Raw genomic sequence first — 144179 nt, 5'->3', positions numbered from 1 at the left:
ACAGTATATGAGGCCTTTCTCAGTAGTAAGCAGGGTAGGCCACATTCCCAGCTGTTGGCAATGTCACAGTATATGAGGCCTTTATCAGTAGTAAGTAAGGTAGGCCACATTCCCAGCTGTTGGCAATGTCACAGTATATGAGGCCTTTATCAGTAGTAAGCAAGGTAGGTCACATTCCCAGCTGTTGGCAATGTCACAGTATATGAGGCCTTTATCAGTAGTAAGCAAGGTAGGCCATGTAGGTCACATTCCCTGCTGTTGGCAATGTCACAGTATATGAGACCTTTATCAGTAGTAAGCAAGGTAGGCCACATTCCCAGCTGTTGGCAATGTCACAGTATATGAGACCTTTAATAGTAGAAAGCAAGGTAGGCCACATTCCCAGCTGTTGGCAATGTCACAGTATATGAGGCCTTTATCAGTAACAAGCAAGGTAGGCCACATTTCCAGCTGTTGGCAATGTCACAGTATATGAGGCCTTTATCAGTAGTAAGCAAGGTAGGCCACATGTCCAGCTGTTGGCAATGTCACAGTATATGAGGCCTTTATCAGTAGTAAGCAAGGTAGGTCACATTCCCAGCTGTTGGCAATGTCACAGTATATGAGGCCTTTATCAGTAGTAAGCAAGGTAGGCCACGTTTCCAGCTGTTGGCAATGTCACAGTATATGAGGCCTTTATCAGTAGTAAGCAAGGTAGGCCACATGTCCAGCTGTTGGCAATGTCACAGTATATGAGGCCTTTATCAGTAGTAAGCACGGTAGGTCACATTCCCAGCTGTTGGCAATGTCACAGTATATGAGGCCTTTATCAGTAGTAAGCAAGGTAGGCCACGTTCCCAGCTGTTGGCAATGTCACAGTATATGAGGCCTTTATCAGTAGTAAGCAAGGTAGGCCACATTTCCAGCTGTTGGCAATGTCACAGTATATGAGGCCTTTATCAGTAGTAAGCAAGGTAGGCCACATTCCCAGCTGTTGGCAATGTCACAGTATATGAGGCCTTTAACAGTAGTAAGCAAGGTAGGCCACATTTCCAGCTGTTGGCAATGTCACAGTATATGAGGCCTTTATCAGTAGTAAGCAAGGTAGGCCACATTCCCAGCTGTTGGCAATGTCACAGTATATGAGACCTTTATCAGTAGTAAGCAAGGTAGGCCACATTTCCAGCTATTGGCAATGTCACAGTATATGAGGCCTTTATCAGTAGTAAGCAAGGTAGGCCACATGTCCAGCTGTTGGCAATGTCACAGTATATGAGGCCTTTATCAGTAGTAAGCAAGGTAGGTCACATTCCCAGCTGTTGGCAATGTCACAGTATATGAAACGTGTATCAGTAACAAGCAAGGTAGGCCACGTTCCCAGCTGTTGGCAATGTCACAGTATAAGAGGCCTTTATCAGTAACAAGCAAGGTAGGCCACGTTCCCAGCTGTTGGCAATGTCACAGTATATGAGGCCTTTATCAGTAACAAGCAAGGTAGGCCACATTCCCTGCTGTTGGCAATGTCACAGTATATGAGGCCTTTATCAGTAACAAGCAAGGTAGGCCACATTTCCAGCTGTTGGCAATGTCACAGTATATGAGGCCTTTATCAGTAGTAAGCAAGGTAGGCCACATTCCCAGCTGTTGGCAATGTCACAGTATATGAGGCCTTTATCAGTAGTAAGCAAGGTAGGCCACATTTCCAGCTGTTGGCAATGTCACAGTATATGAGGCCTTCATCAGTAGTAAGCAAGGTAGGCCACATTCCCAGCTGTTGGCAATGTCACAGTATATGAGGCCTTTATCAGTAGTAAGCAAGGTAGGTCACATTCCCAGCTGTTGGCAATGTCACAGTATATGAGGCCTTTATCAGTAGTAAGCAAGGTAGGCCACATTCCCAGCTGTTGGCAATGTCACAGTATATGAGGCCTGTATCAGTAGTAAGCAAGGTAGGCCACATTCCCAGCTGTTGGCAATGTCACAGTATATGAGGCCTGTATCAGTAGTAAGCAAGGTAGGCCACATTCCCAGCTGTTGGCAATGTCACAGTATATGAGGCCTTTATCAGTAGTAAGCAAGGTAGGCCACATTCCCAGTTGTTGGCAATGTCACAGTATATGAGGCCTTTATCAGTAGTAAGCAGGGTAGGCCACATTCCCAGCTGTTGGCAATGTCACAGTATATGAGGCCTTTATCAGTAGTAAGCAGGGTAGGCCACATTCCCAGCTGTTGGCAATGTCACAGTATATGAGGCCTTTATCAGTAGTAAGCAAGGTAGGCCACAAGTCCAGCTGTTGGCAATGTCACAGTATATGAGGCCTTTATCAGTAGTAAGCAGGGTAGGCCACATTCCCAGCTGTTGGCAATGTCACAGTATATGAGGCCTTTATCAGTAGTAAGCAAGGTAGGTCACATTCCCAGCTGTTGGCAATGTCACAGTATATGAGGCCTTTATCAGTAGTAAGCAGGGTAGGTCACATTCCCAGCTGTTGGCAATGTCACAGTATATGAGGCCTGTATCAGTAGTAAGCAAGGTAGGCCACATTCCCAGCTGTTGGCAATGTCACAGTATATGAGGCCTTTATCAGTAACAAGCAAGGTAGGCCACATTTCCAGCTGTTGGCAATGTCACAGTATATGAGGCCTGTATCAGTAGTAAGTAAGGTAGGCCACATGTCCAGCTGTTGGCAATGTCACAGTATATGAGGCCTTTATCAGTAGTAAGCAAGGTAGGCCACATTCCCAGCTGTTGGCAATGTCACAGTATACGAGGCCTGTATCAGTAGTAAGCAAGGTAGGCCACATTCCCAGCTGTTGGCAATGTCACAGTATACGAGGCCTTTATCAGTAGTAAGTAAGGTAGGCCACATTCCCAGCTGTTGGCAATGTCACAGTATATGAGGCCTGTATCAGTAGTAAGTAAGGTAGGCCACATTCCCAGCTGTTGGCAATGTCACAGTATACGAGACCTGTATCAGTAGTAAGCAAGGTAGGCCACGTACCCAGCTGTTGGCAATGTCACAGTATACGAGGCCTTTATCAGTAGTAAGCAAGGTAGGCCACATTCCCAGCTGTTGGCAATGTCACAGTATACGAGGCCTTTATCAGTAGTAAGCAAGGTAGGCCACATTCCCAGCTGTTGGCAATGTCACAGTATATGAGGCCTTTATCAGTAGTAAGCAAGGTAGGCCACATTCCCAGCTGTTGGCAATGTCACAGTATATGAGGCCTTTATCAGTAGTAAGTAAGGTAGGCCACATTCCCAGCTGTTGGCAATGTCACAATATATGAGGCCTGTATCAGTAGTAAGCAGGGTAGGCCACATTCCCAGCTGTTGGCAATGTCAAAGTATATGAGGCCTTTATCAGTAGCAAGCAGGGTAGGCCACATTTCCAGCTGTTGGCAAAGTCACAGTATATGAGGCCTGTATCAGTAGTAAGTAAGGTAGGCCACATTCCCAGCTGTTGGCAATGTCACAGTATATGAGGCCTTTATCAGTAGTAAGTAAGGTAGGCCACATTCCCAGCTGTTGGCAATGTCAGTATATGAGGCCTTTATGAGTAGTAAGTAAGGTAGGCCACATTCCCAGCTGTTGGCAATGTCACAGTATATGAGGCCTTTATCAGTAGTAAGTAAGGTAGGTCACATTCCCAGCTGTTGGCAATGTCACAGTATATGAGGCCTGTATCAGTAGTAAGCGAGGTAGGTCACATTCCCAGCTGTTGGCAATGTCACAGTATATGAGGCCTGTATCAGTAGTAAGCAAGGTAGGCCACATTCCCAGCTGTTGGCAATGTCACAGTATATGAGGCCTGTATCAGTAGTAAGCGAGGTAGGCCACATTCCCAGCTGTTGGCAATGTCACAGTATATGAGGCCTGTATCAGTAGTAAGCGAGGTAGGCCACATTCCCAGCTGTTGGCAATGTCAGAGTACATGAGGCCTGTATCAGTAGTAAGCAAGGTAGGCCACATTTCCAGCTGTTGGCAATGTCACAGTATATGAGGCCTGTATCAGTAGTAAGCAAGGTAGGCCACATTCCCAGCTGTTGGCAATGTCACAGTATATGAGGCCTGTATCAGTAGTAAGCAAGGTAGGCCACGTTCCCAGCTGTTGGCAATGTCACAGTATATGAGGCCTGTATCAGTAGTAAGCAAGGTAGGCCACGTTCCCAGCTGTTGGCAATGTCACAGTATATGAGGCCTGTATTAGTAGTAAGCAGGGTAGGCCACGTTCCCAGCTGTTGGCAATGTCACAGTATATGAGGCCTGTATCAGTAGTAAGCAGGGTAGGTCACATTCCCAGCTGTTGGCAATGTCACAGTATATGAGGCCTGTATTATTATTATTATTATTATCCTTTATTTATATGGCGCCACAAGTGTTCCGCAGCGCCTTACATAGTACATAGAACTAATAAGTGAACAAGAAACAAGTAACTTACAGTACATTACAGTGCAGGACAGGGACACAACTTATATACATTGCTGAAATAGTGATTAAAGCACTCACAATAAGCTGCCGGGAGTTGGCGGTCCCGTGTTAGGTGCCCTAATGGGGAGTAGAGAGTAGAAGAAAATGTAAAGAGAAGCACATGAGGGAAGAGGTCCCTGCTCATGAGAGCTTACATTCTAAGGGGAGGGGCAGACAGACAGGCGTGACACAGAAGGGGAAGATAGGAAGGAAAGAGCATGAGGTGGGTTAGGAGGAGTGCTGGAAGGCCTTGATGAAGTAGTGGGTCTTGAGAGCCCGTTTGAAGATTTGTAGAGAGGTGGAGAGTCTGATAGGGAGAGGGAGAGCATTCCAAAGGTAGGGAGCAGCACGGGCAAAATCTCGGATGCGGGAGTGGGAGGAAGTAATCAGTTGGCAAGAGAGGCGGCATGCATTAGTTGAGCGAAGTGGGCGGGTGGGAGTGTGAAGGGAGAGAAGGTCAGAAATGTATGCGGGAGAGGATTTGGTGAGGGCTTTGTAGGTGAATGTAAGAACCTTGAATTGGCATCTGAAGGGGAAGGGGAGCCAGTGTAGGGCTTGAAGGAGAGGGGAAGCAGATATAGAACGTCTGGAGAGGAAGATGAGCCGAGCAGCAGCATTGAGAACAGATTGTAGTGGAGAGAGGTGAGAGACTGGGAGGCCAGCTAGGAGAAGGTTACAGTAGTCCAATCTGGATATGACCAGTGAGTGGATGAGGGTTTTAGTGGCATCCTGGGTGAGGAAGGGTCTAATCCTGGAGATATTTTTTAGGTGAAAACGGCAGGACTGCGAGATGTGCTGAATGTGCGGTTTAAAGGAGAGGGAGGAGTCTAGGATAACTCCAAGACAGCGCACTTTGGGGCTAGAGGAGATAGTTGTGCCATCAATAGATAACAAAATTGTGGAAAGTGATGTAGTGGAAGAGGGTGGGAAGATGATCAGCTCAGTCTTAGACATGTTAAGTTTAAGAAAGCGCTGGGACATCCACGAAGAGACAGCAGAGAGACAGTTGGAGATACGGGTAAGGAGCTCAGGGGTGAGCTCAGGGGTGGAAAGGTAAATTTGAGTATCATCTGCATAGAGATGATATTGGAGGTCAAAGGAGTTAATGAGTTCACCTAAAGAGGATGTATATAGGGAGAAAAGGAGAGGTCCAAGAACAGAACCTTGGGGAACTCCTACCTTTAGTGGAAGTGGAGGGGAAGAGGAGTCATGAGAGGACACAGCGAAGGAACGATCAGAGAGGTAGGAGGAAAGCCAGGAGAGGGCAGTTTCACGTAAACCGAGAGAGTAAAGGATTTGCAGGAGGAGAGGGTGGTCTACAGTGTCAAATGCAGCAGAGAGGTCAAGGAGAATGAGCAGAGAGTAGTGACCCTTGGATTTGGCAGCAAGGAGGTCGTTGCTGACTTTCGTGAGGGCAGTTTCCGTGGAGTGGAGAGATCGGAAGCCAGATTGAAATGAGTCAAGGAGGGAGTGGGAGGAAAGAAAGGTGGTAAGGCGGTTGTAGACAATACGCTCAAGGAGTTTGGAAGCAAAAGGGAGAAGAGAGATGGGTCGATAGTTTGAAAGTATGTTAGGATCAAGGGTAGGTTTTTTAAGAATGGGGGAGACAAGAGCATGTTTGAATGCAGAAGGGACAGTGCCAGATGATAGGGAAAGATTAAGGAGGTGAGCCAGATGGGAACAGGCAGAAGGAGACAAGTGGGAGAGGAGACGGGAAGGGATAGGGTCAAGAGGGGAGGTGGAAGGAGGGGAGGACCGGATGAGGGCCAAGACTTCCTCTCCAGAAGCAGGGGAGAAGGATGTCAGAGTTGGTGAGACAGAAGGGGAGGGGTGGTAAGGGCAAGGAGGGAGAGGAGTGCTAAGGGTCTGATGGGATATGATGTCCTCACGTATGGAGTCAATTTTAGATGTAAAGTAGGTGGCAAAGTCGAGGGCAGAGAGCGAGGAGGGAAGGCAAGGAGGGGAAGGGCAGAGTAGGGAGTTGAAAGTGGCAAAGAGACGCCGGGGGTTTGAGGACTGGGAGGAGATGAGGTTCTTGAAATATGTTTGTTTGGAGAGAGACAGGGAAGCATTGTAGGAGGAGAGAATAAATTTGAAATGGAGGAAGTCAGCCTTAGAGCGTGACTTTCTCCACTGACGCTCCGCAATTCTTGAACACTTTTGTAGGTATCTGGTGCATTTGGAATGCCAGGGTTGTGGTGTGGATCTGCGAGGGTGAGTGGTTATTGCTGGAGCAACAGAATCAAGAGCAGAAGCAAGGGAGGAATTGTACAGGGAAGTAGCTTGTTCAGGACAGGAGAGAGAAATGATAGGGGAGAGAAGAGAGTCCAGCAGGGAGGAAAAAGCAACAGTGTCAATAGCCTCAATATTACGCTTAGTAATGGTAGCCTTAGGAGTTAGAGGAGGGCAAGGAGAGAGGGATAGGTTAAAAGAGAGAAGGTGATGGTCAGAGAGGGGGAATGGGCAATTGGAGTAATCAGAAATATCACAACGGTGCGTAAAGACCAGGTCAAGTGAGTGCCCACTCACATGGGAGGGTGAGGAGGTCCATTGGGCGAGACCAAATGAAGAGGTGAGGGTAAGGAGTTTAGCTGCAGAGGATTCTGTGGGAATGTCAATAGGAATATTAAAATCACCTAGGATAATGGAGGGAAGATCTGAGGAGAGAAAGTGAGGGAGCCAGGAAGCGAAGTTGTCAAGGAATTTGGAGGGAGAGCCAGGGGGACGGTAAATGACAGCTACTCTGAGGTTTACTGGTTGGAAGAGTCGTATAGCATGAACCTCAAATGTGGGGAATGTAAGGGATGGTTCAGAGGGTATTAGCTGGTATGAGTAACTGGTGGATAGAAGGACCCCAACTCCACCACCATGGCGACCCCCAGGCCGGGGGGTGTGGGAGAAGGCAAAGCCCCCAGAGGATAGAGCAGCAGGAGAAGTGGTGTCAGAGGGTGAGATCCAAGTTTCAGTGATGGCTAGGAGATTCAGAGAGTTGGAGATAAAAAGGTCATGGGTGGGGACCAGTTTATTACAGACTGACCTGGCGTTCCAGAGGGCACAGGATAGAGAGATAGCATTTGTGGGGGAGATGTGAATGAGATTGTCCGGGTTGCTGTAACGTGGAGGTGAGATTAATTTGGGGGACCGATATGAATAGAGTTTAGTGATGGTGCGGGCACCTGAGCTGGAAAGGGAACCAATAGGAGGTGGGCAGGGAGGGAGATGTGGATGGCAGTGGGGTGAAGTGACAGGGAGAGGAGTGTAGGAGGAGGGTTTGGTGGTGGGGTAGTAGGACAGAGGGGGGGTAGAACAGGAAGAAAGTGGAGTAATGGGTGAGGAGTGAAGAGTAGGCAGACAGAGGAGGGGGGAGAAGGGGAGGAGGAGGTGGAAGAGATAAGGGGGAAAGGATAAAGGTGGAAGCAGGGGGCAGAACAGAGGATTAGGTAGAGACAGAGGGAAGGAGGGAGTTGACGAAAACCTTGTCATGGTGTTTATAAGTAAACAAGAGGAAAGAAATTTGGAAATTTAAATGAGATATGAGTGCAAGAGATTTGTAGGAATGCAAGTAAGAAAACAGTGACGTATCAAAGAACAGTGTATCAATATGTATGCAGATTAACAAGATTGTTATAGGGAGAAATAAAAGTGGGGTTCTAAAGTGTGCAGAATGTGAAAAATAACGCAGATTGTAAGCAGACAGAGGATGTGAGGCTAGGCAAGAGAGCTGAGATAAAGGACAGTGTTTCAAAGTTGATAGATATAAACTGACATGGGGAAAAGTACGATAAGCATTGAATTGTATGCTAGAATCAGTAGGCCAGCATTATGAATAGCATTAGAAGTGTTCTTGCCGTGATTGTACAGGGAGTCCAGTTGTAGTCTGAGTCTTTAGATTGTTGGGGTTTGTTGCGTGATGGACCTTTTTTCTCCTTCTGTTTTTCCTCGGTTTAACGCAGGTCTAACGCTAGTTATGCACTTAAAAAACTGCACTTAGCCAAGGCTTCCCCAGCCAAACTACTGACACTTATACAGGGAAGCAGGCAAGTGTGGACACTAATTAATGAAAACCCCCAATTGGCCAGCCAGAGAAAGCTAGCAATAAAAATGGCTTAAGTCAACAATGACCACATACCATACATCTAAGGCTACAAATAAATCAAGCATTCACTTTAGTCAATAAACTGAGAGAATCCTTAAAACAATGTAACTATTACAAATCATAAGGCATTAGAAACAAAAGCATAAGGATTCAGTAAAGAATAAGCTAGTTACCTATGATTATAATTAATAAAGGAGGCACAGGAGGTGAAACACTTTGCAGTCACAGTCAACTTCAGTTACCTATGATTATAATTAATAAAGGAGGCACAGGAGGTGAAACACTTTGCAGTCACAGTCAACTTCAGTTACCTATGATTATAATTAATAAAGGAGGCACAGGAGGTGAAACACTTTGCAGTCACAGTCAACTTCAGTTACCTATGATTATAATTAATAAAGGAGGCACAGGAGGTGAAACACTTTGCAGTCACAGTCAACTTCAGTTACCTATGATTATAATTAATAAAGGAGGCACAGGAGGTGAAACACTTTGCAGTCACAGTCAACTTCAGTTACCTATGATTATAATTAATAAAGGAGGCACAGGAGGTGAAACACTTTGCAGTCACAGTCAACTTCAGTTACCTATGATTATAATTAATAAAGGAGGCACAGGAGGTGAAACACTTTGCAGTCACAGTCAACTTCAGTTACCTATGATTATAATTAATAAAGGAGGCACAGGAGGTGAAACACTTTGCAGTCACAGTCAACTTCAGTTACCTATGATTATAATTAATAAAGGAGGCACAGGAGGTGAAACACTTTGCAGTCACAGTCAACTTTAGTTACCTATGATTATAATTAATAAAGGAGGCACAGGAGGTGAAACACTTTGCAGTCACAGTCAACTTCAGTTACCTATGATTATAATTAATAAAGGAGGCACAGGAGGTGAAACACTTTGCAGTCACAGTCAACTTCAGTTACCTATGATTATAATTAATAAAGGAGGCACAGGAGGTGAAACACTTTGCAGTCACAGTCAACTTCAGTTACCTATGATTATAATTAATAAAGGAGGCACAGGAGGTGAAACACTTTGCAGTCACAGTCAACTTCAGTTACCTATGATTATAATTAATAAAGGAGGCACAGGAGGTGAAACACTTTGCAGTCACAGTCAACTTCAGTTACCTATGATTATAATTAATAAAGGAGGCACAGGAGGTGAAACACTTTGCAGTCACAGTCAACTTCAGTTACCTATGATTATAATTAATAAAGGAGGCACAGGAGGTGAAACACTTTGCAGTCACAGTCAACTTCAGTTACCTGTAGATTGGGAGAGAGGCGGTGTCAATTCATTCAGGATCAGCAGAAGAATTAACTAATAAAAAATAACGCAGGTCTAACGCTAGTTATGCACTTAAAAAACTGCACTTAGAAAAAAAGCTGCACCCAGCCAAGGCTTCCCCAGCAAAACAATAATAATAATAATAATAATAATCAGTAGTAAGCGAGGTAGGCCACATTCCCAGCTGTTGGCAATGTCACAGTATATGAGGCCTGTATCAGTAGTAAGTAAGGTAGGCCACATTCCCAGCTGTTGGCAATGTCACAGTATATGAGGCCTGTATCAGTAGTAAGCAAGGTAGGCCACATTCCCAGCTGTTGGCAATGTCACAGTATATGAGGCCTGTATCAGTAGTAAGCAAGGTAGGCCACGTTCCCAGCTGTTGGCAATGTCACAGTATATGAGGCCTGTATCAGTAGTAAGCAAGGTAGGCCACGTTCCCAGCTGTTGGCAATGTCACAGTATATGAGGCCTGTATTAGTAGTAAGCAGGGTAGGCCACGTTCCCAGCTGTTGGCAATGTCACAGTATATGAGGCCTGTATCAGTAGTAAGCAGGGTAGGTCACATTCCCAGCTGTTGGCAATGTCACAGTATATGAGGCCTGTATTATTATTATTATTATTATCCTTTATTTATATGGCGCCACAAGTGTTCCGCAGCGCCTTACATAGTACATAGAACTAATAAGTGAACAAGAAACAAGTAACTTACAGTACATTACAGTGCAGGACAGGGACACAACTTATATACATTGCTGAAATAGTGATTAAATATTAAATAGGCCACATTCCCAGCTGTTGGCAATGTCACAGTATATGAGGCCTGTATCAGTAGTAAGCGAGGTAGGCCACATTCCCAGCTGTTGGCAATGTCACAGTATATGAGGCCTGTATCAGTAGTAAGTAAGGTAGGCCACATTCCCAGCTGTTGGCAATGTCACAGTATATGAGGCCTGTATCAGTAGTAAGTAAGGTAGGTCACATTCCCAGCTGTTGGCAATGTCACAGTACATGAGGCCTGTATCAGTAGTAAGTAAGGTAGGCCACATTCCCAGCTGTTGGCAATGTCACAGTATATGAGGCCTGTATCAGTAGTAAGTAAGGTAGGTCACATTCCCAGCTGTTGGCAATGTCACAGTACATGAGGCCTGTATCAGTAGTAAGCAAGGTAGGCCACATTTCCAGCTGTTGGCAATGTCACAGTACATGAGGCCTGTATCAGTAGTAAGCAAGGTAGGCCACATTCCCAGCTGTTGGCAATGTCACAGTATATGAGGCCTGTATCAGTAGTAAGTAAGGTAGGCCACATTCCCAGCTGTTGGCAATGTCACAGTATATGAGGCCTGTATCAGTAGTAAGTAAGGTAGGCCACATTCCCAGCTGTTGGCAATGTCACAGTATATGAGGCCTGTATCAGTAGTAAGCAAGGTAGGCCACATACCCAGCTGTTGGCAATGTCACAGTATATGAGGCCTGTATCAGTAGTAAGTAAGGTAGGCCACATTCCCAGCTGTTGGCAATGTCACAGTATATGAGGCCTGTATCAGTAGTAAGTAAGGTAGGCCACATTCCCAGCTGTTGGCAATGTCACAGTATATGAGGCCTGTATCAGTAGTAAGCAAGGTAGGCCACATACCCAGCTGTTGGCAATGTCACAGTATATGAGGCCTTTATCAGTAGTAAGCAAGGTAGGCCACGTTCCCAGCTGTTGGCAATGTCACAGTATATGAGGCCTGTATCAGTAGTAATAGTAAGTAAGGTAGGCCACATTCCCAGCTGTTGGCAATGTCACAGTATATGAGGCCTGTATCAGTAGTAATAAGGTAGGTCACATTCCCAGCTGTTGGCAATGTCACAGTATATGAGGCCTGTATCAGTAGTAAGCGAGGTAGGCCACATTCCCAGCTGTTGGCAATGTCACAGTATATGAGGCCTGTATCAGTAGTAAGTAAGGTAGGCCACATTTCCAGCTGTTGGCAATGTCACAGTATATGAGGCCTGTATCAGTAGTAAGTAAGGTAGGCCACATTCCCAGCTGTTGGCAATGTCACAGTATATGAGGCCTTTATCAGTAGTAAGCAGGGTAGGTCACATTCCCAGCTGTTGGCAATGTCACAGTATATGAGGCCTTTATCAGTAGTAAGCAAGGTAGGCCACATTCCCAGCTGTTGGCAATGTCACAGTATACGAGGCCTTTATCAGTAGTAAGCAAGGTAGGCCACATTCCCAGCTGTTGGCAATGTCACAGTATATGAGACCTTTATCAGTAGTAAGCAAGGTAGGCCACATTCCCAGCTGTTGGCAATGTCACAGTATATGAGGCCTTTATCAGTAGTAATAAGGTAGGCCACATTCCCAGCTGTTGGCAATGTCACAGTATATGAGGCCTTTATCAGTAGTAAGCAAGGTAGGCCACATTCCCAGCTGTTGGCAATGTCACAGTATATGAGACCTTTATCAGTAGTAAGCAAGGTAGGCCACATTCCCAGCTGTTGGCAATGTCACAGTATATGAGGCCTTTATCAGTAGTAATAAGGTAGGCCACATACCCAGCTGTTGGCAATGTCACAGTACATGAGGCCTGTATCAGTAGTAATAAGGTAGGCCACACTCCCAGCTGTTGGCAATGTCACAGTATATGAGGCCTGTATCAGTAGTAAGTAAGGTAGGCCACACTCCCAGCTGTTGGCAATGTCACAGTATATGAGGCCTGTATCAGTAGTAAATAAGGTAGGCCACACTCCCAGCTGTTGGCAATGTCACAGTATATGAGGCCTGTATCAGTAGTAAGCAAGGTAGGCCACATTCCCAGCTATTGGCAATGTCACAGTATATGAGGCCTGTATCAGTAGTAAGCAAGGTAGGCAACATACCCAGCTGTTGGCAATGTCACAGTATATGAGGCCTGTATCAGTAGTAAGTAAGGTAGGCCACATACCCAGCTGTTGGCAATGTCACAGTATATGAGGCCTTTATCAGTAGTAAGCAGGGTAGGCCACATTCCCAGCTGTTGGCAATGTCACAGTATATGAGGCCTGTATCAGTAGTAAGTAAGGTAGGCCACATTCCCAGCTGTTGGCAATGTCACAGTATATGAGGCCTGTATCAGTAGTAAGTAAGGTAGGCCACATTCCCAGCTGTTGGCAATGTCACAGTATATGAGGCCTTTATCAGTAGTAAGTAAGGTAGGCCACATTCCCAGCTGTTGGCAAGGTCACAGTATATGAGGCCTTTATCAGTAGTAAGTAAGGTAGGTCACATTCCCAGCTGTTGGCAATGTCACAGTATATGAGGCCTTTATCAGTAGTAAGCAAGGTAGGCCACATTCCCAGCTGTTGGCAATGTCACAGTACATGAGGCCTGTATCAGTAGTAAGCAAGGTAGGCCACATTCCCAGCTGTTGGCAATGTCACAGTATATGAGGCCTTTATCAGTAGTAAGCAAGGTAGGCCACATTCCCAGCTGTTGGCAATGTCACAGTATATGAGGCCTTTATCAGTAGTAAGCAAGGTAGGCCACATTCCCAGCTGTTGGCAATGTCACAGTATATGAGGCCTGTATCAGTAGTAAGTAAGGTAGGCCACATTCCCAGCTGTTGGCAATGTCACAGTATATGAGGCCTGTATCAGTAGTAAGTAAGGTAGGCCACATTCCCAGCTGTTGGCAATGTCACAGTATATGAGGCCTGTATCAGTAGTAAGCAAGGTAGGCCACATACCCAGCTGTTGGCAATGTCACAGTATATGAGGCCTTTATCAGTAGTAAGCAAGGTAGGCCACGTTCCCAGCTGTTGGCAATGTCACAGTATATGAGGCCTTTATCAGTAGTAAGCAGGGTAGGTCACATTCCCAGCTGTTGGCAATGTCACAGTATATGAGGCCTGTATCAGTAGTAAGCGAGGTAGGCCACATTCCCAGCTGTTGGCAATGTCACAGTACATGAGGCCTTTATCAGTAGTAAGCAAGGTAGGCCACATTCCCAGCTGTTGGCAATGTCACAGTACATGAGGCCTGTATCAGTAGTAAGCAAGGTAGGCCACATTCCCAGCTGTTGGCAATGTCACAGTATATGAGGCCTGTATCAGTAGTAAGTAAGGTAGGCCACATTCCCAGCTGTTGGCAATGTCACAGTATATGAGGCCTGTATCAGTAGTAAGTAAGGTAGGCCACATTCCCAGCTGTTGGCAATGTCACAGTATATGAGGCCTTTATCAGTAGTAAGTAAGGTAGGCCACATTCCCAGCTGTTGGCAATGTCACAGTATATGAGGCCTGTATCAGTAGTAAGTAAGGTAGGTCACATTCCCAGCTGTTGGCAATGTCACAGTATATGAGGCCTTTATCAGTAGTAAGTAAGGTAGGCCACATTCCCAGCTGTTGGCAATGTCACAGTATATGAGGCCTGTATCAGTAGTAACTAAGGTAGGCCACATTCCCAGCTGTTGGCAATGTCACAGTATATGAGGCCTTTATCAGTAGTAAGTAAGGTAGGCCACATTCCCAGCTGTTGGCAATGTCACAGTATATGAGGCCTTTATCAGTAGTAAGTAAGGTAGGCCACATTCCCAGCTGTTGGCAATGTCACAGTATATGAGGCCTTTATCAGTAGTAAGTAAGGTAGGCCACATTCCCAGCTGTTGGCAATGTCACAGTATATGAGGCCTGTATCAGTAGTAAGCAAGGTAGGCCACATTCCCAGCTGTTGGCAATGTCACAGTATACGAGGCCTTTATCAGTAGTAAGTAAGGTAGGCCACATTCCCAGCTGTTGGCAATGTCACAGTATATGAGGCCTGTATCAGTAGTAAGCAAGGTAGGCCACATTCCCAGCTGTTGGCAATGTCACAGTATATGAGACCTTTATCAGTAGTAAGCAAGGTAGGCCACATTCCCAGCTGTTGGCAATGTCACAGTATATGAGGCCTGTATCAGTAGTAAGCGAGGTAGGCCACATTCCCAGCTGTTGGCAATGTCACAGTATATGAGGCCTTTATCAGTAGTAAGCAAGGTAGGCCACATTCCCAGCTGTTGGCAATGTCACAGTATATGAGGCCTTTATCAGTAGTAAGCAAGGTAGGCCACATACCCAGCTGTTGGCAATGTCACAGTATATGAGGCCTGTATCAGTAGTAAGCAAGGTAGGCCACATTCCCAGCTGTTGGCAATGTCACAGTATATGAGGCCTTTATCAGTAGTAAGCAAGGTAGGCCACATTCCCAGCTGTTGGCAATGTCACAGTATATGAGGCCTGTATCAGTAGTAAGTAAGGTAGGCCACATTCCCAGCTGTTGGCAATGTCACAGTATATGAGGCCTGTATCAGTAGTAAGTAAGGTAGGCCACACTCCCAGCTGTTGGCAATGTCACAGTATATGAGGCCTGTATCAGTAGTAAGCAAGGTAGGCCACATTCCCAGCTGTTGGCAATGTCACAGTATATGAGGCCTTTATCAGTAGTAAGCAAGGTAGGCCACATACCCAGCTGTTGGCAATGTCACAGTATATGAGGCCTGCATCAGTAGTAAGTAAGGTAGGCCACATTCCCAGCTGTTGGCAATGTCACAGTATATGAGGCCTGTATCAGTAGTAAGTAAGGTAGGCCACATTCCCAGCTGTTGGCAATATCACAGTATATGAGGCCTGTATCAGTAGTAAGCAAGGAAGGCCACATTCCCAGCTGTTGGCAATGTCACAGTATATGAGGCCTTTATCAGTAGTAAGTAAGGTAGGCCACATTCCCAGCTGTTGGCAATGTCACAGTACATGAGGCCTTTATCAGTAGTAAGCAAGGTAGGCCACATTCCCAGCTGTTGGCAATGTCACAGTATATGAGGCCTTTATCAGTAGTAAGTAAGTTAGGCCACATTTCCAGCTGTTGGCAATGTCACAGTATATGAGGCCTGTATCAGTAGTAAGCAAGGTAGGTCACATTCCCAGCTGTTGGCAATGTCACAGTATATGAGACCTTTATCAGTAGTAAGCAAGGTAGGCCACATTCCCAGCTGTTGGCAATGTCACAGTATATGAGGCCTGTATCAGTAGTAAGCGAGGTAGGCCACATTCCCAGCTGTTGGCAATGTCACAGTATATGAGGCCTTTATCAGTAGTAAGCAAGGTAGGCCACATTCCCAGCTGTTGGCAATGTCACAGTATATGAGGCCTTTATCAGTAGTAAGCAAGGTAGGCCACATACCCAGCTGTTGGCAATGTCACAGTATATGAGGCCTGTATCAGTAGTAATAAGGTAGGTCACATTCCCAGCTGTTGGCAATGTCACAGTACATGAGGCCTGTATCAGTAGTAAGCAAGGTAGGCCACATTCCCAGCTGTTGGCAATGTCACAGTATATGAGGCCTGTATCAGTAGTAATAAGGTAGGTCACATTCCCAGCTGTTGGCAATGTCACAGTACATGAGGCCTGTATCAGTAGTAAGTAAGGTAGGTCACATTCCCAGCTGTTGGCAATGTCACAGTATATGAGGCCTTTATCAGTAGTAAGCAAGGTAGGCCACATTCCCAGCTGTTGGCAATGTCACAGTATATGAGGCCTGTATCAGTAGTAAGTAAGGTAGGCCACATTCCCAGCTGTTGGCAATGTCACAGTATATGAGGCCTGTATCAGTAGTAAGTAAGGTAGGCCACATTCCCAGCTGTTGGCAATGTCACAGTATATGAGGCCTGTATCAGTAGTAAGTAAGGTAGGCCACACTCCCAGCTGTTGGCAATGTCACAGTATATGAGGCCTGTATCAGTAGTAAGCAAGGTAGGCCACATTCCCAGCTGTTGGCAATGTCACAGTATATGAGGCCTTTATCAGTAGTAAGCAAGGTAGGCCACATACCCAGCTGTTGGCAATGTCACAGTATATGAGGCCTGTATCAGTAGTAAGGTAGGCCACATTCCCAGCTGTTGGCAATGTCACAGTATATGAGGCCTGTATCAGTAGTAACAAGCAAAGTAGGCCACATTCCCAGCTGTTGGCAATGTCACAGTATATGAGGCCTTTATCAGTAGTAAGTAAGGTAGGCCACACTCCCAGCTGTTGGCAATGTCACAGTATATGAGGCCTGTATCAGTAGTAAATAAGGTAGGCCACATTCCCAGCTGTTGGCAATGTCACAGTATATGAGGCCTGTATCAGTAGTAAGTAAGGTAGGCCACATTCCCAGCTGTTGGCAATGTCACAGTATATGAGGCCTGTATCAGTAGTAACAAGCAAAGTAGGCCACATTCCCAGCTGTTGGCAATGTCACAGTATATGAGGCCTTTATCAGTAGTAAGTAAGGTAGGCCACATTCCCAGCTGTTGGCAATGTCACAGTATATGAGGCCTTTATCAGTAGTAAGCAAGGTAGGCCACATTCCCAGCTGTTGGCAATGTCACAGTATATGAGGCCTGTATCAGTAGTAAGTAAGGTAGGCAACATTCCCAGCTGTTGGCAATGTCACAGTATATGAGGCCTTTATCAGTAGTAAGCGAGGTAGGCCACATTCCCAGCTGTTGGCAATGTCACAGTATATGAGGCCTTTATCAGTAGTAAGTAAGGTAGGCCACATTCCCAGCTGTTGGCAATGTCACAGTATATGAGGCCTTTATCAGTAGTAAGTAAGGTAGGCCACATTCCCAGCTGTTGGCAATGTCACAGTACATGAGGCCTTTATCAGTAGTAAGTAAGGTAGGCCACATTCCCAGCTGTTGGCAATGTCACAGTATATGAGGCCTTTATCAGTAGTAAGTAAGGTAGGCCACATTCCCAGCTGTTGGCAATGTCACAGTACATGAGGCCTTTATCAGTAGTAAGCAAGGTAGGCCACATTCCCAGCTGTTGGCAATGTCACAGTACATGAGGCCTTTATCAGTAGTAAGTAAGTTAGGCCACATTCCCAGCTGTTGGCAATGTCACAGTATATGAGGCCTTTATCAGTAGTAAGCAAGGTAGGTCACATTCCCAGCTGTTGGCAATGTCACAGTATATGAGGCCTGTATCAGTAGTAAGCAAGGTAGGCCACATTCCCAGCTGTTGGCAATGTCACAGTATATGAGGCCTGTATCAGTAGTAAGTAAGGTAGGTCACATTCCCAGCTGTTGGCAATGTCACAGTATATGAGGCCTGTATCAGTAGTAAGCAAGGTAGGCCACGTTCCCAGCTGTTGGCAATGTCACAGTATATGAGGCCTGTATCAGTAGTAAGGTAGGCCACGTTCCCAGCTGTTGGCAATGTCACAGTATATGAGGCCTGTATCAGTAGTAAGCAAGGTAGGCCACATTCCCAGCTGTTGGCAATGTCACAGTATATGAGGCCTGTATCAGTAGTAAGTAAGGTAGGCCACATTCCCAGCTGTTGGCAATGTCACAGTATATGAGGCCTGTATCAGTAGTAAGTAAGGTAGGCCACATTCCCAGCTGTTGGCAATGTCACAGTATATGAGGCCTGTATCAGTAGTAAGCAAGGTAGGCCACATTCCCAGCTGTTGGCAATGTCACAGTATATGAGGCCTTTATCAGTAGTAAGCAAGGTAGGCCACATTCCCAGCTGTTGGCAATGTCACAGTATATGAGGCCTGTATCAGTAGTAAGTAAGGTAGGCCACATTCCCAGCTGTTGGCAATGTCACAGTATATGAGGCCTTTATCAGTAGTAAGCACGGTAGGTCACATTCCCAGCTGTTGGCAATGTCACAGTATATGAGGCCTGTATCAGTAGTAAGCAAGGTAGGCCACATTCCCAGCTGTTGGCAATGTCACAGTATATGAGGCCTTTATCAGTAGTAAGTAAGGTAGGCCACATTCCCAGCTGTTGGCAATGTCACAGTATATGAGGCCTGTATCAGTAGTAAGTAAGGTAGGTCACATTCCCAGCTGTTGGCAATGTCACAGTATATGAGGCCTGTATCAGTAGTAAGCAAGGTAGGCCACATTCCCAGCTGTTGGCAATGTCACAGTATATGAGGCCTGTATCAGTAGTAAGTAAGGTAGGCCACATTCCCAGCTGTTGGCAATGTCACAGTATATGAGGCCTGTATCAGTAGTAAGTAAGGTAGGTCACATTCCCAGCTGTTGGCAATGTCACAGTATATGAGGCCTGTATCAGTAGTAATAAGGTAGGCCACATTCCTAGCTGTTGGCAATGTCACAGTATATGAGGCCTGTATCAGTAGTAAGCAAGGTAGGCCACATTCCCAGCTGTTGGCAAACGTAACAGGTGTTTGCAAAGTCTCTGACCATGGTTTGGATATAAGGAATCCCTTTGATTTGAGCTTGCTCGGATGCAGCGTCAGCTCCGTCATGGTATAACAGTTTTAGCACCATCAGTGCTGTCTTTATGGTGCATTGCACACCATGTTCTGTGCTCAGTTCACTTGTGCGCACACCATTGAAGCTGTAGGTGTGTGTATCAGCATGTCCCACGTCATTCTTCCAGCTTTGGACAGCAGCACATATAGACTCTGTATCAAATGTCCATTTCTCAGTGTGAAGACTTTCAGGGCATCCAGTCCTGTCAGTGACTTGGAAAACAGTCATAAATGCAACAAGTTCACTAACCCCTTCCTCTGGCATCCCGATGTCAGCGTGTAAAGATAGCTGCTTTGCTTCAGCAATTGTCCACAACAGTCCTGTGTGGGTGCAGATAGCGCCATAGTCCATGAACCAATAATGTTCTCTGTCTTGGAAATCTTCCCAACACTGTGGAGCTGTGATCATAAAGAAATCCAGTATGGACAGTTCAGACATTGGTTTAAATTTTACTCGGCAGCAAGTATCACTTTGAACTCATCAATCAGCATCAGAGTTTCTGCCATTGTCGTTAGCAACTGTGTGTCTTTCAGCTGCTTCAAAACCTTTGGCTGGTAAGGCTTTGTAAGGAAATACAATGGGATGCGAATTTCATTACCAAACACAAAATCTGCACCTTTGTCACAAAATATTCCCACAGTCAGTGTGTCTGTACTGCATGTATGCCGCTTGTGGTTGGTCAGTGTGTCTGTACTGCATGTATGCCCCTTGTGGTTGGTCAGTGTGTCTGTACTGCATGTATGCCCCTTGTGGTTGGTCAGTGTGTCTGTACTGCATGTATGCCCCTTGTGGTTAGTCAGTGTGTCTGTACTGCATGTATGCCCCTTGTGGTTGGTCAGTGTATCTGTACTGCATGTATGCCCCTTGTGGTTGGTCAGTGTGTCTGTACTGCATGTATGCCCCTTGTGGTTGGTCAGTGTATCTGTACTGCATGTATGCCCCTTGTGGTTGGTCAGTGTGTCTGTACTGCATGTATGCCCCTTGTGGTTAGTCAGTGTATCTGTACTGCATGTATGCCCCCTGTGGTTGGTCAGTGTGTCTGTACTGCATGTATGCCCCCTGTGGTTAGTCAGTGTGTCTGTACTGCATGTATGCCCCTTGTGGTTAGTCAGTGTGTCTGTACTGCATGTATGCCCCCTGTGGTTAGTCAGTGTGTCTGTACTGCATGTATGCCACTTGTGGTTAGTCAGTGTGTCTGTACTGCATGTATGCCCCCTGTGGTTGGTCAGTGTGTCTGTACTGCATGTATGCCCCCTGTGGTTAGTCAGTGTGTCTGTACTGCATGTATGCCCCTTGTGGTTAGTCAGTGTGTCTGTACTGCATGTATGCCCCCTTGTGGTTGGTCAGTGTGTCTGTACTGCATGTATGCCCCCTGTGGTTAGTCAGTGTGTCTGTACTGCATGTATGCCGCTTGTGGTTAGTCAGTGTGTCTGTAATGCACGTATGCCGCTTGTGGTTGGTCAGTGTGTCTGTACTGCACGTATGCCCCTTGTGGTTGGTCAGTGTGTCTGTACTGCACGTATGCCCCTTATGGTTGGTCAGTGTGTCTGTACTGCATGTATGCCCCTTGTGGTTGGTCAGTGTGTCTGTACTGCATGTATGCCCCTTGTGGTTAGTCAGTGTGTCTGTACTGCATGTATGCCGCTTGTGGTTAGTCAGTGTGTCTGTACTGCATGTATCCCGCTTGTGGTTAGTCAGTGTGTCTGTACTGCATGTATGCCCCTTGTGGTTAGTCAGTGTGTCTGTACTGCATGTATGCCCCTTGTGGTTAGTCAGTGTGTCTGTACTGCATGTATGCCCCTTGTGGTTAGTCAGTGTGTCTGTACTGCATGTATGCCCCTTGTGGTTAGTCAGTGTGTCTGTACTGCATGTATGCCCCCTGTGGTTGGTCAGTGTGTCTGTACTGCATGTATGCCCCTTGTGGTTGGTCAGTGTATCTGTACTGCATGTATGCCCCTTGTGGTTGGTCAGTGTGTCTGTACTGCATGTATGCCCCTTGTGGTTGGTCAGTGTATCTGTACTGCATGTATGCCCCTTGTGGTTGGTCAGTGTGTCTGTACTGCATGTATGCCCCTTGTGGTTGGTCAGTGTGTCTGTACTGCATGTATGCCCCTTGTGGTTAGTCAGTGTGTCTGTACTGCATGTATGCCCCCTGTGGTTAGTCAGTGTGTCTGTACTGCATGTATGCCCCCTGTGGTTGGTCAGTGTGTCTGTACTGCATGTATGCCCCCTGTGGTTAGTCAGTGTGTCTGTACTGCATGTATGCCGCTTGTGGTTAGTCAGTGTGTCTGTAATGCACGTATGCCGCTTGTGGTTGGTCAGTGTGTCTGTACTGCATGTATGCCCCTTGTGGTTGGTCAGTGTGTCTGTACTGCATGTATGCCCCCTGTGGTTAGTCAGTGTGTCTGTACTGCATGTATGCCGCTTGTGGTTAGTCAGTGTGTCTGTAATGCACGTATGCCGCTTGTGGTTGGTCAGTGTGTCTGTACTGCATGTATGCCCCTTGTGGTTGGTCAGTGTGTCTGTACTGCATGTATGCCCCTTATGGTTGGTCAGTGTGTCTGTACTGCATGTATGCCCCTTGTGGTTGGTCAGTGTGTCTGTACTGCATGTATGCCCCTTGTGGTTAGTCAGTGTGTCTGTACTGCATGTATGCCGCTTGTGGTTAGTCAGTGTGTCTGTACTGCATGTATGCCGCTTGTGGTTAGTCAGTGTGTCTGTACTGCATGTATGCCCCTTGTGGTTAGTCAGTGTGTCTGTACTGCATGTATGCCCCTTGTGGTTAGTCAGTGTGTCTGTACTGCATGTATGCCCCTTGTGGTTAGTCAGTGTGTCTGTACTGCATGTATGCCGCTTGTGGTTAGTCAGTGTGTCTGTACTGCATGTATGCCCCTTGTGGTTAGTCACTGTGTCTGTACTGCATGTATGCCACTTGTGGTTGGTCAGTGTGTCTGTACTGCATGTATGCCCCTTGTGGTTGGTCAGTGTGTCTGTACTGCATGTATGCCCCTTGTGGTTGTTCAGTGTGTCTGTACTGCATGTATGCCCCTTGTGGTTAGTCAGTGTGTCTGTACTGCATGTATGCCCCTTGTGGTTAGTCAGTGTGTCTGTACTGCATGTATGCCCCCTGTGGTTGGTCAGTGTGTCTGTACTGCATGTATGCCCCCTGTGGTTAGTCAGTGTGTCTGTACTGCATGTATGCCGCTTGTGGTTAGTCAGTGTGTCTGTACTGCATGTATGCCCCTTGTGGTTGGTCAGTGTGTCTGTACTGCATGTATGCCCCTTGTGGTTGGTCAGTGTGTCTGTACTGCATGTATGCCCCTTATGGTTGGTCAGTGTGTCTGTACTGCATGTATGCCCCTTGTGGTTGGTCAGTGTGTCTGTACTGCATGTATGCCCCTTGTGGTTAGTCCGTGTGTCTGTACTGCATGTATGCCGCTTGTGGTTAGTCAGTGTGTCTGTACTGCATGTATGCCCCTTGTGGTTAGTCAGTGTGTCTGTACTGCATGTATGCCCCTTGTGGTTAGTCAGTGTGTCTGTACTGCATGTATGCCCCTTGTGGTTAGTCAGTGTGTCTGTACTGCATGTATGCCGCTTGTGGTTAGTCAGTGTGTCTGTACTGCATGTATGCCCCTTGTGGTTAGTCAGTGTGTCTGTACTGCATGTATGCCGCTTGTGGTTAGTCAGTGTGTCTGTACTGCATGTATGCCACTTGTGGTTAGTCACTGTGTCTGTACTGCATGTATGCCACTTGTGGTTGGTCAGTGTGTCTGTACTGCATGTATGCCCCTTGTGGTTAGTCAGTGTGTCTGTACTGCATGTATGCCCCTTGTGGTTGGTCAGTGTGTCTGTACTGCATGTATGCCCCTTGTGGTTAGTCAGTGTGTCTGTACTGCATGTATGCCCCTTGTGGTTAGTCAGTGTGCCTGTAATGCATGTATGCACCTTGTGGTTAGTCACTGTGACTGTACTGCATGGATGCCCCCTGTGGTTAGTCAGTGTGTCTGTACTGCATGTATGCCCCTTGTGGTTAGTCAGTGTGTCTGTACTGCATGTATGCCCCTTGTGGTTAGTCAGTGTGTCTGTACTGCATGTATGCCCCTTGTGGTTGGTCAGTGTGTCTGTACTGCATGTATGCCCCTTGTGGTTAGTCAGTGTGTCTGTACTGCATGTATGCCCCTTGTGGTTGGTCAGTGTGTCTGTACTGCATGTATGCCCCTTGTGGTTAGTCAGTGTGTCTGTACTGCATGTATGCCCCTTGTGGTTAGTCAGTGTGTCTGTACTGCATGTATGCCCCTTGTGGTTGGTCAGTGTGTCTGTACTGCATGTATGCCCCCTGTGGTTGGTCAGTGTGTCTGTACTGCATGTATGCCCCCTGTGGTTAGTCAGTGTGTACTCACCACCCCTCCTTCACAATGAGCAAGTAAATCATGAACATCATTGGCAATTGATGTTTCAACGGAAAATACATCTTGTTCATTTTTTGCATTCTTAAACTAAACAATGACACGTTGATCATGTCATGTAAAAGTGATGTTGTCACAGGGGGAGTCTTCAGTCTCAGGGGTATGGTCTATAACTGCAATCCTGCCTAATCCCCACCCCTTGCATTTTGTCTCATTGGGCAAGGCAAAAGGCATCATCCCCACCCCTTCACTCAGCAACACCCCTTGCAATGGCCATGCAAACATATCTTTTATTTCAATCAGTTCACAGTGAATGGCAAGCTGGACAGTCTTGGACAATTCAGACATATCATCATTCACCTCAAGAGTATCACTAACCATTGGCATGTTAACAGAAACCTCATCTGCATTCAATTTTGAATCAGATTTCTGGACATATTCTTTGCATTCATGGATTTCAACATTTTGTTCACATGTTGTCAAATCATGAGACATTTCCATCACACAACTCCTCTGATCAAACACAATTTCTGTTTCAAATTGTTTCTGACACACTTCTCTGTGTATCTCAAACTCACTAATTTCTACACTTTCTGTGTGTAATAAATCAGCACTTATTTCTGCGCTAGCTGACATCTCAGCTCTTACTTGTGAGGATTCACTCCCCCTCCCCATGGAATTTCTGGGACAATGTGAATTCAGGCTTACTCTCTCTGTCTGTGAGACAGGCTTTCTTATCACTGCATTCTTCTCAACAGATTTTACACTTCTTTCAGCATATATTGGTCTACGCAAAATGTCACTATTTTTACACTTATCAGTACCAGGCAGTGAAAAAACAACATTATGCTTTTTCTGGAAATCAGCCAGCTGAAATCCCAATTCATCTTTCAACATAGTTGCATATTTCTTAAAATGCATTATTCTTGTTTGCTTCAACAACACAAGCACAAAGACAGTAAACAGACAACATGCAGATATACTGTGACGTACAGTATACACTCTGTGACTGATCAGGTCACACCTCCCTCATTCACTTATGAGACAGAGAATTTTTTACATGGGTTTGCACAACCCTGCATTTGCACAACACTACGTTTGCACAGCAATGCTAAAAAAAATCGACTACACATTCCAAGCAGATTTATGACTATTAACTCTTTGTATCCCACTTCTGACACCACTTAAATGTTCCCGGTGGAACGAGATAAGGTTCTTGGATACAGAAGGTTAATTAAGCCACACAAACCAGTATCTTGAAAAAAGATATAATTTATTACAACAAATGACAAGATATTAAAGAATAATAGTTACTTAGCTTCGGAATATAGAATGTTTACTGAGAGCCTTGTCTCTCAGAATGGAGAGCTGGAACGAACAATTTCCTGGCCACTAACTGCAGTCTAGTCCAGGCATAGGGCAGGCCAGTGGAAACTTCTTTATACTTCATTTATATAGTATCCTACTTGCATACCCATCTAACTCTTACTAATATGGGCATAAACCTACTTCAAACTACTTTATTGGTTAACTACTGATAAGGACTTTATAAAACTTAACGCAAGCGTACATCGCAGTAGACAACGCCTTGTGGATTTATGGCTTGTCTGCTTCCACATTCATGTACCATTTCATGCCTAATACATCACCTCATGTCTGATACACACATAAGAACCATGAATAGAAATGGCTGTCAGTAGCCATTTTGCTATCCCAATACAACTCCCATCCATGTAAAATGTCACATCCACATTCTCTAAAGGTGTGTCACGTATGTCAGGTCTAGCAGAAAAGGTCTGATTCAGATGTTCCATAGAATCGTGTGTATCATTATGTCCACTGAACAAACTTCCCACTAGCAACTCGAAAGATGGGACTGTTGGCTACACTAGCTGTACGAACTAAAATTCCCTGTTGTAATAATCGCTCAATTATTGGATAAACCCCTAATTCTACCTCCTGTTTTAGTGGGTACTGGGGAATTTTTGGAGCTTGTCTTCCTCCTTTTAAAGTTACCATTACAGGGCTCATGTTTTCCATTAATCCAGTGTCCTGTCCATTCTTGGTCCAAAGTGAATCTGGAATTTGGGATAACATTTGATCTACCTGAGATGGATTTTCATTTACACTGGTAGATTGATACATTATCCTTTGGGGAGTGTCCAATATATCACTCACCTCGTACGCAACGCTCTCTGTGATATCTAAAAATACACCATCAGGGGTACAATATATGACACATCCCATCTTACATAACAAATCTCTCCCCAATAAGTTAGTACTAGCTGCAGCAGCCAGAAGAATGCCTGGTATGCAGCGGCCCGATAGTAACCTCTGTGGATTTTGTTAAAGGATAATGTTGCACTTTACCCGTTACGCCCATTGCTGGTAATGTCTCGTTGGTTACCTGTAAATTGACAGGAGATTTTATCACTGACCTGGTCGCCCCTGTGTCTACAAGAAAAGGATATTTAGTACCAGCTACATCAACCATCATGACTGGCTCTTCCCTAGTACCTCCCGTTAACCTGACTATCCGTAGACTACAGGTATGACCTAACCCCTAGCGTTGGCTCCCACTCTTCAATAAAGCATTAACGGCCACAATTGGAGCTGGTGCCTGTTGGACATTTGCTGGTCTCTGTGCATATCCCTTATGGGGATAGCCAGGTTTTCCCTGATTTGGGGGTCCTACCCTTTTTGCCGTACAGTTCCTACTTACATGTCCTGGCTGGTTACAATTGAAACACGTAAGGATACTGGATTTCAACCTCTATACGCACCTACCTATACCTTCTAAACCCTGCCTATAAACTTCTAAAATTGATGCTATTTGCGTACGCAGTCATACAGTAAAATAAAGACTTTAGACCTTGAACATGTGTTTCCAAAGCACAAAGTATTATTCAAGTAAAGTACAGTTAGTTACATGCTGTGATCTAAGTACAATTTAGCGCAAAGAATTATACAGACCCAAGATACAGTTATACATTACGCACATACTCTGGACCAGATACTGGCATCAGCAAGAAACCTCCGTCAATCAGCAGGAATACTCCAGACTGGGGTCACAACACACACATTTATACCCTCGCAGAAACAGACAACACAATAGAGAAGTTTGTTGCTGATCCCATTGGTTCCCAGTGCAGGTGCATCTGTTACAGGGCATTTAACAGGATGATTCAAATGGACATGTGCGGGTGACCAAGCTTAAACAGGCGAAACGCGCGTCCCGATCTCCACAAACAATGCAGTGGTAATGGATGGATTACCTCGGCGGGTGCACACGCTGACTTCCACTTCCTTTCTCATTGATCAACTATGTGGTAATATGTATCCTCCCCACGTGGGACTCCCTATACACTCTTAACCCGTATGGGTCTCTTCCTGTGTTGTATTATTTGAGCGTGGAATATAATTGTATATTATATACACAAGATATCTAACATATTTTCCATGCTCACTTACACACACACATGAGGCTCATGATTGAAGGATTAACCTCTGCTATATGAGTGCCGTTCTCATATGTGTCTTTCTCTGTGCTATATATCTGAGCGTGGATGATTATTACAATCTATACACACAAGATGTTTTGCTTTTTCATGCTTACTTATACGAACACACAAGGGTTTATGACTAAAGGTTTAACCTTTGTTGTATGAGTTCTGCTCTTATTTGATTTACTTATCCACCTTGGAATTGTGTACAGAGGACACAACATCTACGTTTCTATTATATACTATGAGAAGACATTCTTAAAGTGCCAAGAAAGGCATTGAAAAAATATATAGGGGTGATAAACCTGAGATTATGGATGGCATAGAATATTGTGCATGACCTAGTTAATATTTTTTAATCTCATCAAAAAAACTTTTTTGTTATATAAATCACAGGAGTCCTACACATTTGACATAATATTCCCATTGTTATACACAGGATTAATCTCAGATATGTGTTATATCATTGACACATAACTTACCAACATAGGGAAGGAATATACCCTGCATGAGAATTGTCATTCTCCAATTATTTTGAATAATATTTCGCCACTCTTCAAGTGACTTAAGACTAGTTACATGTTTTATGTATGTTTATGTCACATGTCTGTGTATCATTTTGAGATTGTGTACAAAGGACGTAACATCTGTGGTGTTGCTATATAATTTAGATGTGCCAGTTAAGGCATTTTTGAGAATGTACCCTGTATGAGAACTCCTATTTACACATGTTAATTTTAGATATGTGATAATATATGGATGCAACATACCATTGATACACAATTTATTAACACAAAGAAGGAATATATCCTGCATGAGATTTTTTCATTGTTCAATTATATTGTAAAAAATTTGCCAATTTTCAGTGAACAAAACCATTTATATGTTCTATGTATGTCTATGTCATATATTTGTGTATCACTTTTTGGAATTGTGTACAGAGGACGCAACATCTGTGTTGTTGTTCTGAAGTGCCAATTAAGGCATCCTTAAGAGGTATCCTGCATGAGAATACCTACTTTCTAATTATATTGACAAGTATTCTGCTACTCCGAGGTGATAATACCATTCATATGTTTTATTGAAGTGCCGATTAAGGCATCTCCAGTAAATACAGTGTACAAGAATACCTACTTTCTAATTATACTGAAAAGTATTTTTGCCACTCCTTGGTGATAATACCATTTATATGTTTTATGTATGTTCGTGTCACATGTTTGTATATTAAGTAAAAGTCCCACTTATTGGGCACATTTTTCTCATTTTCAATAAGGTACCATTAATTTTTATTACATAATAAAAGTTATATTTTAATACATACTATAAGATAAAAGAGTGCCCCACAAAAAGAGCCTTCTTTTTTCCATCTCTTTTTGTTTATCAAATGGACACAGAACAGCCTCTAACAGCCTATTGTCTCCTCTATTCTCCCTGCATGCAAATCTAGGCTGTTGGTTTCACAAAATACATTTTGGTGCTTTATATCTCTACGGTCCATAAGTTGAGAATGCAGGTTGCGATCTTCACACCGATGATACCGGGAAGCTGTTGAGAAAGTGCGGATCAGTATAATACCAAACACGGCTTACTTATCACGTATTAAACCTTAGATACCAAAATACTCTTTATTTCACAGCATTTGTAATAAATGTATAAAACTTGGATCTTATACTTTATAGCTATGGAACCTTTTATGTGAGTGTGCATTATGTAAGTATTAGGGATATGGGAAGAGATGCTAGTTAGGTTTATCTGATTTGGGGCAGATGTGCACGCATGTAGCTAATAAACAGCGTTCGCATGCAGGAGATTGTGCATTCGCTAATGTGCGTCATGTTATCAGCGCAACTGTGCGTAATGTGCAGTGTTTACGCATGAGATTCTATCTATGGTGGATTTAATATATATATATATAAAATCTCATTTCTTACTAACATTTTCAAACTGCAATGCAAATGTGTTATGGGCAGTGAGCTTCCCTCTCAAAACAGGGTGGAGACCCCCAACCGTGTTGGTGCCAGCCTGTCTGAAAAAGAGCAGATTTAATTCAAGTGTCTGGGTCATATTGCAATTGCCACAGCTACACCTGTCTATATGTCTATATACAGGGATTCCCAATTTGTATGTAAAACACTCACAGTATTCTGGTGTATTGTTAGTTGTTTCCCTAGTATACTGTGTTTGTTATGGTATGAAGGTTATCCCCAGAATGGGCTTTGTGTACATCAGGGCATGATTTCTGGAAGGATTCCTAAAAAGTGTTCTAATGCTAATAAGTCATTTTTTATGTATGTTAAACACTGTCGGTATGTGGTTGGGGAAGATGGTTACTCTGTGGTTTTGACAAAATGGCGTTGTGTGATCTATTTCTAAGATGGAGTCTTGTTGCCATTCGTGAGATGGCGTCGCGCAGATTCCGATTGTAAACAGATTCTGTCTCAGCTGATTATCCGGCTTTGACACACGTTCATGGATTGGATGAAGAAAAGGATTGTTGTGTGAGTTGAGCAGGAGGGAGAAGTGTTGGGTATGGGTAAGGATATTGAGGGAAAGGATATGGTGGGAGGTATGAAGTTTGTGGGTAGTATGAGGCCTGTGGTTGTGTGTGATAAGTGGGGTAGGGCTGTGTTTGCTGTGGTGTGGTATTAGTGAGGGCGTGTAACTGTTCAGATGCAGGTGTGTGTGTGGGTGCAGGTGTGTGTGTGGGTGCAGGTGTGTCTGCTGGCTGTGATGTTACCGTCATTCCCTCCAGAGCTTGGATACTGACAGCCATTAGTTTCTCGCTCTGGGTCTCTCTCTTCTTTGAGATGTTTTTATCATGTTCTATGGCAGATTCTATGAGTGTATCTATTGTGACTCCCCTCCAGCCAGGCTGTGAGGTCTGAACCCAGGTTTTTAGGTTCTCTTTAAGACCATCCATGAGTACCGTGACTATCATTCCCCTGTGGTGAATGCTATCTTTAATATCTTCTATCCCAGTGTACTGTGTGATAGCCTGCAGAGCCCGATCGCAGTAATCTTCTGCAGATTCACTCTCCTTTTGCTTTATGGTGAAAATTTTGTTCCAGTTAACTACTACTGGAAAATATATACCCAATTGAGTTACAATGCGGGAAATGTTACCTTGTTTCACTTGGTCTGTTAAGGGAACGTCACCATCCAATACACAATCCGTGATAAATTTTGTCACGTCAGTATTGCCTGGCAGACAGGCCCTTAACACCACACGCCAATCTTTATTAGTGGGTTCATGTGAACTACCCAAATTTCTCAAAAATCTTTGACATTTGGCTAATTCCTTCTTGGGATCGGGGAAATCATTTATGATGGAATTTAGCTCTGCTCTTGTCCAAGGACAATGCATTACCACATCCCTTGTAGGTACAACTCCGTTCGCATCCGCATTCCCATTCGGAACAGTGATTGTCCGAATGGGATGCAGACCAGCAGCGCTGCTACCTTTGACCTTATTACCTTGCTGGGGGTTTAGTCTGTTGCTGCAACGTATAGTATTAACAACTTCCTCTACGGGCGTAGAGGAGTTTAACACTTCCTGTGCTGTTACAGATGGAGATGGTGGCACCACTTGGGCTTGTCGTGGTGTCGCATCTAACATGTGCACAGCACGGGAAATGGCAGACATGACAATAGGCTCATCACCCACATCATAAACATTTTCTTTATGGTTACTTAAGAGAGGTACAAATTGCTTGTTACATTTTTATGAGTTTTTTCAATAACTGTACTTGCACCCACATCCACATAAGGTGGCGGTGGTGCGCGTGAACTACTGGCAATACCTTCCGCAATGCTACCTTACCGCATGTGCGCCATTTTGCTGCTTGCACGCATTGCAATCCAGCGCCGTGGGTGTATTTGCTGGCAATGCATTTGCAATGCTAGATTGCGTCGCTTGCACATTTTTAAGCCATGCATCCCCTTCATGCTGCCACAATTTTAAACATTCATAATATTTTACCTTTTTCTCTCAAGAGCGCATCAGACTGATGTGATCCCGGACATTATCCAATACATCTTTGTCAAAACTACCAATCCTGGGAAACGGTCTAACACTCTTCATCGTTATTTTAAAAACCATACGTCACAATACCTTATTGCATAAGTACCGTACTTAGTATGCATAATACGACGGGCCGATCCAAACGGCGCTTCCATTAGCAGCACATCATTGTCTAACATCTCTATTGTTTGCATGGCTCCCATCTTGGGACAACCCCTATATTTTTCAACAAAAATTTAAACTGGTGAAAGACAATCAAGATACTTTCACTTACCTGTGGACGCCTTTGAAAAAGGGTGTATCCACAAACCCTATGGAGGACTTCTAGATGCTTCCACTCACCTATGGAAGTAAAGGCCGCTTCCGCTCAGCAATCCCTTTTTGATTACCTTTCAACTGCTAGGGGGCAGCAAAGTACCCTTTGTGTTCCAGTTGATTTCGTCCACCCTCTCACCAGCTCACAATCACAATCTAGCCAAGATTATTGTGTTCAATTATAGTGTTCAAATAAGCCTAACAGATCACACACATTGATTACTGAACGCTATAATCACGCTGGGAGCCGAACCCTAACAAAAATAACAACCCATACACCTGCTCTGTGTAAACTAAATGGTAAGCTGCTACCGAGTCACTAGGCCAACTCCTGCGCCTAGCACTTAAGGGTCCTACGATACCCTTAACATTAAGGTCCCGTGTTACACCCTAAACAAGTACTCACAGTTACACACTTTTTTCCTGCGCAGAAAAATACATGTTAACCCAGTTATTGGCAATAATTTAAAAATGTAAACTCAACGGCTTTGTTCAAACACGTGGCAGCACTACCGGAAGTACGTATACGCTATTGTGCGACTAGTTGCATACGCAATAATGCGACTACTACACAACCGTATAACAAACCGTATGACTTAATATTAGCTGCTTATGCAAAAGTGCGTCTCTATTATGCGCGCAAAAATGCGACTCAGCCACGTGCGCGATACTGCGGCACCCTTTTTAGCGTGAAATTCTATCAACAATGGTAAAACAAACTTTTTCCTTTCTTATCCCTGGATTCTAGTCAGCGTCCCTTGCTCACACGAAAACAGATAGCGATCTCTCAGCACCGAGTGGTTGCAGATAAACTGCTTGTGGCCACTAGCCACCCTTTGGTGAGATATCGATAACCGTATGTATCGTGTGAGTAGGTAAGTGACCTCACTCTACGAGCCCCCAACTAAGGATACTGGATTTCACCCTCTATACGCACCTACCTATACCTTCTAAAACCTGCCTATAAACCTCTAAAATTGATGCTATTTGCGTACGCAGTCATGCAATAAAATAAAGACTTTAGACCTTGAACATGTGTTTCCAAAGCACAAAGTATTATTCAAGTAAAGTACAGTCAGTTACACGCTATGATCTAAGTACAATTTAGCGCAAAGAGATTATACAGATCCAAGATACAGTTATACATACGCACACACTCTGGGACTAGATACTGGCATCAGCAAGAAACCTCCATCAATCAGCAAGAAGACTCCAGACTGGGGTCACAACACACACATTTATACCCTTACAGAAACAGACAACACAATACAGAGGTTTGTTGCTGATCCCATTGGTTCCCCATCATGGTGCGTTTGTTACACGGCATTTAACAGGTTGATTCAAATGGACACAGAACAGCCTCTAACAGCTTGTTGCCTCCGTTTTCCCGCCTCATGCAAATCTTGGCTCTTGGTTTTACAATGTACATTCTGGTGCTTTAAGTCTCTACGGTCCATAAGTTGCGAATGCATGTTGCAATCTTCACACCGATGATACTGGGAAGCTGTTGAGAGAGTGCAGATCAGTATAATACCAAACACGGCTTACTTATCACGTATTAAACCTTAGATACCAAAATAGCCTTTATTTCACAGCACTTGTAATAAATGAAAAAAATTTGGAGCTTTTACTTTATAGCTATGGAACCTTTTGTGTGAGTGTGCATTATGTAAGTATTAGGGATATGGGAAGAAACGCTAGTTAACTTCGGGCAGATGCGTGCGCTCTAAGCTAATGAATAGCGTTTTCATACTGGGCCTCATGCATTCGCTAATATGCCACATGTTAACAGCGCAACTGTGTGTATTAATGTGTGTATGAGGTATGGTAAAAGATGCGATCGCCTAATGCTAATAATAGCATCGCCATATGTACTTAAGTGTGAGTTTAGCTAAAATGGCGCTGAGTGGCCATTCACAAAATGGCGTCTTGCCGATCTCATTTCCAAAATGGTGTCTTGCGGCCATTCGCAAGTTGGCATCATTTCAATCTTATTTTAAGCTGATCTTGTCTTAGCCAATTATCCAGCTTCGACAACAGCAAAAATATTTTGTTCAAAAAACATCAGATCTGCAAATAGTATTATAGAGCTTGTTATAGAGCAAACCAGGAAGCTCTATAACAAATGAATATAGAATGGCTAATTTTCGCTATGGATTTATAATGACTGATCACATATGGAATTTGCATTTGATAGATATTGATCTGGATAACCCATATGACTTCTATAGAATCTGCACCATTCAGTCTCTGTTAGCAGAATTTGGGTTATCACACAACCCATGCCACATGCTATATTGTCCCATGACTAATCCTGACTCCTGGCATGCCAATGTACCCAGATGGGGAAACATGGTGCAGACCTGGTCAGTGCTCGCTGTAATCACCAATCACATGATATTAGTGACATTTTCCTTAAATAACGTTATTTTGGTATTCATGAACAGACTTAGCACAGGAAATATCACAGATATCTCCTTGCTAAGTTCCCCTGCGTTAATTTCCACACTCCCCATACATTAGTACATTAGTATGGGTACATTAGTACATTAGTATGGGTACATTAGTACATTAGTATGGGTACATTAGTACATTAGTATGGGGATATTAGTACATTAGTATGGGTACATTAGTACATTAGTACATTAGTATGGGTACATTAGTACATTAGTATGGGTACATTAGTACATTAGTATGGGGATGTGGAAATTGTGGTATTCATCAAATTCCGAAAATTATGAATTTTCGGAATTTGATGCAGTTACTATTCGCCACTGTGAGGTGGCGAATAGCAGGTGACACTTACCTGTATCCATGTGTGCAGGTCCCCCGACGAGTCCCTCCGGCGCTCTGCTCCGTCCTCAGGCTCCGGAGGATGCTCTGTCATGTGGTTTCCCAGCAGAGCACAAGACAGTTTAGAAAAAAAAAAAAAAAAAGTTTTGTTTTTTTTCTAATCTGTCATGTGGTCTGCTTGGAAACCACATGACAGACTAGCAGGACGGAGCCGGAGGCTGCTGCGCGGACCGGTAAGTCGGGGGGAGTGGGGGTGGTCTGCTGGGAAACCACATGACAGACCAGCAGGACGGAGCCGGAGGCTGCTGCGCGGACAGGTAAGTCGGGGGGGGTGGGGGGGTCTGCTGGGAAACCACATTACAGACCAGCAGGACGGAGCCGGAGGCTGCTGCGCGGACAGGTAAGTCGGGGTGGGTGGGGAGGGTCTGCTGGGAAACCACATGACAGACCAGCAGGATGGAGCCGGAGGCTGCTGCACGGACAGGTAAGTTGGGGGGGGAGGTGAGCGGAGGGGGGAGGGGGGTGGGGGGTACAGAAACAACGCATCTGTAGGCAGTGCTGCGCATGTGCTGGTATTACAGAGGTAACAGCGCATGCGCAGCACTGTTTCCAGATGCGATAAGGTAGTGTAGGCAGGAAAAGTATCTATTTCCAGAAAAGCTGTCATCGCAAAAATGACAGATACCGGAATAGATACTTATGGAGAGGTGGAATGATGAATCCACCTATAATTAGCTAGAACTCCATGACAGTTCTAAAGCTAATTATCTCCAGAGAATTTTTAGGTTTAATGAATAAACCCCAGAGTCATTTCTTTAACACTGATTTTGTGTTTTAGGACATGGTATTAGTATTTATATTAGGGGTGAGCGGGTTCGGATTTCTGAAATCCGAACCCCCCCGAGCCCCCCCGATCCGAGTCCGATCCGAGTCAGGCTCGACTTTTCCCGCCTGACTCGGATCTGACATCGAGGCAAAACGTCATCATCCCGCCTTCCGAGTCTCGCGGGTTTTGGATCCTATATAAGGTACCCGCGTCGGCGCCATTTTCTCACTCGGCTGTGGACAGTGAAGAGGGAGGGTGGGAGTTAGTGCTGTGTAGTGTAGTGTAGTGTAGTGCTGCTGTTGTCCACTACTTCAAAGTCCATAGGGGCTGGCTGTGTTGTGCTGTGCTGCTGTTGTTAATAGGGGCTGTGTCCACTACTTCAAAGTCCATAGGGGCTGGCTGGACTGTGTTGTGCAGTCAGTTCCAAAGTCCTGTGCAGTGTCCCAGTCCTAAAGGGGTGCTGTAGTGTTGTCCAGGGGGTGCTCTGTCCATCAGGGGTGCTCCCCCCAAGTGCTAAAAAAATAATATATTTTCTGTGTTTGTGAATTGTGTGCGCAGTAGCCGCACGTGCATCAACAAAGTAGTGCCAAGCGTGCGCCTGTGTCATAAGTAAAGGGCCGGCTGGCTTGACTGTTAAGGGTGCTGTAACCCCCGAAAGTACACTCCAGTCCAAACCAAAAAAAAAATTATTTTCTGTGTTTGTGAATTGTGTGCGCAGTAGCCGCACGTGCATCAACAAAGTAGTGCCAAGAGTGCCCCTGTGTCATAAGTAAAGGGCCGGCTGGCTTGACCGTTAAGGGTGCTGTAACCCCCGAAAGTACACTCCAGTCCAAACCAAAAAAAAATTATTTTCTGTGTTTGTGAATTGTGTGCGCAGTAGCCGCACGTGCATCATCAAAGTAGTGCCAAGCGTGCGCCTGTGTCATAAGTAAAGGGCCGGCTGGCTTGACCGTTAAGGGTGCTGTAACCCCCGAAAGTACACTCCAGTCCAAACCTAAAAAAAAATTATTTTCTGTGTTTGTGAATTGTGTGCGCAGTAGCCGCACGTGCATCAACAAAGTAGTGCCAAGAGTGCCCCTGTGTCATAAGTAAAGGGCCGGCTGGCTTGACCGTTAAAGGGTGCTGTAACCCCCGAAAGTACACTCCAGTCCAAACCAAAAAAAAATTATTTTCTGTGTTTGTGAATTGTGTGCGCAGTAGCCGCACGTGCATCAACAAAGTAGTGCCAAGCGTGCGCCTGTGTCATAAGTAAAGGGCCGGCTGGCTTGACCGTTAAAGGGTGCTGTAACCCCTGAAAGTACACTCCAGTCCAAACCAAAAAAAAATTATTTTCTGTGTTTGTGAATTGTGTGCGCAGTAGCCGCACGTGCATCAACAAAGTAGTGTCAAGCGTTCGCCTGTGTCATAAGTAAAGGGCCGGCTGGCTTGACCGTTAAGGGTGCTGTAACCCCCGAAAGTACACTCCAGTCCAAACCAAAAAAAAAATTATTTTCTGTGTTTGTGAATTGTGTGCGCAGTAGCCGCACGTGCATCAACAAAGTAGTGCCAAGCGTGCGCCTGTGTCATAAGTAAAGGGCCGGCTGGCTTGACCGTTAAGGGTGCTGTAACCCCCGAAAGTACACTCCAGTCCAAACCAAAAAAAAAATTATTTTCTGTGTTTGTGAATTGTGTGCGCAGTAGCCGCACGTGCATCAACAAAGTAGTGCCAAGCGTGCGCCTGTGTCATAAGTAAAGGGCCGGCTGGCTTGACCGTTAAGGGTGCTGTAACCCCCGAAAGTACACTCCAGTCCAAACCAAAAAAAAATTATTTTCTGTGTTTGTGAATTGTGTGCGCAGTAGCCGCACGTGCATCAACAAAGTAGTGCCAAGCGTGCGCCTGTGTCATAAGTAAAGGGCCGGCTGGCTTGACCGTTAAAGGGTGCTGTAACCCCCGAAAGTACACTCCAGTCCAAACCAAAAAAAAATTATTTTCTGTGTTTGTGAATTGTGTGCGCAGTAGCCGCACGTGCATCAACAAAGTAGTGCCAAGCGTGCGCCTGTGTCATAAGTAAAGGGCCGGCTGGCTTGACCGTTAAGGGTGCTGTAACTCCCGAAAGTACACTCCAGTCCAAACCAAAAAAAAAATTATTTTCTGTGTTTGTGAATTGTGTGCGCAGTAGCCGCACGTGCATCAACAAAGTAGTGCCAAGCGTGCACCTGTGTCATAAGTAAAGGGCCGGCTGGCTTGACCGTTAAGGGTGCTGTAACCCCCGAAAGTACACTCCAGTCCAAACCAAAAAAAAAATTATTTTCTGTTTGTGAATTGTGTGCGCAGTAGCCGCACGTGCATCAACAAAGTAGTGCCAAGCGTGCGCCTGTGTCATAAGTAAAGGGCCGGCTGGCTTGACCGTTAAGGGTGCTGTAACCCCCGAAAGTACACTCCAGTCCAAACCTAAAAAAAAATTATTTTCTGTGTTTGTGAATTGTGTGCGCAGTAGCCGCACGTGCATCAACAAAGTAGTGCCAAGCGTGCGCCTGTGTCATAAGTAAAGGGCCGGCTGGCTTGACCGTTAAAGGGTGCTGTAACCCCCGAAAGTACACTCCAGTCCAAACCAAAAAAAAATTATTTTCTGTGTTTGTGAATTGTGTGCGCAGTAGCCGCACGTGCATCAACAAAGTAGTGCCAAGAGTGCGCCTGTGTCATAAGTAAAGGGCCGGCTGGCTTGACCGTTAAAGGGTGCTGTAACCCCCAAAGTACACTCCAGTCCAAACCAAAAAAAAATTATTTTCTGTGTTTGTGAATTGTGTGCGCAGTAGCCGCACGTGCATCAACAAAGTAGTGCCAAGAGTGCGCCTGTGTCATAAGTAAAGGGCCGGCTGGCTTGACCGTTAAAGGGTGCTGTAACCCACAAAGTACACTCCAGTCCGAACCAAAAAAAAATTTATTTTCTGTGTTTAGCCGCACGTATATATCAAATCGATATAACATAAATGGAGGACCAAACTTTCTCCGATAAAAATAAAATAGAGAAAGATCAAGAACCACTTCCTCCTAGTGCTGAAGCTGCTGCCACTAGTCATGACATAGACGATAACATGCCATCAACGTCGTCTGCCAAGGCCGATGCCCAATGTCATAGTAGAGGGCACATACAATCCCAAATGGCAAAGTTCAGGAAAATGACCTTGAAAAAGACATTTAAATCAGCTGAAGAGAAACGTAAACTTGCCAATATGCCATTTACGACACGGAGTGGCAAGGAACGGCTAAGGTCGATCCCTAGTATGTTCATGACTAGTGGTTCAGCTTCACATGACGATGGAAGCACTCCTCCCACTAAAAAAATCAAAAGAGTTAAGCTGGCAAAAGCACAGCGAAGAACTGTGCTTTCTAAGAAGATATCACAAATCCCCAAAGATAGTCCAAGTGTGGTGGTGGTTGCGATGCCTGACCTTCCCAGCACTGGACGGGAAGAGGTGGCTCTTTCCACCATTTGCACGCCCCCTGCAAGTGCTGAAAGGAGCACCCACAGTCCACTTGCTGATATGCAAATTGAAGATGTCACTGTTGAAGTACAACAGGATGAGGATACTGGTGTAGCTGGCGCTGAGGAGGAAGTTGGCGAGGAGGATTCTGATGGTGATGTGGTTTGTTTAAATCAGGCTCCGGGGGAGACAGTTGTTGTCCGTGGGATGAAAAAGCCCATCACGGTCATGCCTGGGCAGAAGACCAAACATTCCACCTCTTTGGTCTGGCAATATTTCTATCCAAATCCGGACAACAACTGTCTTGCCATATGTACCATATGTAAAGGTGAAATAAGTAGGGGTAGGGACGTCAACCACCTAGGAACATCCTCCCTTATACGGCACCTGCAGCGCGTTCATAAAAAGTTACTGTCAAGTTCAGAAACTTTGGCTCAGACCGTAAGCAGTCCAGGGACACCTAAATCCCGTTGTCCTGTTGTATCCAAGCGCCTGCAAACCACACCGTCAACTCCCTCCTCGTCAATTTCCTCCTTAGTCAGGATCGGAAGTAGTCCTGCAGGCCATATCACTGGCATGACTGACTCTCCTATCCGGGATTCCTCCGGAGGATCCTGCATTGCTACGCCTACTGCTGCCGCTGCTGCTGTTGCTGCTGCTGCTGGGAGTCGTTCATCATCCCAGAGAGGAAGTAGGAACACCACTACTTTTACTAAACAATTGACCCTCCAACAGTCCTTAGCGAGGAGGATGAAGTACGACAGCAGTCATCCTGAAGCAAAACGTATAACTGAGGCCTTGACTGCTATGTTGGTGTTAGACGTGCGTCCGGTATCCGCCATTAGTGCAGTGGGATTTAGACAATTGATGGAGGTAGTGTGTCCCCGGTTCCAAATCCCGTCTAGATTCCACTTCACTAGGCAGGCGATACCGAGACTGTACAGAAACGTCAGAAAAAGTGTCCTCAGTGTCCTGAAAAATGCCGTTGTACACAATGTCCACTTAACCACGGACATGTGGACAAGTGGAACAGGGCAGACTAAGGACTATATGACTGTGACAGCCCACTGGGTAGATGTATCACCTTACGCAGCAACAGCAGCAGCGTCACCAGTAGCAGCATCTCAGAAACGCCAGCTCGTTACAAGGCAGGCTACGCTGTGTATCACCGGTTTCAGTAAGAGGCACACCGCCGACAACCTCTTAGAGAAACTGAGGGAAATCATCGCCCAGTGGCTTACCCCACTTAGACTCTCCTGGGGATTTGTGATATCTGACAACGCCACCAATATTGTGCGGGCATTACATCTGGGCAAATTCCAGCACGTCCCATGTTTTGCTCACACAATAAACTTGGTGGTGCAGAATTTTCTGAAAAGCGACAGGGGCGTGCAGGAGACGCTTTGGGTGGCCCGAAAAATTTCTGGCCACTTTCGCCATTCAGCGACTGCGTGCCGAAGACTGGAGCGCCAGCAAACACTCTTGAACCTGCCCCGCCATCACCTGAAGCAAGAGGTTGTGACGCGGTGGAACTCAACCCTCTATATGCTTCAGAGGATGGAGGAGCAGCAAAAGGCCATACAAGCCTATACATCCACCTATGACATAGGCAAAGGAGGGGGTATGCACCTGACTCAAGCGCAGTGGAGAATGATTTCCGTGTTGTGCAAGGTTCTTCAGCCCTTCGAACTTGCCACACGTGAAGTCAGTTCAGACACTGCCAGCTTGAGTCAGGTCATTCCCCTCATCAGGCTTTTGCAGAAGCAGCTGGAGAAAGTGAAGGAGGAGCTAAGACGGAGCGATTCCGCTCGGCATGTGGGACTTGTGGATGAAGCCCTTCATTCGCTTTGCCAGGATTCCAGGGTGGTCAATCTGTTGAAATCAGACCACTACATTTTGGCCACCGTGCTCGATCCTAGGTTTAAAGCCTATGTGGTGTCTCTCTTTCCGGCCGACACAAGCCTGCAGAGGTGCAAAGACCTGCTGGTGAACACACTGTCAGCTGAAGCGGAACGTGACACGTCAACGGCTCCTTCTTCATTTTCTCCCGCAACTGGGGCTGCCAGGAAAAAACTTAGGTATCCTAAGCAACCCGCTGGCGGTGATGCAGGGCAGGCAGGACCAAGTTTGGACATCTGGTCCGGACTGAAGGACCTGGCAACAATTTCTGACATGTCTACTGTCACTGCATATGATACTGTCACCATTGACAGAATGGTGGAGGATTACATCGGTGACAGCATCCAAGTAGGCATGTCAGACAGTCCATACCTGTACTGGCAGGAAAAAGAGGCAATTTGGAGGCCCCTGTACAAACTGGCTCTATTTTACCTGAGTTGCCCCCCCTCCAGTGTGTACTCCGAAAGAGTGTTTAGTGCAGCCGGGAACCTTGTCAGCGAAAGGCGTAGGAGGTTGCTTCCACAGAATGTGGAGAAGATGATGTTCATCAAAATGAATTATCAGCTCTTCCAGGGAGACCAGCCTCCAGAAGGTACAGAGGGACCTGTGGTGGTGGATTCAAGTGGGGACGAGTTAATACTTTGTGAGGATGAGGATGTACACACTGAAGAGGGTGAGGAATCGGTGGATGAGGAGGATGAGGATGACATCTTGCCTCCGTAGAGCCAGTTTGTGCAGGGACACATTAATTGCCAGCTTGTTTTGTGGGGGCCCAAACGAACCAATCATTTCAGCCACAGTTGTGTGGCAGACCCTGGCGCTGAAATGATTGATTTGTTAAAGTGTGCATGTCCTGTTTATACAACATAAGGGTGGGTGGGAGGGCCCAAGGACAATTCCATCTTGCACCTCTTTTTTTCTTTGCATTATGTACAGTTTGGGGCCTAGTTTTTCTAACTGCCATCCTGCCTGCCACTGCAGTGTCACTCCTAGATGGGTCACGTGTTTGTGCCGCCCACTCGTGTCGCTTAGCATAGTCATCCAGCTACCTCGGTGCAACCTTTTGGACATAAAAACACTATTGTGAGGTGTGAGGTGTTCAGAATAGACTGGAAATGAGTGGAAATTAAGGTTATTGAGGTTAATAATAGCATAGGAGCAGAAAAACCTACAAATTCTGTGATTTTAGCTGTTTTTATGCTTTTTTTCAAAAAAATACAGATCCAAAACACAAAACCCAGAACCCAAAACACGGAAGGGTGGTTTTGGCAAAACCAATCCAGATCCAAAACACGAAGAAAGATCCAGATCCAAAACCAAAACACAAAACACGAAAAGTGGCCGATGCACACCCCTAATTTATATGTGATTTCCTACAAGTGTACTAAATCTCCATGAGATGTATAATATATATGTTTTTGTCTAGTTATGACCCATAGGCGCTCTAATGATTATACATTGCTGTATTACTGGCCATTTTTATATATGTATTCTCTCCCACACATTTAATTAGACCTTGCAGGGCCATGTTATCTGATCTCCTGGGTAATTGATTGATCCTTTAATTGACTGCTATTATATTTTTGCAGCTAACTTCTTTTGCTGTTATATGATTAACGATCAGCAATATGCATTATGCTATTATGGGTCAGATGCTGGACTATTTTGGATATTTACAGTCAATGGGACGATATGATTATGGGACAATATGATTAAGTTACGGTGACCCTTTAATTAGTAAGAACAGCCACACTTAAGTGCCTAAATTGATGCTAATTACTAATCTGATTCCTGTTTGATAGATTCCCTCATATAAGGAGGGTCCTTTGCTTTGACTACTCACTGGGGGAGGAAGCCGCTCAGGTGACACGATCGGCGTCTTCCATTTACCTTAGCCGGGACTGGTCGACACAGGAACCAGCCCTGCAGACACTGCGACTTATTAGATGGTAATATACATTTGTTCTAATACCTACACCCACTAACCGAGCATTAATCTCATGTGATACAGGAACCGGGAGCTCTGAGAGTCCTATCTCTATTACAGCGCTCATTACCATGTGTGGTGTTATGTGTTATACTGTGACGTTATGTATATATGTACGGGCATGCTGAGATTACATCAGACACCATGAGAGCGCTCATTACCATGTGTAGTGTTATGTGTTCTACTCTGACGTTCTGTATATATGTACGGGCATGCTGAGATTACATCAGACGCCATGAGAGCGCTCATTAGTATGTGTGGTTATGTGTTATACTCTGACGTTATGTATATATGTACGGGCATGCTGAGATTACATCAGACGCCATGAGAGCGCTCATTAGTATGTGTGGTGTTATGTGTTATACTGTGACGTTATGTATATATGTACGTGCATGCTGAGATTACATCAAATACCATGAGAGCGCTCATTAGCATGTGTGGTGTTATGTGTTATACTGTGACGTTATGTATATATGTACGGGCATGCTGAGATTACATCAGACACCATGAGAGCGCTCATTACCATGTGTGGTTATATGTGTTATACTGTGACGTTATGTATATATGTACGGGCATGCTGAGATTACATCAGACACCATGAGAGCGCTCATTAGTATGTGTGGTTATATGTGTTATACTGTGACGTTATGTATATATGTACGTGCATGCTGAGATTACATCAGATACCATGAGAGCGCTCATTACCATGTGTAGTGTTATGTGTTATACTGTGACGTTATGTATATATGTACGGGCATGCTGAGATTACATCAGACGCCATGAGAGCGCTCATTACCATGTGTGGTGTTATGTGTTATACTGTGACGTTATGTATATATGTACGGGCATGCTGAGATTACATCAGACGCCATGAGAGCGCTCATTAGTATGTGTGGTTATATGCGTTATACTGTGACGTTATGTATATATGTACGGGCATGCTGAGATTACATCAGATACCATGAGAGCGCTCATTACCATGTGTGGTTATATGTGTTATACTGTGACGTTATGTATATATGTACGGGCATGCTGAGATTACATCAGACGCCATGAGAGCGCTCATTAGTATGTGTGGTTATATGTGTTATACTGTGACGTTATGTATATATGTACGGGCATGCTGAGATTACATCAGACGCCATGAGAGCGCTCATTAGTATGTGTGGTTATGTGTTATACTGTGACGTTATGTATATATGTACGGGCATGCTGAGATTACATCAGACGCCATGAGAGCGCTCATTAGTATGTGTGGTGTTGTGTTATACTGTGACGTTATGTATATATATACGGGCATGCTGAGATTACATCAGACACCATGAGAGCGCTCATTACCATGTGTGGTTATATGTGTTATACTCTGACGTTATGTATATATGTACGGGCATGCTGAGATTACATCAGACACCATGAGAGCGCTCATTACCATGTGTGGTGTTATGTGTTATACTGTGACGTTATGTATATATGTACGGGCATGCTGAGATTACATCAGACGCCATGAGAGCGCTCATTAGTATGTGTGGTTATATGTGTTATACTCTGACGTTATGTATATATGTACGGGCATGCTGAGATTACATCAGATACCATGAGAGCGCTCATTAGTATGTGTGGTTATATGTGTTATACTCTGACGTTATGTATATATGTACGGGCATGCTGAGATTACATCAGACGCCATGAGAGCGCTCATTAGTATGTGTGGTTATATGTGTTATACTCTGACGTTATGTATATATGTACGGGCATGCTGAGATTACATCAGACACCATGAGAGCGCTCATTACCATGTGTGGTTATATGTGTTATACTCTGACGTTATGTATATATGTACGGGCATGCTGAGATTACATCAGACGCCATGAGAGCGCTCATTAGTATGTGTGGTATATGTGTTATACTCTGACGTTATGTATATATGTACAGGCATGCTGAGATTACATCAGATACCATGAGAGCGCTCATTAGTATGTGTGGTATATGTGTTATACTCTGACGTTATGTATATATGTACAGGCATGCTGAGATTACATCAGATACCATGAGAGCGCTCATTAGTATGTGTGGTGTTATGTGTTATACTGTGACGTTATGTATATATGTACAGGCATGCTGAGATTACATCAGATACCATGAGAGCGCTCATTAGTATGTGTGGTTATATGTGTTATACTCTGACGTTATGTATATATGTACGGGCATGCTGAGATTACATCAGACGCCATGAGAGCGCTCATTAGTATGTGTGGTTATATGTGTTATACTCTGACGTTATGTATATATGTACGGGCATGCTGAGATTACATCAGACGCCATGAGAGCGCTCATTACCATGTGTGGTTATATGTGTTATACGCTGACGTTATGTATATATGTACGGGCATGCTGAGATTACATCAGACGCCATGAGAGCGCTCATTAGTATGTGTGGTATATGTGTTATACTCTGACGTTATGTATATATGTACAGGCATGCTGAGATTACATCAGATACCATGAGAGCGCTCATTAGTATGTGTGGTATATGTGTTATACTCTGACGTTATGTATATATGTACAGGCATGCTGAGATTACATCAGACGCCATGAGAGCGCTCATTAGTATGTGTAGTGTTATGTGTTATACTGTGACGTTATGTATATATGTACGGGCACGCTGAGATTACATCAGACACCATGAGAGCGCTCATTACCATGTGTGGTTATATGTGTTATACTCTGACGTTATGTATATATGTACGGGCATGCTGAGATTACATCAGATACCATGAGAGCGCTCATTAGTATGTGTGGTTATATGTGTTATACTCTGACGTTATGTATATATGTACGGGCATGCTGAGATTACATCAGACGCCATGAGAGCGCTCATTAGTATGTGTGGTTATATGTGTTATACGCTGACATTATGTATATATGTACGGGCATGCTGAGATTACATCAGACGCCATGAGAGCGCTCATTAGTATGTGTGGTTATATGTGTTATACTCTGACGTTATGTATATATGTACGGGCATGCTGAGATTACATCAGATACCATGAGAGCGCTCATTAGTATGTGTGGTTATGTGTTATACTGTGACGTTATGTATATATATACGGGCATGCTGAGATTACATCAGATACCATGAGAGCGCTCATTAGTATGTGTGGTTATATGTGTTATACTCTGACGTTATGTATATATGTACGGGCATGCTGAGATTACATCAGACGCCATGAGAGCGCTCATTAGTATGTGTGGTTATACGTGTTATACTCTGACGTTATGTATATATGTACGGGCATGCTGAGATTACATCAGACACCATGAGAGCGCTCATTACCATGTGTAGTGTTATGTGTTATACTGTGACGTTATGTATATATGTACGGGCACGCTGAGATTACATCAGACACCATGAGAGCGCTCATTACCATGTGTGGTGTTGTGTTATACTGTGACGTTATGTATATATGTACGGGCATGCTGAGATTACATCAGACGCCATGAGAGCGCTCATTAGTATGTGTGGTGTTATGTGTTATACTGTGACGTTATGTATATATGTACGGGCATGCTGAGATTACATCAGACACCATGAGAGCGCTCATTACCATGTGTAGTGTTATGTGTTATACTGTGACGTTATGTATATATGTACGGGCATGCTGAGATTACATCAGACGCCATGAGAGCGCTCATTACCATGTGTGGTGTTATGTGTTATACTCTGACGTTATGTATATATGTACGGGCATGCTGAGATTACATCAGACGCCATGAGAGCGCTCATTAGTATGTGTGGTTATATGTGTTATACTCTGACGTTATGTATATATGTACGGGCATGCTGAGATTACATCAGATACCATGAGAGCGCTCATTACCATGTGTGGTGTTATGTGTTATACTGTGACGTTATGTATATATGTACGGGCATGCTGAGATTACATCAGACGCCATGAGAGCGCTCATTAGTATGTGTGGTTATGTGTTATACTCTGACGTTATGTATATATGTACAGGCATGCTGAGATTACATCAGACGCCATGAGAGCGCTCATTAGTATGTGTGGTGTTATGTGTTATACTCTGACATTATGTATATATGTACGGGCATGCTGAGATTACATCAGACGCCATGAGAGCGCTCATTACCATGTGTGGTTATATGTGTTATACTGTGACGTTATGTATATATGTACGGGCATGCTGAGATTACATCAGACGCCATGAGAGCGCTCATTAGTATGTGTGGTTATGTGTTATACTCTGACGTTATGTATATATGTACAGGCATGCTGAGATTACATCAGATACCATGAGAGCGCTCATTAGTATGTGTGGTTATATGTGTTATACTCTGACGTTATGTATATATGTACAGGCATGCTGAGATTACATCAGACACCATGAGAGCGCTCATTACCATGTGTGGTGTTATGTGTTATACTGTGACGTTATGTATATATGTACGGGCATGCTGAGATTACATCAGATACCATGAGAGCGCTCATTAGTATGTGTGGTTATGTGTTATACTGTGACGTTATGTATATATGTACGGGCATGCTGAGATTACATCAGACGCCATGAGAGCGCTCATTAGTATGTGTGGTTATATGTGTTATATTCTGACATTATGTATATATGTACGGGCATGCTGAGATTACATCAGACGCCATGAGAGCGCTCATTACCATGTGTGGTGTTATGTGTTATACTTTGACGTTATGTATATATGTACGGGCATGCTGAGATTACATCAGACGCCATGAGAGCGGAGGTTATTTCCTTTTCCCCTTATTCACTTATACCCCTTTTACACCGGAGCTATAACCTGGATTATTGCAGGTATAACCCGGGCAGATCCCTCGTGTAAAATGGGTGAGAGTTGGATCGCCGGTTCGAGTGACCCGGCAATCCAACCCAGGTAACAAGCAGGGGTTAATACGGGCTTAGCCCATGAAAGCCTGCTGTGTGTACGGCGCACTCCTGCAGTGCCCCACAAGCCAGCCGATTGGCCCGGCTTCAGTGGTTGTTGGAGATGACGTCATCTCCAAGCGTCCACTTTCATGCCGGGAAAGCCGGGTCTATGCAAACCGACTGCGGTGTGAGCGGCGCCGACTCGGGAATATCCCCGGTCAGCGCCGGCTAAATTCCAGGTCTGATCCGGAATTTTGGTGGAAAAGGGGTATTACTAATATTGTGGCAATTGATATATACGGACAGTAGTTGGAGGATATAACTCTGACGCACAAACACAACCTTTCTCTGTATACACTGATACATATGACACCGCTGCTCATGGTTATAATGGATATATGGATGTGGTAATTGTGTTCCTATAAACAGGATTAAGGACTTTATTCAGAGTCGGTCGCGAGCGCCGATGCACTGGTAACCGGCTCGATGGTTAGGCCTGCGCACGCACAGAGGCCGCACTGCGCGTGCGCAAGCCCCGGAGCGACAGAAACTCTGTCGATCCGGAGCTCGTTACCAAAGGGGCGGCTGTCGATGTTGATCAACAGCTGCCCCCGTTTGGAATGCAGGACCGGGGGGTTGTTTACAAAACTGAGGTGTTCCTTTACGAACGCCTACCGTTTTGTGGGCGGCCGCACTGACATCATCAGTGATGTCAGTGGGGAGCTTCCTGCTCCATCAGAGCAGAAAGCTTCCTGGGGCTTACGAGTGCCCAGACCCAACCTTAGGGTCTGGTCATAAGCCCCGATGGTCGCGAAGGTTGATCACCATCGCGACCATCAACCTGGTTGGTCGTTAAGCTGTGGGTGGTAACCCACAGCTTAACGATCGACAAGGAGGCGGCCATTCAGGATACAAGAGGCCGCCCTGATTCTGTGCGACCACTTGCATCTAACGACCGCCTCTGAATGAGGTCCTAAATCCTATGATACTATACTAGGAACAATAGTTATTCAGTTACCAGCAGAAGTGATACATGTCACAATGTATGTTTAATGAACGTGATAAACCAGGTTGGAACTGAGGGCCTGATTCAGACCCGCTTGCTAAGATGTATACTCTCGCTGCTGCCGATGGTATACAGGGTGTATGGATCGCAGTGCGCATGTGTATACCTTTAGCGACAGTTCACAATGCATTCGCTCGCTGCACATAGACAGCCCAGCATAGTGAGTGACAGGAGAGGCCGTCTGTAGGTGGTAACAGGGGCTGGCCATTACAAACGGGTCATTGGAGGTGTAAACGCAGGCGTGTCTGAGCATCTGTGGCGTTTTAGAGGCATGCATAATTATAAGAAGGCGTCATAATACACGTCACCTGGCTGGTTATTACACTGAAGTGCTCACGGCAGGGTATGGTCATCCTCAAGCAATGGTTACATACACTTCCTGGACATGACGTACACAAGTGGGCGTCTTAAGACAGGCTGGTGGGTGTCTGGATACACTATGTGATCGCTCTAAGAAATACTGGGCGTGCTACTGCATTGCTGTGAGGTAGCGCTGCCTACGCAATTTGCATACACATCGTGCGAGCGGCTCTGAATCAGGCCCTGTGTCCATTACATGGTTCTGTGATATGATATACATCAGACTTGCTCCGTCGGCCTGTATATGATTTAGTGCTGGACTGAAGGGTTTGTATTAAAGGTTTTTTTCTTTTGAATTTAATCCCCAATTTATTACATGTGGGTGCACTTATGTGGAACTCCAAAATTGGCTGTTGCTTGCATGTCCTATCTATATACTGTACCTATATACTTCGTGATTAGTAGGAGTGGCAGAATTGGGCAGCCACATTATTTATAATCGAAACTAAACTCACGTCAAATGATATTTTCGGATCTGATGTTTTTTGAACTGTGCTGTGTATACCCTGTGCATAATTATTAACATAGTTTGTATAAATAATTTTTTGACTCTGCTTTCTCTCCTCTTTGTAGTTTGTACGCATTCACGTGACCCACGGCCGTGATGCCCATCAATGCTTTTTCATGGTTTTCTGCCATTGTGTAAAGTACTGATGGCACCATCAATGGAAACTGTTGGCAATGAACCATTTGATGACCAACCCTACCTCCAATCAGGGCCCTGCACATGCTCCTCTGTCCCCCAGTGCTAAGTCACATGGGATGTCACAGCGTGTGATCACTGCAGGGTCCTACCCTCTGAGGTAGATTTACTAACTGTGGGTTGATCAAAGCTTTCGATGATCAGCGACTTTGACCGATGGATTTACATTGGCAACTGTAATAAATGCTAGATCAGGCTGGTTTAGCATTAATTACAATTGATGTATTAAATCTATCGGTCATAGCCGCAGACTATCATGTGAGAGGAGGCTGATCCCATAATTGCTGCAGGTAGAGTTACTATGGGAAATAATTGCTCAGTACTAACACCATCCTATGTTCCCTCCATAATGCCAGGTAGAGAGCCACACGTTTCCCTACATCTGATAGCTGACAGGATGAGCATCCTCCCAGCGCTGTCCCTGGCGGCCTCCTTCCTCCTCTCGCTCCTCTTCCTCCTCTCGCTCCTGACAAAACGGAAGAAATACAGATTCCTGCCTCCCGGACCAGCTCCGCTCCCTCTCCTGGGGACCCCCAAATATATTGGTCCCCATAATGCCTGCAAATACTATCCAGAGGTACGTAACTCAGCATATAACAGGTGTGTCTAATATAATATGTTTTAGGGCCAGAAAAGCAAAAAATTATTTTGTAAAATCAAAGAACTGAATACAGGTCTTTTACTGGGTGGGGTACGGGATCCCAACAGTCACAATCCCGACACTAACAGGTGAGTTCCCTAATGCTAACCCTTACCCCTAACCCTCCCACACCCAAATCCTAACCCTACCCCCTTAATAAGTAACCCTAACCAACCCCCTGGTGCCTAACCCTAAACCTAACCCTCCCCTAACGCTCAATACTTACTTTGGATGGCGGCAATCGGTATTCTGGAGCTGGAATCCCGTCTGCTATAATGCTGACTACATCCCCTTTTACTAACCACATAAAACACGGACACATACCTCATTTACCTTTACTACACATTATACACACACATTTAGCTTTTTGTATATTTCTAGTGTTTGGATGGACCTGTCCATACTTTAGATAATAGAACATACATGAAGCTTCTCTTACCAAATCTTACTGAGTGAGCAGACAGGCTTTGTGTGTGGCTGAGAGTCATGTGATAACACCGCTTAGGTTTTGACACTTAACCATTATACCTTGCGGACAAGTCTCTAAACCCTTCATGATTAAAAATGGCACTCATTGTGGGTTCCCCCCTATACCGAATGATCCTTATCCTCACATAGATGCCCTGGCTAGGTCTACCAGAATTAATCCCTGGTGATGTGTGCACTATCTTGTGGCATGTACACAGCTATTAAATAGTAGACACTAGTGCAGGTGCGTAACTAGACCTAGGGGGCCCATAGCTAAATTTTCATGGGCCCCCCTAGATCCCTGGACCCCCGTTGGTCTGGGCCCTCCCTCAGCCCATGCCCCCTACCCCACGCACCCATCTCACTCCCCTCTCCTCGACTTACCTGCTCCATGATCGCTCTGTGCAGGACAGGCACACCTCCTCTACTGGTCAGCTCCAATTCTCCTCATTGACTGGTTCTGGAGGCAGCCACGCCTCCTCCCAGTATCAGTCAATGAGGGGAGCCAACAAGAAGGATGCGACCATGGGGGGGTGCGACCACCAAGCAGGTAAGTTGAGGAGAAGGGAGTGAGGAGGGTGCAAGTGGGGAGTGAAGAGTGGGGTTATGGACAGAGAGGCTGCGGGGGGGGGGGCCAGGCCCCGGGTCAGTCCGGGCCCCATAGTGGCCACACCCCCTGCTCTGATGGTAGTTATGCCACTGCACCAGTGTAAGGAATTATAGAAATAGAATCATCAGCCAGATAGACTTAACAAGGAGCTTGGGTTTAGCACAGTGAATTAGTGTTGTACAGCCGTACTTAGTTACATATACACATGCAGAGGAGATGGAGCGGAGCGTACAGCAGACCGTCCGGTCATGTACTGTATGTAGAGGGTGCTTCAGGATATAGCAGGTCCTAAGACAGAGTAATCCAAGCTGGCGCAACACCTGTAAAGTCTACCTAATGATGGGCATCTTGGTTAAGGTGCAGATGCTCCCCCCACATACCAACAATCCCAATGTTTCTGGCTTCCCCGTCCTGGCCAGCGAGCGCACACTGGGGCACTTTGCAGATGACTTATGGTGCGTAAACACAGACCGATTAAAATGGATGATATGAACGATAACTATATTGATGTCACAATTGGTGCTCGAGGGTTACCTGTATCAGGTGATGAACTGGAATCACTGGAGGCTGGCTGGACTGGAACCATGGGGGACATGAATAGCTCTTTTAATAAAAGAAGTGGGTAGCAGTGAGAACTGCCTTGGGTGATGAGTGACTGGAACTGGAAACTTGAGAGGTTGGAATGAGACCAGAAGGAACTTGGAGGGACCGGACTGGGACCGGCAGGTAGGCAGACGGAGCTGGTCGGGGTACCAGTAGATGAGCTTGCAGACGGATGGTAGCGTGGAAGCTACTTGTTGTGGCTTGGGAAGCCGTGGGTAGACGGTAGCTGGGTGGCTACGTGGAGCGGCTGGTAGCGTGGAAGCTACTTGGAGCAGCCTGGGAGCCGTGGGCGAGAGGTGGTAGCGTGGAAGCTACTTGGTGCGGCCTGGGAGCCGTGTGGAGAAGCGGGTAGCGTGGATAGTCACTTGGAGCGGCCTGGGAGCCGTAGGCGAGAAGTGGTAGCGTGGAAGCTACTTGGTGCGGCCTGGGAGCCGTAGGTGAGAAGTGGTAGCGTGGATAGTCACTTGGAGCGGCCTGGGAGCCGTGTGGATAACTGAACGTAGCAGGCTTTACAGATAGCACTGGTCTAGGAACCAGCAGGAGCCTGGGACACACTGGAACTCAGGTACAGCTACAGCACAAGTTGTACACCACGGAACGTAACGAGATGTTCAAGCCCTGAGTGCTATTAGAGGAGGATCTATATACCAAGAGTCTGGCAGCGATTGGTGGATGCAGACAGGTGGTCTGGCAGTGGCATTCAGAGTGGAGCAAGACACAGCATGCTAAAGGAGTATTCATCTCTGCAGCTCTGAGAATCAGGACCACACCTGTGATTCCAATTAAGACTAGCAATGCTCACAGACAGAGCAGGGTCCAGGTGTTTAATCAGTTTGGCTAGGAGAGAAGTCTGCACACACAGAGATATCACAGTCAGCATGATTCAGCCAGAGCAGATGTCCCAGGAGAATTGCAAACACAGATCCATGGAGCAGCTGACAGAGGTAAGTCTCAAGGCAAAAGGGTGACAACTAGACAGGGTCGTGACAGTACCCCCCTCTTATGGGTGGACTCCGGACACCAAAACAAAAACTTCTAAAAACTTGGCTGAGTCTGTCCGATATCTTCAAGAACTTGAAACTTTGAGAACTCTAGAAGGTGTTTGGAATATTGTTTCCTGAGGTAATTTGCTCAAAAAATCTTTCCTTGGAGAGCATAATGTCAATCAATTCAAAGAAGCCATCCTCATTAATAACCTTGATCCCGAGACTCTTTGCTCTCACTCGCTTGGAGAAACTGTCACGGTAACGGCCCATAATAAGATAATCAATTTTGCTGCTTATCTTCTCGGAAACTTTGCCTCCATAACTCTCAATTAACTTGGCTTCCTCCTTTTCTATGGACTCTAAGTATCCCACGATCACAAAGGCTAATCCCTTCAAGCATCTCTGTCCCTAGAGGAATTTGCATAGTGTTAAGAAGAGTAGCTGAAGAATTTTCCTTTTTCAGCAAATTATTTTTTACTGGTAATTCTTGGAAGAACGTATGACTAGGAAGAACATGGTCTGATACCAAATGGTTGTCGAGGAAAGGAGTATTGTCATGCACAGGATCGAATTCAGAATCAGAATCCATGTCCAAAGGAAGATCAGAGGAGTTAACATGACTTGAAAACCTAGAGGACTCCGACGATGGGCAGAGGGAAACACAACCAACTCTCATGGTATCATGTTGTTGGTCTCTAAAAGTTCTTTGAGTCTCCTTCTTTCGGACTGATTGATCCTGTACCATATGATTTTGAGAAGGGAGAACAGCGGTGTATGCGAGTTTAATATCTGAAGGTGCTGAAATAACTCCAGAATATTTATCAGAACGGGTATCTGGAGACTGACACATAGGAGCAAATTCTTTAAGCAGAGCTGTACTGAAGGCTATTATGTCTTGTAGAATTGGATCCTTGGACTCAATGAGTGGGTTGGCCCACTCCAAGGCTTTACCTCTAAAGTGCATAAAAAGAAACATGACGATGTTGGTGGGAGTAATACCACAAGCTGGATTGGTTCTCATTAGGGCATCATAATGCTTAAGCAATATGGTGTACTGGGACACATCATCATCGAAGGTCATGGACACTATATCATCCTGATTTACAGCATTCTTTTCAGGAACTGAGAAGGATCCACTTAAAGATTCTTTAACGCAATGATTGGATGATTCAGCCAAAGTTGATTGATGTTCTTTCTTAGACAAGACAGTAGAAACTTCCACCAAGAGTGTGGTACTTGAAATCTGCTGCTGGGGAACGGGACTTGAAGCCACCTCCTGGGGTATGACACTTGGGACCCCCTCCTGGGGCGCGAGACTTGGGACCCCCTCCTGGGGCGCGAGACTTGGGACCCCCTCCTGGGGCGCGAGACTTGGGACCCCCTCCTGGGGCGCGAGACTTGGGACCCCCTCCTGGGGCGCGAGACTTGGGACCCCCTCCTGGGGCGCGAGACTTGGGACCCCCTCCTGGGGCGCGAGACTTGGGACCCCCTCCTGGGGCGCGAGACTTGGGACCCCCTCCTGGGGCGCGAGACTTGGGACCCCCTCCTGGGGCGCGAGACTTGGGACCCCCTCCTGGGGCGCGAGACTTGGGACCCCCTCCTGGGGCGCGAGACTTGGGACCCCCTCCTGGGGCGCGAGACTTGGGACCCCCTCCTGGGGCGCGAGACTTGGGACCCCCTCCTGGGGCGCGAGACTTGGGACCCCCTCCTGGGGCGCGAGACTTGGGACCCCCTCCTGGGGCGCGAGACTTGGGACCCCCTCCTGGGGCGCGAGACTTGGGACCCCCTCCTGGGGCGCGAGACTTGGGACCCCCTCCTGGGGCGCGAGACTTGGGACCCCCTCCTGGGGCGCGAGACTTGGGACCCCCTCCTGGGGCGCGAGACTTGGGACCCCCTCCTGGGGCGCGAGACTTGGGACCCCCTCCTGGGGCGCGAGACTTGGGACTCCCTGTCGGAGTATGGGACCCAAAATCCCCTTCTGGGGAAGCTGACGTGACTTTTCCTCTTGGGGTATGGAACATGAACCCCCCTTTTGGGATGCGCGGACAGAAACTTCCTCCTGGGGTGAGTGACTCAAAACCCCTTCTTGGATTACAAGACTTAATGACCCTCCTGGGGTTGAGACTCTGGAGACACCTCCTGGGGTTGCCAACTGGAGTCCCCTACCGGAACAGGCAGAATCCGGGCTGGGACCGGAACAGGCACTGAGACGTTGACACCTGGAACCACTGCTGGAATTGCAAAGGGAACAGTCCTTGATAAAGTGGTCAGAAGCTCCACAATAGCGACAGAGATGTAAATCTTTACGCCGCTGACGTTCAGCCACAGAGAGCTTGGAGCGCGGGTAACTTCGGTGTCTCACTTCACTTGGCATGGAAGAATCTTTGGTTCTTAGAGATTCCAAGACAGAGTTTTTAGTTGAGACAGAGGTAGCTCTAAGAAATTCAGGAATGATCTGAAAGATTTTGCTAAGTAGAGCCTGTAGCTGTTCCAGCAGTTGATGGAAAGTAGTTAGGGGTTCAGGTAAGATTTGGGTATCATCTAGCCGGTTAGTCAGAATTTGCAGAAGCTGTAGTACTTGATGCTGTACCGCCTCCTGTGAATCCAAGCGAGTGATTAGGTTACGGAAAGCACTTGATGCAGGATTAGGTGCTTGATCCGCCACCATCGTTAGGCTTGAACATACTGTCACAATTGGTGCTCGAGGGTTACCTGTATCAGGTGATGAACTGGAATCACTGGAGGCTTGCTGGACTGGAACCATGGGGGGACATGAATAGCTCTTTTAATAAAAGAAGTGGGTAGCAGTGAGAACTGCCTTGGGTGATGAGTGACTGGAACTGGAAACTTGAGAGGTTGGAATGAGACCAGAAGGAACTTGGAGGGACCAGACTGGGACCGGCAGGTAGGCAGACTGAGCTGGTCGGGGTACCAGTAGATGAGCTTGCAGACGGATGGTAGCGTGGAAGCTACTTGTTGTGGCTTGGGAAGCCGTGGGTAGACGTTGGTAGCTGGGTGGCTACGTGGAGCGGCTGGTAGCGTGGAAGCTACTTGGAGCGGCCTGGGAGCCGTAGGTGAGAGGTGGTAGCGTGGAAGCTACTTGGAGCGGCGTGGGAGCCGTGGGCGAGAGGTGGTAGCGTGGAAGCTACTTGGTGCGGCCTGGGAGCCGTGTGGAGAAGCGGGTAGCGTGGATAGTCACTTGGAGTGGCCTGGGAGCCGTAGGCGAGAAGTGGTAGCGTGGAAGCTACTTGGTGCGGCCTGGGAGCCGTAGGTGAGAAGTGGTAGCGTGGATAGTCACTTGGAGCGGCCTGAGAGCCGTGTGGATAACTGAACGTAGCAGGCTTTACAGATAGCACTGGTCTAGGAACCAGCAGGAGCCTGGGACACACTGGAACTCAGGTACAGCTACAGCACAAGTTGTACACCACGGAACGTAACGAGATGTTCAAGCCCTGAGTGCTATTAGAGGAGGATCTATATACCAAGAGTCTGGCAGCGATTGGTGGATGCAGACAGGTGGTCTGGCAGTGGCATTCAGAGTGGAGCAAGACACAGCATGCAAAAGGAGTATTCATCTCTGCAGCTCTGAGAATCAGGACCACACCTGTGATTCCAATTAAGACTAGCAATGCTCACAGACAGAGCAGGGTCCAGGTGTTTAATCAGTTTGGCTAGGAGAGAAGTCTGCACACACAGAGATATCACAGTCAGCATGATTCAGCCAGAGCAGATGTCCCAGGAGAATTGCAAACACAGATCCATGGAGCAGCTGACAGAGGTAAGTCTCAAGGCGAAAGGGTGACAACTAGACAGGGTCGTGACAATTGATCATTGTTATCGTTCATATCCTCCATTTTTTGGTAGCCAATGACCTGCGATGCGCGGGCACACATGGACGATAACAATATTGACCATCACCGTGCATGCAGGCCAACCTGGTAGATATCGACCAGGATACTACAGGGACCCGCGGTCATTGGCCATCGTTGGTGGGTACATGGTGTCGATATCGATCATCCAGCACACCCGGGAGGTCGTACAACAATATCGTTATCATTGTCGATCGTCCCATGTGTACACACCATAACTGTGTTGATTCAAGCTCTAGGCATGTATCTGAGCATTTATAATACAGAAAGAGATCCCTAAAGGAGCACCATGCCCTATAATGCAAAAAATATATACTTACACCCATTTTAATGTACCCCTTATTTTAATTACAGCATTTATTTTGGGCCAAAAATATTGCTTTCTATAATTTTTTCACTCTTATAGAAAAATGCACGTAACAGCCATTAGACACTTATCGCCTCTCATCCATGCAAGAATTATCGTGCAAATTGGTTATCTCTGGTTTTGCAATTGGATAGCACGATAAACAGGAGCGCGCATACATGCCATGAGCAGTACATTCGGGTGATAGGTGGGAAAAGTTTTCTCTGGAGAAAACTTTTAGTTATCATGGCTAATTGGATACCCCCTGAAGCATGTGACAAAAATGTATAAAGGTATTTTACAAAGTGTATACAACACTAAGCATGGAAAAAAAAAAAATTATATATATATATAATTTTTTTTTTTTTCTCAAATAACCGCGGCACTCACAGGGCTGATGATGGCAAGGGAGTCTATCCAGAGGACAAACCAGATGCAGGCTAGTGTGAATATATAGGTATGTACTGTTTTATTGCACCTTTTTGTTCTTGATAAGTCGTCCTGACTGAGACATCGAACAGAGACATATTGGAGTCGTGAGTCTTATTTCAGCCCTGTGAGAGCCGCAGTTTTTTGCATATTTTATATTGGTTCCTAGACCATCTGAGGGCACCCAGGCAAGTGGGTTCTATACAGGGGAGTGCCGGCGTGTGTGTATGTATATTTAAAACAATGAATTGCACTTACCTTTCCCCAGCCCCCTCCCAGGTAAACAGCTTGCCTTCCTCTGCAGCCTCATTGCTCACAGTGATATGAGGAGGTGCAGAAAGAGCAGGCCAATGCAGCCAGCTAATTATTGTTTTTGGAGCTTCAAAGAGCTCACACTTGGTGGTCAGGAGACTGCTGGCTAGCATGGCCAGACTGCCCATCTGGCACTTAAATGGGCCGGTCCGGCTGCAAACCCCGGCCGAGCACCTCCTCCCTGCATTGGTGTGGTCGGGGATACTGAAAGAAGGGGGCCTGCAGTGAGGACACGCCCAGTGACTCATAGCATGCCCCCGTGAAGTGTGGCCATGCCCCCTTTGGTGAGGCCATGCACCTTTTCCAGGTGCATGCACAGGGGTAATGCAAGGAGTCTACCAGGGGTGCTTAGCAGCCCCAGTCTGTCCCTGCTGGCTAGGGATCTTCTCTGCTTTCCTGGAGCCCAGATTTGGATAGAGGTGGTGGGAAGGTCCACTATCGGGATCCTGGAATTACGTTTTGGAAAGAAGCATTTCCCCCTCCAGATGTGCCGACACATGGGCGGCGATCATCTCTTCAGATGGTCTCAGGAACAGAGGAGTGTCCACTCCCCACTGTCCATAAGAGACCATGTTAAATGTGTATATGTACTGTACAGTGCATGTCCATCACATGTACCTAGATTGATTGGTTAGGGGACCCAGGATGGACTTACCCCCTTTAGTGTTATGTAGTGGAGCAGATAAAAGATGGGTCTGTGTGCTCGGAAAGTGTATATCCTAACTCTGATAGGAGAATGCTTCTATAACCTCTGTATGCTGTGAATGGTCCATTGTCTTTTGAAGACTCTTTATCAATAAACATCTTGCCTTAAGACGCCTGCATGTACTTGTTTCCTGTGACCACCAGAATAGCGCAAATTACTATTCCTTTCTACGGCTGTTCTGGATTGAGCCCAGTGTCTCCAAGCTGAAGCCCTCTGCCAGCTATCGTGCAGAGACTGGTACATAGTGAGGGACCAGTGGGAGTTTGCTAAAACTATCCAGGAAATATTACAGCAGCGTGCTCACACATACCCAGAAGTAAGTGGTTCCAGGTGCTGACGCAGGAGCCTGGGAGGGGTGGTACCAGGTGCCGGCATAGGAGCATGGGTGGAAGTAAACAGATCAATGTGTCAGTGTACTGTAGGAGCTTGGTGGTGGCAGCAGGTTACACACCCACTGCGCAGTGGGTGGAGTCAGTAACAGCTGGTTACTGGAGGTAATATTGCTAGATACAGTGGGATCCAAATGCTCTGAGCAGTTAGCTGGGATTTGCACTGGAATGTTTAATTTCTTGCTTACCCAATGTATTGTGCCAAAGTGTTTTAAATAGACAGTGATTGTTCCCATCCCTAAAACTGGTAAGGCTTATAAGCCAGACGATTGCTGCCTATTTGCCCGGACATCCCTTATAATGAAGGCCTTTGTGAGATTAGTGATGGGGCATAGAAAGGAAAGTATTCCCATTAATTTAGAGCTTTTTCAGTTTTTATATAGGACTAATAAATGGACAGATGATGCTTCCCTTACTTTGCTTCATCAGGTACTTACCCACCTAGAGACCAAGGACCAAGAATTTTCATTGACCATTTCTGAATGTAAATTCTTAATAATAGTTTGATCTGTTTGTGATCACCTGGTGAGGTGAGGTCATCCAGTCACATCCTTCAAATGGCATTTTAGACGTGGTACACAGCCCACAGACCCACACCCTCTCGATCCACTGTCCTGTCAGAAATGGCGCCTGATCATGAGGGAGGGACTTTCATGTGCTATCCAAAACAAGTGAGCTCCGACGCTTTTGCCTTGTTCTGGGATCCGAACTTGGCAGGAAGACGTGAGCTGGTACTCGCTACACTCGGATCCCCTAAGTTTGGGTCTGTTCTGTTTCTGAGAAAACCAAACTGCTCATCTGTACTGTAGTTCTAACACTATGGCCAGATGCAGGTGCTAAGTTCTGCAGCATTGCGAAGGCAATTTTCTCATCATCCACCTGGACTCTTACAGACACTGCTGGGATATGGACATTATTTAGTCAATGTAGTCACTTATACTTGTGCATTCACATAACTTGGTATTATACACTACTTTCTTATACTGTATATGTTTGGAAACACATGTTGCACAACACTTAAACCAATTGACCCCAGGGGAGGGAGGGAGGGAGGGAGGGATTTTTTTTTTTTAATGAACCCCATCAATGGTGTAGCTCCCACATGTATGTTTGCCACTTACATAGTTATGTAGCTTTAGTGCTTTACTTTTCTGGCTAATACACTGCACTTATACACTATGCTGAAAACCAGTGGTGGCACTGGAGTTGGTGAAAACTAGTGGCAAGCAAGGCATGGCCTCACTGGGAGGGGGCATGACCTCATTGCACACCCCAGTTTCATCACTCTGGGGATGTGCCCAGCACTCCCGGAGATGCCAACCTGCCCCCAGTGACTCAACCTGCACTGTCAGGTCCTCCTCACTGACCTGGAGCAGGGCACTGTACTGTGATGTTAGTGTGCAGTGCCAGGTTCCCTGTTACTAAGGAGGAGCTGGCATTTTGGTGTCACACCTTCGGAGGGTGACACCTGGTGCAGTCTGCACCCCTCTAGTGATGCCAAGGCTGGAATCACTCTGTGCTGGTACTCTGTCTGTTTGCAGCACTGGATCTGACAGATACAGCAGCCAGTTTGCAGTTTTATTTGCAGGGCACTGGATTGCAGGTGCAGCTCATGAATCTGATAAATGCACATACTGTACACTCTGACAAAGATGCCTGCAGTCACCCTTGTCACCTACTCCATCTACCTACTACAACTTTGTCCTAAAAATGCCACCCTAATGGCCTTTTTTATAAAACTGTTACATCCCACACCCTCTCCATAAACTCATGTGGGAAACGATGCCTGATCATGAGGGAGAGCTCTTATTCAGATGTGTCTACATACATCTTACTTCCGTGTGCATTAAACAGCCCTTCTAGTTGCGACAACAAACCATAGCGTGACTCAGTGCTGAGCATCTTTTCATGCGACTTTTTACCTTCAAATGCATCTTACTCACAAAGGACTGGAATCAGGGATGTAACTAGGTATTTGAAGGCCCCATAGAAAAAAAGTTTGTAAGGGTCCCTACAGTATGTACAACCAAATGGTGAAAATTATATATTACACATGTCACCTTGACAAGGCAGATGGGCCCCCATCAGCTCTGGGCCCCATGGCAGCTGCACCCCTTGCACCAATGGTAGTTACACCCATGTGGGGATAGTTTGTCTTTAGGCAGCAGAAATGAAGTTGCCAGTTGCCCCGGAATTGATAAATGCTTGTACCCTTGGAGGTGCTGAGGTGATGGTTACCAAGAAGAGTTTGGGTCAGTGTAGGCTTTAACTGAACTATTACCTAGTCGGGCCTCTCTGGTCCTTACGAGGCATGACTTTTTCCCTACTTCTCGGGGCATTTCTCCAGCAGGTGTTCTGGCCTGGCACAGAACAAACATAGTTTGTGCTTAAGATGGTGTTCACACTCCTGTTGGGTAAGGTGTGCTCTACCCAGCTGCATGGGTTCCTCGTATTGGTCACAAGTTGGTTGATGTGACTGTGGAAGATCTGTGGATACTTGGGCATCCTTGATGTGTCCTGCCAATACCTTCCAGAAGATAACTAGGAAAGCTTTGTTGTTCCTTGTCAACTCAGAGGACAGAGTCTGGAATTGGAGGATGTACCCTCCCATTGTGTAGGAACCTTGGTGAAGACAAAGGATGAACGATGCCACCGATGCAACTCTTCCCAGTTTGTCAAAGATCCTCTGGATGGCATTGATGAAGGCTGCAAAGTCCCATAGAAGGAATTATTTTACTCCCAGATGGGAGAAGTCAAGCCAGGGCCTGGCCAAATAGTAGCGAGATGATAAATGTAACCCTAGTCTTCACAGAAAATTAATCTTTGAGGAATAATTTGTAGTGAATCGATAATTGATTGAAGAAACCGCGGCAACCACTAGGATCTCCTTCATCTATCATGGGGTTGGGGATTCGTAGATAGCTGGACTCTAACCTGGGCAACAGAGGTATAGGGCTGGCAGGTGGAATTGATGAATTTGCAGAGGGTGTGAGAAGGCGCTGGTGGAATTCTTCCACATGTTGTGTAAGTCCTGCAGACCTAACATTAGCTGTACTTGGTGGTTCTTGGTTGTCCACCCTTCCAATGAGGTCTTGCAAGAACTCCATTGACTATGGAGTTCCAGCTGTAGTCATGGCCTGACTATCATCACTGTGATAGTCCAAGAGATGGTACAGTAGCTACAGAATATCCTGAGGTGTGTGAACAAATGCTAAAGGTACAGCTGAGTACAAAAAGGGATTTTGGTACAAGGTACACCAATGCATTGATACTGTTTGTACAGCATATAGCGTGTAATGAGATGAGATGAATGTTTTGGCTGGCACTGTGGAAACAGCATGTAGTGTGCAATGAGTGGCACAGATGTAGGTAAGGATGTGCAGCTTGTGAGGAAACTGAACACCAGAATGTAAACAACACTGGAAGAAAACTATACTGGTGAGTATAGTTCTGGAGCAGGAGCACCCAAGTAGAACACAATAGCTGATAAGGCATTGCAGGAGTGCACTGAACAGGTTCTTATAGTGGTTGTCAGATTGGTGATTTTCTGCATGAGATTGAGGAGCTGGAGGTTAGTTGTAACACCTGGCAGAGGTGTTATGTAATATCTAAGCCCTGTTGGGTTCTGTTAAGGATTCTAATTGTGAAGGCCAGCAGATAGGAGACCACCAATAGACGGACTTGGCTCAATCAGGCCCAATTTGTGCCACTAGCAGGATTATATATCTCCTAGAGTGCCTATGTAAACTGCAATACAGTGACAGAACTATAAGATACCTTAAAGTAAGATTCTTAAAAGGCATCATAACCTACCTGAACACTATGTACAGCAAGGTCCACAACTGTAGCCCAACCTCAGTAAGGGTCATAGACCTAAAAGATGCCTAAGGGCCTTATCACACCCTAATAACAGTTGAACGATTTTTCTTCTTTACTGCACATGCAGGAACCAATCAACTGAGCATGCCTGCCCCTGTCCCAATTAAAGAGGATCTGGGTACTCAGAACCCCCCATTTCTGCACCACTGGTGTCCTAGATATGCTGATCTTGGCCCCACTATGACAATCGGGTGTTTTTTGTTTTTTCTGACCTGTCTGAGTAGATCTTTTGGAATTAAATTCTAGATATGGGGAAAATCAACAGCAACAGTATATTTGTTAGATATGAGCAGCACAAATTAGGCAGAACACAGAGTTTGGTGGAACTGTGTGACTATGTTCGGTTTCATGTGCAAAACTTGTATCTGAAAAAGAGGTGAAAGATAATTTTTTTCCCTAAATCTTGGACCTCATGTAAACCGTTCTCACCTGCCATTTCACATAAGTGTGCAGAGAACGTGCTGTGGTCAGTGGGTCTAATTCAGACTAATACACAAACCCCATGATTTGAGTACAAGTCCAACTGTTAAAGATCTGTACCTGCACAGGTCACTGGGGAAATGGCGCTGCATCCATTTTCCTTGTGATTTCCCTACTGCACATGCACAAATCACTGGGTAAATGACCATCACTACCGCAGACACAGAGAGGTATTAAATAAATGGGGGCAGGGTGTGCGGTGTGGGCCTCCCTGCACCCATGGGCCTGAGTGCACTGCACATGCTGCACCCATTATAGATACACCCCTGTGCGCAGGTCTCGAAGTACCTCTAAGTAATTTAGGGGTGGGGAGTGGCCCCCATTTCCTAGGAGTGCAGAGGCCAGGGCTGTGCTGTTACTCAGATGGGCAATGACTGCAGCCATCACGACCGATGGTCCAAAGACACAGCAACAATGAGAATGGTGTAAAATTCTAAATCCGGCCATGTGACAGAGCTGGGATGAGACTGGGTAATATATTATTATATATTAATAAGAATAAATTAGTAAAGGTTATGTTTGATATAATTGGCATCGACACAGGCCGCACTATTCGCTTATTCTATGATTTAGAAAAGTTTTATTGGATTATGTATTGGAAGAGTGTCATTGTGTATTTTCTATCTTGTGCTTGTTTTGCAGCTAATTAAGAAGTATGGTCCACTATTCACTGTATGGAAAGGAATGGAGCCTGTCGTGGTCCTTTCTGGCTATGAGGTGGTGAAAGACGCCTTTGTAAATCACAGCGAGGAGTTTGGTGGGCGCCCGTTCTTTCCGGTGATGGAACACTACACAGACGGACACGGTAAGTCTCCTCGGTTACTCTATGGGGTCTCTGAATCCTTTTCTGAATAAGTAAAAGTTTGTAATCTGACAGTTTTCTCCTAAATAGGGGGATAATTACCAGATGTAAAAGAGGCTGGAACTGGCTACCACAATCATAAAAATTTTTCCTAGGGCAGCATTTGTGTCCTGGTATCTCCGGAATATGCTCCTTAATTCACATTATGGCCAGCATTCATTTTGTTTCAGATATACTATGAGAGTTGAGAGCTGTGCACAGAGATACCACCTCCATCTTTCTTTATCCTCCTCTAGTCTCCTTCTCCCTCATGTGTCACATGTACCATAGGACAGTCTGAGCAACCACAGGGAGTAGCTCTAATGTCAGATGGTGCGGCTGATGTCCAAGCAATGGAGCAACTTTGGTTACACACTGATGAATTCTCACCATGGCCAGTGGATTTCTCAATAGGACACCCATTGGCTGAAGCGTTAGCATAGCAACACAGTAGCTGCTGCAGCTTTGTCGTTAGTGGTGGTGGTATGGGAAATGGATGTGAAAAACAAGAACAATAGTGATCGAGTTGTTTCCATGAAAGACTAGACCTTTGTTCCATGTTTGGTACTGCTGAGTTATAAGCTGATCCGTGAAGATGGTTTTTGTAGCAAACCATAACCTTGGAGACGCATATTGCCGGTTGCATGTCCTTATATGCAATCTACCAGTACTAGGAGTGCCACCCAGAGGTGTGTGTATATGTATGTATGTGTGTATATCTATATCATCTGCTTGTGAGGATGGCAGGCATCTTTCACATAAACAAATATTATTATTCTTGCCGATCACTAGCACCAAGCTAATTTATTTCATATGGCCATCAGATTGGCCGGCTGGTCCAGCGTTGAGCTCCCACAGGAATCGGCAACCTTTTTTAATACAAAACTCCACACCAGCATCATAATTGGCTGGTGTTAAACCAATGTTTTCTTTCCCTGAGTCTCGCCATTCCTGCTTCCCTCAACACTTTCCAGGAAACGTGTTTTGAACAAGTATGCTTGTTAGGCCTGCTGCACAGACTCACACACCATACAAACCCTACGTTAGTGGTAAAGTTGAAATATTCAATGGAACTGTGAGCGTGCTAATGGTGCATACACAGTCAGATTTTCCTTCAGATCTGTACATTAGACATTTTAAAAATCGTTCATATCTGAAGGAAAATCTGACATATCTAACATGTTTGTCAGATGACCGATGCGCGTTCCCGCTTGTCAGATAACTAAATCTGACATCTGATGTGTTTGCAGTCAGATTTGGACAATTCCATTCACTTTAATGCAGTCAGAAATCTTTCAAATCGTTGGTCAAATCGTTCATCTGACAGTGTGTATGCACCATACGATTTTGTGTGAACTTACTGCCTTGACACCAGTTAATAGCTGGCAGGGCATACAACCACATTTTAGGTTGCAGGATCACGCAGGCAAGACAACAGGGAAGATGCATCTATATCTTTATTATATTTCAATGTAGTAATGCAATAGAATACACCACTGTAGTCCTATGTGGTATTTAAGCAATTGATCATCAAAAAACCGTAGTTCAGGTCTTACCCAAAAATAATTTCTGGGAGGAGGCAGCACCAGGCATGTATCATTCCTGAGGGGAATCTGGGTCTTACCATTGCTGACAGGTGCAGACTTTCCTTCATGGCTGTTTCAAAACATCTCAGGGATGCCTTCCTGTGATTAATTGCTGCACCTGTTCACTCACCTGATCTGCTAGGCCAATGCATAGAGACCACCCCCTACTTAAGCCAGTTCCTGTGTGCAACCCATTGCCTGAACAATGTGTTCCTACCCCAGATAGTTCAATGCTCTGTGTACTCTGTATCCTGTACTGTGTCCTCTGTGACTTCCTGCTACTCCATTATCTAGCTAGTGATCATCTGTTGCTGCATATCACTCACCTGCTGGCATCCACGTCCATGCTGCTACAGACCTGTGTACCAGCGGGTGCTGGAATAGTTCAGCTACCTGCACCGCAGAATCCATGCTGGCTTCCTACATTCCAACTGCCTCTGTGTTCCGGTAACTGTATTACTTTTCCTAATCTCAGTTACTAAGCTCCACACTGGTTTCAGTTCCAGTTCTTGCGTCAAACCAGTGCCATGGTTTCAACTTCCTCAGGTTGTACCCTGGAGACAGAAGACTCTGATTCCTGTCCTGAGTCCATATCTGCCAGTACAATGCTATGCTGAGTTCCAGGGTCACTCTGGTCTTTGATGCATTTCCCTGGTCTGGTTGGCCTCTTGAGGTCACTAGGTGAGGGGTGCCCAGTGTACTGGGTAATCACCCTGGGTCCATTTTAGCATCCTTGCACATTACAAGTCTGTGGTTCCTACACTGGCATTAAATAATATCCTCCAGTTGATACTCATGAGCCAGAGCTGGATCAAGCCATCTCGTCTTATGTGCACGTCAGCTAGACCCAGAGGTCCGAAGCCAGATCTGCATAATAAGCAGACCATGGCATATGTGCAACAGGCCATCTTCTCTGAGTAGTGGGCCCCCTCAACCCATCCACATCTGACCTCCCACCCCCCCCCCCCTCTGCATTGCCAGCTTCCCTGTGATATTCTGGAAGATGGCACAAGAGAGCAAAGGCACCAGCACAGTGCCAGATCCTTTGCTTTCACTGCATTGTGCCATCTTTCTGAAGATGGCATTGATGTGGAGGAGGGAGCCACCCGCAGGTCCATGTGCTTGCACACCTGGCACCCATTATAAATATGCCTGTGGGCAGCACTACACACCACAAGCACTGAATGATGTCACAGCAACATCAACCAGTAAGTCCCCATGAGGGCTGAAGTGGGTGGGTGAGGAATGCCTTGTTGTTTTGTAGTTACTAAGTTTCTATGCTTCCTTTCTGGATCAAAAGAGACTTATCAATGTTAATGAGGGGGGGTAAGGGTTCTATTCATCACTTATTATTCACAAAAGCATGTGAAAATTAACATTTTTAGTTTTGTAAAAAATAAGTATCGGGGTTATTCAAAGTCCCTATTACCTCATTGTCTGAAGAATGCTGGTGCTATATTTGCCTGATTGGCTGTGCTGATCATGTGACCTCTTTCTATACAGGTTTTGGCAGCCTTGGCGGTGAGAAGTGGCGCCAGCTGCGCAGATTCACAGTGACATCACTCAGGAATTTTGGGTTGAGCCAGAAGGACGTGGAGAAACGGTTGTTGGAGGAGTCGCAGTATCTCATCCAAGCCGTGTCACGCACAGGAGGTGAGGGCCTAATAATTTGCCATTCGCCATCTGTCATTTCATAAATCCAAGTTCATACCGGCAGCGTGATTTACCCAGTTTCCAAGGAAGACCATATAATGTGGGGGCAGTTGGCAATTGCCGTGAGTTTCTCAGAGACTGGCAGTGTGTACGGTGAACAATGATATGCCCAGTGCCGGATTAAACTCTGTGGAAGCCCCTAGGCCAGTTGAAATCTCTGGGGTCCCCTTATACATTAGTTCTAATACATTTTTAATTTTACCAACCAATAATTTTAATAAACCAGTTTTATAACACAAAACAAACATTAACAATTATCAATGTTATTAAACAATATATTACACAATATTATTAAACAAAATAAAATAAAAAAATGGAAAACAATTTAAGAGCTTGATTGTAATTTTCATATGCCGTGTTCCGTGTAATATCACTTTGTCTATGGAAGTATCAACTATAAACTTATTTGCAGTTTCCCTGGACAGCGCTGTGAGGTTATACGCTGGCCAATGTGTCTTATTGATATGAGCATTATTTATTTATTACCAGTTATTTATATAGCGCACACATATCCCGCAGCGCTTTACAGAGAATATTTTTGTCCATTCACATCTGTCCCTGCCCCAGTGGAGCTTACAATCTATATTCCCTATCACATGGTCACACATACACACTAGGGGTCACATCACTCCCTGCCCCAGTGCTTACACTCTATATTCCCCATCACATGGTCACATACATACACACTAGGGGTCACATCACTCCCTGCCCCAGTGCTTACACTCTATATTCCCCATCACATGGTCACACACATACACACTAGGGGTCACATCACTCCCTGCCCCAGTGCTGCTTACACTCTATATTCCCCATCACATGCTCACATAAACACACTAGGGGTCACATCACTCCCTGCCCCAGTGCTTACACTCTATATTCCCCATCACATGGTCACATACATACACACTAGGGGTCACATCACTCCCTGCCCCAGTGCTTACACTCTATATTCCCCATCACATGGTCACACACATACACACTAGGGGTCACATCACTCCCTGCCCCAGTGCTGCTTACACTCTATATTCCCCATCACATGCTCACATAAACACACTAGGGGTCACATCACTCCCTGTCCCAGTGCTTATACTCTATATTCCCTATCACATGGTCACACACATACACACTAGGGGTCACATCACTCCCTGCCCCAGTGCTTACACTCTATATTCCCCATCACATGGTCACACACATACACACTAGGGATCACATCACTCCCTGCCCAGTGCTTACACTCTATATTCCCCATCACATGGTCACACACATACACACTAGGGGTCACATCACTCCCTGCCCCAGTGCTGCTTACACTCTATATTCCCTATCACATGGTCACACACATACACACTAGGGGTCACATCACTCCCTGCCCCAGTGCTTACACTCTATATTCCCCATCACATGGTCACATCACTCCCTGCCCCAGTGCTTACACTCTATATTCCCCATCACATGGTCACACACATACACACTAGGGGTCACATCACTCCCTGCCCCAGTGCTGCTTACACTCTATATTCCCCATCACATGCTCACACACACACACACACTAGTCACATCACTCCCTGCCCCAGTGCTGCTTACACTCTATATTCCCTATCACATGGTCACACACATACACACTAGGGGTCACATCACTCCCTGCCCCAGTGCTTACACTCTATATTCCCCATCACATGGTCACATCACTCCCTGCCCCAGTGCTGCTTACACTCTATATTCCCCATCACATGCTCACACACACACACACACTAGTCACATCACTCCCTGCCCCAGTGCTGCTTACACTCTATATTCCCTATCACATGGTCACACACATACACACTAGGGGTCACATCACTCCCTGCCCCAGTGCTTACACTCTATATTCCCCATCACATGGTCACATCACTCCCTGCCCCAGTGCTTACACTCTGTATTCCCCATCACATGGTCACACACATACACACTAGGGGTCACATCACTCCCTGCCCCAGTGCTGCTTACACTCTATATTCCCCATCACATGGTCACACACATACACACTAGGGGTCACATCACTCCCTGCCCCAGTGCTTACACTCTATATTCCCCATCACATGGTCACACACATACACACTAGTGGTCACATCACTCCCTGCCCCAGTGCTTACACTCTATATTCCCCATCACATGGTCACATGCATACACACTAGGGGTCACATCACTCCCTGCCCCAGTGCTTACACTCTATATTCCCCATCACATGGTCACATACATACACACTAGGGGTCACATCACTCCCTGCCCCAGTGCTTACACTCTATATTCCCTATCACATGGTCACACACATACACACTAGGGGTCACATCACTCCCTGCCCCAGTGCTTACACTCTATATTCCCCATCACATGGTCACATCACTCCCTGCCCCAGTGCTTACACTCTATATTCCCCATCACATGGTCACACACATACACACTAGGGGTCACATCACTCCCTGCCCCAGTGCTTACACTCTATATTCCCCATCACATGGTCACATACATACACACTAGGGGTCACATCACTCCCTGCCCCAGTGCTGCTTACACTCTATATTCCCCATCACATGCTCACATACATACACACTAGGGTTCACATCACTCCCTGCCCCAGTGCTTACACTCTATATTCCCTATCACATGGTCACACACATACACACTAGGGGTCACATCACTCCCTGCCCCAGTGCTTACACTCTATATTCCCCATCACATGGTCACATCACTCCCTGCCCCAGTGCTTACACTCTATATTCCCCATCACATGGTCACACACATACACACTAGGGATCACATCACTCCCTGCCCCAGTGCTGCTTACACTCTATATTCCCCATCACATGCTCACATACATACACACTAGGGTTCACATCACTCCCTGCCCCAGTGCTTACACTCTATATTCCCTATCACATGGTCACACACATACACACTAGTGGTCACATCACTCCCTGCCCCAGTGCTTACACTCTATATTCCCCATCACATGGTCACATACATACACACTAGTGGTCACATCACTCCCTGCCCCAGTGCTTACACTCTATATTCCCCATCACATGGTCACATACATACACACTAGGGGTCACATCACTCCCTGCCCCAGTGCTTACACTCTATATTCCCCATCACATGGTCACACACACACACACTAGGGATCACATCACTCCCTGCCCCAGTGCTTACACTCTATATTCCCCATCACATGCTCACATACATGCACACTAGGGTTCACATCACTCCCTGCCCCAGTGCTTACACTCTATATTCCCTATCACATGGTCACACACATACACACTAGGGTTAATTTTGTTGGGATACAATTAACCTACCAGTATATTTTTGGAATATGGTAGGAAACCTGGAGGAAACTTTTTCAAGCAAAGGAAGAATATACAAACTCACCAGTTAGGGCCATAGTGGGAATCGAACCCACAACCTCAGTGCTGTGAGGCAGTACTGCTAACCATTACCCCATCTGTGCTGCCTATTACTATGATGGTGCAAATTTCTGGTTCCCTCTTTATTCCAACTTATTACTATGTTTACTGTTATTTTCTTTATATGTTGGTTATTAAATATTGGTTTTAGAATATGCCTTAAGCCGCACATCCACTAGGCGACTAGGGAAAGACCGTATGATTACAACATCGCAATTGTACCATCGTTCCCTGTAGTGCCTACAGTGAAAGATACATCGTTCAGTGCAGGCACCCTCCATCATCCCCGAACATGGCCAATATGTCGTTATCGGCAGATAGACCGGCATGTTCGGGCGATGATTGATGTTGGAAGCGATCAACGGGAGCACGCATCGCACAATTTGTGCACGATTAATGAACGATTGAACAATTACGATGCCGCCTAGTGGATGTGCGCCATTAAACACCCAGCAGACAATGCTAATGGATAATATTGTTCTCCTAGGAAAGCCCTTCAACCTCCTTAGGTACACAAGCGCTGCTGTCGGGAATATGGCCAGCTGCGCCATGTTGGGGGAGCACTTTGATTATGAGGATACAAGGTTACATGAACTTATTCTAACTACAAGGAAATTTATACAGAATTTTCATAGCACCTTATATGAGGTACAGTATTGGTCATTATCTGCAGGAAACTTATCAGTTATTTACCTCTGGTTAATTGTGATCATTTCAATAACTGATGTATCATAGAGTGTAAAGTCCCTATTGCTTGCAAAGCAGCACAGTGACATATTATTGGTGATAGATTATTGGTAAGCTAGTAAATGGACCTGGCATATAATGGGTCACGACGCTTTGCCCCCTCCCGGCTCCACTCTGCCCCATACCCCCTCCCGGCTCCACTCTGCCCCATACCCCCTCCCGGCTCCACTCTGCCCCATACCCCCTCCCGGCTCCACTCTGCCCCATACCCTCTCCCGGCTCCACTCTGCCCCATACCCTCTCCCGGCTCCACTCTGCCCCATACCCTCTCCCGGCTCCAACCCGTCTGTCCGCTGCTCCATTCCATCCCACCTGGGGCAGGATGCAGTAATTACCGCCGGACATCACCATTGTACAGATCACATATGCACTAACAAATGCGATCTGTACAGCAAAGGACATCTCTTCCGATAAGAGCTGCGATCTCTCCTGCACAGTGGACTTCCGGGTTTATGACCCGGGAGTCCATCTGCGCATACGCAGTGATGGGATGGCCGCGGGGCATGCTGGGAGGGATCTGATCGGATCCCTTATACCAGCGCGATGCGGTAGAAGCCCATAGGCTTCTATAGGGTAACTCCAGCAATAGCTGGCGTTACCCTCCGCATCGTAGCCCGGCGGCCAGGAGATTGCTGCGTTTGGTGCATCCCGTCCCTGTACTGTTCCATCCCAGTCCTACGCTTCCATCCTGCCTCCCCCCACATACTCTGAACCACCCGACTCCTCTCTGGCCGCTCCTCCACACCTCACTTTGTACCATCTTGGGGTGCAATGCCCAGGAAAGATTACGTTCTAAGGGCCTCATTGTTATATCATTCACAACCAGTGATGAAACTCGCTGCATATGATAAGTGATGCTCCAGCCAATCGGCTCCCAACTCTCATTTTACAAACAGAGGATAGATGGGAGCTGATTGGCTGCAGCACCAGTATCATAAACAGCAAATTTATCACTCATTGTGATTAATGAAACTCGTTGATAAATAAGGCTCTCATCTATATAATATATGGTCTGTCCCATCACCAAAATGCACATGCAGTGGGAGTCAAGGTGCACGTCACAACAGCTCCCACTACTAAGGCGGCAGAACACACCCTGCCCAGGTGCAGGACCCAGGCAGCCACTAGGAACAAGGTAAGTATGGGAGCAGGTGGGCGCTCTGGACAGGAGGATGGGGTTTCACGGTACTGGGAGGGGGGGGTAGAGCAGCACTTAGGGGGATGGGGCTAGACAGAACAGGGGTCAGGGTAGACACAGGTGCAGACTTTATTTGTGTGTGTGTGTACGTATGTAATTATATATTCCTAAAGGTCCACACTTACATCTTTGCTGGGGTAGCGACCAATTCAGGCACATAGGCTCCAGCGTATGTCCAAAAATAAAGGGTGCACGCCTCAGTCTTTTAATAACAGCAGGAGGGATTTTATTCTCAAACGCTGATGTAATGGGCTGATGGCGTTTCTGAGAATAAAGGGCCTGATTCAGAGCCGGACGCAATTAGCGCTCGCTCGTCCAGAATATAGGGGTGGCTATTCAAATGAACCGTTCGCTGTTTGCGGTCTGTTCACGCCTCTAGGTCTGAACGAGCGTACAAAACTTGCGGTCATTTTTTAGGAAACTACGCCCCCTGGCCGCTCGCATCCTACGTCATGTCCGCTATTTATTAGATTAATCGAGTACATCGAACAGGGTATGAACTGCTCGCTATTCTTGTGGTCGGTTTTTGCTACCACAATTTTGCGAGCAGCTCTGGCTATAAAATAACCCAGTGACGTGGTCAATGACGCTGCTGTTTTAAATATTCACACCCATAAAACGCCCGTTTTGACCTTTAAGCACGCCTGCGATCGGATCTCCACTCCCCGTTTTCAAGCACCTTCCCCTGTTACCACCCACATACGCCACTTTCTGTCACTCAAATTAGCAGGCATTCGCTATTTTGCGAGCACATGAATTTCGGCCGCACTGACAGGTTCGCGCATGCGTTTAACGATCCGTACGCATGCGCAGTTGGGCAAACGTCGCTCAGAGCGAACGAGCTGCCGCTTACAAGTGGCTCTGAATCAGGCCCAAAGTCCCTGCTGCTGTTCAAACAAGACTGAGTACACCCTTTTTTTGGACATATGTGTATATATATATACACAGACACGTCTTCTGCCACAGTTGCATCTTTATGTTAACGTGGCGACTGATTCCGATAATACTGTGGCGACTACTTGTCAGTCACATCATCAAAACTTGCGCCAGCTATAGAGCTGTATATGCAGGTGCAATTTTCCCATCTGTACATGGCGTCCTGTGTCGGCACTACTGTATCTTTACACGCTGTCACTGACGGAATCCCGGTGGTCACAATACCGACAGCGTCACCCAACAGTCAGAATCTCAAAAGGTTTTGGCAACCCTAAAGTTACTCTAACCCCCTAGTGCAAAACTCTAACGTTACTCTATCCCCCTAGTGCCTAACCCTAACATTACTCTAACCCTCCTAGTGCCTAACCCTAACGTTACTCTAACCCCCCCTAGTGCCTAACCCTAACGTTACTCTAACCCTCCTAGTGCCTAACCCTAACGTTACTCTAACGCTCCTAGTGCCTAACCCTAACGTTACTCTAACGCTCCTAGTGCCTAACCCTAACGTTACTCTAACCCTCCTAGTGCCTAACCCTAACGTTACTCTAACCCCCTAGTGCCTAACCCTAACGTTACTCTAACCCCCCATAGTGCCTAACGTTACTCTAACCCCCCCTAGTGCCTAACCCTAATGTTACTCTAACCCCCCTAGTGCCTAACCCTAATGTTACTCTAACCCCCTAGTGCCTAACCCTAACGTTACTCTATCCCTCTAGTGCCTAACCCTAACGTTACTCTAACCCCCCATAGTGCCTAACCCTAACGTTACTCTAACCCCCCATAGTGCCTAACGTTACTCTAACCCCCCTAGTGCCTAACCCTAATGTTACTCTAACCCCTAGTGCCTAACCCTAATGTTACTCTATCCCTCTAGTGCCTAACTATGTGTGTATGTGTGTATGTATGCATGTCATTTTTTCTTCTAATTTATTAACAATAACCTGTTATGTTCTTTATTCACATTGGTCATTTTCAGCCATAGACGTGCTGTGCCACTCTAATTAATCTAGCGCTGCAGAGCAATGTCTTATATTCCCCACATTACCATACCTCCCAACATTTTAATTTCCCAAGGTGGGACAGGTCGCGTGCGCTACCAAAAAAGGGGCGTGGCTTGTGGGACAAGGGGTGGAGCCCTTGAAAAATGGGGTGGAGCCTGGCGACTTCCCCCGTTTTCGCCACTTTGGGGGCATGCCCATCACTCTCCGAGATGCTGGGCAGCCCCCAGGCAGTCTGCACACATGAGAACAGATGCCATGCGCATGCATACGGCATCTGTTCTCCTCCTGCAAGCTAAGGTCCATTGTGCCTGAAGCCAATTATTCTACCACTGTTATTAAGGTGTTGGAGAAAACCGGCACCAACACAAGGAGGACATGAAGGCGCCTACAAATAGGTCATGGATGGCGTCTAACCCATGACCCCAGTACTGTGCTGCTGCAATGCTGACCACCGTGCCATCCCCACATATCTATGGACCCTTTACATCATTGTCTTCTAGTGACACACACCACACTAATACATAGGATTAAGCCTGAACAGAACAACCACAAATGTCTTACTCGCTGATCTAATGCATCTTGTGTTTCCTTCTTGGGTTTACAGCTCGGAAACACATTCTCGTTTCTCATCAGAATCCCCATTCTCAAGCAAATAATCTTCAAGGACAGTTCGAATCTAAAATCCATTGTCCAAAAATACATAAATCAACACAAGCAGACGATAAACCCAGCGTCACCCCGAGACTTCATCGACCACTTTCTGGTGAAGATAAAAGAGGTAGAACCATTGCTGGATATTATATTGTCTATATTATGGCTTTTTATCAGAAGTTAGGAATTGGATAACATATTTACAGTAAAATAACTAGAAATTTTGTAACAAAATACACTAAGCATCAAAGCCAATATTGTTTCTGGCATAAGAATAGACTTAAGTAGGGGCTGGTAAGATATTGCAAACTCGCCACACCATTAATTTATTATGGTCACATATAAACACATTCATTATATGCAATACTTTAAAATGCAAGATATCCTGAGGGGTATTTAATGTACATAATATAACCAGATATACCTGTGATATTCAGTGTATATCGTACTGTTACTGTGTTGTCTGTATATCCTTTGGTGCTGGTAATATACATTCTAGAGATCAGATCCTATTTGTGTATTTTCTATGTGATATTACAACACGTTTTCAAGGTCTAATGATAGGGTTAGGTAAAGAATCGTTATATTGACGATGCTGCCCAAAGAGGGTATCTGGACAATTAGGAAGGAGGAAGGGGGAGGGAAGGAAACTGAATATGGAAACAGCCACCAGTTATATTATTATATATTATAATTATTAACTAAAGAAATTAGTCCAAGTTCATGGCTGGTGCTGGATCCTAAGGTTATAAATCCACTTGACTTCTTCTTTAGAAATGTTTGCTCCATAGTTCCCTTTTCTGCAATGTTTGGGGTCTTTTTTTAATGCCAGCACATTTCAGAAATGAGGGATCACCATTATGAGCCATCGCGAAATGTCTGAAAACTATCAGGGGTATCAAAGGAAATTCCTGTATATGTGTCTGGAGGAATCCGTAGCGAATGTGAAGTAAACCCGGTTTAGTCACACACAGGGTATAGTGTAGAAGAGAGGTTGGGAATACATGATAACAGTCTATAATAATCTAGTCTTGGAGACTAGACCCTGAATGAATGTCCAAAAAGGAGGTGATGATGTGGGTCTTTCTGAGATCACTGGAGCTGGGACAAAGCCGGATGCACTGGGTAATGCAGAATGCTCTAGTAAATGCAGGGTAACAGAAGTGCAAATAATGACAGGAAGGCACTGGTAATTGTAGGTATGCTGGAGCCTTGGAACATACAGTACAACAGTATGCACTTAGAGAATGCAAGGACACAGGTTAACCACGTGCACAGTGAACCTGGAATGCACTGAGGATAATATAGCAATATCCAGGAATGCGCTTAGTGATTGCAAGTACACAGGAGTCTTGGAACAAACAGTATGCACTTATAGGTTAACTAAGTGCACAATGAACCAGGATTCTGAGGAATAATACTATGCATGTATTCAGAATACTACTGGAAGAGCCATACGTTAGTGACACTTGCGACCAGGAACCCAAGGAACTGGATTAGCAGCATGCCAAAAAGCAGGAACCTGATGTGTGGAGACGGACACGATGAACTGGAAAGGGAAGCACTGTGGAGCAAGCTTAAATCAGGGAGTTACAGGTGCAACCCACATCTGCTGAATCATGCAATCATCCCAATCTTACAGGATCATAGCTGCAATATGAAAAGGTTCCATGACGGAGAAGAGCAGCACCACTGGCAGCACAGTGGTACTACAACAGATCATGATAGTAAGCTCCTTCCTGATGCTCCTCGGTTCTCATCTCCTCCTATACCTTCTCTGATCTCCTCCTATACCTTCTTAGATCTCACTGGCGGAACTGGGGTTCTCTCCTGGGAAAAAAACACGGCAAATATGGGGCCCCCAATAAACTGACTTACATCCACCATGAATTTCCCTTCAGAATCGAAGTCTAATGGAGCATACACACGGTCAGATTTGTCAGATGAACGATTTGAACGATTTTACCAAAGTTTTGAACGATTGAACGATTTTTGACTGCATTAAAATGAATGGAATCGTCCAAGTCTGACTGCAAACACATGAGATGTCAGATATCGTTATCTGACAAACGGGAACGCGCATTGTAGATCGTCCATCGTTCAGGCATGTCAGATATGTCAGATTTTCCTTCAGATATGAACGACTGAACGATTTTTAAATCGTTATCGTTCATATCTGAAGGAAAAATCTGACCGTGTGTATGCACCATAACACTAATGCATCCCCTGTGCCAGAAGGTGTACCTATGGGACCAGGACATTCTGAGTGTACAGAGGCTCAGATTCATAGATGATTCATTATATGGGAAGGAGAAAAAGAGAACTCTTCCAGGAATTTATAAAGCTCTTGAATCTGAATACTCTTAATCTTATGTTAACAATGGAGATGAGCAAGGAAGCAATAAACTTCCTAGATTTTACAAAAAGTAAATTGTTAGTAAATATGCAATCTTTGTAAAACTCCAACATGTGGAAAACTTTGTCACCCAGAGTAGTATGATTTATTACCTTTAGTCACAATAATCGCAGTGAGCTATACACAGATAAATACAATGCAATATGCTTTGCTATAAAACGTTACTTTTTTGTACCAAAGTTCATAATCTCAATGATCATTTCCTAATACACAACACATGTCAAATATTCAGGGAAACATTTTTGAAAGTAATTGCAAAATAACAGACAGTCAGCTGTATGAATGAAAACCCACAAATACTGAGCATACAAATACATCTTAAAATAAATGATAAAATATCTAAGTTCAACTCAGCAACGCGTTTCACGGAGGATGGTCCATTCCTCAGGCAACTGACCATTGTGTCTGTCACTTTGCAGGAAGGCTTACAATGAATGAAATGCAGCTGTCGCTTGATTTGATTCTGGTGCTTTAAGCAGTGGTACAGCCATATTGCTACTACATTATACAAAATGTACAGAAATAGAGCCAAGTGTCTTCTCATTTTACAATCTAATGAATAGGAAACACTAGCAATCAGGGTTGGTGCAGTATGTTGGCTGGTGGTGAGGAAAGCACCTTACTGTAAATGCTACTGAGCTCCTCACTAGCTGCACATAGCAGTTACACAGGAGGATCAATTTGGGCAATAAGTGATACAGAAGGGGGGTCTGGCTACACTTAGGGCCTAATTCATTATAGATCACAATATTGCGTACGCACGCAGTTCAACTGTGATGGCAAGCTAAACCACTACCATCGCAATGCGAACTCAGCGCCAGCTAAGGACGCCCACTTTACCATACGCACATCCATAATACTTAGCAGAATAGCAAAACTATCGGTACAATCGAGTACCATCACAGTATCGCGCACACTTGCACAGGCCCTGACCAGAAATTGCTAACAGCCGCGCACGCTATCGGGCCTCAGGCTGCGTATGGCTTCATATTGGATCATTTATACATGCCCCTGAAACTGCGTACAGACGTACTGGCATGTTTCCACGACCACCCCCCCTGTCAACTCCCACTAACAGCATTTTTTGACAACCACTCTGTCGTGGGTCTGCATGATCACAGCGATCGCAGTCCCCATGGCAGCGGCCGGTTTGCGCGTAATCGCAGTTGTGAACTGTAATAAATCAGACCCTTAGTTTGGTGGACAGGCAACAAAGTGGCCTAACGAGCAGCAGCCTTGGACAATCAATGAAGGGAATTAAATTAAATTTGTAATGACACCTATGATGTACTCTGCCTATGCCTGACCGCGCTGTTTTTCCCTGTACCGCCCCTTGTGGCACACAGATATGTTTTGGATAGGTAATGGAACCGAGTTTCTACACACATCAATGTCACGGGGTATAGAGAGGAACCAATGATGGTCCTACAGAAACTGACATGATTCTATAGAGCGCAGATCAGATGCCGCGCGTTTCCCTGTGCCGCGCGTTTCCATTGGCTGTTGAATCCATCCGTGTCAGGTTGCCCAGGTTTGATATCACAGATTTACAGTAAATAGATAGACAATGTCTCAATAAACACCAAACAGAAGACAATCAATAGGTAAACAGGGACAAAAAAATCAACCGGTATCCAAGGTTGACATAGATGAAGATAGACGGGTACAAAAGGTCATCAGGGTCAGAAGATCGACATTGAAATGGTCGAAACACAATGGTCGACATTTTTTATACACCCTGGTACATATGCTGTAGAGGGCAGGTGTGGCTGTGTGGTGTATATAGCTACATGTTATTAGTAATCCTCTATACACCCTGATGTATAATGTGTGGTGTATATAGCTACATGTTATTAGTAATCCTCTATACACCCTGATGTATAATGTGTGGTGTATATAGCTACATGTTATTAGTAATCCTCTATACACCCTGATGTATAATGTGTGGTGTATTATTAGTAATCCTCTATACACCCTGATGTATAATGTGTGGTGTATATAGCTACATGTTATTAGTAATCCTCTATACGCCCTGATGTATAATGTGGTGTATATAGCTACATGTTATTAGTAATCCTCTATACACCCTGATGTATAATGTGTGGTGTATATAGCTACATGTTATTAGTAATCCTCTATACGCCCTGATGTATAATGTGTGATGTATATAGCTACATGTTATTAGTAATCCTCTATACACCCTGATGTATAACGTGTGGTGTATATAGCTACATGCTATTAGTAATCCTCTATACACCCTGATGTATAATGTGCGGTGTATATAGCTACATGTTATTAGTAATCCTCTATATACCCTGATGTATAATGTGTGGTGTATATAGCTACATGTTATTAGTAATCCTCTATACACCCTGATGTATAATGTGCGGTGTATATAGCTACATGTTATTAGTAATCCTCTATATACCCTGATGTATAATGTGTGATGTATATAGCTACATGTTATTAGTAATCCTCTATATACCCTGATGTATAATGTGTGGTGTATATAGCTACATGTTATTAGTAATCCTCTATACACCCTGATGTATAATGTGTGGTGTATATAGCTACATGTTATTAGTAATCCTCTATACACCCTGATGTATAACGTGTGGTGTATATAGCTACATGTTATTAGTAATCCTCTATACACCCTGATGTATAATGTGCGGTGTATATAGCTACATGTTATTAGTAATCCTCTATACACCCTGATGTATAATGTGTGGTGTATATAGCTACATGTTATTAGTAATCCTCTATACACCCTGATGTATAATGTGCGGTGTATATAGCTACATGTTATTAGTAATCCTCTATATACCCTGATGTATAATGTGCGGTGTATATAGCTACATGTTATTAGTAATCCTCTATATACCCTGATGTATAATGTGTGGTGTATATAGCTACATGTTATTAGTAATCCTCTATATACCCTGATGTATAATGTGCGGTGTATATAGCTACATGTTATTAGTAATCCTCTATATACCCTGATGTATAATGTGCGGTGTATATAGCTACATGTTATTAGTAATCCTCTATACACCCTGATGTATAATGTGGTGTATATAGCTACATGTTATTAGTAATCCTCTATACACCCTGATGTATAATGTGTGGTGTATATAGCTACATGTTATTAGTAATCCTCTATATACCCTGATGTATAATGTGTGGTGTATATAGCTACATGTTATTAGTAATCCTCTATACACCCTGATGTATAATGTGTGGTGTATATAGCTACATGTTATTAGTAATTCTCTATATACCCTGATGTATAATGTGTGGTGTATATAGCTACATGTTATTAGTAATCCTCTATACACCCTGATGTATAATGTGTGGTGTATATAGTTACATGTTATTAGTAATCCTCTATATACCCTGATGTATAATGTGTGGTGTATATAGCTACATGTTATTAGTAATTCTCTATACACCCTGATGTATAATGTGCGGTGTATATAGCTACATGTTATTAGTAATTCTCTATACACCCTGATGTATAATGTGCGGTGTATATAGCTACATGTTATTAGTAATCCTCTATACACCCTGATGTATAATGTGGTGTATATAGCTACATGTTATTAGTAATCCTCTATACACCCTGATGTATAATGTGGTGTATATAGCTACATGTTATTAGTAATCCTCTATACACCCTGATGTATAATGTGTGGTGTATATAGCTACATGTTATTAGTAATCCTCTATATACCCTGATGTATAATGTGTGGTGTATATAGCTACATGTTATTAGTAATCCTCTATACGCCCTGATGTATAATGTGGTGTATATAGCTACATGTTATTAGTAATCCTCTATATACCCTGATGTATAATGTGGTGTATATAGCTACATGTTATTAGTAATCCTCTATACACCCTGATGTATAATGTGTGGTGTATATAGCTACATGTTATTAGTAATCCTCTATATACCCTGATGTATAATGTGGTGTATATAGCTACATGTTATTAGTAATCCTCTATATACCCTGATGTATAATGTGTGGTGTATATAGCTACATGTTATTAGTAATCCTCTATACACCCTGATGTATAATGTGTGGTGTATATAGCTACATGTTATTAGTAATCCTCTATACACCCTGATGTATAATGTGTGGTGTATATAGCTACATGTTATTAGTAATCCTCTATACACCCTGATGTATAATGTGTGGTGTATATAGCTACATGTTATTAGTAATTCTCTATACACCCTGATGTATAATGTGCGGTGTATATAGCTACATGTTATTAGTAATCCTCTATACGCCCTGATGTATAATGTGTGGTGTATATAGCTACATGTTATTAGTAATCCTCTATACGCCCTGATGTATAATGTGTGGTGTATATAGCTACATGTTATTAGTAATCCTCTATATACCCTGATGTATAATGTGTGGTGTATATAGCTACATGTTATTAGTAATTCTCTATACACCCTGATGTATAATGTGTGGTGTATATAGCTACATGTTATTAGTAATCCTCTATATACCCTGATGTATAATGTGTGGTGTATATAGCTACATGTTATTAGTAATCCTCTATATGCCCTGATGTATAATGTGTGGTGTATATAGCTACATGTTATTAGTAATCCTCTATATACCCTGATGTATAATGTGTGATGTATATAGCTACATGTTATTAGTAATCCTCTATACACCCTGATGTATAATGTGTGGTGTATATAGCTACATGTTATTAGTAATCCTCTATATACCCTGATGTATAATGTGTGGTGTATATAGCTACATGTTATTAGTAATCCTCTATACGCCCTGATGTATAATGTGTGGTGTATATAGCTACATGTTATTAGTAATCCTCTATACGCCCTGATGTATAATGTGTGGTGTATATAGCTACATGTTATTAGTAATCCTCTATATACCCTGATGTATAATGTGTGGTGTATATAGCTACATGTTATTAGTAATCCTCTATACACCCTGATGTATAATGTGTGGTGTATATAGCTACATGTTATTAGTAATCCTCTATATACCCTGATGTATAATGTGTGGTGTATATAGCTACATGTTATTAGTAATCCTCTATATACCCTGATGTATAATGTGTGGTGTATATAGCTACATGTTATTAGTAATCCTCTATATACCCTGATGTATAATGTGTGGTGTATATAGCTACATGTTATTAGTAATCCTCTATATACCCTGATGTATAATGTGTGGTGTATATAGCTACATGTTATTAGTAATCCTCTATATACCCTGATGTATAATGTGTGGTGTATATAGCTACATGTTATTAGTAATCCTCTATATACCCTGATGTATAATGTGTAATGTATATAGCTACATGTTATTAGTAATCCTCTATACACCCTGATGTATGTGTGGTGTATATAGCTACATGTTATTAGTAATCCTCTATACACCCTGATGTATAATGTGTGGTGTATATAGCTACATGTTATTAGTAATCCTCTATACACCCTGATGTATAATGTGTGGTGTATATAGCTACATGTTATTAGTAATCCTCTATATACCCTGATGTATAATGTGTGGTGTATATAGCTACATGTTATTAGTAATCCTCTATACACCCTGATGTATAATGTGGTGTATATAGCTACATGTTATTAGTAATCCTCTATACACCCCGATGTATAATGTGCGGTGTATATAGCTACATGTTATTAGTAATCATCTATATACCCTGATGTATAATGTGTGGTGTATATAGCTACATGTTATTAGTAATCCTCTATATACCCTGATGTATAATGTGTGGTGTATATAGCTACATGTTATTAGTAATCCTCTATACACCCTGATGTATAATGTGTGGTGTATATAGCTACATGTTATTAGTAATCCTCTATACACCCTGATGTATAATGTGTGGTGTATATAGCTACATGTTGTTAGTAATCCTCTATACACCCTGATGTATAATGTGTGGTGTATATAGCTACATGTTATTAGTAATCCTCTATATACCCTGATGTATAATGTGGTGTATATAGCTACATGTTATTAGTAATCCTCTATACGCCCTGATGTATAATGTGCGGTGTATATAGCTACATGTTATTAGTAATCCTCTATATACCCTGATGTATAATGTGTGGTGTATATAGCTACATGTTATTAGTAATCCTCTATACGCCCTGATGTATAATGTGGTGTATATAGCTACATGTTATTAGTAATCCTCTATACGCCCTGATGTATAATGTGTGGTGTATATAGCTACATGTTATTAGTAATCCTCTATATACCCTGATGTATAATGTGCGGTGTATATAGCTACATGTTATTAGTAATCCTCTATATACCCTGATGTATAATGTGCGGTGTATATAGCTACATGTTATTAGTAATCCTCTATACACCCTGATGTATAATGTGCGGTGTATATAGCTACATGTTATTAGTAATCCTCTATATACCCTGATGTATAATGTGTGGTGTATATAGCTACATGTTATTAGTAATCCTCTATATACCCTGATGTATAATGTGTAATGTATATAGCTACATGTTATTAGTAATCCTCTATATACCCTGATGTATAATGTGTGGTGTATATAGCTACATGTTATTAGTAATCCTCTATACACCCTGATGTATAATGTGTGGTGTATATAGCTACATGTTATTAGTAATCCTCTATATACCCTGATGTATAATGTGTGGTGTATATAGCTACATGTTATTAGTAATCCTCTATATACCCTGATGTATAATGTGTGGTGTATATAGCTACATGTTATTAGTAATCCTCTATACACCCTGATGTATAATGTGGTGTATATAGCTACATGTTATTAGTAATCCTCTATACACCCTGATGTATAATGTGTGGTGTATATAGCTACATGTTATTAGTAATCCTCTATACGCCCTGATGTATAATGTGTGGTGTATATAGCTACATGTTATTAGTAATCCTCTATACACCCTGATGTATAATGTGTGGTGTATATAGCTACATGTTATTAGTAATCCTCTATATACCCTGATGTATAATGTGTGGTGTATATAGCTACATGTTATTAGTAATCCTCTATACGCCCTGATGTATAATGTGTGGTGTATATAGCTACATGTTATTAGTAATCATCTATATACCCTGATGTATAATGTGTGGTGTATATAGCTACATGTTATTAGTAATCCTCTATATACCCTGATGTATAATGTGCGGTGTATATAGCTACATGTTATTAGTAATCCTCTATATACCCTGATGTATAATGTGTAATGTATATAGCTACATGTTATTAGTAATCCTCTATACACCCTGATGTATAATGTGCGGTGTATATAGCTACATGTTATTAGTAATCCTCTATACACCCTGATGTATAATGTGTGATGTATATAGCTACATGTTATTAGTAATCCTCTATACACCCTGATGTATAATGTGTAATGTATATAGCTACATGTTATTAGTAATCCTCTATATACCCTGATGTATAATGTGTGGTGTATATAGCTACATGTTATTAGTAATCCTCTATACACCCTGATGTATAATGTGTGGTGTATATAGCTACATGTTATTAGTAATCCTCTATACACCCTGATGTATAATGTGTGGTGTATATAGCTACATGTTATTAGTAATCCTCTATACACCCTGATGTATAATGTGTAATGTATATAGCTACATGTTATTAGTAATCCTCTATATACCCTGATGTATAATGTGTGGTGTATATAGCTACATGTTATTAGTAATCCTCTATACACCCTGATGTATAATGTGCGGTGTATATAGATACATGTTATTAGTAATCCTCTATATACCCTGATGTATAATGTGTGGTGTATATAGCTACATGTTATTAGTAATCCTCTATATACCCTGATGTATAATGTGCGGTGTATATAGCTACATGTTATTAGTAATCCTCTATATACCCTGATGTATAATGTGGTGTATATAGCTACATGTTATTAGTAATCATCTATATACCCTGATGTATAATGTGTGGTGTATATAGCTACATGTTATTAGTAATCCTCTATATACCCTGATGTATAATGTGTGGTGTATATAGCTACATGTTATTAGTAATCCTCTATATACCCTGATGTATAATGTGTAATGTATATAGCTACATGTTATTAGTAATCCTCTATACACCCTGATGTATAATGTGTGGTGTATATAGCTACATGTTATTAGTAATCCTCTATACACCCTGATGTATAATGTGCGGTGTATATAGCTACATGTTATTAGTAATCCTCTATACACCCTGATGTATAATGTGCGGTGTATATAGCTACATGTTATTAGTAATCCTCTATATACCCTGATGTATAATGTGTGGTGTATATAGCTACATGTTATTAGTAATCCTCTATATACCCTGATGTATAATGTGCGGTGTATATAGCTACATGTTATTAGTAATCCTCTATATACCCTGATGTATAATGTGTGGTGTATATAGCTACATGTTATTAGTAATCATCTATATACCCTGATGTATAATGTGTGGTGTATATAGCTACATGTTATTAGTAATCCTCTATATACCCTGATGTATAATGTGTGGTGTATATAGCTACATGTTATTAGTAATCCTCTATACACCCTGATGTATAATGTGTGGTGTATATAGCTACATGTTATTAGTAATCCTCTATATACCCTGATGTATAATGTGTGGTGTATATAGCTACATGTTATTAGTAATCCTCTATACACCCTGATGTATAATGTGGTGTATATAGCTACATGTTATTAGTAATCCTCTATACACCCCGATGTATAATGTGCGGTGTATATAGCTACATGTTATTAGTAATCATCTATATACCCTGATGTATAATGTGTGGTGTATATAGCTACATGTTATTAGTAATCCTCTATATACCCTGATGTATAATGTGTGGTGTATATAGCTACATGTTATTAGTAATCCTCTATACACCCTGATGTATAATGTGTGGTGTATATAGCTACATGTTATTAGTAATCCTCTATACACCCTGATGTATAATGTGTGGTGTATATAGCTACATGTTGTTAGTAATCCTCTATACACCCTGATGTATAATGTGTGGTGTATATAGCTACATGTTATTAGTAATCCTCTATATACCCTGATGTATAATGTGGTGTATATAGCTACATGTTATTAGTAATCCTCTATACGCCCTGATGTATAATGTGCGGTGTATATAGCTACATGTTATTAGTAATCCTCTATATACCCTGATGTATAATGTGTGGTGTATATAGCTACATGTTATTAGTAATCCTCTATACGCCCTGATGTATAATGTGGTGTATATAGCTACATGTTATTAGTAATCCTCTATACGCCCTGATGTATAATGTGTGGTGTATATAGCTACATGTTATTAGTAATCCTCTATATACCCTGATGTATAATGTGCGGTGTATATAGCTACATGTTATTAGTAATCCTCTATATACCCTGATGTATAATGTGCGGTGTATATAGCTACATGTTATTAGTAATCCTCTATACACCCTGATGTATAATGTGCGGTGTATATAGCTACATGTTATTAGTAATCCTCTATATACCCTGATGTATAATGTGTGGTGTATATAGCTACATGTTATTAGTAATCCTCTATATACCCTGATGTATAATGTGTAATGTATATAGCTACATGTTATTAGTAATCCTCTATATACCCTGATGTATAATGTGTGGTGTATATAGCTACATGTTATTAGTAATCCTCTATACACCCTGATGTATAATGTGTGGTGTATATAGCTACATGTTATTAGTAATCCTCTATATACCCTGATGTATAATGTGTGGTGTATATAGCTACATGTTATTAGTAATCCTCTATATACCCTGATGTATAATGTGTGGTGTATATAGCTACATGTTATTAGTAATCCTCTATACACCCTGATGTATAATGTGGTGTATATAGCTACATGTTATTAGTAATCCTCTATACACCCTGATGTATAATGTGTGGTGTATATAGCTACATGTTATTAGTAATCCTCTATACGCCCTGATGTATAATGTGTGGTGTATATAGCTACATGTTATTAGTAATCCTCTATACACCCTGATGTATAATGTGTGGTGTATATAGCTACATGTTATTAGTAATCCTCTATATACCCTGATGTATAATGTGTGGTGTATATAGCTACATGTTATTAGTAATCCTCTATACGCCCTGATGTATAATGTGTGGTGTATATAGCTACATGTTATTAGTAATCATCTATATACCCTGATGTATAATGTGTGGTGTATATAGCTACATGTTATTAGTAATCCTCTATATACCCTGATGTATAATGTGCGGTGTATATAGCTACATGTTATTAGTAATCCTCTATATACCCTGATGTATAATGTGTAATGTATATAGCTACATGTTATTAGTAATCCTCTATACACCCTGATGTATAATGTGCGGTGTATATAGCTACATGTTATTAGTAATCCTCTATACACCCTGATGTATAATGTGTGATGTATATAGCTACATGTTATTAGTAATCCTCTATACACCCTGATGTATAATGTGTAATGTATATAGCTACATGTTATTAGTAATCCTCTATATACCCTGATGTATAATGTGTGGTGTATATAGCTACATGTTATTAGTAATCCTCTATACACCCTGATGTATAATGTGTGGTGTATATAGCTACATGTTATTAGTAATCCTCTATACACCCTGATGTATAATGTGTGGTGTATATAGCTACATGTTATTAGTAATCCTCTATACACCCTGATGTATAATGTGTGGTGTATATAGCTACATGTTATTAGTAATCCTCTATATACCCTGATGTATAATGTGTGGTGTATATAGCTACATGTTATTAGTAATCCTCTATACACCCTGATGTATAATGTGCGGTGTATATAGCTACATGTTATTAGTAATCCTCTATATACCCTGATGTATAATGTGTGGTGTATATAGCTACATGTTATTAGTAATCCTCTATATACCCTGATGTATAATGTGCGGTGTATATAGCTACATGTTATTAGTAATCCTCTATATACCCTGATGTATAATGTGGTGTATATAGCTACATGTTATTAGTAATCATCTATATACCCTGATGTATAATGTGTGGTGTATATAGCTACATGTTATTAGTAATCCTCTATATACCCTGATGTATAATGTGTGGTGTATATAGCTACATGTTATTAGTAATCCTCTATATACCCTGATGTATAATGTGTAATGTATATAGCTACATGTTATTAGTAATCCTCTATACACCCTGATGTATAATGTGTGGTGTATATAGCTACATGTTATTAGTAATCCTCTATACACCCTGATGTATAATGTGCGGTGTATATAGCTACATGTTATTAGTAATCCTCTATACACCCTGATGTATAATGTGCGGTGTATATAGCTACATGTTATTAGTAATCCTCTATATACCCTGATGTATAATGTGTGGTGTATATAGCTACATGTTATTAGTAATCCTCTATATACCCTGATGTATAATGTGCGGTGTATATAGCTACATGTTATTAGTAATCCTCTATATACCCTGATGTATAATGTGGTGTATATAGCTACATGTTATTAGTAATCATCTATATACCCTGATGTATAATGTGTGGTGTATATAGCTACATGTTATTAGTAATCCTCTATATACCCTGATGTATAATGTGTGGTGTATATAGCTACATGTTATTAGTAATCCTCTATATACCCTGATGTATAATGTGTAATGTATATAGCTACATGTTATTAGTAATCCTCTATACACCCTGATGTATAATGTGTGGTGTATATAGCTACATGTTATTAGTAATCCTCTATACACCCTGATGTATAATGTGCGGTGTATATAGCTACATGTTATTAGTAATCCTCTATACACCCTGATGTATAATGTGCGGTGTATATAGCTACATGTTATTAGTAATCCTCTATACACCCTGATGTATAATGTGGCTGTGCGGTGTATATAGCTTCGTGTTATTAAGACTCTATAGACCCTGATTTGCAGTTTATTCTATATCAGGAAATTTGTTTTTTTTTCCTTTGATGACCGTTTGAGGATAATATTTCCGGTTACTTCTTTCCCAGGAAGCACAATTACCGGGGAGTCATTTCCATGATGCCTCCCTCCTGATGACCGTGGTAGATATGATCGCAGCTGGAACTGAAACCACAAGTTCTACCTTGAATTTCTCTCTGGTTCTAGTCAGCAATTACCCAGAAGTGCAAAGTAAGAGACACAAGGGGAGATGTATCAAACCAAAAAAGGAGAAATGGAGGTTTCTAGAAATTATTTATCCTGTGCATTTCATGAAATGATAGGTGACATCTGATTGGCTACTAGGGGGAACTTCTCCACCTGTCCTCATTAGAAGGTCTGATACATCCCCCCCACATTCTGTAATAATGAAATCATGGATTACACTCTGCAGAACAACACTCATCAGACATTGAAGCATTGATACATCTCCCCCACCAGGGGCTGGCTGGCAACTTTTAGCCTGGGGGCAAATGCATGCAGACGGCCCTGGCACAGGAGTAGCTTGTAGCCAGGGTTCCCAGAGCACGTGCGTGCTATGGTGCCCCCCCCCCGCCCCTCAAGTGTTCCAGGGAGGAGGCGGGTCCATATGGGATTAATGTAATCTAAAAATAAAGATTAGGGACAGCCCCCTGTAGTGGTGCCCATATGCACTGCCCCAGGAGAGGACCCCCTTATGCAGGCCTCCAGTAGTGACCCCAGTAGAGATCCCCCCCATGCAGTGCCCCTTATACAGTGCCCCAGGTAGTGGTCCCCCCTGTGCAGTGCCCCTTGTGCCCCCAGTAGTAAGCCCCTTATATAGTGCCCCCAGTAGTGGTACCCCCTATGCATTGCCCCCAGTAGTGGTACCTCATATGCAGTGCCCTTTATATAGTGCCCCCAGTAGCAGTGCCCTCAATAGTGGTAACCCTTATGCAGTGCCCCTTAAATATTGGCCCCAGTTGTAGTCTCCCCCCTATGCAGTACCTCCAGTATTGCCCTTTACAGTAGTGGTCCCCCGACAGTGCCCCCAGTGGTAGTCCCCTCCCCTTGTAGTGCCCCTAGTAGTAGTCCCCTCCCCTTGTAGTGCCCCTAGTAGTAGTCCCCTCCCCTTGTAGTGCCCCTAGTAGTAGTCCCCCTCCCACCCCTTGTAGTGCCCGCCCCCCCCCCCACTAGACACACGTAATAAAATAAAAAAAACCACTTGAATCCCCACTGCCGCCGCCGCCATCCGCTCCTCCGTCTGTCCTCCCAGGCCGGTCAGCGCTACACACGCGGTGCAGCTGTCACAAAAATACAGACTGCCCGTGGCCCAAATGGTGCTGCGGTCCGGGGGGCATGTGGCACCCTGTCCCCCCCGGCCCAGCCCACCACTGTCCCCCATATTCTGTAATAATGAAATCATGGATTACAGATCAGCTACAATATCCCAAAGCAATCCTCACATCCATTCATCACTATTCAGAGAGGCCGCCCACACGGGTAATGGAGACAGCGAGTGATAAATGCACTCACTCGGTATACGCTTCCATGGCATACTCCGTTCTCTGACTAGCACTGAAGGAGTTAAATACTGCAGGGTAACATTCAAAAGCTAACCAGGCCAAGCAATATATATATATAGCAATCTTTATCTTTAGGAGTCTAAGGAGTCAAAACTGCGCTCTGCGCAGCCAAAAGGGTCCGGGAATGCAAATTCCACGATCGCACTGTCTGGTGTAAAGACGCCCACTTTTCTTTCTTAACACACATCTCCAGGAAGCGTATGATTAATCGGTGACATCGAGAGCCATCGGAGCTGCACGCAGCGCTTGAGGTAGACCCTACCCCACCGCAAGCACTGCGATCACTGCAGGCTGAAATCCAACCAAGTGACGTGTACAATGACGCATCTTTGCTAGTTATGCACACCCATAAAACACCATTTAGATGTCCAGACACGCCTGCGTTCCCAGCACAACTCCCCCGTTCACAAGCACCGTCCTCTGTTACCACATTCTATCACTCAAAGTAGCGTCCAGTCTATGTACTATGAGCGCACAATTACCGAGCGCACTGAGTGACATGTGCATATTGACGCATGCGCAAACGGGCGATTATTGGCCATAGCGTGCGTCCACGGCTTAGCGTCCGGGTCTGAATCAAGCCCTATGTATCAAAGCTGGGAGAGAGAAAATTGTAACTAATCACCAACCAATCAGCTTCTAACTATCATTTTTAAAACACAGCCTGCAAAATGTAAATTGTAAGCTGATTGGTTAGTACTTTCTCTCTCCCAATTTTATCTCTCTCCCAGCTATGATACATAGGCCCCTAAATCAATTCATTCAAGAGAACAAAAGGACACAACTTATTACATTTTAGATTGTATATAATAAAGGTTGTATAGTGAAGTGTTACAATATGACACATAATTAGTCACAATTAGTCATTTTAGTTCTTAACTAAAAAGGAGAAACTTAAAGTACAGTAATTAGCGGATAGCTGGGGGCACAGCTGGTAACAAGTTACAGTCTCTCAACTTCCTTGAACCCCAGAGTCTGACACTGAATGAAATGTAATAAGACCTCTGATAGCTTAGAGATGCCATTTGCAGCATTTCTGTGACTGACCAGCTGTAGTACCTCACAAATACCTCACAAATACCTCCACTTTACATTGACTTTTTAAAACACAAACTGATACTGTATATCTCTGGATCTTTACATTTCATAGATATCACATATAACTACTACATGAGTCCTGCTGGTTTAGAAGTCACTTCACATTTTCCTCACATGATAAATACATCTATTCCCCTAATGTGGGCCTTAGTGCCCTATATATATATCATGCCACTCTCTACCTTATATCCAGATTCATATGTTTACCTGACCATATCTCATTTCCCATCAGGTCAGGTCTGTAATATGAGTCAGGGGACAGGCGGACAAGTGCCCCCAGGACAGACTCCATTGTTAGTGCTTTTTGATCTGCTGCTCTCACCTGGCTGGGTAATAGCTGATGTGCCCAATGCCCACCTATGCACAGTGCCACCTGTCACTGAGATTTGTCTCATCAGATCCGCCCCATGACCTCCATCCCTATTATGCCATGAGGGATGACGTGACCATCACTGATGTGTGCTCCTAACTGGTCAGGGGATTGCCATTACCCTTTCTCTACAGATATTCTATGCTGCCCGGGTTCAGCAGGACATACACACGCATACACACATACACATTGTTACACTGTCACACACATACACACACACATTGTTACACTGTCTCACACACATACACATTGTTACACTGTCACATACACATTGTTACACTGTCTCACACACATACACATTGTTACACTGTCTCACACACATACACATTGTTACACTGACACACACACACACATTGTTACACTGTCTCACACACATACACATTGTTACACTGTCACACACACACACAATGTTACACTGTCACACATACACATAGTTACACTGACACACACACAAACACACATTGTTACACTGTCACACACACATACACATTGTTACACTGTCTCACACACATACACATTGTTACTGTCACTCACACATACACATTGTTACACTGTCACATACACATTGTTACTGTCTCACTCAAATACACATTGTTACACTGTCTCACACACATACACATTGTTACACTGTCTCACACACATACACATTGTTACACTGTCTCACACACATACACATTGTTACACTGTCTCACACACATACACATTGTTACACTGTCACACACACATACACATTGTTACACTGTCTCATACACATTGTTACTGTCTCACTCAAATACACATTGTTACACTGTCTCACACACATACACATTGTTACACTGTCATACACATACACATTGTTACACTGTCTCACACACATACACATTGTTACACTGTCTCACACACATACACATTGTTACACTGTCTCACACACATACACATTGTTACACTGTCACACACACATACACATTGTTACACTGTCTCACACACATACACATTGTTACACTGTCTCACACACATACACATTGTTACACTGACACACACACACACACATTGTTACACTGTCTCACACACATACACATTGTTACACTGTCACACACACACACAATGTTACACTGTCACACATACACATAGTTACACTGACACACACACAAACACACATTGTTACACTGTCACACACACATACACATTGTTACACTGTCTCACACACATACACATTGTTACTGTCACTCACACATACACATTGTTACACTGTCACATACACATTGTTACTGTCTCACTCAAATACACATTGTTACACTGTCTCACACACATACACATTGTTACACTGTCTCACACACATACACATTGTTACACTGTCTCACACACATACACATTGTTACACTGTCTCACACACATACACATTGTTACACTGTCACACACACATACACATTGTTACACTGTCTCATACACATTGTTACTGTCTCACTCAAATACACATTGTTACACTGTCTCACACACATACACATTGTTACACTGTCATACACATACACATTGTTACACTGTCTCACACACATACACATTGTTACACTGTCTCACACACATACACATTGTTACACTGTCTCACACACATACACATTGTTACACTGTCACACACACATACACATTGTTACACTGTCTCACACACATACACATTGTTACACTGTCTCACACACATACACATTGTTACACTGACACACACACATACACATTGTTACACTGTCTCACACACATACACATTGTTACACTGTCTCACACACACACACATTGTTACACTGTCTCACACACACACACAATGTTACACTGTCACACATACACATAGTTACACTGACACACACACACACACACATTGTTACACTGTCACACACACATACACATTGTTACACTGTCTCACACACATACACATTGTTACTGTCACTCACATACACATTGTTACTGTCACTCACATACACATTGTTACTGTCACTCACATACACATTGTTACTGTCACTCACATACACATTGTTACTGTCTCACTCAAATACACATTGTTACACTGTCTCACACACATACACATTGTTACACTGTCTCACACATACACATTGATACACTGTCATACACATTGATACACTGTCATACACATTGATACACTGTCATACACATTGTTACACTGTCTCACACACATACACATTGTTACACTGTCTCACACACATACACATTGTTACACTGTCTCACACACATACACATTGTTACACTGTCTCACACACATACACATTGTTACACTGTCTCACACACATACACATTGTTACACTGTCACACATAGTTACACTGACACACACACACACACATTGTTACACTGTCACACACACATACACATTGTTACACTGTCTCACACACATACACATTGTTACACTGTCTCATACACATTGTTACTGTCACTCACATACACATTGTTACTGTCTCACTCAAATACACATTGTTACACTGTGTCACACACATACACATTGTTACACTGTCTCACACATACACACACACATAGTTACACTGACACACACACACACACATTGTTACACTGTCTCACACACATACACATTGTTACACTGTCTCACACATACACATTGATACACTGTCATACACATTGATACACTGTCATACACACATACACATTGTTACACTGTCTCACACACATACATTGTTACACTGTCTCACACACATACACATTGTTACACTGTCTCACACACATACACATTGTTACACTGTCTCACACACATACACATTGTTACACTGTCTCACACACATACACATTGTTACACTGTCTCACACACACACATTGTTACACTGTCTCACACACATACACATTGTTGCACTGTCTCACACACATACACATTGTTACACTGTCATACACATTGTTACACTGTCACACACACATACACATTGTTACACTGTCTCACACACATACATTGTTACACTGTCTCACACACATACACATTGTTACACTGTCACACACACATACACATTGTTACACTGTCTCACACACATACACATTGTTACACTGTCTCACACACATACACATTGTTACACTGTCTCATACACATTGTTACTGTCACTCACATACACATTGTTACTGTCTCACTCAAATACACATTGTTACACTGTCTCACACACATACACATTGTTACACTGTCTCACACATACACACACACATTGTTACACTGTCACACACATACACATTGTTACACTGTCTCACACACATACACATTGTTACACTGTCTCACACACATACACATTGTTACACTGACACACACACACACACACACACATTGTTACACTGTCTCACACACATACACATTGTTACACTGACACACACACACACACACATTGTTACACTGTCACACACATACACATTGTTACACTGTCTCATACACATTGTTACTGTCACTCACATACACATTGTTACTGTCTCTCTCAAATACACATTGTTACACTGTCTCACACACATACACATTGTTACACTGTCTCACACACATACACATTGTTACACTGTCTCACACACATACACATTGTTACACTGTCTCACACACATACACATTGTTACACTGTCTCACACACATACACATTGTTACACTGTCTCACACACATACACATTGTTACACTGTCTCACACACATACACATTGTTACACTGTCTCACACACATACACATTGTTACACTGACACACACACACACATTGTTACACTGTCTCACACACATACACATTGTTACACTGTCTCACACACATATACTTTGACACTGTCTCACACAAATACACATTGTTACTGTCACATACACACACATTGTTACACTGTTACACACATACACACACATTGTTACACTGTCACACACATACACATATACATATTGTTACACTGTCACACACACACACACACACACAATGTTACACTGTCACACACATACACATTGTTACACTGTCACACACATACACATTGATACACTGTCACACACATACACATTGATACACGGTCATACACATTGTTACACTGTCTCACACAAATACACATTGTTACACTGTCTCACACACATACACATTGTTACACTGTCACACACACATACACATTATTACACTGTCTCACACACATACACATTGTTACACTGTCTCACACATACACATTGTTACACTGTCTCACACACATACACATTGTTACACTGTCTCACACACATACACATTGTTACTGTCACACACATACACATTGTTACACTGTCATACACATTGTTACACTGTCACACAGACATACACATTGTTACACTGTCTCACACACATACATTGTTACACTGTCTCACACACATACATTGTTACACTGTCTCACACACATACACATTGTTACACTGTCTCACACACATACACATTGTTACACTGTCATACACATTGTTACACTGTCTCACACACATACACATTGTTACACTGTCTCACACACATACACATTGTTACACTGTCTCACACACATACACATTGTTACACTGTCTCACACACATACACATTGTTACACTGTCTCACACACATACACATTGTTACACTGTCTCACACACATACACATTGTTACACTGTCTCACACACATACACATTGTTACACTGTCTCACACATACATTGTTACTGTCACACACACACATACACATTGTTACACTCTCACACACATACATTGTTACTGTCACACACACACACACATTGTTACGCTCTCACACACATACACATTGTTACACTGTCTCACACACATACACATTGTTACACTGTCATACACATTGTTACACTGTCACACACACATACACATTGTTACACTGTCTCACACACATACACATTGTTACACTGTCTCACACACATACACATTGTTACACTGTCTCACACACATACACATTGTTACACTGTCTCACACATACACATTGATACACTGTCTCACACATACACATTGATACACTGTCTCACACACATACACATTGTTACACTCTCACACACATACATTGTTACTGTCATACACACACATACACATTGTTACACTGTCTCACACACATACACATTGTTACACTGTCTCACACACATACACATTGATACACTGTCTCACACATACACATTGATACACTGTCTCACACACATACACATTGATGCACTGTCTCACACACATACACATTGTTACACTGTCACACACACATACACATTGTTACACTGTCTCACACACATACACATTGTTACACTGTCTCACACACATACACATTGTTACACTGTCTCACACACATACACATTGTTACACTGTCTCACACACATACACATTGTTACACTGTCTCACACACATACATTGTTACACTCTCACACACATACATTGTTACACTGTCTCACACACATACACATTGATACACTGTCTCACACACATACACATTGTTACACTGTCTCACACAAATACACATTGTTACACTGTCTCACACACATACACATTGTTACACTCTCACACACATACACATTGTTACTGTCACACACACACACATTGTTACACTGTCTCACACACATACACATTGTTACACTGTCTCACACACATACACATTGTTACACTGTCTCACACACATACACATTGTTACACTGTCTCACACACATACACATTGTTACACTGTCTCACACACATACACATTGTTACACTGTCTCACACACATACACATTGTTACACTGTCTCACACACATACACATTGTTACACTGTCTCACACACATACACATTGTTACACTCTCTCACACACATACACATTGTTACACTGTCTCACACACATACACATTGTTACACTGTCTCACACACATACACATTGTTACACTGTCTCACACACATACACATTGTTACACTGTCTCACACACATACACATTGTTACACTGTCTCACACACATACACATTGTTACACTGTCTCACACACACCTACACATTGTTAGTGTCTCACACATATACACATTGTTACACTCTCACACACATACACATTGATACACTGTCATACACATTGTTACACTGTCTCACACATACACATTGTTACACTGTCTCACACATACACACACACATTGTTACACTGTCTCACACACATACACATTGATACTGTCTCACACACATACATTGTTACACTGTCTCACACACATACATTGTTACACTGTCTCACACAAATACACATTGTTACACTGTCTCACACACATACACATTGATACACTGTCTCACACACATACACATTGTTACTGTCACATACACACACACATTGTTACACTGTTACACACATACACACATACATATTGTTACACTGTCACACACACACACATTGTTACACTGTCACACACATACACATTGATACACGGTCATACACATTGTTACACTGTCACACACACACACACATTGTTACACTGTCACACACATACACATTGATACACGGTCATACACATTGTTAGACTGTCACACACACATTGTTACACTGTCTCACACACATACACATTGTTACACTGTCTCACACACATACACATTGTTACACTGTCTCACACACATACACATTGTTACACTGTCATACACATTGTTACACTGTCACACAGTCATACACATTGATACACTGTCTCACACACATTGATACACTGTCTCACACACATACACATTGTTACTCTCACACACACACATTGTTACGCTCTCACACACATACACATTGTTACACTGTCTCACACACATACACATTGTTACACTGTCTCACACACATACACATTGTTACACTGTCACACACACATACACATTGATACTGTCTCAAAGATACACATACAATTACACTGTCTTAAATACATACACATTGTTACACACATACACAAAGTTACACACAGGCTCCATCATGTTAACAGATGCAGTTAGCAATGACCAAGCTACCAATCAACTCTACCAGAGGATCCTCTCACTGTTCTAGAGCATAATGCTGATATACCCATATAATAATCTGTCTGACATTACACTGAGAGGATCCTCTGGTAATGCTGATATACCAATATAATAATCTATATCTGACATTACACTGAGAGGATCCTCTGGTAATGCTGATATACCCATATAATAATCTATATCTGACATTACACTGAGAGGATCCTCTGGTAATGCTGATATACCCATATAATAATCTATATCTGACATTACACTGAGAGGATCCTCTGGTAATGCTGATCTACCCATATAATAATCTGAGGATCCTCTCAGTGTAATGTCAGACGTAGGTCATTATATGGGTATATCAGCATTACCAGAGGATCCTCTCACTGTTCTAGAGCATAATGCTGATATACCCATATAATGACCTATGTCTGACAGTACACTGTTTCCCAACCTTAGTCCTCAAGGCACACCAACAGTTCAGGTTTTAGTGATATCCTGCTTGAGCACAGATGGTTAAATCAAAATAACTGAGGTACTAATTAAGACACCTGTGTTCAAGTATGGCTATCCTTAAAACCTGGACTGTTAGTGTGCCTTGAGGACCATGGTTGGGAACCCCTGCTCTAGAATGATCAAGTAAAATTTATTTAGTATTTCTGGGATTGATCGGGTAACTTTTATTCTGGGGGAAATGTATGAATCTTACTAAAGAGTGAATAACTGCACAAGGTGAGAAGTTCCCTTTAGCAACCAATCAGCTTCTATCTATCACTTTTATAGTATGTACTTAATAAATGATAGCTGTAAGCCGATTGGTTGCTACAGACACTTTCTCCACTCTTTAGTAGGTGTGATACATTTCCTTGTCTTTCTCACCCTAATGTAAGGCACCAATAGCGCCCTAAGGTAAGGCACCAATAGCGCCCTAAGGTAAGGCACCAATAGCGCCCTAAGGTAAGGCACCAATAGCGCCCTAAGGTAAGGCACCAATAGCGCCCTAAGGTAAGGCACCAATAGCGCCCTAAGGTAAGGCACCAATAGCGCCCTAAGGTAAGGCACCAATAGCGCCCTAAGGTAAGGCACCAATAGCGCCCTAAGGTAAGGCACCAATAGCGCCCTAAGGTAAGGCACCAATAGCGCCCTAAGGTAAGGCACCAATAGCGCCCTAATGTAAGGCACCAATAGCGCCCTAATGTAAGGCACCAATAGCAGGGTAGGTGTGATGTCAGGAGAGGCATCTGTAGGCCTCAGTACAGCGAAGCTACATTTAGTGCAAGGTCACCAGCAGGTTCATTGCTCACTGACTGGAAGTTATTTGAATCAATTTATATTTAGGTTTATAAATTACATTTTATTATTATTACAACATATTTATTTTCTACGTATTACAGAGAGAGTGCAACAGGAGATTGATGAGGTGACCCAATCATTGCGTCCACCTGGCATCATGGACCGGGCACAGATGCCGTACACTAATGCTGTGGTCCATGAGATACAGAGAGTCTTAGACCTGGCACCGGTGGCTCATTACCACGCGCTGACCAAGGACACTCAGTTTCGAGGATATACATTGCCTAAGGTATGGAATTACTATGTGCACATACTTACACTGGCCGCATGCCAGCTGGCAGCACACCATTTGTGAGGATACTGGGTGACCTGGGTATCGTGGGGTTCAGGGATCACACAGTGGAGCAGGTTATAATGAAGGAATGATGAACTTTATTCATGGAGACACAGAAATCCAGCAAACAGTAAGCAGGGTTATATCATTACAGTCCACTCAGAGTTCAGCAAAGTCCTTTAGAGCTGCTGTATGTCTCCTCCCTACCTGGCCAGCAATGACAGCTGTAACAGGGCACACAGAGCTGCTATATATCTAAAGACACTGAGAGGGGACAACACCCCAACCTTCAGAGTCACACTGTACTCCCACAATTCCCCTTCCTGCATCACCTTACTTCCCTCTCTCTCACTCATTGGTGGGCTCAGGTGTCAGTCTTTGCAGAGAGGAAGGAGGGCTGTAACAGGAACACACCTTTGCTGTCTGCTGCTGGCAAACTTCCTGTATGAGACTTCTGCAGACTGAGGGCTTCAATTTAAGAACACAGAACTGGGTCATAACTCTTTTCAACATGCAGGCAAGTCCTAGAAGTCCTTTTCCCTTGTCTCCTCACATACCTCCCCCTTCTTAAATCGAGGAGACAGACATGGTCCCAATGTTGGAGTCCTGACTTTCGACTCAGCCCAAGGGTCTGCAAAGCTTGATATTTGTTTCCTCACATCTGGATAGCCCGTCAGCATTGTGATGTTCTCGTCCCTTTTTGTGAGAAATGGAAAAGTTGAAACTTTGTAACGCCAGACTCCACCTCAAGAACCTCCCATTTTCCCCTGAGGTTCTGTTTAGCCAATACAACTGGTTATGGTCAGTGACAACAGTAAATTCTTTCCCATAAGATATGGTTGTAGCTTCTTTAAGGCCCAGACTATGGCTAGACATTCTTTTTTGATAGTGGCGTAGGCGCTCTCTTGGTCAGCTAGTTTACGGGATAGATAGACAATTGGATGTTCCCTACCGTCTTCTCCCACTTGACTCAACACTGCCCCAAGTCCACACCCTGATGCGTCTGTCTGCACAATAAACTTTCTGTTGTAGTCAGGGGCAGCCAACACTGGGGCTCGAGTCAACAAGTCTTTTAAGGTGTTGAAAGCTTGCTCACATTCAACAGTCCATTCAATATTTCGAGCATATCTCTTTTTGGTCAAGTCCATCAGAGCCTTGGCCACGGTGCTGTAATGTGGTATAAATTTTCTGTAATAGCCAGCGACTCCAAGGAACGCCCACACTTGTTTTTGGTTGATAGGTTGGGGCCAATTGGCAATAGCCTCCACCTTTGCCGGATCAGGTCTGATAGCACCTCCTCCGACCCGATGTCCTAGGTACTGAACCTCAGCCATCCCCATCTGACACTTATCTGGGCGTATGGTGAGTCCAGCCTGTCTAATCCTCTTCAGCACTTCTGTCACCTGAGTTAAATGCTCCTCCCAGGTATGGCTGAAGATGGCAATGTCGTCTAGGTAGGCTTGGGCAAAGTCTTGACACCCCTCCAGGAGGTCATTAACCATTCGCTGGAATGTGGCAGTGGTGTTCTTCATCCCGAAAGGCATGGTAGTCCACTCAAAGAGTCCTTCCGGTGTGATGAAGGCAGAACGCTCCTGTGCCTCTTTTGTAAGTGGGATTTGCCAGTAGCCTTTGCTCAAGTCCAGTGTTGAGACAAACTCAGCCCCTCCAATCCGATACAGTAGCTCATCAACACGGGGCATAGGGTAAGCGTCAGTGGTGGTGACTTCGTTCAATTTGCGATAGTCCACACAAAACCGTGTGGTTCCATCTTTCTTGGGAACCAACACAACCCCAGCAGCCCATGGGCTTTTAGATGGCACTATGACTCCCAAAGCTAGCATCTCCTCTATCTCAGCCTTTACCTGCCTCATAACACCCGGAGTCATCCGGTAAGCGACTTGTCGGATGGGCCTAGCACTTCCAGTGTCCACATGGTGGGCGGTCAGATGAGTTCGACCAGGTAGACAATAAAACTGGGCCTGTTCAGCTTCTAAGATCCTCCACATCTCCTGCTGCTGGGCTGCATTCAACTGTTGTCCCACCTGTACTGATTCCACTCCTTTCTTCTCTTTAGCAGCTCCCAAAAGGTCAAGCAATGGATCAGTTTCTGGTGTTTCCATCGGAGGACAACATACCGCCATTGTTACTGCTTGACGATCACGATAGGCCTTCATTCGATTTATATGGAAGGTGCGTAGGTGCTTCCCTCCCTTATCCAGGGAAATCACATAATTGACCGGTCCGGTGCGCCTTACCACGGTATACGGTCCTTCCCACGTGGCCTGCAGTTTGTTTCTTCGCAATGGGATAAGCACCATTACTTTCTGCCCTGGATACAACTCTGTCTTGAGCGTGGGCATCATACCATTCCTTTTGTCTCTTGTGATTCCCTGAGATGCTCTTGGGTTAACTGTAGCAATCTTCTCATGCGGTCCCGCATATTCTCCACATATTGTAAAATGGGCTGCTGGTGTTCTTGGAAAGTTCCCTCCCAGCTCTCTTTGACCAGGTCTAGAGGCCCCCGAACTTTCCGGCCATACAAAAGTTCAAATGGGGAATATCCAGTAGATGCCTGGGGGACTTCCCGATAAGCGAATAGAAGCTGTTGCAGGGCTCTCTCCCAGTCCCTCCCTTCGGACTGCACGTAAGCTTGTAGAAGTCTTTTTAGCGTTCCATTGAAACGTTCACAGAGTCCGTTCGTCTGTGGATGGTAAGAGGTGGTCCGAAGAGGTCAAACCCCCCACTTTTCCTGCAGGGTTTGCATTAGTTCACCTTGGAATTGGGGTCCTTGATCTGTGACTACTTCCTGCGGGTATCCAAGCCAACTGAATATGTCTGTCAATGCTTGCACAACATGTTCTGTGTCAATAGAGGACAGGGCCACAGCCTCAGGATAGCGTGTAGCAAAGTCCACCAGCGTTAGAATGTACTTTTTTCCCGTATGACTGGGAATAGCTAATGGTCCGACTAGGTCTATGGCAACACGGGCAAAGGGTTCCCCTATAATAGGTAATGGGTGCAGATGAGCTTTTCGCTTGGGTTTCTCCAGTCTCTGGCAGGTATCGCAGGTGTCGCGATACTGCTTAACGTCTCTAGAGATCCGTGGCCAGAAGAAATTCCGCAACAGTCGGGCCAGTGTTTTACGCGTGTCAAAATGCCGGCTGCTGGAATGTCATGAACAAGGGCTACTAATTGTGCTCTGTATGGTGTAGGTACCACCAATTGTTTAGTGGGCATGACTGTTTCCTGTCCAGACTGAGGAACGACCTCGGTACAGCAATTCCTCTTCCCAAACTATCTTGCTCCCATCGGCTGTTTCCAATTCCAAGTCGGCTGCGCTCCTTAATTTACTTAGGGAGGAGTCTGTCCGTTGGGCCTGTCGAAACTCGCTCCAGTCCACCTCCCCCAAGTCTATCTCTGAAGTACTGGACAAGGGACTGGAATCACTCACCATTGTGGTTGGGGTACGTTGGTTCTGTTCTGAATCTGTCACCTGGGTCACTGCTCTTTGGGTTTGGCTCCGGGTCACCACTTGAACAAAGCGTGTCACCAGTCCCTGTGCCAGATCATTCCCGAGGATGACCTTGGCTGGTAGCCCCTTGAGTTCTCCGACCTCCACGATTTCTTGATTGGCTCCCCAGTCGAGATGTATCTTGGCGACGGGAATATCGGTATGTTGTCCCCCGCTGGTGGCAATTCGTACATACTGTCCAGGAATCACCCGGGAGGAGGGAATCAGGTCTGGCTCAATTAATGTGAGTGAGGCCCCAGAATCTCGTAGGCCCTGTACCCGCTGGTCCTCTACCAACACAGGCTGTAAGTGCCCCTGCATATTCTGAGGAGTAGCCTGCTCCTCCCCCAGAACCAGGTCTACAATATACACCCCATCCATCATCTCAACCGCATCTGACTGGATGACTGCCTCGCAATAATCCTCCATGGGGTAACATACCACAGAGACTGGGGCCGGTCTAGCCCCAGGGAATGGCCCTCGTGTGCGTGGACAGTCCCTCAACAAGTATCCTGGTTGATTGCAGTGGTAACACTTCCGAGGTTCTGGGTTAGCCACTTTGAATCTGGGTGGTTGATAAGAGATATTTTTGATAGGTCCTCTTTTACTACTATCATTGATGCAAAGTTCTATGTCAGGGAGCTTCTCCACTCGTAGGGGTCTTGTACCACCTGTTGCACTGAAGACTCTCCATTGGGGACGGTTAGCTATATATTCATCAGCCCATTCTGCAGCTTGTTCAGGTGTGCTGGGCTTCCGGTCTGCAACCCACTCCCGTACCTCTGGTGCCATCTTAATCATTAGTTGTTCTACCACAATTAGGTTGATGATCTGCTCCATGGTAGAGGCCTGTCTACCCTCGAGCCATTTTCCACAAGCTTGCCGTAGCTGACTGGCAAACTCTTGGTAGGAAGCAGTCCCACTTTTGCTCAGTGTCCTGAATTTGAGACGATAAGATTCTGCAGTGATCTGAAACTTAGCCAGCAATGCCTTCTTTATGTAGGTGTAGATTCCACATTCCTGGGGAGTTAGAGCCCTGTAGGCTTCCAAAGCCCTACCAGTGAGACTTGGCCCCAAGTACTTGGGCCATTCAGCTGGCTCTATCCCGTGCACTCCCATGAGATTCTCAAAGATCTGAAGGTGAGTGTCCATGTCGGTTTCATTCTCTCGAAATGTCGGAATATCCTTAAATCCCAAGCGCCGCTTCTCTTGTTCAGCCCCTCTGGGTGACAGCACAGTTTCGCTGCTAGTAGGGATTTGTACCCCTAATATCGCTTGGATCACGCCAGCTCTCTTGTGTAGTTGCACTTTCACCTAGCGCCCCCAGCCAGCTCTGTAGTAGGGCAGGAGTAGCGGTGGTTGACTCAGGTAACCGACTGGAAGAAGTGCGTCCACTGCCTGTCGGTCCTTCTTCATCATCACTCAGGTGGTCAAGATCCTCTGGGTGTGCACGATCCCACTCCAACAACCGCAGTACCAGAATCTCCCGGGTGTCAGTCCCATTCTATGCAACTTGAAAACCTCAACCGCAGGCTCCGGCTCGCAGTTTCGATGGTCGCGATGGTCACGACCATCGCGGCCATCAAAATGCACGCTCGTATAGGCTGTGGGTAGTGACCCACAGCTATACGAGCGTCCAGGAGAACGCTCCATTTTCATGGAGGCCGGCCCTCATTCAGAGCGTGTGCTCTGCTCAGAGCGTACGGCTCTGAATGAGAGCCATAATGCATAAACTACAAAATGTAATGTAATAAGTATTTTGCTGAATAACCATTATGATTCTAAATGATCTAATGCTTGCACTCTCTGCCTGTTTAGCTGACGTACAACGTTTAAATGAATGTGACTTATTTAATGAATAGTAAGTAATATATACGAAAAAAATTATATTTTTGTAACTAAAAATTATTAGGTATGATATAACCAGTTCTGTGCCTACCGTTTGATTGGAGTAATTGCTCCTTCTCTGGCTGTTTGGAATCTGGCTGGGCCTTTGGGAAAAACCACTGAAGTGAAGAATCAAAAATGTATATTTTAATTCCACCTTTGTTTTTCCATGGTCTACAGCTTTTCCAACTTCTCATGTAGTTTCTTCATATGAAAGCATAAAAAAAGGGAAAAAAGACTAGAATTATAAATGTGGTGGGGGATTAATCTGCCCTTTAGAGGGGAATTCAATATGAAATGTAAACTTCGCTGTCGAAGTTTACGTTTCATATCGGAGATTTTTCTGGGATAAAGTATCGGGCGCGCACCCGCTTTATCCCCGTATTCAATATCAAATCTACAAAAACGGGAAGGTGCGAAGTGGGATTTGCGTAAAAAAATGAAATTTTCCAGGAAAAAATTGTAGGACCCCCCTAAAGTTGTAAAAACATGGGGGATCACTATGGGTACCCCCGTTTTAGCCTGCAAATGAAAGTCGGGAAATTAAATAGCCGCAGCAGGTGTTGCAGAAGAGCACTTAGGTTATTTTTTTCATTTTTTTAAGTGGTCCCATCAAAGGTACATGAAAATGGGTACTAGCATATTTTTATGTCCCTAAAGTAAGTTTTTAAAAATTCTGCAACTATGCACCTGCCGCTAATAATCTATTCTAGAATACACCTGCCGCTAATAATCTATTCTAGAATACACCTGCCGCTAATAATCTATTCTAGAATACACCTGCCGCTAATAGCCTATTCTTGAATACACCTGCCGCTAATACCCTATTCTAGAATACACCTGCCGCTAATAGCCTATTCTTGAATACACCTGCCGCTAATAATCTATTCTAGAATACACCTGCCGCTAATAATCTATTCTAGAATACACCTGCCACTAATAACCTATTCTAGAATACACCTGCCGCTAATAATCTATTCTAGAATACACCTGCCGCTAATAATCTATTCTAGAATACACCTGCCGCTAATAATCTATTCTAGAATACACCTGCCGCTAATAGCCTATTCTAGAATACACCTACCGCTAATAGCCTAGGCTATTAGCGGCAGGTGTTTTCTAGAATAGATTATTAGCGGCAGGTGTATTGTAGAATAGGCTATTAGCGGCAGGTGTATTCTAGAATAGGTTATTAGCGGCAGGTGTATTCTAGAATAGGCTATTAGCGGCAGGTGTATTCTAGAATAGGGTATTAGCGGCAGGTGTATTCAAGAATAGGCTATTAGCGGCAGGTGTATTCTAGAATAGGTTATTAGCGGCAGGTGTTTTCTAGAATAGGTGATTAGCGGCAGGTGTATTCTAGAATAGGCTATTAGCGGCAGGTGTATTCTAGAATATTCTTGCACCAGACCTCCTGGCAGGTCCTGATTCTCCTGTGAGGTGGGATGCAGCAAAGGGAGAAATGGGGCCAAACCCCGAAAATGCAGGTTTCACCGCATTTCTCATATGCACCAATCCCCGGACTGCGATGCGCTCCAGTGCTGGGTACCGGTGGGTAACGCCATCTCCTGATTGCCGTTACCCTATAGGCTTCTATTGGGAGAGTGCTGTGAGAGGCATCCAATCGGATCCCTCCCTGCACCCCCCGCGGCACATGTGTCCTTCTGCTCATGTACACACGGACACCAGAGGGGCTTCTGGGTCGTAGACCCGGAAGTCTGTCATTGGCAAAGAACCGCTCTTACCATAATTTATTCTCTGCAAGGTGTGACGGGATCGCAGAGGGGCTGCTTACCGGAGGTCGCCACCAATAGTGATACATAACAATACTCTATATCGCATCAATATGTGCAATATTTCATGGATAGTAGCAGGAGCCTCTTCATATTATACATGAATAGACCCTCAATAGGCTTCTCCCAGTGTTACCAGTGTGACGTGATACATTCATTTTATTTTTATTGATTTATTACCAGTTATATAGCGCGCACATATTCCGCAGCGCTTTACACAGAATAGTTAGCTATTCACTAGGGGTGTGCACCGGACACTTTTCGTGTTTTGTGTTTTGGTTTTGGATCTGGATCTTTCTTCGTGTTTTGGATCTGGATTGGTTTTGCCAAAACCACCCTTCCGTGTTTTGGGTTCTGGGTTTTGTGTTTTGGATCTGGATTTTTTCTTAAAAAATAAAAAAAAACGCTAAAATCACATAAATGGGCCTTTTTTTGTTCCTACGCTATTAATAACCCCAATAACATTAATTTCCACTCATTTCCACTCTATTCTGAACACCTCACACCTCACAATATTGTTTTTAGGCCAAAAGGTTGTACCGAGGAAGCTGGATGACTATGCTAAGCGACACAAGGGGGCGGCACAAACACGTGGCCCATCTAGGAGTGGCACTGCAGTGGCAGACAGGAAGCCAATCAGCGTTATGGTGCCCATTTGCATGTAGCACGAACCCGGGAGAACCGTGCTACATGCATCTGTGTGATTGGCACAGAGCAATGCCAGGTCCGTGAGACCCGTCTGTGCTGCTGTGGTAAAAAAAAAAAAAAAAACCTGTGTAAAAAAAGAAAAAAATGGCGTGCACCCCCCCAAAAAAGAGCAACCAGCCCCGGGCATTAGTGACCCAGTGCTGGGTGTGCTTAAATACAGGGGACAAACGACGTAGGGGTCCCCTGTACTTAAGCACAACCAGCACCGGGCTAGTCAGAACCAGCGCTGGTTGCCAAAATACGGGGGACAAACGACGTAGGGGTCCCCTGTATTCTGCGCAACCAGCTCTGGGCTCTGATCCGGTCCTGGTTCTGGAAATATAGGGGACAAAAAATGAGTAGGGTTCCCCTGTATGTTCCAGAACCAGCACTGGACTTTTTCTAGCGGGGGGCTGATGCCACAGCCAGGGGAGCCCTTTCACCGGGCCCCCCAGCCGCAGCATCAACCCTGACCGCTAGTCAGCCCAGGCCGGGGATCCCTGGAGAGCTGGGGACCCCCCCAATAAAGGGGTCACCCTCTCCAGGGCACCCCAGGCCCAGGCTGATAGCCCGGGGCTATCCCCGCCACCCCTGGTGGTGGTGGGTGGCGGGTTGATTGTGTGGTGTGGTGTAAATAAAGAATATCAAACATTGTCTTTACAAGTAGAACTGCAAGTCCCAGCTAGCCTGCCCCGCATGCTGGTACTTGGAGAACCACAAGTACCAGCATGCAGGGCATTAAGGGCCCACTAGTACCTGTAGTTCACCTGTAAAAAAAATGTTTAAAAAAACACAGGACACACACACCGTGACAGTATAAGTTTATTAAACATACATACACACACACACACACATGTACACATACTCACCTATGTAACCTGTAGCATCGGTCCACTTGTCCGGTAAAGTATCCATAGGGGACCTGTGAAAAAAAACATACTCACCATCTCCTATGCGAGGTTCTGTCCTCTTCGTTCCAAAGTAGGCATCCCCGGACTTGGCAAAAAAAAAAAAACGAAAACGCGATCCACGAACTTAGTACCGTTCTATAGAACGGTACTTCCCGAATGAGAGCTTAGCGGCGGGGTATCACCATGGAAACCCCGCTGCTAAGCGTTCATTGGCTGAGAGAGGTCATCTCCCGTCTCTCAGCCAATGAACGGCTCCCTCCATTGTAGTCAATGGTGGGAACCGCAGGGTAAACTTTAATAACCTTGCGGCTCCCAGCATTGACTACAATGGAGGGAGCCGTTCATTGGCTGAGAGAGACGGGAGATGGCCTCTCTCAGCCAATGAACGCTTAGCAGCGGGGTTTCCATGGTGATACCCCGCCGCTAAGCTCTCATTCGGGAAGTACCGTTCTATAGAACGGTACTAAGTTCGTGGATCGCGTTTTCGTTTTTTTTTTTTTGCCAAGTCCGGGGATGCCTACTTTGGAACGAAGAGGACAGAACCTCGCATAGGAGATGGTGAGTATGTTTTTTTTCACAGGTCCCCTATGGATACTTTACCGGACAAGTGGACCGATGCTACAGGGTTACATAGGTGAGTATGTGTACGTGTGTGTGTGTGTGTGTATGTATGTTTAATAAACTTATACTGTCACGGTGTGTGTGTCCTGTGTTTTTTTTAAACATTTTTTTACAGGTGAACTACAGGTACTAGTGGGCCCTTAATGCCCTGCATGCTGGTACTTGTGGTTCTCCAAGTACCAGCATGCGGGGCAGGCTTGCTGGGACTTGCAGTTCTACTTGTAAAGACAATGTTTGATATTCTTTATTTACACCACACCACACAATCAACCCGCCACCCACCGCCACCAGGGGTGGCGGGGATAGCCCCGGGCTATCAGCATGGGCCTGGGGAGCCCTGGAGAGGGTGACCCCTTTATTGGGGGGGTCCCCAGCTCTCCAGGGATCCCCGGCCTGGGCTGACTAGCGGTCAGGGCTGATGCTGCGGCTGGGGGGCCCGGTGAAAGGGCTCCCCTGGCTGTGGCATCAGCCCCCCGCTAGAAAAAGTCCAGTGCTGGTTCTGGAACATACAGGGGAACCCTACTCATTTTTTTCCCCTGTATTTCCAGAACCAGGACCGGATCAGAGCCCAGAGCTGGTTGCGCAGAATACGGGGGACCCCTACGTCGTTTGTCCCCCGTATTTTGGCAACCAGCTCTGGTTCTGACTAGCCCAGTGCCGGTTGTGTTTAAGTACAGGGGACCCCTATGTCGTTTGTCCCCTGTATTTAAGCACACCCAGCACTGGGTCACTAATGCCCGGGGCTGGTTGCTCTTTTTTTGGGGGGGGGCACGGCATTTTTTTCTCTTTTTACACAGGTTTTTTTTTTTTTTTTTTACCACAGCAGCACAGACGGGTCTCACGGACCCGTTAGTGCTCTGTGTCAATGACACAGATGCAAGTAGCACGGATCTCCTGGTCCGTGCGTGCATCTGTGTCATTGAAATACACAGCAGCACAGACGGGTCTCACTGACCCATCTGTGCTCTGTGTCACTGTCAATCACACAGATGCATGTAGCACGGATCTCACGAGTCCGTGCTACATGCAAATGAGCACCATAATGCTGATTGGCTGAGAGCCGTGACAGACGGCTCTGTCAGCCAATCAGCACTTTGCCCATTAAAGGCAAAGGCATTTTTTTTAAAATGGCCGCTCGAGGCAAAACCTCGAGATCCGACAGCAGATCTCGAGGTTTTGCCTCGGGAGAGGGATCCGGGGCAGACGGGGAGATCCGAGCTTGGGCTCGGATCGCCCCGGATCCCCGAAGTTCGGGTGGGTTCGGTTCTCAGGGAACCGAACCCGCTCATCCCTACTATTCACATTCATGTGCTGCTATTACATGGCAGAGGATGTTGTACATCATACAAGGACATAACTTCAGTTCCATATGTGACTATGAAAGTGTCAATCCAGTGTGTAATAAGTGATATTGATAATGGTTTGTAATAAATTCTTTTACCAAATTTACCCCAATTGTTTACTTTGAAACAACTTTTTTAAATGCATTCTTTAATCAATACATTACGTTCTCTCCTCTACCAATATAGGGAACAACAGTGTCCCCATTCCTGTCATCAGTGCTCTCTGACCCCAGCCAGTGGGAGACCCCTAAAGAGTTCAACCCCGGGCATTTCCTCGATGACAAGGGTCAGTTTCATGCAAGACCAGCGTTTATGGCGTTTTCAGCAGGTGAGACTAATGTAACTTATTCTGGTGCCCTTGTACCTAATATTAGTAACATTACGTGACTGTAAGATCTGGGGGTGATGGGAGCGGTGTCCTGTACAGGTGCTGTGATACATTTATCCTCCTATAATAAAACTAATACACTCTCTCTCTTCTCGCTGTGTTAGGGAAACGTACCTGTGCTGGAGAGCCTCACGCTCGCATGCAACTTTTCCAGTTTTTCTCTGCTGTGCTCCAGAAATTCACCATTGCGCAGCCCCCCGGGACGCAGCGCCAGGACTTGAATACCATGACACAAAACAAGAAGAAAAGCTGTTATTATACCCAGCTCTGTGCCACGCCTCGCTCCCTGCCAGCCTAGGGACTATCTGCAGCTTGCCCAAAGAGCGACCACTCTATAAAGATAACGCATGTCACTCAGGTGGCCACAAAGGGACTTTGTGGAATGCTGGGTCAATACATACTGTATTATAATGAACACCAATAAAATATATATTAAGACTGATTTTTAAAGCGTTCCAGCTGATCTCCTTTCCTGTTGTATTTTCTGTTGACGCTGCTGCTGATTATAGACCAGATTCAGATTAGTACACTATATACTTGGTAAAATACGCTAATGGACCAGTGCCTGGGCTTGTACCTAGACGCCCACTGGAGCCATCACAGCTGCCCGCAACTGCGTACACATTAACGGCATCGGACGCAGATCCTGAAAACATCATCTCCCTGGGTGAGTCTATGGCTATGCTGTACCTGAGGTGTTGGAGCCCTGTTATCTGTATACTGGATCGCAGGCACAGCCGGAAAATCTCCCTGATAACAGCCAGGACACGCCTCCGCTTTATCCGTCATTCCCCGCTACCTCCCATAAAATGTTTCCTGCCAATCGCTTGAGAATAAATCCTCACTCCAACCATAATCACAGTGAGCGCACATTGCAGCTGTGACACATGCACAGACCACCAATAATCGCTCAATTGCGTGAACATCGGAGCAGTGTAAAACACTGAAATAGGTCCTATGGCGTCATTACAGCGTTTGCTGATGGTGATGATGGCGTCATTACTGCTGTTGCTGATAATAGTGATGATGGTGTCATTGCTGGGGGTGATAATAGTGATGATGGTGTCATTACTGCGATTACTGATAATAGTGATGATGGTGTCATTACTGCGGTTGCTGATAATAGTGATGACGGTGTCATTACTGCGGTTACTGATAATAGTGATGATGTGTAATTGCTGTGTTTGATAGTGATGATTGCGTCATTACTGCAGTTGCTGATAATAGTGATGATTGCGTCATTACTGCAGTTGCTGATAATAGTGATGATTGCGTCATTACTGCAGTTGCTGATAATAGTGATGATGGTGTCATTACTGCGGTTGCTGATAATAGTGATGACTGTGTCATTACTGCGGTTGCTGATAATAGTGATGACTGTGTCATTACTGCGGTTGCTGATAATAGTGTTGACTGTGTCATTACTGCGATTACTGATAATAGTGATGACTGTCACTACTGCGGTTGCTGATAATAGTGATGATTGCGTCATTACTGCAGTTGCTGATAATAGTGATGATTGCGTCATTACTGCAGTTGCTGATAATAGTGATGATGGTGTCATTACTGCGGTTGCTGATAATAGTGATGACTGTGTCATTACTGCGATTACTGATAATAGTGATGACGGTGTCATTACTGCGGTTGCTGATAATAGTGATGACTGTGTCATTACTGCGGTTGCTGATAATAGTGATGATGGTGTCATTACTGCGATTACTGATAATAGTGATGATGGTGTCATTACTGCGATTACTGATAATAGTGATGATGGTGTCATTACTGCGGTTGCTGATAAGTGTTGACTGTCATTACTATGGTTACTGATAATAGTGATGATGGTGTCATTACTGCGGTTGCTGATAATAGTGTTGACTGTCATTACTATGGTTACTGATAATAGTGATGATGGTGTCATTACTGCGATTACTGATAATAGTGATGATGATGGTGTAATTACTGCTGTTACTGAAAGTAGTGATGTTGGCGTCATTGCTGTGGTGCTGATAAGTAATGATGATGATGACGGTGTCATTGCTGCGGTTGCTGATAACAGTGATGATAATGATGAGGCGTCATTGCTGTGGTTGCTGATAGTGATGATGGCATCATTGCTGCGAGTACCGATAATAGTGATGATGGCGTCATTGCTGCGGGTGCTGATAGTGATGATGGCGTCATTGCTGTGGGTGCTGATAATACTGATGATGGCGTCATTGCTGCAGTTGCTAATAGTGATGATGGCGTCATTGCTGCGGTTGCTGATAATAGTTATGATGGCGTCGTTGCTGATACTAGTGATGGTGTCATTGATGATGATGGCGTCATTGTTGCAGTTGCTGATAATAGTGATAGCATCATTGCTGCCGTTGCTGATGGTGAAGATAATGGCGTCATTGCTGCGGGTGCTGATAATAGTGATAGCGTCATTGCTGCGGGTGCTGATAGTAATGATGATGATGGCGTCATTGCTGCTTTGTTGATAATAGTGATGATGGCGTCATTGCTGCTGTCGCTGATGATGATGGCGTCATTGCTAGGGTTGCTGATAATGATGGCGTCATTGCTGCAGGTGCTGATGATACTGATGATGGCGTCATTGCTGCGGTTGCTAATAGTGATGATGGCGTCATTTCTGCGGTTGCTGATAATGATGGCGTCATTTCTGCGGTTGCTGATAATGATGGCGTCATTGCTGCGGTTGCTGATAGTGATAATGGCGTCATTGCTGCGTTTGCTGATAGTGATGATGTGGTCATTGTTGCGGTTGCTGATAGTGATGATGGCATCATTGCTGCGGTTGCTGATGATACTGATGATGGCGTCATTGCTGCGGTTGCTGATAACAGTGATGATGGCGTCCTTGCTGCGTTTGCTGATAATAGTGATGATGGCGTCATTGCTGTGGTGCTGATAGTGATGATGATGGCATCATTGCTGCGGTTGTTGATAATAGTGATGATGGCGTCATTGCTGCTGTCGCTGATGATGATTGCGTCATTGCTAGGGTTGCTGATGATAATGATGGCGTCATTGCTGCAGGTGCTGATGATACTGATGATGGCGTCATTGCTGCGTTTGCTGATAGTGATGATGGCGTCATTGCTGCGGTTGCTGATAATAGTGATGATGGCGTCATTGCTGCGGTTGCTGATAATAGTGATGATGGCGTCATTGCTGCGTTTGCTGATAGTGATGATGGCGTCATTGCTGCGGTTGCTGATAATAGTGATGATGGCGTCATTGCTGCGGTTGCTGATAATAGTGATGATGGCGTCATTGCTGCGGTTGCTGATAATAGTGATGATGGCGTCATTGCTGCGGCTGCTGATAGTAATGATGATGATGGTGTCATTGCTGCGGTTGCTGATAATAGTGATGATGGCGTCATTGCTGCGGTTGCTGATAGTGATGATGATGATGGCGTCATTGCTGCGGTTGCTGATAGTGATGATGATGATGGCGTCATTGCTGCGGTTGCTGATAGTGATGATGATGATGGCGTCATTGCTGCGGTTGCTGATAGTGATGATGATGATGGCATCATTGCTGCGGTTGCTGATAGTGATGATGATGATGGCGTCATTGCTGCGGTTGCTGATAGTGATGATGGCGTCATTGCTGCTGTTGCTGATAATAGTGATGATGGCGTCATTGCTGCTGTTGCTGATAGTGATGATGTGGTTTAATTTATAATCATTATAATAACCATACTGTGTGTACACTTATTGCAAGTGTCCTATAGATATGTGCAGCTGTTGGTAACAATTATAGGTAAAGAGATATTATTACTGATCTGTTTATTGGTGCAATAAGCATTCTAATTGAATTTATATCTGTGCCTGTGGTGAAAGCTGTCACATAGTATAAATCCGTGGTTTATTTATCACTATACTAAGTGGTTTTATACACAATTACAAATCTTTGTCTCCTATCACAGATTATACTACTTGTTGATACTGCCTAAAAACAGTACGCGATTTTGATAATAAGAGTAAGTCCTTACAGTGACCAAATTTATGATATACTTCTCTAATTTATTCTATACATATTCTCATCCGATTGATTTTCCAAACCCCCTTGTATATACTTGGTACCTGGGGGAGGATTGTGTTCTTCAGTGGACAGTAGAAATGCAGAGGCAGGCGCTCTCCTCTGCCGGCAGAGGCAGGCGCTCTCCTCTGCCGGCAGAGGCAGGCGCTCTCCTCTGCCGGCAGAGGCAGGCGCTCTCCTCTGCCGGCAGAGGCAGGCGCTCTCCTCTGCCGGCAGAGGCAGGCGCTCTCCTCTGCCGGCAGAGGCAGGCGCTCTCCTCTGCCGGCAGAGGCAGGCGCTCTCCTCTGCCGGCAGAGGCAGGCGCTCTCCTCTGCCGGCAGAGGCAGGCGCTCTCCTCTGCCGGCAGAGGCAGGCGCTCTCCTCTGCCGGCAGAGGCAGGCGCTCTCCTCTGCCGGCAGAGGCAGGCGCTCTCCTCTGCCGGCAGAGGCAGGCGCTCTCCTCTGCCGGCAGAGGCAGGCGCTCTCCTCTGCCGGCAGAGGCAGGCGCTCTCCTCTGCCGGCAGAGGCAGGCGCTCTCCTCTGCCGGCAGAGGCAGGCGCTCTCCTCTGCCGGCAGAGGCAGGCGCTCTCCTCTGCCGGCAGAGGCAGGCGCTCTCCTCTGCCGGCAGAGGCAGGCGCTCTCCTCTGCCGGCAGAGGCAGGCGCTCTCCTCTGCCGGCAGAGGCAGGCGCTCTCCTCTGCCGGCAGAGGCAGGCGCTCTCCTCTGCCGGCAGAGGCAGGCGCTCTCCTCTGCCGGCAGAGGCAGGCGCTCTCCTCTGCCGGCAGAGGCAGGCGCTCTCCTCTGCCGGCAGAGGCAGGCGCTCTCCTCTGCCGGCAGAGGCAGGCGCTCTCCTCTGCCGGCAGAGGCAGGCGCTCTCCTCTGCCGGCAGAGGCAGGCGCTCTCCTCTGCCGGCAGAGGCAGGCGCTCTCCTCTGCCGGCAGAGGCAGGCGCTCTCCTCTGCCGGCAGAGGCAGGCGCTCTCCTCTGCCGGCAGAGGCAGGCGCTCTCCTCTGCCGGCAGAGGCAGGCGCTCTCCTCTGCCGGCAGAGGCAGGCGCTCTCCCTCACACACCGCAGAAATTAGAAGTGACCAGGTTATATATATCTAGCAACAAGGACCTCCGACCAACAGACAGAACAGCAGAGACTGGTCTCTAAAATCTTCCTTATAACATTTAATGGTTCTTCCACTCCCTTATTTTTGTGTCTGGAGCGGCAGCAGGACCAGGAGGGATAGAACTTCACACTGTTGTCACTATTGTATCAAAATTGTATCCATGCAGTTTGTATCTGGTTTTTAATTTCTAGGAGCTAAGACATTTCTCATACTAAAGGTGCCCACACACAGCGACATTTTACATGATTTGGCTGATTTCGACGAATCGTGACGACGAATCAGGGCAAAAAAAAGTACAATTCGTGAGTTTATACTCACGAGCACGATGCCAATGCGCGTCCCCGCTCGTTGTATATCGCATCTTCTGATCTGCCGTGCTGTAGGGCAGATTAGCCAATCTGGGATACAATGCATTGGCTGCACGATAGATCTTTAGTCAGATTGGACATTTTTAACTCCAAATCGTGATCACGACGGCAAGGGAGCTCCCGTGAAAGAGGAAATTGGCCATAAAATCATATCGTGAGGACATCGGTATGTGTGTGGGCACCTTAAGTGTAGAATATACCCTGTCCTATATTATGTTTTGCACATTTATGTATCCGAATCACGTTACCAAAGAAGAATGACGTCAGTTGATGCTTAATTCCTTCTTTTTTCATATTGATTGATATTAAATCCACTTCCCATGGATGATTGTACATGAGATATAGCGGAGGATTGTAGTACATGAGATATAGCGGAGGATTGTAGTACATGAGATATAGCGGAGGATTGTACATGAGATATAGCGGAGGATTGTAGTACATGAGATATAGCGGACAGGGCCTGGAGCTGAAAATGACCAAAGCGCCTATTATGAGAAGCAGAGGAGGCGTGACCAGTGCTGTGTGGGTGTGGCCAGTGCCATGTGGGCGTGTACCCCCTATACTCGCTGCTCCAATGTCTCCCTAAATATGTAAAAGGAAAAAAATCCTTCATTTTGTGAGGTAAATAGAAATACAAATTTACTACTTATGATTTATGGCTGACCGTGGGGAGAGCAGATGGCCAGTCAACATCATGTTGTCATGACAGTGGGCCTATTTTTATGTGGAGGCCTGGAGCTGTAGCTCCATCTGCCCCATTGTTAATCTGGCCCTGGTCACACAGAGAACATTGACATGCATATACACCCACAGACGCACAGAGAACATTGACATGCATATACACCCACAGACGCACAGAGAACATTGACATGCATATACACCCACAGACGCACACAGAGAACATTGACATGCATATACACCCACAGACGCACACAGAGAACATTGACATGCATATACACCCACAGACGCACACAGAGAACATTGACATGCATATACACCCACAGACGCACACAGAGAACATTGACATGCATATACACCCACAGACGCACACAGAGAACATGGGCATGCTGCATATCATTTAATCAGCAGAAGCTGCTCGTGCGTCCTACTAATATCACTGTGCGAATAAGATACAGTTGAAGGTAATTGGTCAGACAAAAAAAAAAGCTCGGTGCTACAGAGTCAGGTCATGTCATGAATAGAAGGTATGTTTAACATGCAAGGAAGTATGATGCATGTGGACACATTTGTATGTTCGCCAATTTCACCGATTGCTCTAATTTCACATGTGAATTTTGGTAACGCGAGTTCCGTCATATCACACCCCAACACACCTGATTTGACTGATCTCGCACACGCCATAACACGACTAGTTACACCATCGCAAGACAAAATGCAAGAAAACACAAATCTTTGTAAACGTGCATTTTGCTTCGAAAAAGATTCCGGTGATAAGGTGTAAAAACTGATCGTATCCCAACGCGATTCTTAGTAAATTTCCCCCTAAGAGTTTAAACTTTTAATAAATATCTGCATTTAGCATCTACACAGCGTTGTCATTATTCATTGAGTAATACAATAAGAGCACAGACTTCATGGGAAAATGAGATCAATGTTAGTAATACATACAATAAATATCAAACAATAAAGCTGGGTAATATCAGTCACATCTCAGTGCGTGGGGCACATGACATCACTGCGCACTAATGACGTTACATGACCGCGCCCCTGTGAATCCCCCACTCCTCACCTTTCTGAAGCATCCATTGGAGGACAGGTTATGTCTGACTGAGTCCTTCCAGCCCTGATAATTTCCCCGAAAAAAGGGGAACAGGGTGCCGATTCCATCCAGAATCTGGGGAGAGACAAAGGAATAATCAGATATTGATCACAGGAGCCGAATTCATTGCTGCACCCCCTGTAATGGGAGATTGTTACCCCAAATCCATCACATCCCCAAACCCCATCCTGCCTCAACATGTGTGAGGTGTCAGAGCTGTACTGGATCTGATAACCAGGAATCATTATTATGGGGTAACTCAACACACCCCCCTCCCCCAAACATGGCTATAGGTCTCCCCTCCCCCATTCTGGTGCGGGGTACAGGCCAGTTGGATGCAGTGTCCTGAATACATGACATTATACAGCATATTTGGGCTATAACATAGATATATCTACATGAAAATAATCTCTTCCCTCTGCTCCTTCCTGAGATTCTCTATCTGGGTCCCCCCTCCCCAAATGATATCACCAATCCCAACATTACATATATGTTAGAGACCCCCTATCTCCCAGATCTGTGTTATCTGATAGACCTCACAATATCACCCCACAATCCTCTGCTCTTACCTGGGAGAGTTTGAGCCTCTTTTCGGGGCAGACCTGATGACCAAGGCGATCATGGCCAGGTATGAGTAGGGGGGCTTGGCATAGCGCTGGTAGTTCTTCTTCCTCACACAGCCCTTGTCCTTCTTCTTCAGCTCCTCGGTGGAGTCCGGCTCCCTCAGGACCTTACTCCCATCTCTGGGGCAGTTCTCCTCCAGGAGAAGGGGCTCCATGCATGAAAAGTCAAAGCCTGACATAAAGGTGGGATCCCAGGGGCTTAGCGTGCAGGTCATGTCTCACTGATGTCCTCTGTCCTCAGGTGGACCACGGTGTGTCCTGTGATACTGCGCCCAGCAGATGTAGCCCAGGTCACCCCACCTAATGCTTTCTTATGTAAATGCCCCATCACCTGAGCTTGTGCTGGTACAGAAAGGCTTTCCCTCCATGTCAACATAAAGTGCCAGTACCTGGGCGTGATACCTTTGTGACGTAGGTATTGTTATGTATATACTGTGTATAGATGGTGTATATACCATTCACTCATTGTGTATAATCTACTGTTACACTCACCCTTCATACTGAAACACAGCTAATAATACACAGTATATATATATGCATACACATACCCACACCTAATGATACACAGTATATACATGTATACACAGCCGATTATACACAGTATATACATATATATACACACACAGTACCCACAGCTAATGATACACAGTATATACGGTTACACACTCACTTTTATGCTTTATGCTTTATATCTGTGACATTTTATTATTGGGGGAAATCAATTAACCACATTAAGCTGAGACTTTGCCTCTGGTAACATAAGACACGTACAGTATCAGCGCGCACGTTCCTGCCGCCAGCGCTATTCACACAGAAAATTCTTCTGCGCCACCCACAGTATTATTCTACACCGCACGGTTCAAAGTGATTTATCTCGCTGGTACTCGCCAAAACTCGGGTGACTTAATCCCTTTTTTTTTTATACCAAATTTAAAAACAGGCGTTTTGAGACTAAACGAGTTTGCTGATGGTGAAGCAGAACGAGATTTCTCTCCCGAGTAACTCGTTTTGCAGAAGATCAATCACCCGACATTGTAGTGTTTTCTCTCTGCAAATCTCTCCCGAGCTAGCAGCCTGCACATACAGTATCAGTGATATATGTGCTTGTGTGTTAATACTTGTAAAAAAATAGATAAATGTTTTAAAAAAAAAAAAATGACGTGAGCTCCCTCCCCCCCCCCCCCCCCCCACAAAAAAAAGACACTAACCAGCCCCGGACATGCCTGGTAGTCCTGGTTCTTAACATTACAGGGAAAAAAATGTGTAGGGATCCCCTGTAATGTAAGAACCAGCACCAGGCAGCAGGGACAGAGCTGTTTTTAAATAAACGGAGAAATAAATTGACGTTAGGTCCCCTGTATATTTATAACCAGCCCTGGACCCTTTCTAATGGGGGACTGATGCCACAGCCAGGGGTACCCTTTCAACGGGCCCCCCAGCCACAGCATCAGTCCTGACCGCTAGTCAGCCCAGGCCAGGGATCCCTGGGGAGTTGGGGACCCCCCCAATAAAGGTGTCACCCTCCGCAAAGGCACCCCTGCCCTAGGCTGATAGCCCTGGGCTCTCCTTGCCACCCATGGGCAGTGGGTGGTGGGTTGATAGTGTTTGGTGGAGTGTAAAAACTGGAATTTTCATCATTGTCTTTACAGTGGAACTACAGGTCCCAACAAGCCTCCCCCGCATGCTGGTACTTGGAGAACCACAGCATACGGGGCATTAAGGGCCCACTGGTACCTGTAGTTCACCTGTAAAGAAATGGTTAATAAAACAAACAACACACCGTGATAATAAAGCTTTATTGCCTCCATAAACACACTTACACATACTCACCTGTTTCCAGATGTTCCCGTCCTTGTCAACGTAAAGTATCCCAATGAATTACCTGTTAAAAAAAAGATCCAATTCTCACCTTTATGCCCCCCGATGTTCCCCGCAGAAATCCAGAGGGGTCCGGCTACTCTGCATCAGCATATTGGTACAGTAACAATAAAGAGAACTCAGGGTTTGAACGCTCATTATTGCCGGGACGTCAGCCAATCAGTGGCAGCTTACATTAGCGACCGCTCATTGGCTGGGACCCACGTGGACTTAGCCAATGAGCGGCTCCTCCACGTGGGTCCCAGCCAATGAGCGGCCGCTAATGTAAAGTTCTATTGTTACACAGATGAATAGGATTAGTAGTTGTTAGGTGATATTATGTAATTGTTTTTATAATCACAGCAATCATATTACCATGTGTGTCCCTTACTGAGGGGTACAATGTATTTCTGGTGCCACTAGATAACCCTTTTTGTGTACCAATTGCAGCCATTAGCATATCGTCGCAGCAGACCTGCGTGCGTAATCTCAGCTGCGATCGCAATAGCGATCCTTAGTGAATCAGGCCCACTTTATGGAATAGGAAATATATAAACCTAGTGCTAATATAACGGGCGGAATTCAATTGATTCCAGCCTCTACCACGCCCAACTGAGCTATTCAATTCTTGCTCCTGTCGGGCGCGATCAGCTGCCAGCGCTACATTTCAGCTCGCAGCCCCAGGGGGATGAGAGCTGAAATGTGTGAAAAAGGACCTGTTTGGGCGCCTAAATATGACTTTTCTCTGTCACGCCCAGCACTTTGGTCGGGTTTAGCTGCTTTACGCGGCTAAACCTGACCTCTATGGGCGCGATCAGCGCGAAAAAATGTATCCTTTGAAAAGTGGCCCGCGATCTCCTGTCACTTCAGACTGGAGATCCAGACCGTGTAATCAATTGAATTCCGCCCAACATGTCTTATGTCATAAACTGGATCATATGGATAATAATACGTATATTCTACTGATGGCGTGGGCCTTATTAGCTGTGGGCCTTAGCATTACGGAGCTCGGTAATCTGACAGCATCACATTCCCTATAGAAACCTATGGCGGCTGCTGTCGGATAAGGAGACACTGCAGCAGATACAGGGGTCTATTTACTAAGCAGTGTTAGGAGACAGAGTGAAAAGTGATGTCTGTGATAAGGTGCCAACCAATCAGCATGACAGTTAGGAGCTGATTGGCTGGTACCTTATCACTTTTCACTCTGTCTCCTAACACTGCTTAGTAAATAGACCCCACAGTATATTGGGGAGATATGTCATATTTGTGAGTGTCCCCTGGAAATGGGTGTTTAGGGGAATATACCACAAATATTTCATGATAAATAGGCCCTTAAGAGCTTACACTCAGATACATTACATACATCAGTAACCCCTTACATACCAGAGAATTACACAACTATAGCGGCTAATGTGCCAATAGTGACACAATCCCTGTGATTGCCATCAGTGCCCTGTAACACAAGTGACTGCACCCTCCCAGTTACTGCACCAGCTCATAGCCCCAGGCCGCAGCTTGTTTACAGTCATTTCCCCATGAGAGACCCCTGTACTAATCCATTAGGACTCCTTTGTTCCAGTGTTCTCCCTCCGCAGGGGGCTGATCACACCTAACATATCCCTGCTCTCCCAGCTTAGTGTATATCCCCCCCCCCCACCACCTCTATACACCAGATACTGTATAGGGACCCTGGGAAATATCCATTACAGGGGTCTAACCCCACCAAGGGTTTCGCAGATTGTGGAAATATTTAAAATTTTTTGGAAGCTGCAACATTACTTAGGATAATTACTGTACACAAATTACAGGTTTGCTAAGGGATATATAATATTACATGTAATCACAGTATACATATTGTCACATTGTGTCAGTGTCTCTCCTGCCCTGTGCCAGTCTCATTGTGTCAGTGTCTCTCCTGCCCTGTGCCAGTCTCATTGTGTCAGTGTCTCTCCTGCCCTGTGCCAGTCACATTGTGTCAGTGTCTATCCTGCCCTGTGCCAATCACATTGTGTCAGTGTCTCTCCTGCCCTGTGCCAGTCTCATTGTGTCAGTGTCTATCCTGCCCTGTGCCAGTCTCATTGTGTCAGTGTCTATCCTGCCCTGTGCCAGTCACATTGTGTCAGTGTCTCTCCTGCCCTGTGCCAGTCACATTGTGTCAGCACCTCTCCTGCCCTGTGCCAGTCACATTGTGTCAGTGTCTCTCCTGCCCTGTGCCAGTCACATTGTGTCAGCGTCTCTCCTGCCCTGTGCCAGTCACATTGTGTCAGCGTCTCTCCTGCCCTGTGCCAGTCACATTGTGTCAGCGTCTCTCCTGCCCTGTGCCAGTCACATTGTGTCAGCGTCTCTCCTGCCCTGTGCCAGTCACATTGTGTCAGCGTCTCTCCTGCCCTGTGCCAGTCAAATTGTGTCAGCGCCTCTCCTCCCTTGAGCCAGTCACAGAGAGCAGTGGGGTGGAGGGTTAGGTTTAGGGCTCCCGGGGTAATTAGGGTTAGGCACCCTCCTGAGAGTGTTAGGTTTAGGCTAGGGGAAGGAGGGGTTAGGGTTAGGCACTTTGGGGGAGGGGTTAGGGTTAGGCACCCCTGAGGGAGGGTTAGGGTAGGGAGTAGGGTTAGCAGTACTTACCTTATTTAGTGTTAGGGATCTTCACCTCTGTCGGGCGGTATTACCTACTACACCCAAGCTAATTGGTTACTTCTCCATTCTATCTCTCTCCAAGCTTTGATACCTCTCCCCCATGGTGTGTAATACAGAATGTGCATATAAATAACAAACACACAAATCTGTGGGAAAAGAACATTTATTTACATAATGAAAAGGATAAAACTAAAAGACAACAGGACCTAAAGAGAAACTTCATTCCATCTCCCGGGGGCTCGGGGAGGCGTCAAGTGCCAGTAAGGACATAGGACGAGAAACAGCCTAAATACAGCTTTGTCTAATCACCTAACAGGTCAGTATCCCACAGGCCTGTACCCAGTGAGAGAGGTGCCAGCGTGTGCCATGGGCTGCCCATAGACACTTTGGTGGGCCATGTAACCGGGGTGCGTGGAATATACAGGGACATCAAACACCGTTTTATTTGGGGGGAAATCAATGTAAGTATTTCTTATTTCGGCTGGGGTCTGTGGGAGGGACGGCTGGGGCTGTAGGCTGGAGGGGAAGGCCTCCCTCCTCTCTGGGTAGCTGGAAGCGGGGTAAGGAGCGGGCATGTAGTTATAGAGAGGAAGTGATGGGAAGTTGGAGTACAGCAGAAGTGGGTGGATACTAGGAGGGGCCACAACATTAGGGGCCACACATTTGGAGTAAGATGTGGGAAGATTCCAGAGAATCATTGGAAAAGTGACTGCTGGGTCCATATGGGAAGGCTGTGCCAGTGATGGAGGCTGTGCCAGTGATGGAGGCTGAGCCGGTGCTGGAGGCTGTACCAGTGAAGGAGGCTGAGCTAGTGCTGGAGGCTGAGCCGGTGCCAGTGGTTGAAGCTCTGGTTCGGCTCTGATGGGAGTATTGTCCTTTTGCAGATGACTGTGGTAGGAGTCTAGGGACGGGTACGGCCGCCCGTGGATAATGTAAGGGGACAGATCATGCGGATAGATGTATTGCCGGGTAACAGCTGTGTTCTGGAGCTTCATGGCCTCTGCCGGAATCTGAGTGATATCCACGGTCCAGTAGTTCCCCTTAGCGTGAGGTTTGAGTGGGTCTTTCAGAACCTGCGGAATAGTCAGGAGTTTAGAGGCAGTTTCACAAAAAAAAGTTGCAATTTGAAAATATATTCTGCACTTACTATAGGGGAGGTGTCAGTACTCAGTAACGATGCGCACACCGAGGTGCCCGGACACACGGACAGTCCTGTATATGTGCACATTTATGCCATTTCTCTGTGCACACTTCTGGTGCATAATGTGCATCCATTGTACCAACTGTGAATGAGCCCCAATTCCCATGAAGTGGAATTTTTATTCTCAGATCTAGTTTATGATTATCCTGCTTTATGCGCGTTCAGGTATTAGTATAACAGGCTGGCGCTGCCACATTTGTGGCGCAGAACATTTAACAACTTTTAATAAATATCTGCAATTAGCATCTGCACAGCGTTGTCATTATTCATTGAGTAATACAATAAGAGCGCGGACTTCATGGGAAAATGAGATAAATGTTAGTAATACATACAATAAATATCATACAATAAAGCTGGGTAATATCAGTCACATCTCAGTGCGTGGGGCACATGACATCACTGCGCACTAATGACGTTACATGACAGCGCCCCTGTGAATCCCCCACTCCTCACCTTTCTGAAGCATCCATTGGAGGACAGGTTATGTCTAACTGAGTCCTTCCAGCCCTGATAATTTCCCCGAAAAAAGGGGAACAGGGTGCCGATTCCATCCAGAATCTGGGGGAGACAAAGGAATAATCAGATATTGATCACAGGAGCCGAATTCATTGCTGCACCCCCTGTAATGGAAGATTGTTACCCCAAATCCATCACATCCCCAAACCCCATCCTGCCTAAACATATGAGGTGTCAGAGCTGTACTGGATCTGATAACCAGGGATCATTATTACGGGGTAACTCAACACCCCCCCCTCCCCCTTCGCCCTCAAACATGGCTATAGGTCTCCCCTCCCCCATTCTGGTGCGGGGTACAGGCCAGTTGGATGCAGTGTCCTGAATACATGACATTATACAGCATATTTGGGCTATAACATAGATATATCTACATGAAAATAATCTCTTCCCTCTGCTCCTTCCTGAGATTCTCTATCTGGGTCCCCCCTCCCCAAATGATATCACCAATCCCAAACATTACATATATGTTAGAGACCCCCTATCTCCCAGATCTGTGTTATCTGATAGACCCCACACACCCAGCAATATCACCCCACACACCCAGCAATATCACCCCACACAACCCACAATATCACCCCACACACCCCGCAATATCACCCCACACACCCAGCAATATCACCCCACACACCCAGCAATATCACCCCACACAACCCACAATATCACCCCACACACCCCGCAATATCACCCCACACACCCAGCAATATCACCCCACACACCCCGCAATATCACCCCACACACCCAGCAATATCACCCCACACACCCAGCAATATCACCCCACACACCCCACAATATCACCCCACACACCCAGCAATATCACCCCACACACCCAGCAATATTACCCCACACACCCCACAATATCACCCCACACATCCAGCAATATCACCCCACAATCCTCTGCTCTTACCTGGGAGAGTTTGAGCCTCTTTTCGGGGGCAGACCTGATGACTAAGGCGATCATGGCCAGGTATGAGTAGGGGGGCTTGGCATAGCGCTGGTAGTTCTTCTTCCTCACACAGCCCTTGTCCTTCTTCTTCAGCTCCTCGGTGGAGTCCGGCTCCCTCAGGACCTTACTCCCATCTCTGGGGCAGTTCTCCTCCAGGAGAAGGGGCTCCATGCATGAAAAGTCAAAGCCTGACATAAAGGTGGGATCCCAGGGGCTTAGCGTGCAGGTCATGTCTCACTGATGTCCTCTGTCCTCAGGTGGACCACGGTGTGTCCTGTGATACTGCGCCCAGGAGATGTAGCCCAGGTCACCCCACCTAATGCTTTCTTATGTAAATGCCCCATCACCTGAGCTTGTGCTGGTACAGAAAGGCTTTCCCTCCATGTCAACATAAAGTGCCAGTACCTGGGCGTGATACCTTTGTGACGTAGGTATTGTTATGTATATACTGTGTATAGATGGTGTATATACCATTCACTCATTGTGTATAATCTACTGTTACACTCACCCTTCATACTGAAACACAGCTAATAATACACAGTATATATATATACTCTCATATATATATATATATATATATATATATATGCATACACATACCCACAGCTAATAATACACAGTATATACATGTATATATATACACACACACAGTACCCACAGCTAATAATACACAGTATATATATCGAATAATACACAGTATATAGATAGGAAATATATGCAGAGTCACCATAATCTATTAAGGTTGGTAGACCCTAGCCTGAAGAGCTTACTTTTGGAAGTCATAGACTAATTTACCTCTATACCTATACTGGGACCCTAAGGGGTATTTTCACCACAGTGCAGGTCACCCAGCAGGTGCACAGGTGTATTCATTACTCACTGACACATTTCCCAGGTCACCCAGCAGGTGCACAGGTGTATTCATTACTCACTGACACATTTCCCAGGTCACCCAGCAGGAGCACAGGTGTACTCATTACTCTCTGACACATTTCCCAGGTCACCCAGCAGGTGCACAGGTGTATTCATTACTCACTGACACATTTCCCAGGTCACCCAGCAGCTGCACAGGTATAATAATTACTCACTGACACATTTCCCAGGTCACCCAGCAGGTGCACAGGTGTAATCATTACTCACTGACACATTTCCCAGGTCACCCAGCAGGAGCACAGGTGTAATCATTACTCACTGACACATTTCCCAAGTCACCCAGCAGGTGCACAGGTGTATTCATTACTCACTGACACATTTCCCAGGTCACCCAGCAGGTGCACAGGTGTATTCATTACTCACTGACACATTTCCCAGGTCACCCAGCAGCTGCACAGGTATAATAATTACTCACTGACACATTTCCCAGGTCACCCAGCAGGTGCACAGGTGTAATCATTACTCACTGACACATTTCCCAGGTCACCCAGCAGGAGCACAGGTGTAATCATTACTCACTGACACATTTCCCAGGTCACCCAGCAGGTGCACAGGTGTATTCATTACTCACTGACACATTTCCCAGGTCACCCAGCAGGTGCACAGGTGTATTCATTACTCACTGACACATTTCCCAGGTCACCCAGCAGGTGCACAGGTGTAATCATTGCTCACTGACACATTTCCCAGGTCACCCAGCAGGTGCACAGGTGTAATCATTACTCACTGACACATTTCCCAGGTCACCCAGCAGGAGCACAGGTGTAATCATTACTCACTGACACATTTCCCAGGTCACCCAGCAGGTGCACAGGTGTAATCATTACTCACTGGCACATTTCCCAGGTCACCCAGCAGGTGCACAGGTGTAATCATTACTCACTGACACATTTCCCAGGTCACCCAGCAGGTGCACAGGTGTAATCATTACTCACTGACACATTATAAAATATCCACAGGTGGAGATAATTACTTCACTAGTAATTCTGTGAGACCTGGAAAACAAGAACTGTTTGGGGTCCTGAAGACCGAGTATGATGACCTGTGGTCTTAGAAGTATGGGGAGAGCAATTCATAGAAGAACTTATTATTTCCGATTCACTATGGGTGGGTACACACCTGAATGACCGGCAAATGTGCTGATGTTCAGGGTGCTTGCCTTCACCCTGGACATCGCATGATTGCCTGTACAGTATACACCAGTGCCCCTTATACAGTGGCCCCCCTATAGTGATCCCCCTATCCAGTGCCCCCTATAGTGATCCCCCTATCCAGTGCCCCTTATACAGTGCCCCTTGTAGTGATCCCCTATCCAGTGCCCCTTATACAATGCCACTTGTAGTGGTCCTCCCTAATCAGTGCCCCCAGTAGTGGTCCAGTGCAGTGCCCCTTGTGCCCCGAGTAGTAAGCCCCTTATATAGTGCCCCCCAGTAGTAGTTCCCCCTATGCAGTGCCCCCAGTAGTGGTCCCCCGATGCAGTGCCCTTTATATAGTGCCCCCGGTAGTAGTCCTCCCTATGCAGTGCCCCTAGTTGTGGTCACCTGATGCAGTGCCCCCAGTAGTAGTCCTCCCCCCAGTAGTGGTGCCCCCTCTGATGCAGTGCCACCAGTCAGTAGCCCCCAGTAGTAGTCTCCAGTAGAGGTCCCCCCCGATGCAGTCCCCCCCCAGTAGTGCCCCCAGTAGTGGTCCCCCCCGATGCAGTGCCCCCAGTAGTAGTCCCCCCCAGTTGTGCCTGCCCCCCCATGCAGTGCCCCCAGTAGTAGTCCCCCCCAGTTGTGCCCGCCCCCCCATGCAGTGCCCCCAGTAGTAGTTCCCCCCCAGTTGTGCCCGCCCCCCCGATGCAGTGCCCCCAGTAGTAGTCCCCCCCAGTTGTGCCCGCCCCCCATGCAGTGCCCCCAGTAGTAGTCCCCCCCAGTTGTGCCCGCACCCCCATGCAGTGCCCCCAGTAGTAGTCCCCCCCAGTTGTGCCCGCACCCCTATGCAGTGCCCCCAGTAGTAGTCCCCCCCCATGCAGTGCCCCCAGAAGTGCAGACAAGCACACAAGTAAAATAAAAAACACCTGGAAACCCGCTCCGGCTCCCGCCGCCATCCGCACAGCAGTCCTCCCAAGCTGGCGCGCTCTGCATTATGGGAGACATGTCATGACGTCACTCCCATCATCCACTGCAGGAGCTAGAAGGCGAAGCTCATGATTGAACTCCAGCCCGGCTCTTGCAGTGGGCGCAGCAGCAGCCAATCAGAGTCTGTCTGACTCTCATTGGCTGCTGTAACACACACATTGCCGCTGCACTGATGGCGGTGTGTGTGTAAATGTGTAGTGCGACCGCACTTACTGCGTTCTGCACTACACAGGCTAACTAGGACGGGCCGTTACCATGGCCGACAGCGCCCCCACCCCACCCTGCCCGCCAGTCCCACGGTGCCCAGGGCACGAGCCCCGGCGACCCTGCCCCAGTTATGCCACTGCCTCCAGCCCCTACTTTCCAGAACTTTCCACTATAATAATAAGCCCCAATATCCCAATAAATCTTGATTTCTACCACGGATATATTGTTCCCTGGATAAGTTTACATCATAGGTTCCACATACTCTGCATATACATATAACATTACACTTATATAACACAAGTTCTAACCTCTATACCTTTACTTTCCCTATACCTTCCCACCACTAACGTTCTGCTAATTATTATACTTAGTACTGAGGAGTTACTATAGTACATCCTATAGATTGGAGAGATTCCTAGGTACAATGCCATTAATATATGATTACTCCCTAAGACAGTCTTCTCGTACCTGGCTACATAATATATATGAATAGACCCTTTAGTGTTGTGGAGTTGGGCTTCCGATGGAATCGGTATAATTTCCGGACGCCTGTCCGGCAGATGGAATCCCGACAGCGGCTGCCCGACATGGGTGAAAATCCTGATCGTCCCTAAAGTAAGTATTAACTAACCTAATTCCCTCCCCTAACCCTCCCTTAGGGGTGCCTAACCCTAACCTTCCCCCCAGTGCCTAACCCTAATCCCCCCTCTAAGTGCCCCCCCTTCCCTCCCGCCTAAACCTAAGTCCCCCAGGGGGGTGCCTAACACTAACCCTCCCTCCCCCTAGCCTAACCCCTAGATTTAGACGCCTGTCACGTAACCCTCGCTGAGATTAAGCAGTCGGGAAGCCGGCTGTCGGGATTAGGTCCGTCGGCTTCCTGGCTGCATACCGGCTCCGATAGCTAACGCCAGAAGATGACATCAGGCTGCTGACCTCCATCAGAGCACTGTGGCAATGCACAACGCCCATCGCCGGGACTTCGATTCGCACACCTGCGGCCACAGGACAGCGCATGCGCAGCGGTAACGGCCGGAGCCTGAGCCCACAGCAATGTGACAGCTTTATATGTTACTTCCCCATTAAAGATATCTCAGTAAATCCTTAAGGCTGCAATACTGTAGATGACATTTATTTAAAAATACTCCTATTTTGCGCAGATAGGAATCGTCTATATTACTTTACTTTTTACTCATCACCAGGTGTAATAATAAATCACTAGCTGCTCGTAATTACCATTTCTGTTCCAAGGAGCTCACACTCCAATGGCAGGAGCGGAGCTCTATATTTCGTGCATGGTCTGAGGTCTCTCTGTAGTTTTTGCAATTAAAATATGACTGAAATGTTCCTATAAAGGGACACAAGCCAGTGATTCAGGATAAATGTTACATACTAAGCTATTATCATAAGAAAAGCCGGGACTGCACTTATGACAGAGCACCAGCAGGGGGAGAGCAGGAGCCTGGGGGCAAATAAACCAAAACAAACATTAGCCTCCAATCATTGAACAAAAGACCCTCACAGGGGGCTTCTATCTAGTGCAAAAATAACCATTGAGGAGAATATTATCATACATTATTTATTACTTAGCAGCTATATATAAAGCAAAAACATATTCTGCAGCGCTTTACAGAGGTTATATACTCATCGCTGCCCAGCGGAGCTTCAGCCTAAGGGCCTGACTCAGCAGCGATCACAAAGCATCTATGTACGCAAACCGAGCGATTGTTAGCCATTGCGTATGTGTATAAGCCGCACTGCACGTGAGCTAAGATTGTACTGCAATAACGTACGCACAGAGGAATCCATCGCAGGATGTGTGACAGGCCATGAGCCAGGCGCGTTTCTAGAGAGGAGGGGGCCCGTATTCAATCTGACACAGGCCCCTCCTCCCTGTCCAGCATCCGGCAGCGCACTGAGCTGTGCGCGGCGAGCGCCGGAGTTATAGACTCTAAGCACTAGAGTACGCACAGAGCCTATAGACTATGCACAGGTCACCAGGAAACTGCTCATGCGCAAACGACGGGAAAATGGCCGCGTTGCCCATTTTCCAGTCATTATTAGAGCGCCGGACCACCGCTCTGACGTGGGACTCCGGAGAGGTAAGTATGCTATGGGTACAGGGTGTGCGGTGCGGGGCCCCACTGGACCCTGCACCCATTATAGATACGCCCCTGCCGTGTGCCTTTGGGAGTGGTGACGGGGGGAGAGGTCAGAGAAATGCAGGCGTGCCTGTCCGTTTGAACGGATTTGCATAGGCATGTATAAATTAATCACTGAGACGGCATACACAGCTTATGTACACACTGCGAGCGACTAGACTTGCGGTTTATGCAGCTGGTCAGAACTGCTGTAAATGTGCGTGACAGGCCGATGTGCGATGATGGTACCAGTGTATACACAGGACTGTGAGGTATTACAGATGTGAGATAGCAGTAGTGTCTCTATGCTGGCTGAGCTGTGGCTGATGTTACAGATGTATACACAGGACTGTGAGGTATTACAGATGTGAGATAGCAGTAGTGGGTGTCTCTATGCTGGCTGTGCTGTGGCTGATGTTACAGATGTATACACAGGACTGTGAGGTATTACAGATGTGAGATAGCAGTAGTGGGTGTCTCTATGCTGGCTGTGCTGTGGCTGATGTTACAGATGTATACACAGGACTGTGAGGTGTTACAGATGTGAGATGGCAGTAGTGGGTGTCTCTATGCTATCTGAGCTGTGGCTGATGTTACAGATGTATACACAGGACTGTGAGGTATTACAGATGTGAGATAGCAGTAGTGGGTGTCTCTATGCTGGCTGTGCTGTGGCTGATGTTACTGATGTATACACAGGACTGTGAGGTATTACAGATGTGAGATAGCAGTAGTGGGTGTCTCTATGCTATCTGAGCTGTGGCTGATGTTACAGATGTATACACAGGACTGTGAGGTATTACAGATGTGAGATAGCAGTAGTGGGTGTCTCTATGCTGGCTGTGCTGTGGCTGATGTTACTGATGTATACACAGGACTGTGAGGTATTACAGATGTGAGATAGCAGTAGTGGGTGTCTCTATGCTATCTGAGCTGTGGCTGATGTTACAGATGTATACACAGGACTGTGAGGTATTACAGATGTGAGATAGCAGTAGTGGGTGTCTCTATGCTGGCTGAGCTGTGGCTGATGTTACAGATGTATACACAGGACTGTGAGGTATTACAGATGTGAGATAGTGGTAGTGGGCGTCTCTATGCTGGCTGTGCTGTGGCTGATGTTACAGATGTATACACAGGACTGTGAGGTATTACAGATGTGAGATAGCAGTAGTGGGTGTCTCTATGCAGGCTGTGCTGTGACTGATGTTACAGATGCATACACAGGACTGTGAGGTATTACAGATGTGAGATAGCAGTAGTGTCTCTATGCTGGCTGAGCTGTGGCTGATGTTACAGATGTATACACAGGACTGTGAGGTATTACAGATGTGAGATAGCAGTAGTGGGTGTCTCTATGCTGGCTGTGCTGTGGCTGATGTTACAGATGTATACACAGGACTGTGAGGTATTACAGATGTGAGATAGCAGTAGTGGGTGTCTCTATGCTGGCTGTGCTGTGGCTGATGTTACAGATGTATACACAGGACTGTGAGGTGTTACAGATGTGAGATGGCAGTAGTGGGTGTCTCTATGCTATCTGAGCTGTGGCTGATGTTACAGATGTATACACAGGACTGTGAGGTATTACGGATGTGAGATAGCAGTAGTGGTTGTCTCTATGCTGGCTGAGCTGTGGCTGATGTTACAGATGTATACACAGGACTGTGAGGTATTACAGATGTGAGATAGCAGTAGTGGGTGTCTCTATGCTGGCTGTGCTGTGGCTGATGTTACTGATGTATACACAGGACTGTGAGGTATTACAGATGTGAGATAGCAGTAGTGGGTGTCTCTATGCTATCTGAGCTGTGGCTGATGTTACAGATGTATACACAGGACTGTGAGGTATTACAGATGTGAGATAGCAGTAGTGGGTGTCTCTATGCTGGCTGAGCTGTGGCTGATGTTACAGATGTATACACAGGACTGTGAGGTATTACAGATGTGAGATAGTGGTAGTGGGCGTCTCTATGCTGGCTGTGCTGTGGCTGATGTTACAGATGTATACACAGGACTGTGAGGTATTACAGATGTGAGATAGCAGTAGTGGGTGTCTCTATGCAGGCTGTGCTGTGACTGATGTTACAGATGCATACACAGGACTGTGAGGTATTACAGATGTGAGATAGCAGTAGTGGGTGTCTCTGTGCTGGCTGTGCTGTGGCTGATGTTACAGATGTATACACAGGACTGTGAGGTATTACAGATGTGAGATAGCAGTAGTGGGTGTCTCTGTGCTGGCTGAGCTGTGGCTGATGTTACAGATGTATACACAGGACTGTGAGGTATTACAGATGTGAGATAGCAGTAGTGGGTGTCTCTATGCTGGCTGAGCTGTGGCTGATGTTACAGATGTATACACAGGACTGTGAGGTATTACAGATGTGAGATAGCAGTAGTGGGCGTCTCTATGCTGGCTGAGCGGTGGCTGATGTTACAGATGTATACACAGGACTGTGAGGTATTACAGATGTGAGATAGCAGTAGTGGGTGTCTCTGTGCTGGCTGAGCTGTGGCTGATGTTACAGATGTATACAAAGGACTGTGAGGTATTACAGATGTGAGATAGCGGTAGTGGGCGTCTCTATGCTGGCTGTGCTGTGGCTGATGTTACAGATGTATACACAGGACTGTGAGGTATTACAGATGTGAGATAGCGGTAGTGGGCGTCTCTATGCTGGCTGTGCTGTGACTGATGTTACAGATGCATACACAGGACTGTGAGGTATTACAGATGCAAGATAGCGGTAGTGGGCGTCTCTATGCTGGCTGTGCTGTGGCTGATGTTACAGATGTATACACAGGACTGTGAGGTATTACAGATGTGAGATAGCAGTAGTGGCTGTCTCTATGCTGGCTGTGCAGTGACTGATGTTACAGATGTATACACAGGACTGTGAGGTATTACAGATGTGAGATAGCAGTAGTGGGTGTCTATGCTGGCTGTGCTGTGGCTGATGTTACTGATGTATACACAGGACTGTGAGGTATTACAGATGTGATAGCAGTAGTGGGTGTCTCTATGCTGGCTGTGCTGTGGCTGATGTTACAGATGTATACACAGGACTGTGAGGTATTACAGATGTGAGATAGCAGTAGTGGGAGTCTATGCTGGCTGTGCTGTGGCTGAGGTTACAGATGTATACACAGGACTGTGAGGTATTACAGATGTGAGATAGCAGTAGTGGGAGTCTCTATGCTGGCTGTGCTGTGGCTGATGTTACAGATGTATACACAGGACTGTGAGGTATTACAGATGTGAGATAGCAGTAGTGGGTGTCTCTATGCTGGCTGTGCTGTGGCTGAGGTTACAGATGTATACACAGGACTGTGAGGTATTACAGATATGAGATAGCAGTAGTGGGAGTCTCTATGCTGGCTGTGCTGTGGCTGATGTTACAGATGTATACACAGGACTGTGAGGTATTACAGATGTGAGATAGCAGTAGTGGGTGTCTATGCTGGCTGTGCTGTGGCTGATGTTACAGATGTATACACAGGACTGTGAGGTATTACAGATGTGAGATAGCAGTAGTGGGTGTCTCTATGCTGGCTGAGCTGTGGCTGATGTTACTGATGTATACACAGGACTGTGAGGTATTATAGATGTGAGATAGCAGTAGTGGGTGTCTATGCTGGCAGTGCTGTGGCTGATGTTACAGATGTATATAAAGGACTGTGAGGTATTACAGATGTAAGATAGCATTAGTGGGTGTCTCTATGCTGGCTGACCTGTGGCTGATGTTACAGATGTATACACAGGACTGTGAGGTATTACAGATGTGAGATAGCTTTAGTGGGTGTCTATGCTGGCTGACCTGTGGCTGATGTTACAGATGTATACACAGGACTGTGAGGTATTACTGATGTGAGATAGCAGTAGTGTGTGTCTCTATGCTGGCTGTGCTGTGGCTGATGTTACAGATGTATATACAAGACTGTGAGGTATTACAGATGTGAGATAGCAGTAGTGGGTGTCTATGCTGGCTGACCTGTGGCTGATGTTACAGATGTATACACAGGACTGTGAGGTATTAGTGATGTGAGATAGCAGTAGTGGGTGTCTCTATGCTGGCTGTGCTGTGGCTGATGTTACAGATGTATACACAGGACTGTGAGGTATTACAGATGTAAGATAGCAGTAGTGGCTGTCTCTATGCTGGCTGTGCTGTGGCTGATGTTACTGATGTATACACAGGACTGTGAGGTATTACAGATGTGAGATAGCAGTAGTGGGTGTCTCTATGCTGGCTGAGCTGTGGCTGATGTTACAGATGTATACACAGGACTGTGAGGTATTACAGATGTGACATAGCAGTAGTTGGTGTCTCTATGCTGGCTGAGCTGTGGCTGATGTTACAGATGTATACACAGGACTGTGAGGTATTACAGATGTGAGATAGCAGTAGTGGGTGTCTCTATGCTGGCTGAGCGGTGGCTGATGTTACAGATGTATACACAGGACTGTGAGGTATTACAGATGTGAGATAGCAGTAGTGGGTGTCTCTATTCTGGCTGAGCTGTGGCTGATGTTACAGATGTATACGCAAGACTGGGAGGTATTACAGATATGAGATAGCAGTAGTGTGTGTCTCTATGCTGGCTGTGCTGTGGCTGACGTTACAGATGTATACACAGGACTGTGAGGTATTACAGATGTGAGATAGCAGTAGTGGGCATCTATGCTGGCTGTGCTGTGGCTGCTGTTACTGATGTATATGCAGGACTGTGAGGTATTACAGATGAGAGATAGCAGTAGTGGGTGTCTCTATGCTGGCTGTGCTGTGGCTGATGTTACTGATGTATACGCAGGACTGTGAGGTATTACAGATGTGAGATAGCAGTAGTGGGTGTCTCTATGCTGGCTGTGCTGTGGCTGATGTTACAGATGTATACACAGGACTGTGACGTATTACAGATGTGAGATAGCAGTAGCCGGTGTCACAGATGTATACACAGGACTGTGAGGTATTACAGATGTGAGATAGCAGTAATGGGTGTCTCTATGCTGGCTGTGCTGTGGCTGATGTTACAGATGTATACACAGGACTGTGAGGTAATACAGATGTGAGATAGCAGTAGTGGGTGTCTCTATGCTGGCTGTGCTGTGGCTGATGTTACAGATGTATACACAGGACTGTGAGTTATTACAGATGTGAGATAGCAGTAGTGGGCATCTCTATGCTGGCTGTGCTGTGGCTGATGTTACAGATGTATACACAGGACTGTGAGGTATTACAGATGTGAGATAGCAGTAGTGGGTGTCTCTATGCTGGCTGTGCTGTGGCTTATGTTACTGATGTATACACAGAACTGTGAGGTATTACAGATGTGAGATAGTAGTAGTTGGTGTCTCTATGCTGGCTGTGCTGTGGCTGATGTTTCAGATGCATACACAGGACTGTGAGGTATTACAGATGTGAGATAGCAGTAGTGGGTGTCTCTATGCTGGCTGAGCTGTGGCTGATGTTACAGATGTATACACTGGACTGAGGTATTACAGATGTGAGATAGCAGTAGTGGGTGTCTCTATGCTGGCTGTGCTGTGGCTGTTACAGATGTATACACAGGACTGTGAGGTATTACAGATGTGAGATAGCAGTAGTGGGTATCTCTATGCTGGCTGTGCTGTGGCTGATGTTACTGATGTATACACAGGACTGTGAGGTATTACAGATGTGATATAGCAGTAGAGGGTGTCTCTATGCTGGCTGCGCTGTGGCTGATGTTACAGATGTATACACAGGACTGTGAGGTATTACAGATGTGAGATAGCAGTAGTGGGCGTCTCTATTGTGGCTGAGCTGTGGCTGATGTTACAGATGTATACACAGGACTGTGAGGTATTACAGATGTGAGATAGCAGTAGTGGGTGTCTCTATGCTGGCTGTGCTGTGGCTGATGTTACAGATGTATACACAGGACTGTGAGGTATTACAGATGTGAGATAGCAGTAGTGGGTGTCTCTTTGCTGGCTGAGCTGTGGCTGATGTTACAGATGTATACACAGGACTGTGAGATATTACAGATGTGAGATAGCAGTAGTGGGCGTCTCTATGCTGGCTGAGTTGTGGCTGATGTTACAGTTGTATACACATGACTGTGAGGTATTACAGATGTGAGATTGCAGTAGTGGGTGTCTCTATGCTGGCTGAGCTGTGGCTGATGTTACAGATGTATACACAGGACTGTGAGGTATTACGGATGTGAGATAGCAGTAGTGGGTATCTCTATGCTGGCTGAGCTGTGGCTGATGTTACAGATGTATACACAGGACTGTGAGGTATTACAGATGTGAGATAGCAGTAGTGGGTGTCTCTATGCTGGCTGAGCTGTGGCTGATGTTACTGATGTATACACAGGACTGTGAGGTATTACAGATGTGAGATAGCAGTAGTGGGTGTCTCTATGCTGGCTGAGCTGTGGCTGATGTTACAGATGTATACACAGGACTGTGAGGTATTACAGATGTGAGATGGCAGTAGTGGGTGTCTCTATGCTGACTGAGCTGTGGCTGATGTTACAGATGTATACACAGTACTGAGGTATTACAGATGTGAGATGGCAGTAGTGGGTGTCTCTATGCTGACTGAGCTGTGGCTGATGTTACTGATGTATACACAGGACTGTGAGGTATTACAGATGTGAGATAGCAGTAGTGGGTGTCTCTATGCTGGCTGAGCTGTGGCTGATGTTACAGATGTATACACAGGACTGAGGTATTACAGATGTGAGATGGCAGTAGTGGGTGTCTCTATGCTGACTGAGCTGTGGCTCATGTTACAGATGTATACACAGGACTGTGAGGTATTACAGATGTGAGATAGCAGTAGTGGGTGTCTCTATGCTGGCTGAGCTGTGGCTGATGTTACAGATGTATACACAGGACTGTGAGGTATTACAGATGTGAGATAGCAGTAGTGGGTGTCTCTATGCTGGCTGAGCTGTGGCTGGTGTTACAGATGTATACACAGGACTGTGAGGTATTACAGATGTGAGATGGCAGTAGTGGGTGTCTCTATGCTGACTGAGCTGTGGCTGATGTTACAGATGTATACACAGGACTGAGGTATTACAGATGTGAGATGGCAGTAGTGGGTGTCTCTATGCTGACTGAGCTGTGGCTGATGTTACTGATGTATACACAGGACTGTGAGGTATTACAGATGTGAGATAGCAGTAGTGGGTGTCTCTATGCTGGCTGAGCTGTGGCTGATGTTACAGATGTATACACAGGACTGAGGTATTACAGATGTGAGATGGCAGTAGTGGGTGTCTCTATGCTGACTGAGCTGTGGCTCATGTTACAGATGTATACACAGGACTGTGAGGTATTACAGATGTGAGATAGCAGTAGTGGATGTCTCTATGCTGGCTGTGCTGTGGCTGATGTTACAGATGTATACACAGGACTGTGAGATAATACAGATGTGAGATAGCAGTAGTGGGTGTCTCTATGCTGGATGTGCTGTGGCTGATGTTACAGATGTATACACAGGACTGTGAGGTATTACAGATGTGAGATAGCAGTAGTGGGTATCTCTCTGCTGGCTGAGCTGTGGCTGATGTTACTGATGTATACACAGGACTGTGAGGTATTACAGATGTGAGATAGCAGTAGTGGGTGTCTCTATGCTGGCTGTGCTGTGGCTGATGTTACAGATGTATACACAGGACTGTGAGGTATTACAGATGTGAGATAGCAGTAGTGGGTGTCTCTATGCTGGCTGAGCTGTTGCTGATGTTACAGATGTATACACAGGACTGTGAGGTATTACAGATGTGAGATAGCAGTAGTGGGTGTCTCTATGCTGACTGAGCTGTGGCTGATGTTACAGATGTATACACAGGACTGTGAGGTATTACAGATGTGAGATAGCAGTAGTGGGTGTCTCTATGCTGACTGAACTGTGGCTGATGTTACTGATGTATACACAGGACTGTGAGGTATTACAGATGTGAGATAGCAGTAGTGGGTGTCTCTATGCTGGCTGAGCTGTGGCTGATGTTACAGATGTATACACAGGACTGAGGTATTACAGATGTGAGATGGCAGTAGTTGGTGTCTCTATGCTGACTGAGCTGTGGCTCATGTTACAGATGTATACACAGGACTGTGAGGTATTACAGATGTGAGATAGCAGTAGTGGATGTCTCTATGCTGGCTGAGCTGTGGCTGATGTTACAGATGTATACACAGGACTGTGAGGTATTACAGATGTGAGATAGCAGTAGTGGGTGTCTCTATGCTGACTGAGCTGTGGCTGATGTTACAGATGTATACACAGGACTGTGAGGTAGTACAGATGTGAGATAGCAGTAGTGGGTGTCTTTATGCTGACTGAGCTGTGGCTGATGTTACTGATGTATACACAGGACTGTGAAGTATTACAGATGTGAGATAGTAGTAGTGGGTGTCTCTATGCTGGCTGTGCTGTGGCTGATGTTACAGATGTATACACAGGACTGTGAGGTATTACAGATGTGAGATAGTAGTAGTGGGCGTCTCTATGCTGGGTGAGCTGTGGCTGATGTTACAGATGTATACACAGGGCTGTGAGGTATTACAGATGTGAGATAGCAGTAGTGGGTGTCTCTATGCTGACTGAGCTGTGGCTGATGTTACTGATGTATACACAGGACTGTGAGGTATTACAGATGTGAGATAGTAGTAGTGGATGTCTCTATGCTGGCTGAGCTGTGGCTGATGTTACAGATGTATACACAGGACTGTGAGGTATTACAGATGTGAGATAGCAGTAGTTGGTGTCTCTATGCTGACTGAGCTGTGGCTCATGTTACAGATGTATACACAGGACTGTGAGGTATTACAGATGTGAGATAGCAGTAGTGGATGTCTCTATGCTGGCTGAGCTGTGGCTGATGTTACAGATGTATACACAGGACTGTGAGGTATTACAGATGTGAGATAGCAGTAGTGGGTGTCTATGCTGGCTGAGCTGTGGCTGATGTTACAGATGTATACACAGGACTGTGAGGTATTTTACAGATGTGAGATAGCAGTAGTGGGCGTCTCTATGCTGGCTGAGCTGTGGAAGAAATTAGTATATTTTCGCAGCTTCGTTGCATGTGATTTCGCAGCTGCGATCGCAATTGCAATCCTTACTGAATCAGGCCCTAAGTCTTCATTAGAAAGATGCTAATATACAGCTCATAGGGAGATAGTGATAATAATGTGACTTACTACGGTATTTGTGTGGCTTTTATCTATTTATTTCTATATTGCTACCACAATGTTGCTGAGCTCTGCAGTACAGTGTGACTCTCCCATGGGGAGTGGATATATTATTATTATCATTTATTTATATGGCGCCACAAGTGTTCCGCAGCGCCTTACACAGCACATAAACAAATAGGTTGATTTACAGTACAGTACAATACATTACAGGATAATATACATTCGCGACCATAACATCCAGATAAGCAAAAATGCAAAGCAACCAAGTGTTAGGTGTCCTGGTAGAGAGTAAGAAATAGATGGTTTCTTTTGTTATTTCTGACATTGTACTATAAAGACTGGCTCCGACCAGCTTGTACTTGCATCCAGACTGGTGTGCTGCTTCCCTGCTGCTGTGTGTGTGTGTAAGGAAGGAGTCCTCTACCCAGGAGAGGGACCCCCTAACCTAACTGTGTCACAATATATATTATATAGTGTATGTATCTATAGTGAATATATGTATATAAACTGGGAGAGCAGGGATATGTTAGGTGTGATCAGCCCCCTGCGGAGGGAGAACACTGGAACAAAGGAGTCCTAATGAATTAGTACAGGGGTCTCTCATGGGGAAATGACTGTAAACAAACTGCGGCCTGGGGCTATGAGCTGGTGCAGTAACTGGGAGGGTGCAGGCACTTGTGTTACAGGGCACTGATGGCAATCACAGGGATTGTGTCACTATTGGCAAATTACCTGTGTAATAACTCTGGTAACTAAGAAGTTTATGATGTATATACTGGCTATGAGTGTAAGCTCTTTGAGCTAGGAATGTGTAGACCCTATTTTGCCCTGTTGTGCCCCTTTATTTGCTGATTTCAGACAGTAAAATGTATAGAAAGAGATTGGGGTGCGGAAGGGTCTCCCCCAGCGTATGGCTGACAGATAGCAGAGATCTACTTACTGGCAGCACAAATATTAGGGGTGCTGCTGTGGTGGTGAAGGCAGGAGGGGGTGCTTTCACCAATGATACAGAGCCAGTGGCAGAATTATGTATAACTGTAGTAAAGGATATAAATATATCCCTCGGCCATTCTTCTCCCATTTACATCTCTGACCTCATCTCCCTTCACTCTCCTGTCCGCCCTCTTCATTCAACAAATCCTATACATACATATACACAGTGCACACTATACATACACTATATATATATATATACACATAAACACATAAACACAGTGCACATCATTACATAACCCCTAACCTGTTATCAGAACTCTGCAGTTTAAGGACACCTTAGGCTCTCGCAGGATTGTGGTACTACAGCTCCCAGCTAAACACAAACTTGTAGCCCAGCAACAGGGGCGTATTTACCCATTGGCCAGGATGGCACTCGTCAGAAGCGCCGGCCAAAGGGGGGCGCCATCCAGCAGTGCCACCAGCAGCCAATGGGTGGACTACCCCAGAGGCTTGAACTAGCCCCGCTAGTCCCCCGGCCCCAAGTGTAGGGCAGACGGCAGTGAGAGCGGTCTGCCCTACACAGTAACAAACACGCACAGCCAGTGGCGGCTGTGTGTTTGTTTATAGCAGCCAGCCAATGAGAGTCAGACAGACTGTCATTGGCTGCTGCTTCGTCCACGGAGGGAGCCGGCTGGAGGTCACTCATGAGCTCCGCCTTCCGGCTCCCTCCACAGCGGGTGATGGGAGAGATGCAGCGGGTGATAGGGGACTACTACTGGGGGCACTGCATAGGGGGTACTACTACTGGGGGCACTGTATAGGAGTACTACTACTGGGGGCACTGTATAGGGGGTACTACTACTGGGGGCACTGTATAGGGGGACTACTACTAGGGGCACTGTATAGGGGTACTACTACTGGGGGCACTGTATAGGGTGGACTACTACTGGGGGCACTGTATAGAGGGACTACTACTGGGGGCACTGTATAGGGGGGACTACTACTGGGGGCACTGCATAGGGGTGACTACTACAGGGGGCACTGCATAGGGGTGACAACTACAGGGGGCACTGTATAGGGGGACTACTACTGGGGGCACTGCATAGGGGGTACTACTACTGGGGGCACTGCATAGGAGGTACTACTACTGGGGGCACTGCATAGGGTGGACTACTACTGGGGGCACTGTATAGGAGTACTACT

General features: G+C 45.1%; 2 protein-coding genes and 1 pseudogene across 4 annotated transcripts; 1 reads left to right on the top strand and 2 right to left on the bottom strand.

The window, feature by feature from the left end:
* Positions 1–42215: 42215 nt before the first annotated feature.
* Positions 42216–112834, top strand: LOC148473835 (cytochrome P450 2F5-like). 3 transcript variants are annotated; one of them, XM_088459400.1, is made up of 10 exons: positions 42216–42310; positions 49755–49971; positions 63754–63916; positions 67042–67191; positions 71182–71342; positions 75181–75354; positions 89763–89904; positions 100998–101185; positions 112170–112311; positions 112476–112834. In XM_088459400.1, exons 2-10 carry the CDS (start codon positions 49792–49794, stop codon positions 112667–112669), a joined length of 1494 nt encoding a protein of 497 aa, XP_088315526.1. In that variant the 5' UTR covers positions 42216–42310; positions 49755–49791; the 3' UTR covers positions 112670–112834. The 3 variants fall into 3 exon arrangements, with proteins under 3 accessions (XP_088315526.1, XP_088315525.1, XP_088315527.1); XM_088459399.1 differs by having other exon boundaries at positions 49751–49971; XM_088459401.1 differs by lacking the exons at positions 42216–42310; positions 49755–49971 and adding an exon at positions 56306–56479.
* Positions 101798–112009, bottom strand: LOC148473836 (uncharacterized; annotated as a pseudogene).
* A 12263-nt stretch (positions 112835–125097) lies between the features above and the next one.
* LOC148473834 (forkhead activin signal transducer 3-like) lies at positions 125098–127671 on the bottom strand. The gene is made up of 4 exons (XM_088459397.1): positions 127402–127671; positions 126435–126539; positions 125616–125853; positions 125098–125507 (listed from the first exon to the last, which is right to left on the bottom strand). The coding sequence occupies exons 1-4, from the start codon at positions 127669–127671 to the stop codon at positions 125098–125100; spliced, it is 1023 nt and encodes a 340-aa protein (XP_088315523.1).
* Positions 127672–144179: the final 16508 nt, after the last annotated feature.

The sequence above is a fragment of the Taudactylus pleione genome, unplaced genomic scaffold (assembly GCF_031769625.1).
Source record: "Taudactylus pleione unplaced genomic scaffold, aTauple2 ptg000907l, whole genome shotgun sequence".
In the NCBI taxonomy this organism is placed as follows: Eukaryota; Metazoa; Chordata; class Amphibia; order Anura; family Myobatrachidae; genus Taudactylus; species Taudactylus pleione.
Note: the sequence above shows the minus strand (reverse complement) of the source record. Positions and strands in the feature narration are given on the sequence as shown.

What these genes read in the sequence shown, in the direction of transcription:
- LOC148473834 (XM_088459397.1), bottom strand. Translation starts at nt 127,671, where the DNA reads ATGACCTGCACGCTAAGCCCCTGGGATCCCACCTTTATGTCAGGCTTT. An exon ending in CCAATGGATGCTTCAGAAAG is followed by an intron (nt 125,854 to 126,434) that starts GTGAGGAGTGGG and finishes ACTATTCCGCAG; the next exon opens with GTTCTGAAAGACCCACTCAA. An exon ending in CGAACCAGAGCTTCAACCAC is followed by an intron (nt 125,508 to 125,615) that starts TGGCACCGGCTC and finishes TGGCACAGCCTT; the next exon opens with CCCATATGGACCCAGCAGTC.
- LOC148473835 (XM_088459400.1), top strand. Translation starts at nt 49,792, where the DNA reads ATGAGCATCCTCCCAGCGCTGTCCCTGGCGGCCTCCTTCCTCCTCTCG. An exon ending in TTCATAGCACCTTATATGAG is followed by an intron (nt 71,343 to 75,180) that starts GTACAGTATTGG and finishes TTGGGTTTACAG; the next exon opens with CTCGGAAACACATTCTCGTT. An exon ending in CAATTACCCAGAAGTGCAAA is followed by an intron (nt 89,905 to 100,997) that starts GTAAGAGACACA and finishes TACGTATTACAG; the next exon opens with AGAGAGTGCAACAGGAGATT.